The 144,179-nt window shown below is 38.0% G+C and overlaps 1 protein-coding gene across 2 annotated transcripts; it reads right to left on the reverse strand.

Moving 5' to 3' along the window:
* Positions 1-4,031: 4,031 nt before the first annotated feature.
* Positions 4,032-90,686, reverse strand: LOC140132903 (cadherin-19-like). 2 transcript variants are annotated; one of them, XM_072152296.1, is made up of 12 exons: positions 90,436-90,686; positions 81,720-82,039; positions 73,993-74,287; positions 50,341-50,460; positions 42,147-42,311; positions 38,027-38,214; positions 32,366-32,601; positions 29,599-29,732; positions 28,481-28,602; positions 9,624-9,741; positions 6,386-6,634; positions 4,032-4,684 (listed from the first exon to the last, which is right to left on the reverse strand). In XM_072152296.1, exons 2-12 carry the CDS (start codon positions 81,927-81,929, stop codon positions 4,263-4,265), a joined length of 2,259 nt encoding a protein of 752 aa, XP_072008397.1. In that variant the 5' UTR covers positions 81,930-82,039; positions 90,436-90,686; the 3' UTR covers positions 4,032-4,262. The 2 variants fall into 2 exon arrangements, with proteins under 2 accessions (XP_072008397.1, XP_072008398.1); XM_072152297.1 differs by lacking the exons at positions 81,720-82,039; positions 90,436-90,686 and adding an exon at positions 75,204-75,366.
* Positions 90,687-144,179: the final 53,493 nt, after the last annotated feature.

The following is a 144,179-nucleotide window of genomic DNA, read 5'->3' on the forward strand; positions in this document are numbered from 1 at the left end:
ATTATATTTGGATATAATACAAGGACTTCTGCCCTCTGCACAGAGTGCAGTCTATGGGGCAGAGTGAGCACATATCCTTCCCATGGAGTACACGCAAACTTGTACAGGAGGCCTTAGAGTGAGGCCCCTTCAATGGGCAAGCTCTGCCTGAAACAATACACAAAGTGGGGGACATGTATCATAGTTTTTTTCTTTCTGTGGTGAATTTTTGAGACATTTGGCAGCTCTTTTTTGCACCTTATGTATGATCCTGTCTTTTTACTTGTGATACATGCTCTGTTTTTCCTATCCTGGCAGGTACAAATTTTGGCTTCTTTTTGAGGCTTTTTGTTGCAAATGTCTCAAATCCACATGGACACAAGTCACGTGAGGGGGTTATATGCTGGAGTGGACACTACTGTTAATTTTGGATTTGAGACTGTGTCCTGCATTTTTAAGCACTCTAGTCACACCCCAGGGTGATGATGACATATGAAGCTGTGGCTTGTTAATTACATGTATACTTATAAAAAAATCTGTCCAACCTTCTTTTCCATGTGCATATACAAGTATGGTCAGGAAGAATAGTAGATATACTATACTATAAATTACTTTTTATTGGTTGTTATTGTTGGCATCCCATCTATCTTATTTATTTTAATGCTAAGAATTGTTGCAGAACATCCCAGGAGTGTCAGGTAACGGGGGAACAATGTAATGGGAGACTTATTTGCCCCAGTCTCACGAAGCAAAATAAAGGTACATTTCTACCCCAAAGCTAAAACTACTTAATACTTTATCAGTGGGTAAAAATGTTCTTGTTAAGTCTTAGAGATGTCCATTACCTGATAATACAGCATGTCCCCATCTATGAGATCATGCACAAGTACATTGATCTTATATATTATACTTTTATCATAACATGTTCCCATTAAATTGTGGTGGATTTAAGTGAGCGCTTGTTTCAATGATTACAAAAGAAACCAAAGTACTAAATGTATCAAACAGTTTTATTTTTAATAACAAACTATAGATTTCTGTATAAATAAAATGGAGTAAATGCATAAATATCCAAGTTCCTTCATTGTTAAAAATGTTTTATACATAGCGAAGTGTACGCAATAGGAATCTGTATGGATCTGTATGGAAATACAAAAACCAGCTAGATGCATTGAAATCCATATGCTCGCCACCTTGTTCTCTACTAATTAGATATAATACATATAAATGGTTCTGCTTGTGTAATGTTCAAAGACTTAGAGTCTGTGTCTGTGCTATGGATGACTTTTCCATGGAATGGAGAACACCTGCTTCAAATTAACAATGCTGTCCCATGATATTCTAGCCATTCTTATGAGAATATATTTAGTTCTTTTCAAAAACATTTCATTACAAAAAGAATATTACTGTTTAGCCTTACATAAACTTAGTTGTTTACCACGGTCATGGAATTGGAAAATGCTGAAACATGATTTAATGTTATGTAGTCTGACTTTTTACTATATTGATCTGAAAAACCCTTGCTGACAGAGGTGCAAATGAATGTGCACTGTGTATCTCACTCTATGAATATTTATAAGGTCTATTTACTCAGACCTCAACAGCAATTAAGCAGAGAGAAAAATATTCCCCTGCCACAGATAAAATGCACTACAACTTCACAGTTACATGTCTTCATTCTGTAGAATTGTTAGAAATTGCTTAGTAGTTCAACTATCAGCTGTGGAGCAAAGAAGGTGCTCAACCCTTACCACTGTTAAGGAAAGGGCATCTTGAATCTGCATGTCATTACCTGGAGCATTCTGGTTAGGGATAATCAGACCATAACTTAAGCCAAAAGTCAGGGTTCACGTTTTGGCTCTCCCCTGCTGGTAACACCTGCAATTGGAAACACCATTTTCACTAAGATTGTCACTTCCCGATGACGTTACGGGGAGCAATGATAGTTGGAAAAATGTCATTGGCATTTAAAAGGTTAACACCCACAGTAGGTGCCGCCATAGATCTTGGATGTTAAATATTGATGAGCAAACTTGTACCTTTAAATTGGCAGCAACATTTTAAGGTGCCTGCATCTATCATGGGTGTTATCGGTGTGCTTATAACTGGTTCTTAAGGCACTCATGTCAGGAATGTAGCACTTAATACATGTTTTTTTTTAAAAAACATCAACTAAGAATATTACAGTAGAAGGTGTGCTTTTGTCCCTATGACTCTTGACTTTAATGGACCATGGTTTCAGAGTGTTGGTTTGCAGGCTGGCAGCAGCCAACTACACTTTGAGCTTTATATAGAGCATTAAATATAATGTATATCATTTTGACAAAGTACACAGAAAAATGAAATTTCTGTAATTTATGTGATTCCAAAAGCAGACAGCAAAACCATGAAGTTTGTATTTATATAGAATGACACTGCATGTGCTTTAACAAAAGAATATCTCCTCAGAGTGACTGAGCTCCAAGACAGCTTTGTCTTCGTATTAGTATTTACATTAGTCTTCTATGAAGTTACAATGGCCAGTTACCATACAAAGAGAAATCTCAGTAGACTGATTATTGTGAGACTATAATGGTCAGGGAGGTATTCAATAAAAAAAAAAAAGAAGACACCAGTCGGCAGCAGCTCTGGACCACAGACACAAACTCAACTTTTCATATTTTCAAACATACAAGACTTGTATACAAGAGACATGTGTAAGGCCCCTTCTCCACTGGCGTTTTTCACGCGCGAGTTCTGCGCGTGCATTTGACGCTCAGAACTCGCATTGCACTCTGTCCCATTGTATTCAATGGGTCTTTCTCCATTTGCGTGGTTTTCAACGCGCGTGCTTGCGTTCGTTTGCACGCGCGTCAAAATCGCAGCATGCTCTATTTTTGCGAGTCACGCGCAATTTTCACGCCCCATTCAAGTCTATGGAGATGCATCAAGAACGCATTGCACTCGCAATCATTGCAAGTGCAATGCGAGTGCAATGCGTTTTGTACGTAAGGGTTGCTAGGTGACCAGAATAACATTATTTCCCCTGCTCGCGAACGATCATTTAATTAAAAAAACACAATGAAGAACAGTGAAGAATAGAATAAAACCAGTGAACACAGTGAAAACAGTGACCACAGGATCATTTAAGATAAAAACACAGTGCAGAACACAGTGCAGAATAGATTACAGATGTTCGGCACATCTGCTTACTTGTCGGGAGATACGCGCGGAACGGCGCGAACAAAATAGCATGTGAAGAACAATATATATGTGTGTGAAGAACAAATTGCAGATGTTTAAATACATCTGCAATGTGTTCTACACACATATATATTGTTCTTCACATGCTATTTTGTTCGCGCCGTTCCGCGCGTATCTCCCGACAAGTAAGCAAATGTGCCGAACATCTGTAATCTATTCTGCACTGTGTTCTGCACTGTGTTTTTATCTTAAATGATCCTGTGGTCACTGTTTTCACTGTGTTCACTGGTTTTATTCTATTCTTCACTGTTCTTCACATCTGCTAACTTGTCGGGAGATAATATACGCGCGGAACAGTGAAGAATAGATCGCAGATGTTTGCAACTTATCAGAAGACATTATTTTTTAATTAAATAACCCATTTTAATCCCAATCCATGGTCCCTTTGAAAAATGCTCGATTCTCCCATTGACTCGCGCGTGAAAAATGCGCCGAAAACGCAAAAAAAATGCTAACAACACGCGCGTGAAAAACGCAAAAACGCTAATTACTCCAAGGAAAAATGGAACAAAAACGCAGCCAAAAACGTCAGTTTTTCACGCATTGCACCCTGACGTGAAACGCAACGCTAGTGTGCAAGAGGCCTAAGATTGCATAATGCTTGGGTCATACTTTACAATGGCTCCCAGCAATAGTAGACAAATTTAATTTTTTGAGTCTGAGACCTTAGATCAATGTTGATCTCTCATCATTCTTAATCTTACCAGATTATTGTTTTGACTTATTCAGACTGCAAATGTTTATACAAGTGAAAAATAACGACAGTTTTTGATTTTTATACAGGGCCATATTAAGTTTCAAACCCATCCTTGAACTTCAACCATTTTTTATTTTCTTGAATGTACAACTCATGTTTCCTAAAATGACCATACAAGTGCTATATGGGAAATAAACATACCTAGCATTGTTTTCAGACCACATGAATGACATATTCTGAGGAACAACTGGAATATTGACACTCTTATGTTATATAGACATATGCAACAAAAGACTATGTGCCCTATGAGGAACACAGCCAACCAGCAACAATATACATATTTTTAATAGTATGGATCAATCTCTGATACATTAGTCTCAGTAAGGCTAAGTGAGCTCAGCGATCCACAGGGAGAACAGGAACCTTCAAAGGCATAGCAATGAAGGTAGTCCAAAGGAAGTACACTTGTGTCTGTATTTGCTTCTTCCAATTTTTCTGCTAGGAATTCCTTAAATATGGCCACATCAGGACCAAGGCCCAAGGACAATCGATACATACTCTGAATATCAGTTCTTATTTTCCTCCTTGGCTTTCTTTCTCGCATCACTGTGTGTTGCTTAAGTCCTGTGATATCAAAGGCTTCTGTATCCTCCTCTCCTCCTCCTTCATCATCATACTTGACAATATTTTCCTTCAGGTCTTCTCCTTTCTCACTCATGATGTTGTTTTTTTTCTGGCATCTCACATGCACAAGTAAGGACAACACTACAAACAGAACAGGTAGATTATTTCAACATCACAAATGATATTCTGTTATATTTGTTAAATGTCATGTCATTGAATGTTACATTTTGTGTCTTTTTATAGTGCTAATAAATATTATGTATGATTTTCCTTATATTAGTTAAGCCATCTGTCTGTGCTCAGGAGCAATATAAACCTTACAGAGCAGTCTGGGGTTTATATTTTATCAAAACAGAATAAAGCTGTGTCTATTTGTTAACATACATTATCTTATCATAGAAGTTTTAATATTTTAACTTATGGTGAAATACTTTGAATGTGCCATATTTCTGGCAGCGACGAAAATTGCCATCAACATCAGAGTAGGTTCACCCATACTATCCTTACCCTGGTGAACTTTGGCATTGTACCAGGATGATCAAGCGTAAAGATCATAGTCTTCCTTATAACCAACTTTTGGTAATTGTAGCAATACATAAGGAGGTTTAACCCTTATATTTACTTTCTGAAAAAATGACTTCTTTTTTTGGCAGGGGAGCAGTGTGAGGGTTAAATTTCCTGACCTGTGGTGACACTGGGGCTAAACTGTGTCTGAAACTGTGGTGAAGAGAAAGTGAAAGTTTATGACTTTCCCAAACCTCAACTGTGAGTCAAAGTCATAGTTGCTCTGTTGTGTGGAGGAAGATCAGGATAACCTTTCTGTAGGGGAATGTCTGAGGAGGATGCACTGCATAGTAATGCTGTACATTTCTCCATTTCTAAGTTGTTTTTGGGAACCCCTAATGCAGATGGGAACACATGAGAAAAGGTTCCTACTTATTTCTTTTTCCTGCCCTTTAATGCTCCACCCCCTGCTCTCTCTTTTCATTGACCCAACTACTGCTGAAGACTGAAAATCTGGTCCTTGAAATGACCCTGGAAAAAGGTAAAATAGAAAAAAATGTACCACCCACTGTGGAAAAATAAAGCACTAAGTAGCAGGAGAGTATCTTCAAACAACCTTCCTTTTATGCCTTTTCCTTTGTTCCTCTTTAATGACAAACCAGGGGTGCACATTTACCCTTTACTCACCTGCCAGCCATGTACTTCCCTTTTATATCCTGCCTTACCTTCCTGTACCAATGATAACACAACCTATATAGTCGCCTGTGTTCTCATAAGTAAAGGCTTAAAAAACCTGCAGTCATTGGCTCAGACAGTCCCAGAACTCTGTATTTAATGGTATGGACCATAAATGTATAGTGGATGTGCACTGCTGCAGGATTCTTGTCTAGGGCTCATGATACCCAATATCTCCGTTAGTGACAACCCCCAACCTCCGTGGTAGAATTGAATGGAAATCATAACCTTTCTTATCTTATCACAAGCGGTCCCTGACAATAGGACACCGACTTGCAGACGACACCTAGTTATATAAGGACCTCTCTGCCCACTGAGACCTCTGGTGAAGCTCTCTGGATGCTTTTCTGTGATCTCAGACTGAAATGATGCTTGTAAAATCTCTGTGATGAAGTTTTATTGATAATCCTTGTCCCCCATGACAGCACAAAATCCAATTGCTACAGGGCCAATTTTTTACCATTGTAAAATATACCTGTTCCTACTTACATACTATTCAACTATTCAAGTACAAATCTAAAGAACCTATTCTGTATGTAACCTGGGAACTGCCTGCATTATCTATATCATCTAAATAAAAAAGATAATAATTTAATAAATTACCTAAAATTAAAAGAATGAAAATGGATATGGCAATTACTGCTGCAGAGTTCATAAAATTAAAGAAAAATCCTCCTTTTCCACAGGATTCTGTGTTGTTATCAATGCCACAATCACACACTTTAATGGTTAATGTGCTGGTGCTGCTGAGTGAAGGGATTCCATTGTCACTTATTATTACTGTCAAGTAAAATAATGGATTATCTTGATAGCTGTATCCATCTTGTGCTGTCAAAATGGTGGCTGAATTATCTGCAAGAAAATTCAAAAAGCATATGTTTAAAAATAAAAAATAAAAATAAAAAATAATGTCTTTAAAAATGCCAAATATTTGTAAATCGAGTCTGATTCCACTAAATATTCCTATACGGCACTTCATTTTTCATTGAAAATTTTATAAAACAATTTAAAATTCTTAAATTTACATTTTATTCTCTGATTGACTTGTAAAGACATGGGGGGTTATTTCTTATATAGTTCTATGGTATTATGCTTGCACAATGTTTGCCAGCTTATAACTTGCATGTCGGACATATTAGGACTCCTGGCCTCCTGATGCGTCTGGTGGACGGCTATTTCTGTTCAGGCTATAGCTAGTGACCAATGAAGGGGAAGGAACACCCACTATACTTGAAGGTTGTGTGAAGGAGGAAATAATGGCAATTCCTAGCCAAGACATCTTAAACAAGACCTTCCTTTCCTTTCCTATGTTACATTTATAACCTTTGAAATAAATGGATAAGAACAAAGTTTCATTTCCATTTCCTGGCTACAAAAACATTCTGTACAACATTCTGATTTTCAAGTTCATTAAATAGTTGACCAAGTGTGCAAGTTGGGAGTAATAGTTGCTCAACAGTGAATGTTGAGCCCCTTTCTTAGTGAATGTACGGCAGAAAAATGAAACACTTCCTAAAAGTTTTCTAACATGACAGCAGTTTATTGGAAGCCAGAGTAGTAGGACTCCCATCAATCAGCTTCTGGCTGTGAGATATGGTTAGCGGGGGAGTTGAGATTCTAAGGATTCTAAACCAAAGACAACCATTATCTAACTTTGCCTCGGTCAAGCACGTATATAACCATTACAATTGTTGGCTTTTCTTTATAGCTTAATTTTTACATTTAATAGTCTTTTGGGGTCTTTTATGGTTTACCAAGTACCCACTATATTTGACTGCACAATCACTTGTCAATAATCGAGCTTATATGACAAAAGCTGCCTACTATACTTTGCATGTCTGTATTCTTCCTTGCTGTCATAAGCTTTCTCATCTTTATATTTAACTGAAGTACTAGGTTATATAGTAGAAAGAATCTTCTATTATTCACAACTGCTTCAGCTTTAAGTGTCATAAGCATCTAAAAGGCTGATATTTCTTTAAGTTTCAAATCTAATATATAGAGATATACAGATATATTAGAAATGGTGTCTTTTTCAATGAGTTCATCTAACATAAAACAGAATGGTGAGCAAGGAAGTCTTTTTTTATTGCTCCCATTAATTTTTATGGAAGGAAATCTAATATTTTCCTCAGGATTTTCACTTTTATGTAGTGTGAACATTTTTATTTCCTATATGGAAACTATAATTGTCTCTTAAAATTAAAAGTACATAAGTCAATTGGTTCACATGGGACACATCAAACAGCATTACTAAAGATTAGACATGGGATTCTAGTCTATCCACATACAGTATTTCAGTAGTCTGACACTAAATCTATGTATCTATCTATCATATGAGTCTAAAACAGCACTGATACTGACTAATACATATGATGGAAGGGTGCTCGCTTTTACAGTATGGCAAAACCTTGGTGTCATATAAAAATTGCATACTGTATCTCACAAATACCATCTTTTCTTCTTTTTTAATAAAATAGTTGAAATGTTGTGGATGAGCAGGATAAACAGGACTCTCTTTATTTGTCCATTTTGGATGGACTGGAAGGACAGACAAGGACAGTGAGCCATAGGCTAAATAACATTCATAGATGTAACTACTTAATTGCACAGCCTACCATAAGTGGTTGGGTTACAACTTGTCGACATTCCCTCCCTGCACCAAGGTTCAAACACAAAGACAAAGCAAGGACAATACAAATACCGAAGAATAGTTAACAAAATATGGGTAAAAACCAAGAGAACAATGCAGTATAGAGTTGATTGATAGAAAAGCAGCAGTAGATCAAATAATCCAATAATCCAATAATCCAGAATAATACATGCCAGCAAGCCCCAAATAAATCTATAACAAACACATAGGTAATATCAGGCAAATCTTATATGAGATGCCAAAATTCCAACCCAGAAGATGATTGGACCAGTTCTGACACCCAGACAGGGTAGATCAGCAGGGGAGAAATGTGAAAGATTCTATACATCCCAAACTTAATAGTTTGAAACCTAGAGCAAAATCCACAGAAGACAGAAAGGTCTGTTGGAAACCAATTAAGACAGCCAAGAAAGGAGTACATCAGTGTTCAGACTAGTAAGGACTGAATGTAACAAAATCAATCTTATAAGTGCATCAACAGCTGTACTTTACCGGGCACAGATGAATCTAGTTTGAAAGTGGTACTATCCCATGTTTATGTCCAATCTACCAGAACTGTTCACTGATTACAGTTTATTACCATCATGTGCCTTTATGTGCAGCCACAGCAAGTATCGGTGCAGCATAAAATTTGAAATGTAAACCTAAATGAGAATTTTACTGGTCAACCAACTGAGACAAAATGCAAAATATCACAATTAACTTACTGAATTCTAAACTCACATTAGCACAAAATTGAAGTGCAATAATGAAAATGACATAAAGATGCATCATATATCTCTACATCATTTATCATCATGTATCTATACATTAAGGATGGTAGAAGTCTTGGGGAAGTCCTGTCCTCCTACTGCTTCAGCTGAATGCCAATAATTGCTCTTTTACCATTTATCACAGCTAATTACAATGCGCCAATCTAAATGCTCACATACTAATTACTGGAAAGAAAAAGAATGGCCTAATCCCTCTTAAAATTTCTCACACTGCTCCACTAATATTGTGGGTTGTGCTTTCTGAGGTCTAGATGCTTAAGTCAGTAACCATTTAGTCAATATTTGCAGGCTTCCCATCATACTAAATTACTTCATTTGCAAGGACCCCCTTTAACTGGTTCTATCATCTCCATAGGACATTTGCACATTGGAAAAAACAACAGTTCCATGTAAAGAAGTAGGTGAAGAAAATTACCTCCATTGTCTGTAATTGTAAAATTTGCATTGGTTGAATCCTCAAAAGGTTGCATAAAAGAGAAAGAATCGCTGAGTTGAGGTTCATCCTTATCTATTGCAGTTACGGTGTATACAGGCTAAGAAAAAATAATATGTTAGTAGCATTTACAGCGAATGGAATAAACTGAACACAATGCATGTAATTAGAGAATGGTCAAAACTCAAAACGCATTCAAAGGGATAATTAAAATGAGCTAATCGAAAATATGGATTCACCAGCTAAAGTAGCATGAATGCTGCAATTATACATTACTTTTGGACAATGTGAAATGTACAAAAAATGATTTAGAATATATGAAAAAAAATGTTTTGAATCATTTGATTGACAGATATAGTACTGCGTTTGCAAACTAATGCTTGGAAATCATTTGAGTGCTTTTTCAAATTGATCAGGAACCTGTACAATTTTCTTTTCAATTAAAAGACAGACATAATGGAAAATCAAATGGATACTCGTTATACCTGCAGAACATAAGTACAGTTTATATTTCCTTATTTATGTATCTCTGCAATGCCTATGTATTTGAGTGTTGGCTGTAACTAAATATTATATATATGATATCATTTGGAATGGTAACGATTTCTCATGGGCGACATAGCAAATATTGGGAGATAAAGACATTGAGCAAATTTATTGTTATTGTTTATCATTTAGTGTAACCTTAGACAAAACGGGCAAGATGAGCACGAGATCCATCTCACTATCACTATGTGATTATTTTGGCGCATTACTTTCTAAGCCCTCCTTCTTCGTTTGTTTATGACAGAAATTAATAAATATTGCACATTTTAAAGTTCCTTTTATCCTATTTCTTTGTGTAGATGCTTTTCAAAACTTCCTAATTCTGTGGATAAAAAATGACAAAGATGCATTGTTTTATACTGACTGAGGGCTCTTTAACACTGGTGTTTTGCAAATCCGTGGTTCAATGCTTTTGATTTTTATGTGTGTTTTCATGTAGGCTTTTTTTTCAGTGATTCGTGGCCTGTAGAAAAATTGTGAAACCTGTCCGTTGTTTTTCACTGACGCAGGTCACAGAAGGCAAAAGAAGTCTATGGGTCCGCAAGAAAAAACTGATGTCAGGTCAGTTTTTTTAACGGATGAGGCTGAGAAATTGTGAATAATCATTGTTAAACCTTCGGACATGGAGTTAAAATAGAAGCTACGTGGAAACACAACGCAACAGATGAACAATACACCATTATGCCATTATGAAACCACCACATTCTATTGGCATTTTGTGTGAATATCCTGCAATTTAAAATGATTAACACTGCTGGTTTATAATATGCAGCTTGTCAATTATTGCTGTGGGTTCTAAGCGCAATGCACTCTGCAATGTCCCTGTCAACTTTACTCCTTTTATACTGTGTTTTCTAGATTACTAATTATTTGCCTCAAGTACTAAAATGTTTATTTTGGGTTGTATTTCTGTGGATTTAATGATGAAAAAGTCTTATAAGGAACCTGGCATAAAATTCAACTGAAAGGAGCCATTCACTATATATTGTGCACTGTGTGCAGCATTATGCCCCCAGTATTAATAAATTCCCCTATTATGTCCTAATACTTCCTCCATTGTCATTTTGGCAAACACTGATCTACTAGAATTTGGAATACCCTTTTTTCACTGTATAGTATAGCAACTTTTATTTCCAGTATTATGGTTATTATATGTTGCTTTAAACCAAACCTGTCACCAGGAGTGTAATTTTTTTTTAGCTGGTGACAGTTGCTGTGCAAATTGTACACAAATGCCTTTATTAGCATTCTGAAGCATTTCAGTAGTTTATAGAAGGTTAATTCACACAGGCACACAGGCTGCTACAGCTTCCTCTGGGACTCACCACATGTTACTGGCAGGGAGCCAAGTAATGTGAATTAAACTTATGTAAACTACTGAAATGATTCAGAATGTTGGGAAGGGAATTTTTTAATTCAGCATATCATAGGCCAGTGATGGCGAACCTTTTAGAGACCAAGTCCCCAAACTGGAAACCAAAGTCTACGACATCATCGCAAAGTGCTAACCCGGCTATTGAGCCTAAAATTATCGACAATACCACTTTATAAGGGACATATAATAATGTAGTATGATGACCATTACAACAAGATAAATACCACCATACTGATGATAAACAGACCAGTAAAGAGAGACCAACATCAGCAATTATATCACAAAGCAGGAGAAAATACAGCGGAGAACACTACCCCCATCCAGTGAGGATCACTACCCGCATCCAGTGAGGAACACTACCCGCATCCAGTGAGGAACACTACTGCTATACAGTGAGGAACACTACCGCCATACAGTGACGGACTCTACCGCCATACGGTGAGGAACACTACCCCCATCCAGTGAGGAACACTACCCCCATCCAGTGAGGAACACTACCCCCATCCAGTGAGGAACACTACCCCATCCAGTGGGGAACACTACCCCCATACAGTGAGGAACACTACCACCATACAGCGAGGGACACTACCGTCATACAGCGAGGGACACTACCGCCATACAGCGAGGGACACTACCGCCATAAAGTGAAGGACACTATCGCCATACAGTGAAGGACACTACCCCCATACAGTGAGGGACACTACCGCCATACAGTGAGGGACACTGCCCCTCATACAGTGAGGGACACTACCCCCCATACAGTGAGGGACACTACCCCCCATACAGTGAGGGACACTACCCCCCATACAGTGAGGGACACTACCGCCATCCAGCAAGGGACACTACCGCCATCCAGCAAGGGACACTACCCCCATCCAGAGAGGGACACTACCCCTATCCAGAGAGGGACAATACCCCCATCCAGCGAGGGACACTACCGCCATCCAGCGAGGGACACTACCGCCATCCAGCGAGGGACACTACCGCCATCCAGTGAGGGACACTACCCCCATCCAGCGAGGGACACTACCGCCATCCAGAGAGGGACACTACCGCCATCCAGCGAGGGACACTACCACCATCCAGAGAGGGACACTACCGCCATCCAGTGAGGGACAGTACCGCCATACAGCAAGGAACACTACCACCATACAGCGAGGGACACTACCGTGATACAGCGAGGGACACTACCGCCATACAGCGAGTGTGGGTGAACTGAATTACAAAGTTACATGGAATCAGGCAGGTGAATTTTCCATCAAATGACCCCATACGACTATGGCTATATTTTATATATGCACCTGTGCCCTGCTGTCATTGAGTCAGTCCGTGTAGTGCACCCCAGGGTCACTGGCAGCATAGCACAGAGACAAGAGATCTGGGCCAAGGGCAGTATACATATGACCATGAATAGATGTCATACAGGGCAGTTTGGGACACTAAACAATAAGCACCTGTAGTTGTTTAGTGTCCCAAAGCTGCCTGACTGCTGCCTGTGACATTCACACAGAGCAGCTTTTGCTTCCTCCCTCCTGCTGAACTCATCTGTGCTGCGTGCTCCGTCCGTTCTGCCTCATTGTCCAATGTCTTCCAGTGCTGCAAGGGAGGAGGGGGAGGGAGTGAGAGAGTGTAAGGCAGCACTAGTGAGTACAGAGCAGCCAACAGTGAGAGAGATCACTGCAGCTCTCCGTGATCGGCAGCTTTTCCTGCCTTCCTGAACTTCAACGATTAATATAGAGAAGGCAGCGGAGATGGCGTGCGTGCCCACGGAGAGGGCTCTGCGTGCCCTCGTGGCACGCGTGCCATAGATTCGTCACCACTGTCATAGGCTATTGGAACCTGTCACAAGCTAAAAATGACAGATTCACTTTAAGTCTGTAATTTTTTAAATTCTTTACAAATTTAAAAACTATGTTTATTAACAGGTTAAACATGTACAAAATATCACACATTTTCAATGTGGACTAAAAAATTTAGACAGTGCCTTATAAATCATTTCTATGTATTCATGATATAAAGTATAATAGTATTTAAATATTTGAAAGTAAAAAAACAATTCCTATACTGACCTTGCATAAAAGCTAATTATTTTTTAAGAAATGACATTTTCATTTAATTGCTGATTGAATTGCTTCCTTGCTTTCAACATTCACAGTCAGTTTGATTGGCACAATACATTGTCTTAGTAAATTTAGCTTTAGCAACAGAAAAAGTATTTACCCTCGAGCAAAGTGAAATTATTTGGTTCATGTATAAAAATTAACAAACTACATGAGCACTTTTATTTTCATATTGAAGTCATATTGAAATCTTTTTATGAATTCTAAAGAGATTTCAAAAAAGATTTTTTTCGTTCAATATTACTAATTATTGATATTAAAGTTTGTTATACCCAATAAAATGATGGTATCTAGTAAAACTGGATAGAAAGCTCTACAAAGCAGCCAGTACATTACTTAATCTCACTGTTTTAACAGTCGCTGTATATGCTGACTTTCAAAATAAAATATTTCTTTATTCTGTTAATACATTGCGAAAACGTACACATTGTCTGATCCTTACCTACTGTGAGGAACTAACTGTGCTAACTGTGAGGAGTGGGAACCAGACCTAGGAGGGTGTCTGTGTAAAGAGGAGCACCCAACCTGGGGGGGGGGGGGGGATTTGCTCTGTGAGACCTGTGGAGATTTGCTGTTGGGTGTTTGCTATGTGAGGAGGATGTAGCAGCCATGGGAGGTACCTTGAGTGAGGAGGGAGGCAAGGGACTAGCTTCATGTGAAGGGAGATCAGTATTATAGTAGTTATATTTTTGTACTATAGGGGCAATATTATGGTAGTTATATTCTCCTTCAAAGGAGTGGTATTATAGTAGTTATATTCTTGTACATAGGAGTAGTATTGTAGTAGTAGATGCATCAGGATACAAGGATTTCATACACTGGAAACCCAAGGATAAAAGGAAGTTGCAGGAGTGTTGGAGGTAAGTAATGGTTTTATTGTATTTTGTCTTCTAATGGACACATCCATGTCCATGAAGTAGGACCCAGTGCTTCAGATAAATGAATTATGGGGACTGATATACATCATATTAATTTAAAAAATCATGCTGCTAAACAGTATATAAATTAATATGGGCTTCTAGACTCTATAGGAATTAATAATAAAGGAGCTGCGGAGCTTCATATTAATTTTAAAGGTGGGCCCCTAAGCATTGTATTAATTAATAAGTGGGGCTACAGAGCTTTATAGTACTAATAAATAAGGGAAGGGCTACTGAGCACTGCATCAATTAATAAGGGTCTGCTGAAATGTAATATAAATATCAGCAATTCCTGTTATTAATTAATTAATATAAATATCGAAAGGTAACATATTAATTAATATAGTGTAAAAGCCCCCTCTATAAATTAATTAGGGAATTTCCCATCTCTATATGAGTTAATAAAAATGGGAACTTTATATTAAAAAGGGTGGGTGCTGCTATAACCTTTACTAATAAGGGGGCCGCTGAACTTTTTTAGTAAATCATGGGTGCTGCTGTAACCTACATTAACGCTGCACTTCCACTTTAATTAATGATTGGATGGTAATCTATATATTAATTAATGAGATGTGGTTACTGCTGTGCAATAAATTAATGAAGGGACACCATACATTTATTAGGGGGTGCCTATGCTATACATAATTTAATTAGGCGATATAATTGTTGTATAAAAAATAGGACATAGTTGTTTTCAAACTATAAGTTATTGTGGCATTTTTAGGTGAGCAGGATACAGATGTCCTGAATGGAGCTGAAGACACCAGGACAACTTTTGGGTAGTACCAATGACTTGTCATAATGAAAGAAACCCAATCCTTCTAAGTTGCCTAACAACACATGATTGACAAGTAAACTTACCAATCATCGGTCTGAAAGTATCAATCCCGACCAATCAAAGTCATCCAGAAGTGATGCATAATATGTGAGTCCAGCTGAAAGCCGAGACAAAGCAGGAGGTGACACGTTCTGACACTTCCTGCTCCGTCAGTCTTTCAGCAGCAGCGCTTGGGCCAGTCATAATTTCATCATTACGCTGTTGGCGCTGAAAGAAGACAGTTGCTTGTCACCGATGCCAAGGCAAGATTAGGTGAGAATATATTTTTTTTTCCATCCCATTGCTGGTAGGAAATATGGGGTGAGGGAGGGAGTAGCTACAAGTATGTAGTAAGGAGTGGGAGAGTTAATAATTGCTTTTAGCATGTAGTAAGGGGGTGGGAGTGTTAATAATGGCTATTTGTATGTAGTAAGGGGGTGGAAGGGTTAATAATGGCTCTTAGTATGTAGTAAGAGGGTGGGAGTGTTAATAATGGCTCTTAGCATGTAGTAAGGGGGTGGAAGGGTTAATAATTGTTCTTAGTATGTAGTAAGGGGGTGGGAGGATTACTAATGGCTCTTAATATGTAATAACAGTAAGGGGGGTTAATAATGGTTCTAATATGTAGTAAGGGGGTGGGAGGGTTAATAATGGCTCTTAATATGTAATAAGTGGGTGTGAGGGTTAATAATAATGTCTCTTAGTACGTAGTAAGGGGGTGGGAGGGTTAATAATGGCTCTTAGTATGTAGTAAGGGGGTGGAAGGATTAATAATGGCTCTTAATATGTAATAACAGGATGGGGGGTTAATAATGGCTCTTAATATGTAATAAGTGGGTGGGAGGGTTAATAATGTCTCTTAGTATGTAGTAAGGGGGTGGAAGGGTTAATAATGGCTCTTAGTATGTAGTAAGGGGGTAAGAGGGTTAATAATAGCTCTTAATATGTGATAAGGGATGGGGGAATAATAATGGCTTCTGGGGTTTAATAAGGGGGCTGGGGGGATAATAATAGCTCCAGGTATGTAGTGAGAGGGTGGGAGGGTTAATAATGGCTCCTCATATGTAATAAGGTGGTGGGGGATAATAATGGCAACTGGTGCTCATTATGGGGACTGGTGGGGATAAAAATGGCTCCTAGTATGAAATAAGGGTGTGGGGCGGTAGTAATGGCTCCTAGTATGTAATAAAGGGCTGGGGGTAATAATGGCTCCTAGTATGTAATAAGGGGGGTGGGGAATATAATAATGGTTCCTGGTAGGTAATAACATGGCGGAGTAGAAAATAGTGGCTACTGTTATATAATAAGGGGAGTGGGAGGGGTAATAATAACTACTGGTATTTAATAGGGGAGGGAAATAATGGCTCCTGGTATATTATAAAAGGGGACAGAGAACAATGGCTCCTGTAAAATATAATAGAGGGATGATGGGCACTCCTCGCTGGAATATTAAGGGGGTCCCGGTCAGAATATTATAACAGTGGGGGGCAGGGGGGACTGTATATTATAGGGATGGGCCTCCTGGATGGAATACCATAAGGGGGACTCCTGGACCGTATAATAATGGAAGACTGCTGGACAATTGGAGGCTAACGGAATACTTATAACTGGTGGCTGCTGAATAATGTATTAGCTAAATTACTTAGTAAGGGGGGCTGCTATGCTACCTATTAGTTACTTGGGGCATTTATGACTAAATTTTGATTGGTGGGGGCTGCTCTGCTACTTTTAGTAACGGCGGGTGCAGGGTTACATGTAGATTAATGAGGGGTATTGCTTTGCTAAATAATAATGAATAGGAATAAACATAAATTAATGAGAGGATGTTGTTGCTCTATAACAGTTAGTAGGCACCGTATATAAATTATAAGATTTATATACGGATTTATATAAGATTTATATAGCGTTGAGTTGCAATTGGAGAAGTTATCAAAATTCTGTAACTGATGGAAAACCGTCATCTGTGAGGAGCCACCAAGATGAAGACCAAGACAAAGGTAGAAGATTGGAGCTAAACTGAGTTATATAGTCAATGATCTCTATATATCCTTTATGGCAGCCCTGGTGTGCAGTGATTTTTTTGGCGCTATATAATAATGTGCAGTATATTCCCTGCTTGTATATATTTATGTATGTAGTGTATTTATTACTGCAGTATTATTAGTATTGTACATGTATGTGGGTATTGGTCTGGGCATATATATTTATGTGCACCTATATTTTACTTTTTCTTAAATGGTGTGTGTGTATTTGTAAGTGTAGCATATATTTATTGTGTGTATATATGTGTATATATGGTAATGTGTTATGCAGAAGAGAAGCCGCGCTGACATCGGGGAGCTTTGCTGCGCATCGGGGCCGCCGGAGGGCGAGTATAGAAGTTTTTTTTTTTTAAGTGCTGGGCTCGTGTATTGACCCGTGTATAAAATGAGTTGAGGATTTTCAGCACATTTTTTGTGCTGAAAAACTCAGCTTATACACGAGAATATATACGGTACTTGTCAATCATGTGTTGTTAGGCAACCTGGAAAGATGATATACAAGGATTGGTTTTCTCCCAGTACAACAAATCATTGGTACCACCCTGCTTTAGTTCCTCCCACGTGGTAGTAACCCCCATCCCCTGATGACGCTGGTGTTCCAGAGAAACATGTTGCGGGGTCTCACAAGGATAATATTTGAAAGTGTTATTTTGAGAGTCTGACAGTGTCATCGGTGCAGACATGGGGTTTAAATAACTTTCTCTTGAGTGTGATTAATGAGTTGGTCACTTTGATTACAATCCCAAATAAAAGTTATGTTTTAGGCCTGACCATAAGGCTTTTTGTTGTCTTTGGACAGATTGGAATTGAGCTATAAGTCAGCCTTGGCAGTCCTTAAACGGCTATCCAATATGCAAATAAATTTCCAAATAATATTGCACGCCACAATAAATTTTGTTCCACTATACAATTGTGTCCCACTTGTTGTTGATTCTTCACCAATGACAATTTCAAATCTTTATTTTTGGGGCCTGAAATGTGGCAAATGGTAGAAAAGGGGGCCGAGTACTTTCTCAAGGAACTGTATATATGTGGCTGAATGGGCTTTAAAAATAAAAAGTACTTATGATTACATATGTAGAGAAAAGAAATGCAAGTCTCACCTATCCTTGTGTCTCGAGGCAGTCTTGAGGTAGTGGATAATTTATACTTATTTTTACCTCATAACTTAATACCTCATATTTTAACTTATAATTACCTCTCTCGTTCTCCCACAGCTACACCCTTAACTTCCAGCTTCTGTTTGTACATAACTTCTACAGTGGCGCTCCTGTTACTGCATGAGTTTTCAGTAAACATAAAGTTTAAGTATGGAACAGTGAAAGACAGGAGAACGGGAGCAGGGAGAGAGGTACGTATAAGTTTGTTTTAATTTTAAAGCCACCAATAGCCTTTTATAAAAGAAAATTATATTCTTGGAAAAAACATAAAAGAGGGATCTCAGGAATCTCTGAATTGCTCCTGCAGTGTTCTGAAAGGGATCATGTATCAGGCTTTTGTGCTTGTAGCCACACCCAGGGCAGCTTGGCTGGGAGAGTTGATTGTCAACTGCTTTTCAGAGTCAGTTCCCTTGGTTGACCTGCATATATTTTCCTCTGGAAAGCTGAGTGCTGTCATCTGAACCTGTGTGTTAGTATCAGCTGTAACTTAAGTGATGGATGGGTTAAACCAGTTAGCTGCTGGGTTGGCACCCAGGAACTCCTAAAATCTGCCCATTATTAATTGCAGGTTGTTGGTTATTGCAGAGCTTTTTCTATTTGTCTGTATTTATTGCTATTGTTTTGCTATTCGTGTGTCTGACCTCTGCTATGTTTTTCTGACTCTTCTCTCGCTATTCAAATGTGTACCTCACCTCAATCTTGGATTGGACCTGATTCTGTCTGACTTCAATTGTCTGTCTATTATCTGTTGTTTATCTTGTCATCTCTTCTGGTGGTGTGACCCCAGTTTTCTTTACTCAGACTTCTATTTGGTTATTGCCTTGTATTTGTATTTCTTTATCCTTGTGCTAACACTAGTCTGTCTCTAACTTCCTATTACCTTCCTAATCCACCATCCAGCAACTGCCAGACAATGTAAGTTTTCTCTCTCACCTTGCAGAATCTTTCAGAGTCCACACTTATCAGGGTTGCTTATCTGCTGTAGGCAGGGACATAGTTTGCAAGTACGTTGAAGGGTTAGTTTGCTGCCTCTTAACCAGTCTGACAGCTTCCGTCAAGTCTATTTGTGATTGCACTGTTTTCTGGAAAGGTTTTTGACATTGAAATAAGGAAGTTAAACCTACATCAAACTTAATAAGCCTTGGTCCAGTGTGCTTGGTCTAGAAATGTGCCTGTGCATCCAAATTGGCAGTGATTGAAACAGTGCCATACCTGCCCATGTATTATATTCTGCAGAACTCTTAAAGAGGACCTGTCAGGGTGATATGGATCCTTATAGCGATAGTGATCCTCATGGATTGGGGGTATACTGTCCCAAATCAGCTGTTATAGTTCTGCCCATGGCCCCTTTCAAAAAATAAAGTTTTCTATTTGCCTTGAGATGGGTCCAATGTGGCACATTGAACCCATCTCTGCTTTACCTTGCGGCTGAGCTGTAATTCAAAGAAACTGGAGCAATACACCCCGGGATCATAGTTTAAGCACCTTACCGCTGTAATTCAAAGAAACTGGAGCAATACACCCCGGGATCATAGTTTAAGCACCTTACCTTCATTGTGTGACTGCTACACAATTCAGGACACCAATTCAGGACACCAAAGCACTTGTCAATGAGGACTTGTGGGTGGTATAGTGTCCCAAATCACCCTGACTAGCACTCACAAATAATTTTGTGTTTTCATATAAATATGGATTAATTTAAAATTAATATATTGACAAACTATTGGAGGAACTTGAAAATGAGTACGTGTATTATACCAATACATGCCAGAAGAAAAGTTTTAAATAAATAATAGCAACCAAGGTTCCCGTAAGTTGTTTGTAAATTTCAATCGCAAAAGTTGACGTCTGACGTTAAGACAAAGATAACAAGGTTAGGTTCAGCTTTTAGAAAACTTCAGCAGCTGCGTTATTGATTGGATCACAATCTAATTGCCATGAATTGTGTTATTTCAGGACTCATTAAATTGGAAGCTTTGGAAAGAGAATTTTAAAACCAAGATCTTTCCGAGAAATAAACAAGTGAATGTAAATGCATCTCGAAAAGTAAAGCCCAATACATTCTAATGTTATTAGTTATTCATTTATAGCTCCATTTATTTATGGTGCCGCTGAATTAAATACTGGGATTGTTTTTTACATTTTCTCTTAGTTTCTTAGTTTATGATACTTGTTTTAAACTAAAAATTAATATAAAATTTAAAACATTTTTTACTGAGCATAACATTTTTTTATTAAGGTTCTAGAAGCTGACACAAGGTAATTTGACATAGTAAAATGTCATATGGGACAAGGAAAGATTTCTGAAAACAAATAGACATGGTTTAACCAAATGTGACATTTTTTAAAACAATCATGTAAAAAAGATTATGTGAATTTAATATTTAAAAAATAATCGTTGAATTGTTGAATCATTGTTATATTGTGTTGCTATTATTATGTTTTAATCTTCAAAAAAATTCTAAAAAAATATTGGTATTCTAGCGCCCATAAATTTAATTAAACTACCGTAAATACTTGAGTATAAGACGACCCGAGTATAAGCCGAGACCCCTAATTTTACCACCCAAAACTGGGAAAAACTACTGACTCGAGTATAAGCCGAGGGTGGGAAATGCATTGGTCAAACCCCCCCAGTAGTATACAGCCTGCCAGCCCCCAGTAGTATACAGCCTGCCAGCCCCCAGAAGAATACAGCAGCCCCTAGTAGTATACAGCAGCCCCCAGTAGTATACAGCAGCCGCCCTGTAGTATACAGCAAGCCCCTAGTAGTATACAGCAGCTCCTAGTAGTATACAGCAGCCCCCCTGTAGTATACAGCAAGCCCCTAGTAGTATACAGCAGCCCCTAGTAGTATACAGAAGCCCCTAGAAGTATACAGCAGCCCCCAGTAGTATACAGCAGCCCCCTGTAGTATACAGCAGCCCCCAGTAGTATACAGCAGCCCCCCTGTAGTATACAGCAGCCCCCATGTAGTATACAGCAGCCACTATGTAGTATACAGCAGCCCCTAGTAGTATACAGCCTGCCCCTAGTAGTATACAGCCTGTCCCTAGTAGTATACAGGCTGTCCCTAGTATTATACAGCCTGCCCCCACGGCCCTTAAAAAAATAAACTTAAATACTCACCCTCCGATGTCAGCGCGGCTCCCCGATGTCGGCGCGACTTACCGATGTCCCCGATGTCAGCGCATCCCGTCTTCTTTCTTCTCCGCGGCTCCTCTTCACTCTTCCCTCGGCTTATACACGAGTATATACGGTATTTGAATTTCTTTTTCTTTTACTGTGTTCACTCATTTTATAATTATCTTTTTATAGCTTGGGAAAATTGGGATATGGGGAAACCCAACATGTTATGCTTATGTTTTTTTTAATATTTGTGTTTTAGGAAGGGATATGCACTTTTAGATTTCTTTTATTTTTCTCTATTTTTTTTAACTCTTAACACTATACCCTGTTATAGTATGGTGCAGAGCTGTTAACGATGTATGAAGAGGACTCACGGGGCAAGTCCTAGTCATAGAGACTTAAACCAATTGCGAGTGGTAACCCTTTGGTTAACACCTGCCTTCTTTGATCGTCGCTTCCTGAGACAACATTCTGGAGCTGTGATTGGTTGCCCCGACAACCTTGGGTCTTTGTAAGAACCAAGCCTGTATGGTTTCTGCAGATTGATTATAATGTGCAAGTGGCACATTGTAATGAATCATGTGTAAAAATGCCATATACTGCAATACAGTATTTTTGCAGTATATGCTAGGAACAATTAGACTGTCTGGGGTTAAAGTACGAAACTCCACTTTTATGCCATTTTACATCACATAAAAAACTTAATAAAGAGTGATCAAAAGGTTACACTGTGCTCAAAATGGTAACAATGAAAACATCAGCATATCTCACAAAAATTACAAATTACATAGCTCCATACACTGAAATATGAAAGTTACTAGCATCAGAAGATGTGAAATGATTTTTTTCCACATTGTTTTCCTTTTTTTTAAATGTATTAAAACACCATAAAACCTATATAAATGTATTATCATTGTAATCATACTGAGCCAAAGAATAAAGTAGAGGTATCATTTGGAGCACACAGTGAAAGTAAAAACTGGACCCATCCTAACCAAGAGCACATATACTTTTCATGGGAATTTGCGGCACCATGGGGGCAAAGCTTATCCAAATCCCAGAACTAACAGCAAAAATTGAAATTCTGAGTATGCTAAATCCCATTCTCTATGCTGGCACTGGAAATCCAAATTAGAGAATCACACAATTTCCAATATGTTATGGTCATTGTGTAGTCATATGTGAATATATACATGAGTAAATAAGCAGTATTTTAAGCTTATTTTATGAATTTTATATTTTCTAAAGCACAGACGTTTGAGCCTATCAGCCATAGCAAGTGAAGTTGTTTGTTCCAAGTCTGTGATTTTTAGAAAATTGAATCTTTACAACATTGAAACTGATTCAAGTCCTCCAAGAAGTCACACTGAAACCCCCTTTGGATGACTTGAATGAGTTTTTGATTTGTCTTTCTTTCTTTAGTTGTTTTTTAAGGGAAACCACACTTTTTGGGGGAACTTATACAAATGATTTTGTGATGCAATATTCTATAAATCAAAGACTTGAAAGGAAAGGATAATGCAGATACTCTCCAGGGAGCTAAAATTGCTCTCCAGTTCAGTACTAAACAGTGTAAGTACTTGTCATCATACAGTGTCACAAAGTTTAAGAGCATTTGGCCAAATCTCTTATTAATAGAAAAAAATCTAGAAGTGCCTTTGATGAGGAGCATGTTGTGCAGGTAGATTACAGGTTGTCCACAGTTAATTTTAGTGATGAAAGCAACTTTAGTTTATTTGGATCTGATGGAAAACATTGGGGGTCATTTACTAAAGGCCCGATTCGCGTTTTCCCGACGTGTTACCCGAATATTTCCGATTTGCGCCGATTGTACCTGAATTGCCCCGGGATTGTGGCGCACGCGATCGGATTGTGGCGCATCGGCGCCGGCATGCGCGCGACAGAAATCGGGGGGCGTGGCCGAACGAAAACCCGACGTATTCGGAAAAACCGCCGCATTTAAAAACCGAAAAAGTGTCGCTTGGGGAGCGCTTACCTTCACCTGGTCCGAGGTGGTGCATTCCGGCGCGATGAGATGACTTTCAGCGCAGCAGCGCCACCTGGTGGACGGCGGAAGAACTACATTCATAAATCCCGGCCGGACCCGAATGCAGAGCAGAGAACGCGCCGCTGGATCGCGACTGGACCGGGTAAGTAAATGTGCCCCTATATGTTTGTTAACAAACATGAAATGTTTTTCATGGTTTGGGGAATGTTTTCTGCAGCAGGAGTTGGACCTCTCATATAGTTACAAGGAGAGAATGCAAGTGTGTAGCAGAACCTTCTCAATAACACTTGGTTCATTCCTTGTGTTCATCAATAAATCAACCAGCAATTTTCATGCAGAAGAATGCCCCCTGTCTCACAGCAATAAGAGTAAAGCAGTTCCTTGAAACATAAAACATTGAAACAATGAAATGGCCAGTCCAGAGTGCTGATCTAAACCCTAAAGAAAACCTTTGGAAACTCCTTGGAAACAGAGTTACGGTCAAGAAACCCACAACAGTCACAGAACTGTGCAAGAAACTGGAAGAAGAGTGGACCAAAATCCCACCAGAGCAGTATTACTAGACTAGTGATGTCCCATGGCTGCAGATTTGATGAAGTCGTTCAAAGGATAGGCCTGTACACTTCCTACTGACTGGTAACTGTTGTAACCTTGCAAAAATTTAGCTATAATCTTTCTTTGTGCTATAGTCAATGATGTGCTGTAATTTTGATTATCATGTATTTTGCAAAATAAAGGTTTTAGTTTCATATACTTTGGTAATTTTGTAAAAGCCTGTTCTAGTGGCATGGTGTACCCCTCTCGAAAGATCCAACTCTCAGAACTTGGTCGGCAGTGCATTCTTTTACGTGCACAAAAGAATTGGACCAGAATGTAGCATTATGGAATATGATCTTACAGATCGCAGACACACCTGTGCCCCTATCCGTGACGCTCTGTTCCCTCACATCGCCATATTACTGCTACTGTCCCAGTTAGGCCGCATGTGCGCGCCCTAGGCCGCGCACGCTGGCTATCGAAGATTTAGAGGGCCAGTGCCTCACTGATTGGCGCTGGAACTTCCAGGTTTCCTATTTTAACCGGCGGCTCCCATCACTCCCCGTCGGATCTTTGAGCTTATGGTGAGAAGAGAAAGCTTCTTTGTGTTTTCTTTGCCTGTTTCCGTGTTTCCATTCCTTCCTTATCTTGATCCTCTGTTGCTGACCCCGGATCCGAACTCTGACCTCTGCTTCTCTGCCGCCTGCCCTGACTGCCTGCCTGTTTCTGACCACAAGCCTGGACTGTGTTTCTGTCCTGCAACCTTGGCTGCCACCGCGGGCTAGTCACACCTGTGGAATGACCTGGTGGCACCCCGCCGCAGCAAGACCATCCTGCTTTGCGGTGGGATCTGGTGAAGACCAGGTGTCACTTAGGCTCTGGTCCCAGGTGTCAGCTAGCACCATCTCCCGTGGTGGTCCACTGACCCCGAACCCTGACACTATCATCATCATCTTCATTGTCATCTTCTGCCATCACTTTCACCTGATCTTACCATCACTCATTTATCACAGGTACCAGAAATCTCAGCCATCGCAAGTAATAGTTTTGCTTATGTATTGGTATGTGTGCACGCATAACTAATTCACTGCTGTTTTCTAGAAACTTTCTGAATTTTCTGTCTTCTCCTGACCCCCTTGTTAACATTTGGTAGTTATAACTAATTTGTCTGGGGTGTATTAATGCAGACCTAATGTCTCTAATGCCTTGTGCAGCAGAAGCTCTATAAGTGCACGAAAGAATTAGATCAGAATTGAACCAGAACTGAACAAAAGTACTCTTTCTTGCAAGTACTTGTCAAACTCAAATTACTTTATCATCATCTTACACGCAGCCTGTCACCCCCTTTCAGTACCCAGCCAATCAGCAACAACAAAATTTGGTGCAATAGAGTGCCGGAACTAGAACCTTGCAGCCAAGAGCAGCAGAAATGTGTCACTGAAGCACCTGAAATGTTAATGATCGCAACCAGTGCTTTACCACAAGTCAGGAGGAATACTGTACCATGGCTCCAGTGATAGCCAGCACGAGGCAGCCTAAGAGATGGTACTTGGAAAAAGGGGAGCTAGGGGCAGTGTCTCTTCTGCCAAACCAATAGCAGCACCCTGCTGTTTCACCCCAATCAACCTTACTTCCGCACTGGCACCCCTTCTGTAGTACCCCCTACACATGTCTGTGTAGCTCGTGTCTATTTGTTATTGTCAATGTTGTATTTTGAACTGTATTTGTTTTGTGATGTTGTTCTGTTAACTGGTACTGTCCTGTAACTGTTTGTTTGCAACTAAGGAACTAGCAAAGTGTAAGTACGCGGCTTTCATAGTGTATGTATCTAACTGTGACGTTAAGCCTGACTCTGTGTGTAACAACTGCCAGAGCACTATGTACAAAACAACTCCCCCCCAGGAGATCAATGTAGTACTATTGTATCATATTGTATCATGCATTATTTCTGAGAAAATCATGTGATAATACATTGTTCTCTAATTTTGATCTTCATTGTATATAAAATGAACAAAGTTCCCCAACGTGTACTTATTTCTTGCTTATCGTTTGCTAAGTTTGTACAATGTGTTTTAGTATATATATATATATATATATATATATATATATATATATATATATATATATATATATACACTCACCGGCCACTTTATTAGGTACACCATGCTAGTAACAGGTTGGACCCCCATTTTGCCTTCAGAACTGGCTCAATTCTTCGTGGCATAGGTTCAACAAGGTGCTGGAAGCATTCCTCAGAGATTTTGGTCCATTTTGACATGATGGCATCACACAGTTGCCACAGATTTGTCGGCTGCACATCCATGATGCGAATCTCCCGTTCCACCATATCCCAAAGATGCTCTATTGGATTGAGATCTGGTGACTGTGGAGGCCATTTGAGTACAGTGAACTCATTGTCATGTTCAAGAAACCAGTCTGAGATGCTTCCAGTTTTATGAAATGGCGCATTATCCTGCTGAAAGTAGCCATCAGATGTTGGGTAGATTGTGGTCATAAAGGGATGGACATGGTCAGCAACAATACTCAGGTAGGCTGTGGTGTTGCAACGATGCTCAATTGGTACCAAGGGGTCCAAAGAGCGCCAAGAAAATATTCCCCACACCATGACACCACCACCACCAGTCTGAACCCTTGATACAAGGCAGGATGGATCCATGCTTTCATGTTGTTGACTCCAAATTCTGACCCTACCATCCGAATCAAGCAGAAATTGAGACTCATCAGACCAGGCAACGTTTTTCCAATCTTCTACTGTCCAATTTTGATGAGCTTGTGCAAATTGTAGCCTCAGTTTCCTGTTCTTAGCTGAAAGGAGTGGCACCCGGTGTGGTCTTCTGCTGCTGTAGCCCATCTGCCTCAAAGTTCGACGTACTGTGTGTTCAGAGATGCTCTTCTGCCTACCTTGGTTGTAACGGGTGGCAATTTGAGTCACTGTTGCCTTTCTATCAGCTCGAACCAGTCTGCCCATTCTCCTCTGACCTCTGGCATCAACAAGGCATTTCCGCCCACAGAACTGCCGCTCACTGGATGTTTTTTCTTTTTTGGACCATTCTCTGTAAACCCTAGAGATGGTTGTGCATGAAAATCCTAGTTGATCAGCAGTTTCTGAAATACTCAGACCAGCCCTCTGGCACCAACAACCATGCCACGTTCTAAGGCACTCAAATCACCTTTCTTCCCCATACTGATGCTCGGTTTGAACTGCAGGAGATTGTCTTGACCATGTCTACATGCCTAAATGCACTGAGTTGCCGCCATGTGATTGGCTGATTAGAAATTAAGTGTTAACGAGCAGTTGGACAGGTGTACCTAATAAAGTGGCCAGTCAGTGTATATATATATATATATATATATATATATATATATATATATATATATATATAGTTTAAGATAATGCAACATAAATGACCATAAAACATGCCATATTAAATCTATTTATATAGTATTTTTCAGAATATAAGGCACACCATCAATAAATGGCTGCTAAAATGTCTAGGTTCATATATAAGGCACACCGGATTATAAGGTGCACCTGATTATAAGGATGAATGACCAGCAGGTGGCAGAACTGTGCACATTTCAAGGCAGCTGTTGTCTGTAAGTATGGTTCATATATAAGGCGCACTGGACTAGAAGGTGCACCTTTTTCTGAGAAAATCAAAGGATTTTTTTGCGCCTTATGGTCTGCAAAATACAGTACTATTTTTTGTTCTAGTGGCATGGTGAACCCCTTACAAAAAATATTTCAAATATTGATCAATTGAAATTACATTATTTCTGAAAATAATCAAGTGATCATACATTGTTCTCTAATTTGGTCTCCAATATAAATCACTGTGAATTATCTACAGATGGTTTATTGTAGCTACTCCACAGCACGTATGGACTTTATGCACCCACCCTAAGGCTGTCAGCAGCCTTGTGCAGTAATGCAGCAGTAATATGTGGTATCTTCACTACTTTTCAAAACCATAAAAACTAATCATTGGATGACACATATCTTTACAATAAGACATCTTACAATACCCTCAAACATTTTAAACAGCTTTTATAATAAATATATTTTATAGCTATTACTTGACTAAATCCAGCAGCATAAACATGTTGTTACATAATTTAGCATAACATGAGTCAAAATTTAGAAAAATGTGTCCAGGACATTACCTCTTCAATTCTTGATTTTCCACAAACATATATTTCGGGTACATTTTGAAGCTGAGGAGCATTATCGTTTACATCCATAACTCGGACATACACATGTACATATGATATATAGGCTGGAGTTTCTGGTTGGTGATAAAGGAATAAAAGCAATATTGAATCAATAAATTAAATGTTCTGCAAATGTAGTGTAGTGCAAGTGTTTCTGATTATACATTTATTAAAATTTGATGAATAGATAGATAGATAGATGTCAAAAGGTTTCTAGCAGAACAAGTATCCACAGTGGGTGCTTCATGGACTTGATCAATTCATCAGTAAACAGAATAAAAAAGCGGCAGCACACCAACAATTCAGTGCAAAAATGTGAAGTTATTTCATTCACCCAGAGTGAAAAAAGCTAAATTTTAGAACGGCTTCACACAGTAGGAATGGTAGAGTAGGAACCGATGAATAAAGTTATTGTTGCACTGAATTGTTTGGTGTGCTGTGTTTTTTTTTTTATATTCTAGCTGGTGCAGGGAGTTACTGTCCCAATGCCTGCCCACTCACTGCAGCTGACAACTTTTCACATGTGAAAATTCACCGGCTGTTTTTATTTCTACACCAGTGCCTTGCGTAGAAATGAACGCTGCGCAAGACCCTGTTGGATACATCAAGAGGCTTTGCGTTGTGCGCCGGCGTATGATAAATATTTCACACAGTATCTAAAGAAGCAAAACAGCACTCCAAACATCAGTAAAAGGTATTAAGGTAGATTTATTCCATGTTAGCCGCAACATTTCGGCTCTAGCGGTAAGCATGTTTCAGCTTCAAAAACGCTCACCACTAGAGCTGAAAAGTTGCTGCTAACATGGAATGAATACATCTAAATACCTTTTAACTAATGTTTACAGTGCTGTTTTTACTCTTTGGTTACTATTTTTGTAGCACCTTATGGATAAGCGTGCACCACCATTGTTAACTGTGCTCTCGTTTTGTATGGATAGATAGATAGATAGATAGATAGATAGATAGATAGATAGATAGATAGATAGATAGATAGATAGATAGATAGATAGATAGATAGATAGATAGATAGATAGATAGATAGATAGATGGGTTTTAAAGCTATCACTTACTTGCCTCTGTTGCAGATACTGTGATGTTATGCCAAAGATCTTCTTCTCGATCCAAAGTTTTAATTGTGAAGATAGAACCATTATTTGGGTAAATGTCAAATGATTTAGAGTGTGTGTTGTGAAGAATGCCATACCTATTGAAGTTAAAATGAAATTCCTCTTGTTATTGAAATAAGACAGTTGAAATGTACAGTCAGTAAAGATTATATTCATATTAATTTATCTTGGTGTCACCATTTCCAAGTAAGATGAATGGAAAAGTTGCATAAATCTGGATTTACCTAAACTGCCATATGAGCTTTAAAAAAACGCTGCTTTTAGTGATAGGAACCCGGCAGAAGTAAAAGTAAAAATGTTTATACTGTGTTTGTCTGTGTAAACCAGCAAAATACTGATTCTGAGTAGGGATGGACTCCTGTGATACGGTAATCCTGTTTTACATGGTGCAGTTTAATGTAGAACTTAATCTGGGAGAAATCTGAATGTTGAGAAGAAAGGCTCCAATTTAGAAATGTATGTTAGGTCAAGTTCACTCTACCATTCAGACTTCCGTTTCTAACTTCTGGTTAAAAAAGTAAAACCGGAGGAAGAACATATCCCTTAAAAATCCCATAGAAATGAATGTAATTTTCAATGTCACCCATTAGACAGTCATTCATTATTTATTATTTAGTAATTTTACCATCTGAAAAAAATAGATGCATTTGGATGTTTTTACATTGAAATCACTGAGAGACACAAAGTTAGAAACAGTGAAAGTTTTTTTGTTTCTCTTATTACATCAGCTTTACAACGTTTTGTGTTTTTCATGAAAACTCTTACTTTTATTTTTCAGATGAGTTGCAAAATAAATAGAAAATATAGTGCAGACATTAACAAGGTTTTAAATATATATTTTTTATTTGAAACAATTTTCCCCTTCAAACTTTACTTTCATCAAAGAATGCTCCATTTGCTGCAATAACAGCATCACAGACCTTTGGTATTCTAGCTGTTATTTTTCTGAGGAAATCTGGAGAAATTTCACCCCATGCTTCCAGAAGCCCCCCCCCCCCACCACAACCACATTGGCTTGATGGGCATTTTTTGTTTGCCATACGGTCCCACAACAGCTCCATAGGATTGAGATCTGGTGACTGGGCTGACCACTCCATTACAGATAGAATGCCAGCATTCTGCTTCTTCCCTAAAGAGTTCATACATAATTTGGAGGTGTGCTAGGATAAATTAACTCAAATCAAGCACTGTCCACAGGCTATGGTCTGGAATTGCAAAATGGAGTAATTGCCTTTATTACTCAAAATCCCTATGATTTTGTACAAATCTCCCACTTTGCCAGGACCAAAGCAACCCCAGACCATCACATGACCTTCACCATGCTTGACAGATGGCGTCAGGCACTCTTCCAGCATCTTTTCAATTGTTCTGCATCTCACAAATGTTCTTCTGTGTGATCCAAGCACCCAAACTTATTTTTGTCTGTCCATAGCACTTTTTTACAATCTTCCTGTAACTAATGTCTGTGTTCTTTAGCCCATATTAATCTTTTCCTTTTAACCAGTCTCAGATATTGCTATTTTTGCCACTCTGCCCTGAAGGCCAACATTCTGGATTCCCTTCTTCATTGTAAAGGTTGACACTGACGTTTGCCGGGTACTATTTAATGAAGCTGCCAGTTGAGGACCTGTGAGGCGTCAATTCTTCAAACTAGAAACTCAAATATACTTGTCTTGTTACTTAGTTGTGCAGTGGGGCCTCTCACTTCTCTTTCTACTCTGGTAAGAGCCTATTTGTGCACTCTTCATAAGGGAATAGTACACACCGTTGTAGGAAATCTTCAGTTTCTTGTCACATGGAATGGCCTTCATTTCTAAAAACAAGAATCAACTGTCTAGTTTCAAATGAAAGTTTCTGGCCATTGTCATAGTTTCATAGAATAAACAAATGTGATACTCCTAGATTCTCAACCAGCACAAAAGAAGTGTTATATCTTTTCTAATCAGAGAAACTGTTTTCAGCTGTGCTAGCATACTTCAACAAGGGTTTTCAAGGGTTTTCTAAATATCCATTAGCCTTCTTACACAGTTAGCAAACACAATGTTCCATTAAACCACTAGAGTGGTTGTTGGAAGTGGGCCTGTATACACCTATATAGATATTGCATAAAAACCACTTGTTTGAAACTAGAATAGAGATATATCACATTAACAATACATAGAGAGTATTTATGATTCATTTAATGTTAGCTTTAGTGAAAGAAAATGTGCTTTTCTTTGAAAAATAAGGAAATTTATAAAATTTCCAAAACTTTTGAGAGGAAGGGGCATATTTATCATACGCTGGCGCTTGTTCACAGTGGGATACATCAGTGGGATACATCAAGTGGGATACATCAAGAGGCTTCCCAGGAAGGGCCTGGCATAGAAAAAAACGCAGCCTGCAGTAACAGTAATGCCCCGCGCTGGCCCACTCCGGGCTAGCCGCGCCCTCCGCTGGCATGAAGGTGGCGGATCGGGGCAAATAATCGCAAGTGCTAGCAATAAGCTAGCATTTGTGATTATTTCAGGGCCTCTGCACCACTGGCATGGCGCATAGGTCCTGATGAATATGTCCCGAAGTGTATATATAGATAAATAGATGTTATAAAAAATATTTTTATGATATTTAATGAAATCAAAGTTACTGTTTTTGTATGAAATAGATCATTTGAGTAATGAAAAAATATAGATATCACTTGAGAGATAACAAAAAATATATTTTCTTTTACCTTATAATGGTATCAGCACTGTCAGGGTCTTTTGCAGTCACAGAACCAACAAATGAGCTAATGGGTGCACTTTCCAAGACTTTCATGAAATATTCTCTCTCAAGAAACACTGGAGGTTCATCAACATCAAGAACGTAGACTCTGATGGTTGCTATATCAAACAGTTCAGGATTATACTTGTTTTCTGCTTTTACTTGAATAGTGTATCTTCTACTTCTGCTTTCAAAATCCACAAGCTAATATGTTACGGGGATGAAAAAAACATTTCAGATTTATTTTTTTCTTATGTACAGAAGGCGCATATCTTAACTTGACCCATAACGTATCACTGTGGAATACAGAGAAGGGAAGGGTATCTAAAATGTAACTTTTAATAAATACAAATAAAACAGATGGACAGACAGTACTAAAATAACCAGCTACTTGGTTTGGCCGCAGACCAACAGAGTCATCAAAGAGGTGCACAGAAATGGTTGAATCTTACCATCCTTCTCAAGGTAGGAGATCTTAGGGGAGGAGGGGCCCAAGAATAGCAAACAACTCTTCAGGGATATCTAATAGACCTTAGAAGTACCTAAGGAAGAGCCATTGATATAGTAGATAAAGTGGCGCTCTCTCTTATGCACCACTATGTGAATATTTGGACCACTGTCCTTACACCCTCGGGGACCATCATGCAAAGTCATGCTGTAGCTTGTTGTACATCTATCCCCTGTAGATAGTTCCACCAAGGAACCAGAAACTTTATCGATAGCTCTTCCTTAGGGTCTTCTAGGGTCTCTTAGACATGATAGGGACTTTCTGCAACTGTCCTTGTTAGGGCAGGAGCTAAATACTACAGGTTTGAGGGCAAGCACAGATACAGGGATGTCTAGGTGCAGTGTCGACATCTCTTTCCTGGCCAGATATCTCTGAAGAGTTACTTGCTATCCTTGGGGCACCTCCTCCTCTAAGGTCTCCTACCCTGAGAAGGCTGGTAAGATTAAACCATTTCTTATCTGCATGGTGGTCTTTTTGTGCAACTCTATGATGGTTCTGTTGATCTGCTGCTAAACCAAGAAGCTGGTTATTTTGTTACTGACTGTCCATTTGTTTTATTTGTATTTATTAAAAGTTACATTTTAGAAACCCTTCACCCTCTCCTTTCCTAGCATATTTCGGTTGGTGAATTTTCTGTCGCTATTGACAGAGTGCACATCATTTTGTGATAGCGCTCCATTTTTTCCTAAATCTACTGTTTAAAAGGTGTTAAGGCTAAATTCACACTACAATATGGGGGACGTATGTATGGCAATGGGCGCATGGAGCTATACACTGCTACACAAGTGGCACCATACTGCTCTGTCCTTGGGAAAAAGATAGGACAAGCGCTGTGCATCTCTATGGAGAGGGGTCAGAGAGGTTTTATACTGTAAGTTACATGTTGCAAATTGATAGCAATTGGCAACATTATATGGCCTATTTTGGGCACTAGTACAACACCATTTATGTCACTGCATCCTACCCAGTAATTTTCCAAAGCACCTATTCGGGCTTACTTTATATAATTCTAATAGGTTATCATACAGGGCATCTCCACAGAGTTATGTCCAGTTCAACACTGTATTTTGGTTATGTCATCCCAACAGATAATAACATTGGCACCATGAACACCGCCACCTAATTGTTTCTTACCCGTTTTCTGTTGCAATCATGTTTTATCTAAGGTTTAAGCTATTTAAAGGGTCCACCCATTAAAGAAGGTTCTCAAAATGTCATTCCCTAGTGATGTTTACACAATAAAGATAATTTTGACCCCTTTACTTTACAATTTTACTCAGTTGTATTGCTTTTTTAACTCATATTGTAGGATTCAACAGTATGGGCAGCTAATAGCAGAGCAGACACTTCATGAATCCTCTGTGCTGTGAGAGTTTGTGTGCTAACAACGTGCTTAGATCATCAAAGTACAGGTTTATCTACACTTTTATTTAGCTTCTGAACTTTCACTAGTATAGAAAAAAAGAGATGAGACAAATCAGAGATGAGTGGTCTATTGTTGGGGTCCAAAAGGATGGCGCACACAGAGGTCTTTAAAACACTCGTGTTTTAAAGACACTTGTGTTTTAAAGACCTTGAATAAAAATTTTTAGTATACTCACCTCTGTGTGCGCCATCCTTTTGGACCCCAACAATAGACCACTTTCACCACATCCTATAGAGTTTGGCAACTCCATTTAGGAGATTATCCTATGGAGGCAGCACCAGACAAAAATTATCACCACAAGCCTACAATAGTGTTGTGCCTATCTGCAGCACAACCTAAAACGGTGAGCACAATCTACAGCTTTATGTCCATCCGTTACCCCCTAAGATGTCACACTATTAGCGCTTTCTCCCTGTCCTTTCTTGACACTTTCTATACCCCAGATCAGAGATGAGAGATGATGAGATGCATATAAAACACAATTACACACTCTAGCTCTGCTACATCTTAGCTTTAACAAACAGGATCAGCTCTGCTAAACCACCTTCCCCTGCTATAAAGATCTTATCTGTAACATGTAGACTAAGTCTTTGCTAGCCTCTGCTTGCAGGTAGGAAGTGTCTATGAGTGTGTGAGTTTGTTTTGTAATGGAGCAAGGAGGGGAAGAGATCACACTGCATCATGCAGATAGAAGAAGTTATTCATGAGAAGAATCTGCCCTGCCCCACCATAGTCAGAAGATTTACGGTCGGATCCCAGGGCAACCAAAATTGTGGATACCAGAACTGATAGAGACAGGTTTTAATTATATCTGTGAAATAAAATATGTTGTTAATAACAGTGAATTAGAAAATGTGTTATTTTGTTATGCTGAGTATATTTAAGAGTCTTGTCTTTGTGGGAATACCCCTTTAACTGCTGCAATTGAAGTCTTTGCTAACCCAGGCAGTTGAGGAGAGTGTTGGATTTATATTGCTCAAATCCAAAAAAATCATGTGAGCAAATTTAACTACATATTTCACAACCTTTCTAATGATTAGTCATAAAGATTTAGATAGATAAAATATTATGGGGCACTGGAGAATTACTGTACTTTAGTTATTCCTATATAAGCCTTCTATATGAGATAGAAAGTATGTTGTTTTGTTATTTCTCATTTAAATTCCTAACATTGTGCAACAGTCTTAATCAATGGTGCAATCAGCACATGACACAGTGGATTTACACGGAAGAAATTCCAACCTTTTAGTAATGCCAGCAAAGTACTTTTGACAGTGCTGGATTATAGGAAGGGTACACGGGGCGGGATCCCCAGGGCCCCCACCACTTTGCCCTTAAAGGGAGCCCCCACCAAATGTGGTCATTCGATCGTCCAAATCGCCAACAGTGTATTTGGCTCCGGGCTCCCCGAGTCGAATCCCGCCGGTGTCCCGCCTGTAGCAGGGCGCCGTCATCTTTGTTTATATCTGATATCCACCCTGACACTGCAATTAAAGATGAGGATGGCATGCATCGGGGGAATGATGGAAGGTGAGTACAATTTTATTGTTTTACCTAAGACTGTATGTAGTTATTATAGGGGGATTGTATATATTTATTATGGGGGGTATATAGTTGTTATAGGGGGACTGTATGTAGTTAGTTTGTTTTTATAGGGAGGCTTTATATACTTATTATAGGGGGTGTATAGTTATTATAGGGGGACTGTATATAGTTATAGGGGTGTACATAGTTATTATAGGGGGTGTATAGTTATAGTTGCTGGGGAGCTGTATATATTTATTACTGGGGGCTGTATATAGTGATTGCTGTGGGAGCTGTATACAGTGATAACTCAGGGCTAGATATAGAGTGATTGTTGGGGGAGCTGTATATAGCCATCGCTGGGGGAGCAGTTTATAGCAATTGCTGGGGGAGCTGTATATAGCGATTGCTTGGGGAGCTGTATATAGCAGTTGCTGGGGGGTCTGTATATAGTGGTTGCTGGGGGAGCTGTATATAGTGGTTGCTGGGAACTGTATATAATGATATCTGGGGCCTGTATATAGTGAATACTGAGCGCTGTATATAGTAATTACTGGGGATGCTGTATATAGTTATTGCTGTGGAGCGCTATATAGCAATTGCTGTTCCCTGTCTGGACTACATTCAATGGGGGCCCCCAACATATTTTGTACCCAGGGGCCCCCACCAACCTTAATTTCAGTTATATTTTGCATTAGTTTTCTGGGACAAGTTGAAGTAAATTGGGCTGGCTAGGGAGTCCTTGTTCCCCTCATGCCCATATGTTTTGGAAAGCAGCACAGCTGATGCCAAAGCCTCAAAAAGTCGCTAGATTCATGCAGCCAAATTTGATACTTTTTCATGTCATGTACACCACAAGAATGGCATACAAGGCATGATAAATCAGGACCCTTATATGTACATGTAGGAAGAGGGCTATACATTACAAAATGTGGCACCAAATTTATCATACCACACAATGTCCTATCAGTGCTTCTTTTCTAAAATTAGAATCAGCAATTAGCCAATAAAACATATCAACATTTCACCCAAAAGAATGGATATATTTGCGTAGATATGTGTCAACCCATTACTTAGCAATAATTTGGTTAAATATTCCATTTTCTCATTAAAGGGGTATTCCACCAAAACAAGATTCTTAGATATACTCAGGATAAAAAATTAACACATTTTCTAATTCAATGTTATTAATAAAAATACAAAATCCAGCATTTCACAGATATAATTCTAATCAGTCCTGATGTATACAATTTTGGTTGCCCCAGGATCTGACCATAAATCTTTAGATTTGTATGGGCAGGCAGGGCAGATTCTTCTCATGAATAGCCCCTACTGTCTGCTTCTCCTCTCTGCCAGCAGCCCCTCCTCCTTTCATTACCAGCTGAGTTCACACATAGACACTTCCTGCCATCAAGCAGCAGCATGCTAAAACTTACTCTACAAGCATATATATAAGCATTTATCCGGGGAAGAGGGGAATCAGGGTAGCAGAGCTGTCAGTGTTTGCTATAGCTCTGATGTAGGAGAACTGAAGTGTTTCATTGTGTGTTGTATGCATCTCATGGATCTCATCATCTCTCATCTGTCTCATCTCTCTTTTTCTATGTGTCAAATACTAGTAGATTGTTCAGAAGCTAAGTAAAAGTGTAGATCAACCCTGGACCCTGATAATCTAAGCACATTGTCAGCACACAGCATCTCATAGCAAAGAGGTATCATGTAGTGTCGCCCACACTCTAGAATTTTACACTGACCATTACTGAGTGATAGGAGCCAAATCAGCAATAATTCTGAGTAAAATTGTATAGTAAGAGGTTGAAAATGATCTTTAATGTGTAAACATCACTAGGGGATTAAAATTTGAAAACTTTCTTTCATGGGCAAACCCCATTAAGGTAACAATATATAGCCAAACATAGATGATTTCATGTTTTAAACTATAAAATAAATGGAATATTAATGTCTCAAAAAGATGATCATTTTATACTACACACATCTGGGTATGTGTGATCATGTTAAGTGTCACAGCAGCTCTTCCCCTGCCCTTTTCAGGGAATATATGATGAACTAATTGGACCAATCAAAATTGTTTGTGGGGCAGATCTATTCATATAAATGCATAAATAAAAGAAAAACTAATAATACCAGCAATGTACAACAAAAAGATTTACCTTTTTAAGCCTGATAATCCCTTCTTGTGTTATACTGTCAGTACTTATATCAAACATGTTGTAATCCCCCCTCTCCTCTATTGAATAAGTCATTTCTGCATTTCTTCCAATATCAATGTCATCAGCTAAAACTGTTCCAACAATTTCTCCGACAATTGCTGATTCAATGATTGACATCTCGTATATCTCTGAAAAATAGGGTTAATGTACATATAAATATATGTGAAATTTATAGAATATTAATATTAATAGAATATTAAAGTTCATTTTCTTCTTTAAAACCACCTGTTGCTAACAAACATCCATATTCTGCAGTCAGGAGCGGAGGGCTGATGGCACCGCTGCTTGTGAACTGTCAATAACAGCCTTACTCCAAGAAACAACTGGCAGGGAATTTATCACCACATTTACTAAGGGTCACGCAGATTACTTTTGTTGGACTGTGCACTTTTTGGGATTTGCGCATCTTTGACAGGTATTTAACAGGTGTCTACAATGGGATTGTGTTGCATGCAATAGTTTTTTTGGCGCAGCTGCGATGCAAATTGGGGGGTGACTTATTTGTACTGAGTGCAGGATTTAGCTTTCAAATAGTGTCGCAATACAATGCACTTTCATACACCATTTAAAAGAAGGTGAACTCCGTCAGACCCCCCATTAGTTGCGGTTACTTATTTTATGGGGGCACAGCAAGATTTAGAAGGGAAGGAGCGCCCTGCAGCTGCCAGGATTTTAGTTTTCTCATCGGCCCCTTTTGCAGGATATAAAATTTTAGCTTTTTTGTTTTGGGGCCACGTGATGGCATTTTATTTGCTGGATGAGATGCTTTTTCCAGTGTTGCCATTTTGGGGTTGGTATCCCCTATTGTTAAAAATTTTAGAACTTTTTTTTTAGGTCAGGAGTAGGAGTAGAAAAGCATCAATTCTGTACTGGATTTTTAACTTTTTTTTTTTTTGGTGTTCACCGTATAGCCTAATAATCATGTCATCTTTATTCTATGAGTCGATACGATTACAGGGATACCATACTTAAATATTTTATCTTATGTTTTACTAAATTTGCCAAATAAAACCCTTATGTGGGGAAAAATCTATCATTTTTGCATTGCCTTCTTCCAAGTGGCATAACATTTTTAATTTTTTGGCTACAGAGCTGGTTGATGGCTTGATTTTTTGCGGGACATATTGTACTTTGCAACAATATCATTATGGAGTACATATGATTTTTTGTTCACTTTTCATTGCATTTTTTGTGGGTTTGAATAGGTAAAATCATAACTTTTGGTGGGTTTTTTTTACATTATTTTTACGGCGTTTATCGTACGGGTTTAATCATTATTTAGTTTTATTCTACGGGTTGTTACAGAAGTGATACTATGGTGATACTATAGTGATACTATATATGCAGGGTTTGTGTTATGATTTAGACTTTTTTGTGTATTATATGTCTCTTTATATGTTTTGGGGCTTATGGGCATTTTTATTGATTTATTAGTGTATTTTTTTTAATAACTTTTTTTTTTTTATTTATTGTTTCCACAATGGAACATGAACAAGCAATCATCTGATTGCTTGTTCATAATACTCTGCAATACTAATGTTAATACTAACTAATACTAATTGCCAGTGTCAGCCTATGCACATGCATAGGCTGACACTGGGCCTTTAAGATGACGTCACTGACGCCATCTTAATGGCACCACCTTCCGATCGGGACCCCAGGGCGGCCATAGCAACGATTTGCGCCCTCCGAGAACGGCGCGGGGGGGAGAGGGGCTCTCGTGCGGGAAAGACCCCTCAAAGCTAATTTAAATGGCTGCGGCATTTAATGGATTAAACACTTACACACCCGCGATCAGTGCCCACTCCGACCGCGGGTGTTACCCGGGGGTGTCAGCGGTAGTACAATAATGGGAGCCTGCGCCGTACTTGTATGCCACAGACCGCTAAGGGGTTAAAAAACGATACATATTCAAATCCCATTATGAATCTGGATCGAAACATAGGATGAATAGAACTTTTGTTATATCATCTTAAGTTAATATTTAACTTATTTGGCTCAAGTTAGGACCCACAATTTTTGCCTAGCCAACAGGATATGGATATATATATATACGGTATCTGTTACAGAATGCAATTTCTCTTCAAACCAATTAACAACGTTATGACAACTTAAAAGGCTAAAATTCAGACTCTACATCCCCACACTGGTTGGCCACACATTTTGTCTCAACATGAGATTATGATACTTTGAGAAAGTACCTAGCTTGTGATGCAAATATCCTTTTGACTAGTCAAAAGGATAAGTAATGATAACAGCATATATTATTTAAATTTCTTAGGGAATCTTCCAGCACACCTGTTGGTTACCGGTGCACGGATATAGTCCCAATCCCATGTAGGACATAGAAACAAAGATCCAACACACAGAAGTGAATGCTTGAATGGTTTGTCTAAAAATATCACCTGCACAATTCATATATGACATGTCGGTCTAATCACATCCTGCTCCAGATTAATGATATAGAGAACATGAGACATCAATGAGGGGGTTTAATAAGCCCTATAGCATAATGACTCGTAGGTAATGATCTCCGGGTTGCTGGATCCAATTGGAATTAGTACAATCAAGAAATGAACTGTCAGGATTTGATCCAGTGTCCTTTGGCCTTACTAGTCAGTTCTCTACCAATGTGCTATGTGGCCTGATTGTTACCTGCTGCTGCTTTTAGCTCTCAGCTGTGTTAATTTTCCTAATTATCCTATCAGATTTGTCTGGGCTCCATTTAGTATTGGCTAGGTATTGTGTATTTGCAGCTTATCCCTGGCTCTGTTCTGCTTTCTACATCTATACTTTATAGTAGCTTGGTTTTTTTGACTGTGGTGGGAGATTCTGTGGGGTTTGTCTGTTCTCCTCTGTTCTCTTACCACATTCCTGTCTATTCCCTTTTGTCTGTGTTTATTTAATAGTGAATGTTTTGTAGACCTGCTCTATACTGTTACCCAGTATTCCTATCCTCCTTATTGCCCTCTTTCCTGTACTCAGCCTCAGTTTTATATTTGTGTGCATGCTGGGATTGCTAGTTTGCCAAGTTTTTCTTGCCTAAATTTTGTACATCAGACCCTGGAATCCTTTAGATCTCTTCCTTACTATCTGGAAAGGTCTTTGCGTTCAGAGAGAGAAGTCGTCAGGTCCGGAACTAACCTGGGTAAGCTGACCATAACCCACAGGCAGGGAATAGCTAAGAGTGCATTTACACGGCCGTCTGGGGGGGATGTATATGCCGCCGCATATACGTCCCCAAAGATGGAAATGGCAGTGGCGGCCTGGCGGCAGTACGGTGCCACACATGTGTTCCGCGCTGTACACCGGGAAAAGGTAGAGCATGCTCTATTTTTTCCCAAGTGTGCAGCCATGCAACACTGTTTCCTATGGAGGGGGAAGGGGTCACCTCTTCCTCCTCTCCAGCGCAGAGCAGGCATACCGCCATGTGAATGCACCCTTAGAGTAAGGCTACATTCAGATGACCATATGGGGGATGAATAAATCTCCCCCAGAGACGGCAATGGGCGCAGGGCGCCGTAAGGGGGCTGTACGTTGCCTCATATGTGCAGCACCGTACCACCCTGTAGCCGGGAGAAAGATAGGGCATTTACTATTTTTTCCCAGCGCAGTGTGCTATGGAGCTGGGTGGGGGTGAGCAGCTCTCACCCCCTCCTCCTCTCCCGGGCGCTGCCGTGTGCCAGCCATGCTTCAGTACAGCAGGCACACATTCATGTGAATGTAGCCTAAGGGACAGTTTTCCCTTCCCAGTTTCTCTAGTTCTTGCTTCTCTATGCTTCCTTATTAACCGTGACATGAACCTTCTGAGCTCTCAACTCCATGCGCTGGATCCTTGATTCTATTTTCAGCATATATTATTTAGGCATAAAGCTAGTGTATGTTGCTTTAAACTGCAGCATTTATTTTAACTTTAATTGAAACCTAGAAAAAAAATAATGTGAGCTTAAAATAAGTAACAATGGCATATTTTAATCTCTACTGAATATTTTTTTCAGATGAAAATTTAAAGTTTTAAATTTCATAGCAATAAATAAAATATATTAAAAATTGTCCTTACTTTGTTGAAACTTTGGTGCATTGTCATTTACATCCAGTACATGAATTACTACAGTGGTCGTTGCTGACAAAGCACCCACATCTCCGATCATGTCTTTGGCTTGAACTATGACTTGATATTGATCTTTAGTTTCTCTGTCAATTTGTGAAGCAACTCGAATTATCCCTAATAAAAAAGACACATTTATTAAGAAAAAATATGTAATTTACAATTATATTGGATACATATTAATTATACTGATAATAATAACCTCAAATTCAAGTACTGCTAACCTAACTAGACAGTCTGTGCTGCGCTGGTGGATGGAACGAGACATGTTGTCCCAGAAGTACTCGATTGGATTCAGGTCTGAGGAACAAGCAGGCCAGTCTATTGCATGATTTTCTACACCATTTACTGTCTTTGGCTGCATTCACACAGCCCTTGTGGGGATGTATATCACGTCTCCATAGACGGCTATGGTGACTCGGCGTCAAAACGGTGCCACACCGGACCCTACACTGGGGAAAAGTTAGAGCATGCTCTAGCCTCACCCATACGTACAGCCAAGCAGCGCTATTTCCTATGGAGAGGGGAGGGGTAAATAGTGCTCACTCCTCCTCCTTTCCAGCGTGCTGTCATATACTCGCCTGGCTAAAGCCAGCCAAGCATACATGCACGTAAATGAGACCTAAATATAATATCTACACCAATTTATTTTGGACTAGCCCATGTGTCTCCAATATCTATTTATGCTCGAATACTTAGCTAGGAAAACGTGCTACCCAGCCAAACATCAGTGAAGATGCCTCCTCCCCGTTAGTGTTTTTACTATGTAGTACATCTTATTATCACTTTTGTTTCACCGTACAATCTCATTCAAGTCAGAACCAATGTAATCCACTATTACAATATACAGAATTATGGTCAGACAGGGCATTTTAACCTGAAAACTCGTCTAGGGTTAGGTTTGCAATTGATGCAAACTTTATAGATTAGCATTTAGAACAGTCTGTTTTTGAGACTGTTTTAAGCTTAATGTGGAACATGTTCTTTAGCCTTTCACTCCAAATTAATTTATCCTTAAAAAGCAACAAAAGGACACAGCTTTTATTGATTTCACAATCATTTATTACTTAGTCATTTTCTTTGGAGAGCTGTCTTTGAAATCTGAATACTCTAAATAGGGTCTAATGAATCACTATAATTATGGTACTTCAAGCACATCAGAAGATCAATTGTAAGCAAATGAACATTTACCAGGAGACTTTCTGGCCAAATGTTGCCAAATTGTTGTGAAAGTGATATTAGCAGCACTTAGACACACCTTTCCTTCATAATGTTCCACAGATTATTATTTTGATCTTTTTGTATGCTATACTATGAGATGGAAATGTCAGATTCTTTTTGTTGTATATATGAACAATACCTGTATCCCAGCCATACGTCTATATCAGATACAATGCATATAGCCAGAGTCTCTTTCACATTCACAGATGCACAGATTTTCACTGAATTTCTCACCTCCTCCGATCATGGTAAGATGTGACTTTCAGTGAAAGGAACTGAACAGTCCTTCTGTGGGAGGGTCACAAAAGGTATTCCATTACTGGGACAGTTAGGAGTCTTCCACGGGTTCCCAAGATTGCCATTTACTCAATGATTTTTATTCCAGTGGCATTGCTTGAACATTTCAGCGTAATGAGACCCACTGCTATGAGTAGGTACATTCTAGACTTGGGGATTGTAGTTGGATTTGGAATACTTTTGCACAGGTGTTTGGGATCTCTTCTTTCTTCTGCTGCACAGTAAAAATCTATTTATTGGAAGGACTCATCTTAAGAACATTTCCTTCCTATCTAACATTTTTACACCTTTTTGCCTTGTTTTCTTCCTTGAACCACAAGAACAGGAAGACTTGCATTTTTGGTGGAAGTCAAAAGGTTAATTGAAATTGACCTAAAAAAAGACTAGAGCTAAAACTCTCTAAAGTTTTTTTTAATTTTGGTCTAGGAGAGGTTTCTAAGGATCTACTATTACAATAAGTATGTCCTGCTCGGCCAGTCCCTCCCATCTAATTCTTCCCACATCCCATGCCTCTTCAAAGTATTCAGCAATTCATGGGACCATGACATCTAAGGTTCTGTTACATCTGCAACATATACCATATGTATGTATCTAATACAATGAGAGCTCGGTTTAATTTTATAGACAGCTGTGGGAAAATAAAAGCTGTGCTCTCATTGCCATGGACAACTAGAACAGTCCTGCTCTAAGAGACTAATGATAAATCTCCCCCATGGAGTAGATGTTGCAGATGTAACAAGACCTTAGATTACATCACCCTGTCCACATGACTTTACGTGGCTAATGATATAACAGAGCTCCCTATCAATGTTCCATAAAACAGAAGACCCCAGCACGGAGACATTTCAATCAGGAACAAGGAGGCAGGGCAGTGCAGTAACCACTGAATATGCAGGGCCTCATTGGACTCCCTTAGTTTCATTAGACTCAGTTCAGGTGAGTTACATATACATTTTCAAACTGATTTTTGTGACTTTGCAGACAAGGAAAGGAGTCATTTAGGGATAAGGGCGATGCTTTTTATTCATAGTTTTTAAATAAGTATTTATTTTGGGTTGGTTAATTTCAATGGCAGGTTCTCTTTATAGTAATTGCAATTTAACATTTGTCATATTATATTGTATCTTTCCTAAGAAAATACATTAATTATTAATACGTTCTTATTCTACCAATCATTGAGCTGCTTACAACTTTGCCAATTAAAACTTCTCTCACATTAAAATAAATCAAATATGTTACAGTGCTGGTAGAAGATAGATATCAAACTGCACTATCATGAATTTTTCATGATGCTATAATCTATTGTAGCATTATACCCAAGAAATAACAAATGCTGTACAATTCACTGCTGTATTATATAATCAGAATACTCTTGAGCATTTCCCTTTGCAATGCATGTCATTGAAAATGAAGAAAATCACTGACAGGGGAAGAGCTGATTATTCTTTATGGTTTTTCTCTATCATGTATTACTAGAACAGTATGTTAAACCTATCAGAGTAATTGGCCATACATAATAGTTATTTGCATAACTTAGATATGCTAAATATATTTGTTTTGTTATTCTATGATATACTTAGTGTATCTTCACTAATAAATATTGTAATGAATAGTAAGTTTCTTTATGTCACATGTAAAGTGGTGCAGAGTATGTTAATGAAGCAAAACAAGAATTTTGCTACAATTCATTCTGAAAATATTCTCTGATATCTTTTGTTTTATTATGATCTGTATTTAAAGTCCTTGAGCAAACATGGCCATATTTTAATTTAAAGTCAGCAATTTGGCCAGAGAGCCAAAAAAACATGTACTTCTTGCAGACAAGGATATGTCCAGATAATCTGTTACCAGCTTTTATCCCATTAAAATACCAACACCCGCAGGTAGGGAATGAAATGTTCTTTCCCTCTTTTATGTGAAACTCCCCTTTTTACCAATGAAAAATAACCCTTTAAGTCCAATAAAAATCAGGTGAGAAGAGTTATGATGTAACTCGCAGGAGAGATGATCACCATGACCTCGAGCCTTCAGAATGTTACTGGCTGCTAATATATTGGAATAATTTATTTTGTTTCTGAAAGGGAAGGGGGGTGGTTCTCTAATAATATTATTGCATTTTAGGTATAAGAGACCCCCTGGTAAGTTAGGACACCTAATCCCGTTCCTAGGGTTGTCACCATAAAGCTTCTGTACATGTATGATATTGTTAAAGGAAGTCTGTGACCAGCTTTTACACCACTAAACTAGAAGCTTCCTCAGGTAGGATATATGTTTAAACTAACCTATTTACTTACCGTAAATAAAAAAATGCTACTAAAGTCATATCCAAATGCCTTAACACGATATGAACTGTTGAAAATCACTTCTGGGACCTGGAGGGAGCATCACTTCAGACACCATAATTTTGAGTTTTATAGCAGTTGGGAAGTTTAAGACATAGGCGACAATTATCATAGTGTATGATGGATGGGCTCCACCATTTTGGAACTGATAGTGACAAGAACACATTGTGGAGTGATCAGTTTCCTCTCAAAGACTCTGAGGTCTATCATATAGCAAAAATATGGACACCAAGTAAATTACTCTCTACATTAAATGGGTTTCTGTTATCTGTTCTTTTTGCCAGAGCAAACTACATTAATATACACCAAAAATTGTCATATAGATTATACCCTTCTGAATGTTAAGTCATGTTTCAGATTTCCAGGACAATTCAATGACAATTTTGATATACTCATGGAAGCACAAATGACAACGCTAGCTTCCACATCACAGACCTTCCTCTCATTCTTAGAGCTTCCCTCAAATAAAAACAACCTAGCCATTTATGTTTTAGAATGTGTTTCCATAAAAAATTTCTTTTGACTCACTGTGTGATTCATCATGAACACACCGTGTCTTTACTGGATTTGAGGACTCTCATAATCAAAATAGAATATTTTGGAGTAAGGAGTGATGTTTTGTGCTATACCTAGGCAACTGTGAGTGTTCAAGCTACCACTAATAAAAATTGCAGTTTATTGTACTACACCATATAGGGATTTAAAGTTTAAAATATAATAAGATAGAAAAAATATAAACATTTCACATCCTTCCCATTAAGTAGAACACATAAAAAATTAACACATTGTGTAATATGGCAGATCTAAAAATAACTGAAAATAAGTTATTCCATGTAGTGAACACTATAACAGAATGTCATCAGTTAAGTGCCATTTTATAGAGATATAAAAAGAAAAATGGACAAAACATAATATATTTCCTAATATTTTATGAATAAAAACAACAGCATGGATGTTTAAAATTTATAGGTATCCAAATTTGGTGATACAAAGATTTCATAAATGATTTTTTTTCCATTTTAGTCCCCTTTCATGTGGGTTTTTTTGGCCCCCATGTGGGTGGGTATTGCCCAGAACTGGCTCTCAGTTTGATTTTGTGGCAACTTGCTAAAGTGCGACCTACAATATTGTCTCCAGCCCTCTCACATTCTTTGGCCCTCTAGGATAGGATATGTAGGTCTCATTCATTGATTGCTCCCAGTATCCCAATTCATGTTGCAGCCCCAAACTTATCTAAGAAGTCAACCTGGGAATCAGATATTGGTAAAGTATTCAAATAAAAAGTATGGTCTTGGTTTTACTCACATCGCCAAGGTTTCTATTAATGTTTCCTTGGTTAAAGCAAGATTTAAGAATCTGGTACCCCAGCACCTATACAAAATGTATCCACATACTTCCCCTAACTGTTTTAGAGTTTGTTCTGTGAAAGGCTTGTTTATATATTTTTGGTGGGATTATACTAAAGATTTTCGATTAGGGTGCATCAGTTTATTTTTTCCATGACACATGACGGTACCAGAACAAGCTTTATTACATAATTTTTCTTTCTATGCACATTAATTAATATATTAAAATACTGGTTGTGTATATCTTTTTGGTTGCTAAAATTAAGATAGCTCGATACTGGAAATCACGGCATGTCAGCTTTGATTCCTTCAAAGCTAAATTGTCTTGGATAATGGTTAGATTTTATCTACCATTACTAATGACGATATGACCCTATTTAATGCCACTTGGGACCCCTGGATTCATTATGCCAATAGCCCCTGATTTGACTGGCTTTGTTTGCTTCACCCTCCATGGTGTTTCTCTGTTCACAGCCAGTTATCCCTTACCACCTTCTTTCCTCCCCATGACTGGCTGTTTTTGATGACTAGCTTATGAATACTGTTTGCTTATGGCAGATCCATGGTGCATTTGTAAGATATAATTATTTGGCTATGATATGCCGTATGTTTAGGTCTCACAGATTTGCTTTCTCTTTTGCAAATGTGATTTGCAATTGTATTTGCTATATACTTTCTCTAGTATGTTTTTTTTTACTTGCCGATAAAAACCCTTTTGAACTAAAATTATTTTTCAACTTCACCCATCAATGCAGCTCTCCATTTTAGACTGGTGGGGGATTCTAATGTAGGTGGCTCCTTATTAAAGATATGCATCTTGCATATGTATGTAATGCAAGAAAAAGGGCTAGTAAGGAACCTCCCTCTTAGATACAATGGAGCAATTTAGCTGTAACAGTTAAAAAAGTTTTAAAGGTTTAGAACACTCAAACAGGGCAGCTCTAAGAAGTCTATGGAATTAGTGGAAATATTTGGATTTTGTTTTCTGCAAGTGAAGAAAGAAGGGATGGGACAGGGTAAACCATAAATAAAGTTTATTATGATACACACTTTTTATACTGTGCCAATGTAAATAGATTTTTAATATCTTTTTTCATGTCTAAAATGTAATCAAACCTTATTTTACATATAAATATAAAAATGTGATATATAAATAATGTACGTTATTTTGAATGGTGGCAAATGGATTCTTATATCAGTTCTTCTATACAGCTCTGTAAGTGAAAAAATAAAAAAGTTATGAAAAGGCAAAAATGAAAAAAAACTTGGGTAGGAAAGGGATATGTCTATTTGCTTCCAAATAACTTTTACAGTGCTTCGAATTTAAAATCTTTTGTTGTAAGAGTTAAGGTGCAATGTAATGTAGCAAAATATGAATGAGAAGTAGTTTATCTTACATAACTTATATTAGTAACCGTGAATTGACATTGGGTGATACATTTTATATCCAAAAATGGATAAAGTTGAGTAAAGTTATATGAAAACAGTGATTACATATCCATTTACAATATGTAGGTCAAGGCTGCTTTAAGTATTGCCCTCGTTTGAGCCATTCTCTCAGATGGTAAATGGTTCATTCCATCGCTTAACATTATACCAGGGAAATGCGGAAACAGATTTTAAGATTCAAACAGAATAAATGATATCTAAAGGTATAATATGCAACTCAGAATGTATATGAGCGAGTCATTAGTGCAGCAATACATAAGCTAAACTTTTATATCCAGTACCAGCTGTGTTTAACTTCAGATATCATTGAAAGAAACAGAGATACTGTCTGTCGTTACATGTTAGAAATATTCTGGTTTTATCCTGCTGTTTTCAATCTCTGATGCTGTCACAAAATTCTTATGCAGAATTAGATGTTCAAAAGTCTTGTTTTGTTGCTAGTCTGATAGACCTTTCTTACTATGCTAATATTAATGGTTTAAGCATAACACTATCGCTCTATATTTGTTCAGTATGAGGTTATATATCAGTTGTGATATCTGTTTTTTGACAGCTGTCTGCTTTTGGAAGATGTATCAGGGAATTTTTTTATGTATAAAAAGTGTGGCTATTATCAGAATTGGTCTAAATAAATGCCAGGTAAGAAGATACCACACGTAATGATCCTTATTTGGGCAAGTGCACAGCAGTCTTTAACCTCTTGGCAGCCATACATAGTACAAAACATCATGTAAAAAGGGTTGTCCACTTTGAGCAAATAGTTAATATTTTTTGTTGACTAAAAACTTAAATCACTTGCCAATATAATTTTTGTATCAATTCCTCAAGGTTTTCTAGAAACCCCATGGGTTTATTATACTGCAGAATCTTACATTAAATGACTTATATTATATTGTTAGGAGTGTGACACTCAGCTACCTTCCCCCCTAATCATCATAACTGTTGCACCACAATAAATATTGTATACAAAAGGCATATTATAATATGTGTGGTTTTGGCTGATTCCTAAGGACTGGAGCCAGATAGAAGATGTCTGAAGAGCACAACAGTCCACACTGCTACTACCCGGCACTGCACATTTGAAAGCTCTGAACCCGGAAAGTTTGTTTCCGTGAAGAACATTGTGGGTTTTGGTCCCTAAACACGGACTTAGGCTACATTCACACTGCCATTGCCATCCGTTCCATAGCACGGAAGGCACACGGCAGTGCCGGGAAGAGGAGGAGGGGGAGAGTGACGATTATACCCGACCCTCTCCATAGGAATATATGGCGCACGGCATGGGTTTTGGCGCATCAACATGCAACAGGCAACAAGCAGCATATGAATTATGATATTAGTCTAACCATTGTTATATATACTTTTCAAACTTCTTTGTCAAATACTGTTTGGAAATAGTTTTGCAACATCATCCCTTGCTTTCTAAAGAAATCCCCTTGTCTTGCTTTCCATTTTTTGGAAGTTATTTTTATAAATGATTTTAGAATTTACCTGATTTTATCTCTATAGAAAACTGTGGTTGTCCTTGTAGAATGCTGTAAACCAGCCTGGCATTATTTCCATTTGTTGGATCATCTTTGTCCGTAGCGGTTACTTGAGTGACATATGTGCCTATATTGAATAGATAGATGCTATTAGATCCACAATAATTGATATAATAATTAAATAGATAGCTAGAGAGAAAGAGAAAGAGAAAGATATACATAATTGAAAACAATTAACAAAAAAATTGACTTTTTATGTTTGCAATTTTTTGGTGCCCAACGATAGGATCTTCTTGCCACATTTGTGTTTCCACTGTGCTGTTCAAGACTACTTTTAAATGGATAGTTTATGATAGATAGATAGATAGATAGATAGATAGATAGATAGATAGATAGATAGATAGATAGATAGATAGATAGATAGATAGATTGATTGATTGATTTAACAAAAATTATACTAAACCATGCTTGCCATCATTTCCAACAAAGCTGTCGGTTAAATGGCAGCACAAAGGGTAATAGATTGTTTCTGTCGTTCTCTCCCGGCCAGGTGTCAGACATTTAGTTTCTGATCCTGGATATGGATTGGTCCTCTTATGGGCGGTAGACAGATGTAGAAGTGTTTTTTCTCATTTTTTTACTTTTTCTTTTTTTCTTTTCTGTCCGCATAACATCTTTCATAAAGTCAATAAACTTTTATGTCCAGGTCATCCCACTGTGCTCTTCAGAGTAGGAATTATTACTAATTGGATCATGTTGGTGGTACATAAAAACATAAATAAACGAAAATTAGAAGGGACAGTCAACATATTCTTATATGCTGGAATGTTTGTGGTTTAAATCTACCAGTTAAAAGACATACTGTCTGGAAATAAGTTAAAAGAAATAACTGTGATTTAGTACTTTTACAGGAAACGCATTTGTTAGAAAAGGATAATTACAGATTTACCGACTCTCTAATATTTTATGCTGCAAATGAAAAAAAAGGGGGGAGTTCTTATTGCCATAAATAAAAACAAGTCAATTTTAGACTGATTAATTAAATAAGTGACACAGAGGGTAGATAAATTATTTTGGAGTGAAATTATTAATGAATTATTCACCATGGCAAATGTTGGCCAGAAAAGGTTTGTAATAAAAGTATTAAATAAAATAAAAGACTCCTTTAAAGGCAAACTTATATTAGCTGGGGACTTTAATATGGTGGCAGACTCTTTGATAGACCCCCTCCAATAGATACACTATCTATCATGCTGATCTTAAAAAAGTACTTGCTAACTAAGATCTGCATGATATGGTGATACATATCTATGGTGATACATGACAGCGAAAAAAATTATACTTAGACTTCAATCATACTCTAGGATAGATTTTTTTCACAGTAAAAAAAGAGCTATTGAACTGAATTTTAAGTACAAAAATTCTCCCAACTTTATGTTCTGACCATGCCCCAATTACAATGACCCTAACTAGACACAAGGCTCCATTCTCTAATGCTAACTGGAGACTAAATTATCGGACCCTAAAAAGATCCAAGGACAGAATAGACATGGCTATATAGGAACACTTTAAGCAGAATCAGGCAAATCAATTGTCAATGGCTATGTTATGGTCATCGCATAAAATTGTCACTGGGGGTCTCCTATCAATGTTAAACTACTGGATAAAAAGGCAAAAAAACCAGGAGAGAGATGTTTTGATAAGTAAAATTAAATTTTTGGAAGAACTACACAAACAATTACCTACAAACCTAACTAAAATTCACTTATTAGATCTAAGACAGAGACTCCAACATTTACTCGAGAAGGATTATGTGAATAATCTGTTTAAATTAGGTATGAAAAAATATAAAGAAGGATCTAGGGCAAAAGAATTACTAACTCATATATTAAAGAAAGAACAAGTAGAAAGGAAAATTGAAAAATTTACATTGAATGACCAAGAAATATACGAACCACAAAAATATATTAGATAGCATTAGCGACTACTACTCAAATTTATAATTTCTGCTAGGGAAGTAGTCAGACCCTCAAGTGAGATTATGAGGGTGTACCTGGAGACCTTAGGTCTCCCGGAATTAAATTGTAATGAAAATATGGTTCTGGACGCAGCTGTTACACTGGGTGAAGTTAAATCGACCATTGAAAAGTTAAAAAAAGGGAAATCCCCGGGCCCCGACGACTTTTCAAATGAGTACTACATTGAGATGAAAGATACCTTGTCACTTCATCTATCTTATCTATTACATTTAGTGCGTAAGAAAATACCTGAGAAAATGTTGGAGGCAAAATTAGTTACTATACATAAAGATAATAAAGATCCATTACAGCCCGATAACTTCAAACCAATATCCCTCTTGAATAGCAATCTCAAAATTGTTTCATTTATATTAGCCTCCAGATTCGCTTTAGTTATAAACACTTCGATAAATTCGGACCAAGTAGGCTTCATGCTGAGAAAACAAACCAGGGATTCCACACGTAGAATAATTAATTTAGTGCAACTGGCAGGACTCAAGAGATCCCCATGTGCAGTCCTGTCAATAGATGCTGATAAAGCATTTGATAAGGTGCATTGGGGATTCCTGGAAGCTGTCCTAATACAGTCTGGTTTTTCTCCCATTTTTGGGGATTAATAATGTCTCTATATTCAAATCCAAAAGCCCACATCTCAGGGATGGGGCATATTTCAAAAACGTTTTCTATAACGAACAGGGTTAGGCAGGGCTGCCCCCTGTAAGGATTAAAAGTAAGGAGTCAGAACATACAATAGGTTTATATGCCGATGATACAATAATTACCTGTCTAGACCCACTATTATCTTTAGAAGCAAAGACAAACTATTGGAAGATATTCTAGTTTATCTTATTACAAAATAAATGCACTTGGGGGCAAAGTGGTTTGAAATATTTGGGAATTATGTTAGGCCACACAATGGAATCAATTATTAATATGAATAGTCTTAATTTAATAGACACCTTAAAAAATTACCAAATTCATTTTCATGGTTGGAAAGAATAAGTGCTATCAAAAGCAATCTAATGCCCAAGATACCCTATTATTTTCGCTGTATTCCCTTATTATAAATTTCAAAACAATTTGTGTGGAACAATAATCCTGCAAGAGTCTCTAGACAAACATTATATGTTAATAGATGTTGGGGTGGGGCAGGCCTTCCCAACATAATTATATACCACCAGCGGGAATTTTGGAGGCATGCAAAAGATGCTGGTCAGATAGAGACGGAGCTTGCGGTATATGAGCAACTAAAAGATCTGCTTATACTTACTTACTAATTTAGATCTTAAAAAGAGACAAACTCAACTCCTTAATACCACAAAGCTTGATGTTTGGGTTAAATTTTGCATAATACATCAGGGAAATAGAAAACATCTAATACTGAAACCATCTGATATGAGATTGTCCCTTTTAAACACATGCAAAACTTACCTTAACTTAAGAATCTGGAAAAAACATGGGGTCTTCTCATTAGGTGACATCGTTTAAACTTATAAGGAAAAAGTTCCATATCCCAGCATCAGAATTTTTGGCGTATGCAAAATTTAAATCTTTTTTAAGGTTTGTGGCCAGGTTTATTTGTATAAACAATAAATAATAAAACCCTTCAATTGTTTTAGGTTTTTAACATCAAAAGTTAAATTTAAAGGTGGAATCTTGATAGCTCATTCAGAGTTCATGGACTCCCCTAGTAAGGGGAAACTCGGTTATATGATCAAATGGGAGCAGGGACTGGGGAGATCCTTTTCCCTAGTTGATTGGCCTAACGCCACCAGGGTGATTAATACATTTTGTTCTAACTACAATGAGATCTTATTTAAGATACACACTAGATGGTATAACCCTCCTGCACGTCTCTCAAACATGTTCCCTGTTCCCATGATTTATGTTGGAGACATTGCGGCCACAAAGCAAGCTTACTCCATATACTTTGGTCATAGCCTAAGTTAAGTAGTTACTGGTTGGGTGTTCCCAAGATCATAGAATTGGTAGTCAAAGATTCATTTGGACTATCATCAGAACTGGTGCTTTTAAAAATTATGTCAAGAGATTTAACAAAAAAAAATAATCAATTTCAATTCAATTTTGATAGCAAGCTAGAGTTGTACTCGTTGAAAAATGGAAGGATGAAGCTACCCCAACCATAGATTAAGTGATGTCCTTAGTTAACTCTACATGGAGAATGGAAAAATGTCTCTGGGAACAAGATATTATAAAGGTAAAAAATTTTGATGACTTGTGGAATACCTGGCCAAGTTATGAAAAGACCGTTAATTAAATTTTATTTTTTAATTTTTAGTATTTATATCTATTCTCAATTTTCTTTTCCTTATCTTTTTTCATCCTCTACCTCTCGCTTGGTGCATTGAACATAGAAGGTAGAATATATAATAAGCTACAATTGGAACGCAAATGTTGAAAAAAAAAAAATATATACTAAAGCCAGCTATATTATACGTCTACAAAAGGTCTAATGCACAACACAGAGGAAATACTCATACTGTGCGTTCTGCATTGGGTAACCTCTAGTGCCAAATGTCGGTCAAATGTCATTGCTCAATAAATGGAACCTGAGTGTTCCACCTAAGTGGAGTATTATACTCTAAAGATAATAGCTATAGAATCTAACACATAGGCGTACAGTGCAGTTGAAGTAGATAGCACTTGGCATGGGACTCTTGACATAAACAGTAGTTTATTCAATCTTTTTTTCAAAAGCATTATGTCTGACAGAGAGTCAGGAGATGCAATCTAATCTGCCTATGAATGCAAATGGTGATCAATCATAGACAACACATGTCATAAGAAAAGGGAAAAAAACATTCTCCTATTGAGAGGCAGGTAAACACACAACTACAGTATAACAGAACATGAATCATAGAGCAAAACATGTCTAAATGCATTCAACTAGCATGTCACAAAAGACATTTGCTGTTAATAATATTAATACATTGAAGTGTATCCAAAAATGGCTGGAGGTACAGTGGGGGAAATAAATATTTGATACACTGCTGAGTTTCCTACCTAATAAAAGGAACAGGTCTGTAATTTTTTTATTGAAGGTAAACTTCAAATGTGAGAGAAATATATCAGAAAAGATATCAGAAAATATACCCAGAATATTACATTGCAGATTTTTTTTTTAAGTTGCATTTTATTGTATGACATAAGTATTTGATACAATACTAAAAAATAATATTTGGTACATAAATCTTTTGTTTGCAATTACAGATGTCAGATATTTCCTGTATTTTTTGACCAAATTTGCACACACTGCAGCAGGGGATTTGTTCCACTCCTCCAAACTCTCCATTCTCCAGATTTTTCAGGTTCCGTGCCTGTTGCTAGATTTCTGATGAGGTTCAGGTCTCAAGACTGCCTAGAGCACCCAACCGTGGCACATCTTCAGTGCTCTGAATGAGGGAAGGAGGTTGTTGGCCAAAATCTTGAGACACATAGCAACATCCATCCAAGAAATTTTGGTTTATCCTTTCTAACCAGACCTTTACCACTTAACACCTTTTTCATTTTTGCATTTTTATTTTTCACACCCCACCTTCAAAAGTCTATAACTTTTTTATTTTTCCATGTAAAGAGCTACACTCACTGGCCACTTTATTAGATACACCATGCTAGTAACGGGTTGGACCCCCTTTTGCCTTCAGAACTCAATTCTTCGTGGCATAGAATCAACAAGGTGCTGGAAGCATTCCTCAGAGATTTTGGTCCATATTGACATGATGGCATCACACAGTTGCCGCAGATTTGTCGGCTACACATCCATGATGCGAATCTCCCATTCCACCACATCCCAAAGATGCTCTATTGGATTGAGATCTGGTGACTGTGGAGGCCATTTGAGTACACTGAACTCATTGTCATGTTCAAGAAACCAGTCTGAGATGATTCTAGCTTTATGACATGGCGCATTATCCAGCTGAAAGTAGCCATCAGGTGTACATTGTGGTCATAAAGGGATGGACATGGTCAGCAACAATACTCAGGTAGGCTGTGGCATTGCAACGATGCTCAATTGGTACCAAGGGGCCCAAAGAGTGCCAAGAAAATAATCCTCACACCATGACACCACCACCACCAGCCTGAACCGTTGATACAAGGCAGGATGGATCCATGCTTTCATGTTGTTGACGGCAAATTCTGACCCTACCATCCGAATGTCGCAGCAGAAATCGAGACTCATCAGACCAGGCAACGTTTTTCCAATCTTCTACTGTCCAATTTCGATGAGCTTGTGCAAATTGTAGCCTCAGTTTCCTGTTCTTAACTGAAAGGAGTGGCACCCGGTGTGGTCTTCTGCTGCTGTAGCCCATCTGCCTCAAAGTTCGACGTACTTTGCGTTCAGAGGTGCTCTTCTGCCTACCTTGGTTGTAATGGGTAGTGATTTGAGTCACTGTTGCCTTTCTATCAGCTCGAACCTGTCTGCCCATTTTCCTCTGACCTCTGGCATCAACAAGGCAGAACTGCCGCTAACTGGATGTTTTTTCTTTTTCGGACCATTCTCTGTAAACCCTAGAGATGGATGTGCGTGAAAATCCCAGTAGATCAGCAGTTTCTGAAATACTCAGACCAGCCCTTCTGGCACCAACAACCATGCCACGTTCAAAGGCACTCAAATCACCTTTCTTCCCCATACTGATGCTCGGTTTGAACTGCAGGAGATTGTCTTGACCATGTCTACATGCCTAAATGCACTGAGTTGCCGCCATGTGATTGGCTGATTAGAAATTAAGTGTTAACGAGCAGTTGGACAGGTGTACCTAATAAAGTGGCCAGTGAGTGTATGTGAGGGCTTGTTTTCTGGGTAAGAAATTGCACTTCATAGTGAGGGTATTAAATATTCCATCCCGTGTACTTGAAAGTTGTAAAAAAATTCCAAATGCAGTGAAATTGGTGAAAAAAGCTCAGCATGGAGGGGCTCTGCTATTACGACCAGGAGCCCTTCAGGCTAATAATCATTATTTTAAAAGTTGATTTTATAAAGAAGGAGACCATGGATAACAAATACAATATAAGATTACCACATTCACAGTACCAGAAAATTAAGATTTCATCTAAGGTACTTTGACCCCAATGTGAAATCAGTATCATACTTTCTACCATCTATGTGAAATGGTCCAGTATAAGTTGTCATTTGTGACTCATAAGTTATTGATATATTTTTACTCTTTCTAGTTTTAAAGCTACTGTATCATTTAGTCATGGCAGTGTCTCCATCAGTGTTTCACAGCCCCCCAATACAGCTATACAGATATAGCTGTCAGTCACTGATTATAGCACTTACTAGAGCTTCTATGTCTAGTAAGACCAAATATGAACATAAATAACAAGTTTTCCAAAACATGTAGTTTTGTACTTGCATTAATTCTTGCACATGAACCCCTACCTGAATATACAGTACCATGGAAATAATAATGGCAAAATGTTTCAGAAAATCATGCATTGACTTAAAGCTCAACTTCACTTGCTGGATAACATGCTGCCTGCAGTTTTTATGGCAGCATGTTTGCTTAAAGGACATCTACCGGCAGGATAAAGGATTGTAAACCAAGGAAACTGACATATGGTGTGTGCGCTCTGGCAGGATCTGCTATTCTTTTAGCTTCTTAGGACCTTGTTTTACTTATAAACTTATAACTTATAAAACCTTTTGTCTGTAATAACAAGGTCCTAAGAAGCTAAAAGAAGAGCAGATCCTGCCAGTGCAGGCACACACCAGCATGCCAGAGTAATTGGTTTACAATGATTATGCTGGTGGTAGATGCCCTTTAAGATTTAATATTGAAATTACTTTTTCTGAAACTGGAATGATTTTGTAACAGCTCAGTTGTATATATTATATAGCAGGTAAAGGAGGGGGCTGCCGGTTCCTATAGTGAAAAGCTTGTAAGTACAAAACTGTAAATAACTCTATAAATAGTGGCAATTAATTGGAAGAATGAAGCAGAAATTCATTAGAGTGTTGCAGCCTCCAATTGTGCAGAGCTGGACAACACTAGTGTATGCTGCACCATATTCCTCATTGTAATAATGAATCTGCCGCAATATAAGACTGTTGAGTTCCTCTTTTAAGACCTGCTTTTAGCAGATGTAAACATTGCACCTCTATTTGGTACACCTTCCTTAATTTTTAAGGACATGGCCTAACTGTCATAAAGCCATGCCCCTTTCTACAACCCACACCCCTTTCAGGAGGCCACGCCCCCCTTTGACAGACCCTGCAAAAAACGCTTCCTCTTCTATTTAATTCTTTTACTATCCTTCCTTCCTAATTCACTTGAAGCACTTATCTGCAAGGCTGGGGAAAAGTCCGGGAGGCTATCTTAGCTCTGCCATGCCAGTTTAGCAGAGATGTGTCCTCACAAAGACCCAGACTCTTTCCTTATAGACTCTATGGGGGATATTTATCATAGATCGGTGCTTGTGTGCTGGTGTATGAGAGTCCTGCAGCTGCTCTTGTGCAGCCCGATACATAAAGAGGCTTCAGCCTTTAGATGTATCCAACAGGGTCCTGTGCAGCGTTTATGTCCATGGCAAGCCCTGCCTGGCATAGAAATAAGCGTAGCCGGCAAATTTTAACTGTGAAAATTCGCTGGCTGCAGCAAGTGCGCAGGGGTGGGAACCGTAATACCCCACGCCGCCCCCCCCCCCTTTCACGCCTCTTCACGCCCCACTCACATGAAGGTGGCAGATTGGGGTAAATAATGGCAAGTGCTAGCAATAAGCTAACATTTGCAATTATTTCAGAGCTTCTTGGCCGCCGATGTGGCACAGAGGCCCTGATAAATATCCCTCTATGTGTCAGCCTCTGGAAAGTTTCAGGGTGATAGCCAATAGGACAGCCTGCATTAACATCAGGTGGTTTAGATAATGTAAATATAATTTAAATACATGAATGTGCATAATTAAATATATAGTACACAATGTACCCACTTGTATCACAAGGTGATACTATTGTTGCTAGGGGTAAAAGCATGGAAAGCTGGGTTATGCTTCCTAGAAAGTTACAGAGCACAGTAAAGTGATCAGTCCTGCTGGGTCCACTGTAGCAAGAATTCCAGACCAGTTCTTAATGACCCAACTACAGGACATTACACAAGCTGCAACTGAACCTGCAATTGTTTAAATATATTGCACAGTCTGGCTATTCATGATTGAGAGGACATCATGCTCCAATGAAACTCACACTGCGAACAATGGACAAAAATTTTTTAAAAGGCTAGGTAGTCAACTTGGATTTATTGTATGAAACCATAGAACCAGAAACACTTTTTTCACTCTACTAACTTTTAATTATTATTATTAGTATATTATATAAAATACAAATGTAGATAGCAATATGAGCTATAAGTAGAAATACTTATGTACATAATTGTCACTTAAACCAGTCTGTTCATTATGAGACATTGTTCACAATGTCTGAAGCTACTTAGTCTGAAGCTTCTCTAATTAAAAACCTGTGCCATCATAAAGCAACTATTTACTTGCTTTGACTGTCAGTTACTCTTAAACTGCCAATCACCTTCCAGACATTTAACACAGTTGTTAAATAGTTGACAGGAAAGTACAGAATACCAATTAAATCAGAGATTTTAAAGAAAAAAAAGAAAGTAATGCTGATTGGAAATGAGAAATTATACCTTAAAACATAATGAATTATAAAAAAAATAATTTTCATTGGGTTTTCCAGGAATTTATACAACACTGCACAAGGAGCTCACTGGGTAGTATTGAAAATGGGAATGTATGTATGTGCATGATGCCTTCACTCCTCCTTCAAGCAAATGGAGGCTAAATAATATACACTACAAAAAGAAAAAAATATAGACAATCACTTATGCGCTGGCCAGGAGTATGAAAACTATGTGTGCATAAACCAGATTACAGCCTGATAAATGATAAATTGGGTGCCTTTGCTTACTTCATTCACAATGAATGACAGCAAGAGTCTTGTATCCACAACAAGGAGTTAATTGCCTTATCATTTATACGCGCTCTGCTGTATTGCTTTATGACCTCCTTCAAAGTTTACATACATCTCTGCAAGTCTTCTGCAAGTGGCAGTCTTCTGTTATGCTGCTAGGGCTAAGTGTGGAGGAGCCGCTTCAAATGGCTTGACCCTACTACAGACACAAAAAATCCTGCTGTAGTGTAGCTTATGTATACAGGGATTCAAAGAGTTCATATCACATGTGTGAACAAATTAAATACCGTTCATTTAAAGTTTATAAATGACTTATAACATTATACCAGCAGAACGACCAGTCATGGTTATATAGAGGTCATCTCTTCACCTCATCAGTCCATATGTATAAAGATCTAACCACTGACGATACACTTGTGTATCCACTTTTCATCTTCATTTATTAAATCAATTTAGCAAAAACATTTACAGGATCACTAAGGATAAAACAGTCTCATAATTTATGTACTTATCTTCCATGTCTTTGTGCAAAACATCAGCGTTGACAATCTACTAAGGAATAGCGTTTTGTGAAACATTTTGGAGGCCACTTCTCCGTTGGGCATGCCTTATGACTAGACATGTAAGTATAAGTACGTTCATGTTCCAGTGATGCAAACACAAATTCGCAAAATAACAATATTTACATAAAATTTACCTAAACTAAACCCAATGGGTCCTAACCCATAAAATATTTAGAAAAACACATTTTAGTTATGCTGCTCATTTAACCGATGAGGTTGTAGTGACTGTAATCTATATATCCGAAAGACTTCTCTCTACAAAAGTTTATATTTGATAGATGTCATATCAGCATCTGAAATCTGGTCTAGTACCTGCCTTCTTAGGTCATACACTTTATACTTTGAATGAACTGTGTACTATACATCTGGTGTGCTTCAGGGGATAGAGAATAAAAACCAAAGTTATGTGTCAGTACCTGTCCTGCAACCGCGTAACCACAACCAGGCTTGGCGCTAGCTGTCAGACTAGGTAGGTGGTGGCAAACTGACCATGTGATGTCCCTGCGGGCTAAGGCCCTGCCTAAAGCAGATAAACCGCCCTGGTAAGGGCGAACCCACTATCAGGAACATATATGATGGTCCCTGAGTGACCCTTCAAGATGAGAGGAAAACTTACTTCGTCTGGCAGCTGCTGGATGGTGGAGCGGACAGGTAACCGGAATACAGATATAGGTCAGTGTTCACACTGGTAACAGAAACCGACACAAGACAGACAGGAAGGTGGGGTAACACAAGGAGATAAACGATACTGAGGAACAAACAACAGATACCGACAAACAAGCGAAGTCAAACAAACCGGGTCAAGCATTCCTCAGAGATTTTGGTCCATATTGACATAATGGCATCACACAGTTGCCGCAGATTTGTCGGCTGCACATCCATGATGCGAATCTCCCGTTCCACCACATCCCAAAGATGCTCTATTGGATTGAAATCTGGTGACTGTGGAGGCCATTTGAGTACAGTGAACTCATTGTCATGTTCAAGAAACCAGTCTGAGATGATTCCAGCTTTATGACATGGCGCATTATCCTGCTGAAAGTAGCCATCAGATGTTGGGTACATTGTGGTCATAAAGGGATGGACATGGTCAGCAACAATAATCAGGTAGGCTGTGGCGTTGCAACAATGCTCAATTGGTACCAAGGGGCCCAAAGAGTGCCAAGAAAATATTCCCCACACCATGACACCACCACCACCAGCCTGAACCGTTGATACAAGGCAGGATGGATCCATGCTTTCATGTTGTTGACGCCAAATTCTAACGCTACCATCCGAATGTCGCAGCAGAAATTGAGACTCATCAGACCAGGCAACGTTTTTCCAATCTTCTACTGTCCGATGAGCTTGTGCAAATTGTAGCCTCAGTTTCCTGTTCTTAGCTGAAAGGAGTGGCACCCGGTGTGGTCTTCTGCTGCTGTTGCCCATCTGCCTCAAAGTTTGACGTACTGTGCGTTCAGAGATGCTCTTCTGCCTACCTTGGTTGTAACGGGTGGCGATTTGAGTCACTGTTGCCTTTCTATCAGCTCGAACCAGTCTGCCCATTCTCCTCTGACCTCTGGCATTAACAAGGCATTGCGCCCACAGAGCTGCCGCTCACTGGATGTTTTTTCTTTTTCGGACCATTCTCTGTAAACCCTAGAGATGGTTGTGCGTGAAAATCCCAGTAGATCAGCAGTTTCTGAAATACTCAGACCAGCCCTTCTGGCACCAACAACCATGCCACGTTCAAAGGCCCTCAAATCACCTTTCTTCCCCATACTGATGCTCGGTTTGAACTGCAGGAGATTGTCTTGACCATGTCTACATGCCTAAATGCACTGAGTTGCCGCCATGTGATTGGCTGATTAGAAATTAAGTGTTAACGAGCAGTTGGAAAGGTGTACCTAATGAAGTGTACATTTGCAGGATTAAGTTTTAAGCCTTTGTTTGCCTAAAAATAGTATTTTGGTTGATTACAACAAAATGAGACACTTAAGTACATTTAATCCATGATGACTGAGGTGCGTCTTGTGCCCTATGCAACTGAAAAACAATATGGTATATCGACAGAAGTGGTTTGCCTTTTACAACAGACATGCATTGGATTTTATGGTATTAAATGTACAGCATTTACAGATCGCCATTGATAACACTGAAGTAAAGAAAATGGATAATGAATTTTACACAAATAAGATTCTAGAGGAATAAAATCAAGTACTAGGTTGATAACTATCCTTTTTCAAAATATTATTATTATGATGCCCATACCGTTGGACCGTCGGGATCCCAAGAGTACCATCAGCTAGATCTGTATGTTCTATTGGCACGTTATTTCTCAATTGGATGTTATCCTAAATAGCTGTTCTACTAAGGAGAAGGAGACTTTAGTTCTGAGGTGCTGACTTGCTCTGGGAATCAATCCTTGAAGAACACTGTAGGAAAGTCTTCTCCTTTTTATTGTTGATTTTGAACTTCATTTTGTTTTTGTTTGGGGGGTAAGGGTTGACCGCACTCATCAAGATTGACCCCAGCTACATTTGCTATCTAATAGAATTGATTTAGTTAGCATAAGACTAGGAATTAACCTGCTGTTTCAATGTAATAGTTTTATTCTGTTTGTTTTTTGTTTTTTCTTTTCGATTTAAATCACTATATTAAGTTGCTTTCGTATGTTATTTAATGGGTGCACCCACATTCATTTGTATATAGGGTGCATCATTGGACTAATTATCAATACTTGGTTATCAAGACAGCTTCACTGCAAATATTTTTTTAGAGTTGTATCAAATGACACATTTGGCTTGATCACTGTTGAATTTATAATGTTTACAGTAAATAAATGACATTAAATTTATTAGATTGAATTTATATATTCTGCATAAATATTGGAGCAGCTATGAATTTAACATGGAAAAATACAGTTCATTTCACTGACTTATTTTCACTTGACTTTTTAAATTATTTTTTTTTAAATTAAAAATTACAAATATGTAGTATATTATGTCCTTATTTAGACAATTTATCATAAATAAAACATGAAATTTATAATTCTTCAACATTTTAAGCTAAAGTCTGGGAACAGGACTTGCTGTTTATAAATGAATAGATAAAGCAATTAGGATCCATTAAATAAATTCTTCACTTAAAGAGGACCTGTCACCCCCCCCCCCAAAGACCCCCACCAAATATGTCCCCCATACTGTCTACCCAGTCCTTTTCTAGCAATGACGTTTTTTTTTTTTAATTTACGTAGGAAAGGTTAGTTTTAATCGACCTCTTACCAAATAAGGGGCTGGACCCTCAGCCGTATTCGTGAAAGGGCCGGCCGACACCCCCCCTCCATGACCGTGTCAGCAGGGACCTGTAAGAATAGCCATCAGCAGTGCATGTATTGCACAATCGCTGCTGGCTCTCTGTGATGCGGCCGCACTGACAGCGGCTGCGCTATGCTTATTTACAGCGCTGGCCGAATGTTATATATATTCAGCCAGCGCTGTCAAAAAGGCTGCATAGCAGGAAGCCGGCAGAGATTGCGCAATACATGCACCGCTGACGGCTATTATTTCAGGTCCTTGCTGACAGGGGCGTGGAGGGGGTGTGTCGGCCGGCCCCCTCATGAACAAGACCGCCTGTCAGGGGACAGGATCCGAGGATCCGAGGTCGGAGGTAAGAGATTGGATCGATTAAAACTAACTTTGCCAACCTAATTTTTTTTTTAAATGTCTCTGCTAGAAAGGGAGAGGATTTTGGGGGACATATTTGGTGGGGGTCTTTTGGGTTGTGACAGGTCCTCTTTAAAGGAAACGTACCACCTGGTTTTACACAACTAAACTAGTAGTCCCTAAAGGTAGGTTATGCAATATCTCTTTTGAATTCCCTGTTTTATGTGATATCGCATTTTTACATGAGATGAGTCACGTTTTGTGTAAGAAGAGGCTGTGTCACTTCAGAAGCCCAATCCTTTGTCCTAAAGTACATTGAAACATGCGTTTTGAGTCAGATTAAAGATAAGAATCTCATCTTTCAGACCACATCAGGCTGATGGCTTGTGACCCACATACCGGGACATACCAGAAGTTAAATAAAAGGTGAGAACTGGATCTTTATCTGCAGCTTGCATTTCCAACTACGTCTTTAGTTGCCTGTACCTCTGGTTCTGTAGCCAACAAATTCATAAATTTGATGTGATCATTATCTTTAAAATGACTCAAAAAGCATGTTTCTAGGTGATATAGAACAAAAGATAGGGGATTCTGGACTGACATTACCCCTTCAACCACTAAGCTTGACTCATCATATGTGATATTGTGTTGCAAAGAGTCATATTTGAGTGACATTGGAGTGATTTTGTATAATTAAATGGGTAACATTTCACATAAAGGGAATTCTAGAAAGGACATGTCATACCAGTAGATTAGTGGAGTAAGACATGTTGACAGGCATAAAGCCCATGAGAGGGACGATCCTTGGTACAAATCTGTGAAAGAAATACTGTTAATAGGACAACAATCGGGCAATATAGGAGACCAATATTGAGCACATTTTTAGTTGTTGGGCTAACAGGGGGAAATTTTATATAGTCAGAGACAAAGGCATTATGAAAAACATCTTAACCATCAAAACCATTGTAACACACCTCTTATCATTGTATTTAAGTGTTTCATTTAGTCCCATTGCCACAGATGTTCTGCAAGAGATCGAGTCGGGGCGTAACTACAGTGATAGCAGCCATAGCTATCGCTATGGGGCCCACAGTGTCAGGGAGCCTCGTCATTCAACATGACACTAAAGAATGGAGGATGTGCACCATTATTTACATTTTATGTGGCACATTGCACAGCATAATGTGTATATAACAGATATGTGATGTATATATGCTGTATTTGTGTGCGTGTGTATCTGTGATGTGTATATGCTGTATGTATATATGGTGTATAGTAGGTATATGCCTTATGTGTGTATATGTGCTGTAAGTATGTATATGGCACTGTATGTGTCTGTATATGTGCTGTATATATACTGTATTTGTGTGAAAGATTGTATAAATAAATGTGTGTATGAGTGAAGAACTAGGGGGCATATTTATTAGAGACCCTGTGCCACGTCAGTGGTGTAGAGGCCCTGAAATTAGCGCAAATGCTAGCTTATTGTAGCACTTGCGATTATTTGCCCTAATCTGCCACCTTCACAGCAGTGGGGGTGAAGGGGCGTGAAGGGAGTGCACCGGTGCACGGCGTTACTCTCCCTGCACCAGCACATTTACTGCTGCCAATGCAGAGGCTACCACCACTTGATGTGTCGCATTGCGAAATTGCACTAGCTGCGGCATATGATAAATATCCCCTATATGTTTATGTATATAGGCATATAAATGTGTGTGTAATATGCATATTTTGAAGTCTGCTATTGGGCCCAGCCTCTCCTTGTCATGCCCCTGTATCAAGCCATTTGCTACATAGACTGCAAACATCTGTGAAACAGTAAAACTCACTGAATTTGATTGTAATATTGAGTCAGTTTGTGACATTTCATTTCCTCTTCATATTTCACAATTAAGCTATGATTTTATTAAATTCTTAGAAACCTGTTAAGGCAGGGAAGAAGTGCACTTCCCACAACTTCTGTCCCTGCCTACTTACCTGTTTTACACTAAACTGAGGGCTATAACTGGGAGGCTACCTTTCTATTTTCACATGCACTGTACGTTATAATTAATTTGCTTATTTCTAATGACACTGAGTACATTTTTATAAGTTTTAACTAATTAGCAGAAGCTAGAGTTTTGACTTATTTTAATCCGTGCTATCTATGATCCAAATCCTGCATCAGAATTTATCTCTGTGCCTCCACCATCATCCATCCACAAAAGAAAGAGGTGAGCTGTGGTTCTGCTTTATGTGGTTTGAACTTACAAAGCAGGTATATAGAATCCAATTGGTCCAGTGCCTCAGCCCCTCCCCTGCAGAGAGACGCAGTGAAGAACACATTGAAAGAACACAGTGAAGAACACATTGCAGATGTTCCGTACATCTGCTAACTTATCCGAAGACACGCGTGCCGAACAGTGTTCTTCACAATAGTATGTGAAGAACAATATGTGTGAAGAACACATTGCAGATGTTTCCATACAATTGCCCACAATTACCCACTTTGAGAGTATTACACGTGGTGACACTGACCTGCAGAACCTTGCTCCAGCAAAAACCAAGAAGCAGAAAGATTTAATTCAGAGAGTTCTGACAGAACCACTGCAGCCTAGCTTCATGGCAAAGTAGACATATGTAAGAGCACAACGAAAAACTTCTGATTGGTATAAAGAACCTGGCCCTTGACTCTAGAGCAGTGAAAATGTGCTCTGTGGAGTGATGAATCACGTTTCTCTGTGAATCAGTAAATGCCAGGAGTATATAATCTACATGACGACTTTGTGCGAGAGTTAAAAGTAGATTTAAAAAAGCTCACCAAATTGTAGCATCTACTTTTAGGTGGATAAGCAAAAGTCTAAAATATTTATCTCAGAGCAGCATACAATAAATCTGACTATACATAGAGAAACAGAGAGAGGGGGAAGATATTTATTGGTGTAGAAATAGATGATTAGACATTTCAGTGCATGATCATCATGCTTATTAGCAGACTTTACATTTGCAGCTCATAATCTTTGCTGTTAGTTGGATAATTCTTGTATAAAAGAAAGTTTGTACTGTCAAAAAGGAAGAGCTTTAGCATTAACCAGGGCTGAATAATGTTACAAAGACCTTTATACACAATATAGAATAAATCTAAATGCATTCATTGCCTCTGCACCAAGGGATAAACTATAACAATGTAGGCAAAATAGCCTGAAAACTTCTATCTTTGCCCTACTATACACTGAAATGAATGCCGTCATATAATCCTTCATGAGAAAGGGTATTAAGAAAATAAATCCATGAGGATGGAATAACATTGTAAATCCTCCCCTGGGGTAAAGGAGAGATGAATTATTTCCCATTTTCTGAATCAAGACCCTCAAACATCAGCACATTTTATTTTGGACACTTGTAGTATAAGGCATGCTCTGCAATATATTAACCCCCCTGTTCTGGGAAAATGGAAGGAGAACACTAAGAGAATCGATAATTATGAAAAGAAATATATAAAGTTTGATAACATTATGTGCAAGGTAATAAAAAAGTTAAATTGTATTTACCTTTTTATTTCATTTTTAGGGGGTTATACTGTAGAGGTTAATCTGTTAAGGCTCTATAACATAGTCCCTTACCATAACAAATCATAGAGATGGATTATAGTTTCTTAATTTTTGTGTCTTTAGGGTCTTCCCTTAACCCTCTTACGTCTCTTTTCACACAGGGAACACTACAACACAGCGTGGCAACTTCAATAATAAACGTGTATTTAAAGCATCAATCCATATTTACATATATAGCAGTAGACAGCAAGTCACACATAGTGATAAATCACAGCTTCACCATTATACAGGTCAGTAATCGGGTACATATAGTCCTTCTTTTTTGGTACACATGTCTATTTGAGTACACCCTAAGGTTGCAGTCAGGATTTCATCCTGTTGTTAAGGTAATAATTACAGTTATTAAAAAAAAGCAAATAGCAATGATATTCCCATAAACCATCAAGGATCATCTAATTCAGCCATGATAAACAGATGTGAACTGCACTGGTCAGTTCTGAGCCAAAAAACATGGGTTTTGGTCCTAAAAATAAGGACTTCAGCCAAAAAATTTGCTGGTGCTTGGCTCACCCAGAAAAACTGGTTGACATTCTCAACTTGATGGTGCAAATAAACTTGGCCAATTATCCAGATCTGCTGCATAAAGTTTTTGCAGTGTGTGCACATTTTCAGTGTTCACACCATGCCGCTGCTCACTTATTTGCAGTTCAGAGGAACTTTGGCCTTCATAGCCATCGCTTCATATATGATGTGCCAACAAGGTGGAATTCCACTTTACATATGCTAGAAAGGGTGTGTTGAGCAGCAGCAGGCAATAGTTGAGTTCCAGCTATAGACTGTCCAAGTGAGTTGAAGTACTGACCAACAGCAATTCACCACCAATGAGTGGGCATCGATGGTAGACATTTTTCCGAGCTGAAGTGATACTGATATGCAACTATTACAGACATCACTATAGACATGCAACTATTATAGTCAGCGAAACCATCCCCATCTTTGCCGGCTAGAGAAAACACTTCAGGCCATAACAGAGGAAATTCACTCTCGACTAGACTACTGTAACTCCCTACTAATCGGCCTTCCACTCGCTAAACTCTCTCCTCTTCAATCTATTCTTAATGCAGCAGCCATGCTCGTCTTTCAGGCCAAACGCTACACGGATGCCTCCAGTTTGTGCCAATCACTGCACTGGCTGCCTGTCTTCTTCCGTATTCACTTTAAAATAATAACCCTCATCCACAAAGCTCTGAATAATGCTGCACCTCCCTCATCTTCTCTCATCTCAGTCTATCACCCTTCCCGTGCTCTTTGATCGGCCAGTGACATTAAATTAATCTCTACCTTAATTTGAACCTCTCATGCACATCTCCAGGACTTCTCCCGAGTTGTTCCAATCCTCTGGAATGCCCTTCCCCAGACTCTCAGACTAATACCCACCCTCCAAAGGTTCAAGCAGCAACATCTGTATTTAGTAAATTATTTATTAAATTATTTTATATTGTTCCCTTATAAAGAATGGCTGGACCATTATACAAGCTCTTGTGTCACCCCCTCATCCTCATAGTCTGTAAGCTCTTGTGAGCAGGGCCCTCACTCCTATTGTTCCATATGACTGTTTGTACTCTGTAATGTAATATAGTTGTATATGTTCCCTATGATTTGTAAAGCGCTACAGAATTTGTTGGCGCTATATAAATAAAGATTATTATTATTATTATTATTATTATAGTTTATGGGCATCATTGGAATATGGCTGGTGAGATGCAGAGGAGGAGGAGACACATCCCACAGCTTATCTTTGCCTCTGGGCAGTCTGGCTACTACAATCTACAGTGCATGCACAATGATCACGGAGTTGTCGGAATACTTGGCAGCCACCCTGCTAGATCCTTGCTATAAAGATAGAATAACATCCTTGAATCCAACACTGGAGCATGATAGAAAAAGTGGCAGAGCTCCCAACTGATATTGAGGGCTCAGTGGCACCACAAGGCTAAGGAGATGGAATCACCAACGCAACAGAGGGGACCAGCACCACCTTGGAAAGGAAGGTTAGCTTGGGCACAATGTGGAATAAATTGTTCAATTCACTGAAACATCCACCAACATGGAATATGGCCTATTGTACCAGGAGGCAGACTGCGACTCACACCTTGTAAAAGGGTAAGTCGACACACCTCCTGGTACTGAATAATGGGTCCTTTGTATGGGTCCTTTCTATACAATTTCTATTGGCTTATCCGGAGCCAACATGGACATCCTTACATTCATTAGGGGGAACCAGGCATTGATCTGCTGGGAGAAAAATGACTGACATCCACATTTCAATGTGGAATCCCATTAAAAATATGCTATGAAGGGGGGGGGGAGCAGTTAATATGGACTTTGCTGTGGAATGTACAATATCCATATTAAAATTTGATAGTGGGAACATAGATGTGGATATAAAACTTTCTATATGGTCTAGTGTGACAAAACTTAGATTATTCCTTACAAGCTTCAGACTCTGGAAGTCTGTCACAAGATAGAGTAGTTACACAATGAACTAGCAATGGGGGCTTGGAAAATCAATCATAATTTGCAGATAATTCAGAGCGGAGTTTGTTATTGAAGTATTCTTTTGCACACTGGGATAATTTGGGTAATTCAGTAAGGTTTCCCTTCAGGTGAAAGAATAGGAGAAAAATGTATTGTCATGCGGATAAGTCGCATTAAATCACACACTCGGCTCTGCTACATCTGTTCATACTTTTGAGTTTTACATGTAATTCACAACATCAATGCCAACCTGATGTTCAAATTATCTTTGTCCCCGTTGATCATAATTATTAATGTGAAGAAGTCACATTGTATAAATGCCTAGACAACATAGAGAATCTATAAAACAGCTACTTGAACTCAATGCAATTCATTTCAATTAACCATGTCTAGAACATAGAAATAATCGCGTTAAACATATTAAGAAGTTTGGTGCATATAGAATACTAATCTGCCAGGGGGGAGAAAAATGGAATCTTCTCTTGTAGGAAATCTCAATCCAATTATATATGACTGATGACATCTCTGACACAAAGCAAAATAGAAATGTAAAGGCTCCGTATTATGCTGCTTTCTAGGATTGTGCCTAATAAATGCAGGGACACAGACACACACTGAAGAAATTGCTTACGTGACTGCCCTATGATGGTTGGATTTTTATGTGACTCTTTTCCGCAAACTCATCTTGAACCTAAAGTACAAAATCTAATATTTGAAGATTTTTTTTGGTTCAGAATCAAAATCCCATGGCTTAAAATACAATAAGCCCTTCCTGACCTTTCTTGAGAAAATAGTATTGCTAGATTTACTTTCAAAAGAAGCTCACAGGTAACTTCAAGCAGAGTGAAAGGAAGCGAGATGAGTGAAATAATCAACAACATTTACTGGATAAGAAAACACAGAAAATGAGAAGCATTCATTTTATAAGCAGACAACTAATCTTCATTTTCAGGAATCCTAGAAATACTATTCAGAGGGGTACTGCATTCAGTATTCCCCTAAAGGAGAGAAAGTCATTAAATATAATGTGTTACCAGAAAAGTTTACAATATTTAATGTGAGTATCTGACTATTAAAATGATTATATTATTATACGTGTATATGTTATCTCTTGTAGTGGCCCCATTTTTGGAGGAAGAATATGTGTGCAGCAAAAGGAGAAAAAAACGCATGTGATCCTGTGGTCTGAATAGGAGTCTATCCTTCATTGGAGTTTCTACATTTCCCTTGGAGACTGGAGGAAGATCGCTATCATTCAGCCTGGTGTGATAATTACACATTGAGGACATTGAGCTCCAGTTTTATAATTTAACTTTAGTGACTGATTCTAATGCTAAGGGTAATAATAATATATCTAATTGTCAGATTATGAAATGGTCCATAACTTTTCTACAAACTGCATAAATAAACGCAAGAAACTTTGTTATACGTCTTAAAAAACCTAAAGTGTTTCCCCCTGGTCTTACACTGCCACTTATATTTCCTTTACTTTTAATCAGTTTTTGTCTGAAATTTCAGTACAATTTGTCTTTGAAGCAGCAAGAGAGAAGATCACTTTGGTTTCAGATTGCATAGAAATTCAATGGTGGAGGGAGGATGCAGTGCAGTGCCACAATATTGCAGCTTTTTTTTTTTTTGGTCACAGAATTTAAACTTTAAAATCCTGAACTTTTCAGGCACTTCTAGTTTCCTGACACTTTTTGGAGTAATTTTGGCACATAGAGCTGCAAAAAACTGGTCAACAAAGTTCTATTTCACCTTCATGAATGTCTCTTTAGCTAAGACCATTTTCTGTTGTGCGCAAGTTCATTAAGTCCTTGCCTCACAACTAACATCCCAGTCTAATGTATCACATGATTTATGTGACATATGCATAGACCCTGCAGCAAAATTGATTATTGACACCCAGTTAGTCACAGGATCAAAGTTTTAGCCAGAAATCCGTGATTGTTAGTCAAATTACCCCAAGAAGCAGTGTTTTCTTCATGTCTTTACATTGCACAATTGCAGATTTCTGCAATGTTTGGTGAACGGGTGGATATGCTTTACTCCAGAAGACACAAGAGATGGACAACACAACTTAACACTTTTAAAAAACATGACCTAGCATGTTAAATGTGTAAATTCTTTATGTCTTTATTTAAAGGAAATCAAATAGAGAAAAAACATTACTATTTCATCAATAGTAAAACAAACTAAGTGCAGTTTGCCTTTCGAATGTGCAAGATGTGCCAGATTATTGAATACTGGTGCACGGTTTTCATTAATCTGGCGCACCCTGCACTGTTCTGGAAATGTGCACCACATAATTCTGTTGAGACACTGTATTTAATGTGTTGCACACTCTGACAAAGCACTAACACCCCCTTTAGGTGCACATTTTTTCTGTCTTGTCGGCACAGTGCTATAACTGGTGCAAACATTTCTTAAATGCTTGTGAAGCTACAAAGGATCTTTCTAGTGCAAAGTCAGACAGAAAACTTGTGTAGCCAGTTTAATAGATTTAGCCCAATGTCTTGTGTTTAAGTCTGTCTTCCTCATACAACCTGACCATCCAATTGGGCAAATTTACTTACCCGGTACCTGCGCGCTCCCCAATCCGGAATGTCCGACAAGGATGAACTCTGCCGCGATTCACAAAGATCATGCCCCCAATATCCTGCATGTGTCGCTTCCCTGCTCAGGTCCGCCGGAGTTCACCCTCCTCAAGCCGGTGCATGTAAGTGCATGGGCTTGCGACACAATTTTAAAGTTAAATCCTGCGGTTTGTCCGAATCCGTTGGATCGTACAATGGCCCGCTCCAGATTTAAGCCTGCGTGGTTGCGCCAAAATCTGATCGCGTGCGACACAATGCCCTTCTAAATGCTTGTCCCGGTGGCGCGATCCCCAAAAAGTTGGAAAACCCCACGGAAATGCGGCTGCGGGACCCTTAGTAAAAAAGCCCCATTAAGTCATCTCCAGTTTTCAGCTATGATTTCTCAGGTTAATGTGGTAGTCACTTTTCCAGTCCAATAACACACAATTAATGGTCCTGTCTCTTTGGGGATCATACATGCTATAGTATACTATATTTTAGACAAAATTAATATTCCAAAATTAGAAAATTATCCACTTTACAGACAATAGCTCTTCACTAGAAAGGTGTCCCTAGCCCCCTGTTTCAGTGCATCAGAATTACCTGGTGGGCATGCACATCATGTTGATTTAATAAAAAAAGTGCTGTGCTTGGCTATTTTTATCAATCCCACAGACTGACAGTCCAAATTATCCATAAGACTTTGAGCAGGTAGATATTCATCATCACTCACCAAAATGGTTGTTGTGAAAAATGCCTTTCAATACAATTGTTCCATGTTTACTGTTATGTTACTTTCTCTTACACCATATTTCAAAATAGATAAACACATTTTGTAAATACTGTACCTTTAGGGGACATCTCTAAAACTTCAGCAATATAAGGTTCATTGATAAATCTTGGCTCATTATCATTAACATCCAAAACTTTGATGACAAATTCAGATTCTGCTTCAATGGGAACACCTGTGACTCTATTTATGGCCTGGGCTCTGAGAGTATAAAATGGCTTTTCTTCTCTGTCAAGTTTTTTCAGTACAGAGATCTTTCCTGAATATTCATTCATCACGAATATTGTTCCAGCTCCATCTCCAAATAAAATATATTTAATTGAGCCATCATGTCCATCTGAGTCAGTTTTCAGCTGTAGACAGAGTAGACAAAATATCACAAATAGTTTTATAGCAGTTATTCACTGGACTAAATCTAATCATCAGAAATGTGTTCATAAAGTTCAAAGTTTGGTAGTTAGAGTAGAGGTGTTTAGTAATAGGGAATTGTAAAAGTGTAAAGTAAATAAGTTGACACTATACAAACAAGAAAAAATAAATAGATTTCCCACTCAGGTACTGTAGATGTGATAACTTTAAATTTGACCATTCAGAATTTAATACAAAACATTTTAGATGTATGAGAAACTTAGACTTTTGTTCCATCCCATTTGCTGTATCTGATGACTGTATAAGGAATGGTCTATCACTAGAACCCTAGTTGGCTGTTGTGCAGCTAAGGTGATGTAAAGGTATAGACAAGTTTTACTAAAAGAAACATCTTTGTTTCATAGAGGGTGCGGTCACACATCGCGTTTAACGTATGCGTTTAAAAACGCACTGGAATAGCTGAAGAGTGATCTGCCTAATTAACACTTTACAAAACGCATGTGTTAACCGCGATGTGTTTACAAAACGCATGTGTTAACCGCGATGTTAACACACATGTTAACTATTTGTGTTAACAAACGCATGAGTTAACCGCGATGTTAACGCATGCGTTAACGGTTGCGTTTTGTAAACACAGGTGTTAACAGCTGTTTAATTAGGCAAATCACTCTTTAGCTATTGCAATGCACTTTTAAACGCGACGTGTGACCACACCCAGAGACTCTTATGCACAACATACAGTATATACGGAACTATGATGCGTTGAGCTTTCATGTGACAACACATTAAAGGGGTATTCCCAGGAAGATAAGTTTCTTAAATGTACTCAAGATAATAAAATAACACTCTCTAATTCAATGTTATTAACAAAAATTCAGTGTTTCCAGATATAATTCCAACCTGTCTCTATCAGTCCTGGTGTACACATTTTCAGTTGCCCCTGGTTTCCAACCCTGGATCTTCTGACTTTAGGGTGTCAGCAGCCATCTTGTCTGAGCCTGTGGAGTAGAGCTCTTCTCTGCTCTCTATTCCCAGCAGCGGCCCCTCTCCCTGCATTCCAGGACAAGGTCCCACTGATACACACACACTGACTTCCTGCTGGTAATCAACATTAGCAGTGAGAGGAGAGCTACAAGCTTTAGGAAGATATGTTTTTTATTCGGGGGAGGGGGAGCAAGGTGGATCAAATCTTACAGTGTGTGTGTAGCTGACATGTAGCAGAGCTCTAAAGTGTCATTGTGTGTAATATGCATCTCAGGGATCTCATTATCTCATCTGTGATCTGTCTCATCTCTCTTTTTATGTGTCAGATACGAGTAAAATGTTCAGAAGGTAAATGAAAGTGTATATAAACCTGTACCCTGATAATCTAACCACATTGTCAGCTCACAGAACTAGATGGATCATAATGTATCTGCTTAGAGAGTCCCCGCCCACACTCAATGAAAGTGAGTAAAATTGTAAAGTAAGGGGTTAAAAATTATCTTAAATTGTGTAAACATTACTAGGGGATTGAAATTTGAAAACCACTTTAAAGGTATTTTAAAATTAAAACATGTTGCATTCACAAAATGACTCTGTTGTACAATATATGTGAGTGTGAATCTGTTGTATAGAAAACAAAAGTTTTAAATCTTTATATTCATATACAATTTTCCTAATTATGTGGTTAAAACTGTTACATTGTACGCTAGAAAACTGTAAAAAAAACCCTCTTAATGTGCTTGAGAACGCTTCAAAATTCAACAGAAGACAATGAATAATGAGGAAGATTATATATCCTGCATGGACTTTCGTAAGCACAGTCCTCCTTCTCAACCGGTGGTTATCAATGGGACAGACATTGAGGCAGTGAAGTCCTATAAGTACTTGGGTGTCCTCCTCAACAATAAACTGGAGTGGGCAGAGAACATAAATGCAATTCACAGGAGGGGTCAGAGCCGGCTACACCTGCTGAGGAGGCTGAGGGCATTCGGAGTGCGGGGGGCTCTTCTTAAGACCTTCTCCAACTCTGTAGTGGCACCAGCCATCTTCTTTGGCATAGTCTGTTGGGGAAGCAGCATCTCAGCTAGGGAGAGGAGCAGACTGAACAAACTGATTAGGAAAGCCAGTTCTGTCCTGGGGGGTCCTCTTGACACAGTGCAGGTGGTAGCTGAGAGGAGGACACTGTGTAAGTTGAAGTCTATTCTGGAGAATAGCTCCCATCCCTTGCATGAGACTGTGGTGGCATTGGGGAGCACATTCAGTGACCGACTGCTTCACCCCAAGTGTGAGAGGGAGCGTTATCGTAAGTCATTCCTCCCCGCTGCCATCAGGCTGTTCAACAAACAAGGCCCAAACAGAAGTAACCTGCGCCCCCCACCTAACCAGTCCATGCAGGTCCCATCCACAGACTAAACATCAAACTGTCTCTTTTTTGTCTTTTTATCCCCCTTTTCTTTTTGTTCATTTATCCCTAATATTATTGTTGTCATATTTTGTACTTTGTACTTCACTCTCTGTAGCCTCTCTGCTGCTGTAACGCTGTGAATTTCCCCACTGTGGGACTAATAAAGGATTATCTTATCTTATCTTATCTTATGGAGGATATATAATCTTCCTCATTATTCATTGCCTTCTGTTGAATTTTGAAGGGTTGTCTGGCACACTAAGAGGGGGGTTTTACAGTTTTCTAGTGTACAAGCTTTGAAATAGTCACAATTCCTGGCACAGAGGGATGGGGGCTGTTCTCGGCTGCAGTGTTCCCTCCACACTCCTGCACAATAGCTATAGCTGGTACCAGTAACTGCTACAGGGAATAGTGCAATTCTACACCAGACAGCATCTAGCTTAGAATTACCCAGCCACACAGGGGCCAAAGGATATATCATGAGGTTGGAGGCTCTAGATAAGTTCAAAGTGGTATGTGGGGCATGGCTAATATATCCCCAATAAATATTATAATGCAACGACCTGATAAATTAAATTTAGAATTAACCAGGAAAATGCAAAATTGGAATTTTGTATAATGATGTACCCACATAATAAAAAGTACTGTCCCAGCTAAGCCAAGGGGTAGTTTAGGGATTCTGTTGTTCTCTCCAAAGCCCCAATACCACTTCACATGATCATTGTACCAGATGTATTACATTAGATGAATATGCATTACACACATTTTTGAATGAATGTTAGAAACTGCAGATGCAAATGTTTAACACTTACAATAAGCATTTAGGTTTGTTCTAGAATGTCTTACCTATATCAAATGGTTCTTAAGTGAGCATACAATGCTGCCTAATCTTTATATTTATTAAATATGTACTTTACATACAGCTGTTTGCTTCTTGCAAACAGAATTGCAACAATAATAACATATTACATATAAACTTAAACAATGTTATAATAATTTGTAAAAATTGTTGGTCTTCAAAATTACCATTGACTTTAATTACTGCTATTTAGAATAAATAACAAAAGGACAAGAAACCAGTCCTGGAAACCAGGAATTCAAGGAATGATAGAGGAGCTGCAGGTTAATAGCAAAACAGTGAATTGTGGTTTAAATTAAAAGAACCAGAACTTAACACCATAGCAAGGTGAATAAGATTTTCTCTACATTGGGAAGACATAATCTCTCATGTGGTTAATAAATGCTTATGTAATATTTGTTGACATTTAAAATGATGCACTATTTGTAAAGAATAATATGCTAATTAAAAGCTAAGTAACTTTCTCATACATATAGTACATAAGTTCCAACTAAATGCAGGGCGTTAAAGTAAGTCTGTATGTAAGTGCAAGGCAAAGATCTATGGCATCTATTTAATTGTATAGAACAAAGACACTAGGTCTTTAGTGCAGACCTTAACAAAACAGTTAATTAATTGTTGCCAGTACCCTGTGGGTCCAATTAAATGTTCCACTTAGTTAGAACTTACACTTGGTTATTTTCAGGCTTATAAGCAGGGCAAAGCAAGTAGAGGGCATGCTAGTATATGGCAGCTTTAAACACATTCAAATATAAACAAGAAGGCAACAAAATGCCTCATTAAAATAATTAATGTACAAGATAAATCAATTTAATATTTAATTGTAAAAGTGAGTAAAATTGCTAATAGAATGTGTGTTCCTTATTCTAAATTGTTTGCTTTGTATCTAAATAAAATTGGTATGCGACTACAACTAAATAGATTGAAAAACGTACTTTTGGGAATAATGATTTCTTTTTCAAAAAAACTTCTTTATTTGGTGGGTGATTTCAATTATATTTATAATTTCAGTTAACACTAAACTAAATTTGTGTGAAAAGTGTATTCATCATAACTATATTATATATTTTTTTATTAAAGCATACCTAAACTTTCAGCAAACTTTTTGTTTTTGTTTGTGTGTTATAGCAAATTTGGATGGCCAGGGCATCCACACTCTGTTCTGGCCTGTGCCCTCCCAGTTTTCATAAAAGTGGTGTACATCTCATAAATGACCAAAAAGTCACAACATTTGGGAAGAATTTGCAACTTTCTCATGCCTTGTACGACAGAAAACAGGATGTCTAACATTTATGCACACCATGAAATGAAGAATCTCTGCTTTGTGTTAGCACATGAACTTGAATTGGCTATAATGCCTCTACCAGCACAAGTAAAACAGTATTTACCTGTGGATTTCTATATACCTAATGCACTTAACTGGGGGGCATGGCTGGGGGAATAGCTAATTACCTAATTTGAAAGAAGCAAGATCAAACCTACTCTTACAAGGCTCTTACCTCCCTCCCCATCATCCACCTTGCATGGAGCTTACCTGTGGCCCAGGTTCGTTGTTGAACAACTCTCAAATGAGTTACACCAGTCTCCAATTCCACCAGTTAGGTGGTCCTTCCAATGAGACAGCGTACCAACCCTACTCTTAGCATTGTTTGTCACTTGGCTGTAAGTCATGCATATACTAGGACAAGAGTCAGAACCTGCTAATACCACAAAGGTATGGGGACTCTAATACGGATACCTCATCTTATCTCTGCTCCTTCCTTGCAGGAACCCTGGCTCTTACCACAAGGCGGTAATCACAAGCCACACTATTTTTATGCCCTCCCAGGACTGCCTCAAAATAGTCTGATACAGCCAGGAGACTTCAGGGCTAGTGACTGTGTGCAAAAACTTAATGACTGGGGTCCCCAGAGCCTTAACTCTCTTCTCAAATGTCTGTTACCCCCTTGTGATACCATCTTCTGAATACCTGCAAACAGCGTCCCCTTTGAGGTATCACCTGATTTGTCAAGATACGTCCTTACTGCACATTGCCTTGAAGGAAGCATTCCCCAGTTATATGAAAAGTCAGACACCAATTGTAACCATCTCATGGTCCATTTTGACACACTTTAAGCCAATCTACTGCCCTCTTCAGTTCTTATCCTCTTCTATTAACCTATTGGGAATGCCATAACTTCCATGAGCTGGTAAATACACCATCAGGCACAGAATGACATTGAACTCAACTTTGTATAATGGTGAAGAATAACAAAGACAAAAAGCAGCACAAATCACTGAAACACCTAGGCATTCAAATTCCCAAATGCACAACTGAAATTTAAAGATCAAATTGTTCTCCCTTACTTAAAAGTAGTGAACATACTACCATTTATTTCTTGGATGGGTTGGAATAATCTAATAAAACTTACATTCTCCCTAAAATACTCTACACCATGCAGATAATAACCCTACCAACCTCACAGTTCCAGAGATCCACTAACTCCCCTTCTCACACTTTGTCCACTGGATTTTCAACAAGATATGCACTTTGGAGGGGGGCGAGGGAAGTGACATCATACCTCATGCAGCATACATACATCATGCCTCCCACGTAATGTCAAATCGCTCTCCCGTGCTCCCAACCATGGGAGAGGGAGGTACCTAGGCTTGCATAACTAGCAGCCTGCAGTGTCGGACATCTTGTCCCCATGCTCCATGCTGCTTATTATAAGTTTCTTTAGTAGGTGAACCCGGAGTGTCAAGACTAGTGAAGGACAGCATCAGGATCAATATGAAAAAGAGCACAGGTGAGTATTTATAGTTTTTTTGTTTTGTTTTTTGAGAGGTTGATTTCCTTTAAGTCTTTGTACACCTACAAAGATGGCCCTTAAAGGGGTATTCTTACAAAGACAAATTTCTTATATGTACTCAGGATAACAAAATAATACATTCTCTAATTCACTGTTATTAACAAAAATACAGCAACACTAGGGGATTGAGATGTGAGAATCTTTTTTGTGGGAAAACCCATTTGATGGCAAACTCTCCCCTGACTTACATATGCTTGCTAAATAGATGTATAAACATCAAAACAAAGTTGTGCACAATTAGAAGTTCCTTTATTTACATAATGCAATCATTTTTGAAGTGCTTTACATATCAATAGATATAATGGTTTAGATACTTTTCCGCATCATGTCACTAGGATTCTTGAAAAAGTCATGCTTGATATTAAGTGGGCTGCCTTCAAGGTAAATTTGAATTAGGGTGTATCCTTGAAAACATATCTGGATATTTATTTCCTGGAATCCCAAATTCTGCAAATGTAGTAGTGTTTACTCAATATTATTCAATATTTGGGTACATGGCAATTTTTATTCTTGTGTACCGCTAATAAAACACAAGTGCGCCCAAAACAATATCCAAATCCATAAAGTGGTGTGGAATTTTACAGATCTGGTTTTGACTGATCTGCAAGTAAATGAAGTAAACCTGTTGGAAAACATGGACCAAGCCCATAATGGTACAATCCTCAACAGAACAAATCATCTAGGGCAAGATGGTTAACGAAACAAACTTTTTTATGTTGCTGACACATAGTAAAATAGATGAAAGAGCATGAATACATTCCCCCCATTCCACAGCCTGACTTCTTATAATTTCAGTGCACCGCAATGTGAAAGACAGATTTATTTGTACTGATGGAAAAAATAATCTTATATTTTGCTTTGGTAAAAAAGAACTTAGAAACATAGAAATGACCAATTGCTATAATGCTGTAAAGTGTGGCACGCTGCACAATAACTTCCAAATTTCTTAAGATGTAAGACATTGTGACAATACTTGTATGTCTTCAATTTTATGCACACCCTTGCTATGCTTTGTTGCACTACATTTTTCTTGCCATGGTTTTTCTTCTCAATTCACCCTAAGATTACAGCATGTTTTTATCTACAACATTAAACTAAGTAGAACATATAAAAATTATTAACTTTATAGAAAAATTCATTAAAAAAATAGTTCTGACCAGGAACTTGAATTGCAAGATGGGTTTACAAACTAAAAAATACCCAAAATCGGATGTGTCTATTGAAATTTTACACATCCCAAATGTTCAAAACATTCAGAAATATAGAGAGATTGTTCTGTTCTTATATGTAACATTTCTGTAGGTAATATGACTTACCTGCCCAACATACATTGGCTTTTTCACTTCTTGTTCTTCGGTCACATACAGTGGCTCCCATGACCACCCTCGCTTTATCCTTACATGATTTGCTGGTTTAATGTCTTTAGAAGCAATGTTCAAGAAATTCAAACTTATGACACAAGGCCATAGTATGGAAAGCTCGAACAATAGAGAACACCATAAAGAAATATTTCTCATATTGTACATTCCAATGTAAGAATAAACAAATTATCCTTGAAATGTCTTTTTTCAGATGTTTACTTCACATTGTACTTGCTTCCATCTTTCCTCACAGAATCCCTCTGTCTTCTAAACCCCTAAAAATAACAAAGAGATATTGAATGCACTATTTGACTTTTACAGGTTTTGTTATAAATAAGCGTTGTGTCCATGTACTTTATGACTTTATGGATGTATTATTTTCAAGTTTCTTTCTTTGGCTACAGTGTTGCAGCTGCCCTTTTGAATACACAGTTAGAAACATTGTTTTCTGTAACCAATAGTGGTTATTTGTACAATGGGCACTTTAAGCACTGAGTTCTTCAACTCATATAGTACACCCCATTTTAATACTTTTCTAAATTCTGCTGACTATAGAGAATAATAGAGAAGGTCTATACCAACATTTGCAAAGAGAACATTCTGGACCGCACATCCACACATTATATAATGATCTCTTTATTGATCAAATTGCATAAGTCCAGTAGTGCAACGTGATACCCACCTGCTATCATAGGGACCTACAAAAACAAGGTCACCATGAAGTGGATAGTGGGTTTATGCAATTTGATGAAAATGTAACTTGTGTTCTGCAGCAGTAGATCATTGTGTAATGTGTGGATGTTGATTCCAGATCTTTCTCTCTCCAAATGTTGCTATAGTTTGTATTTCATCACCGGCTCCATACCTCACCCACTAGTGTTGGGTCCCACTAATACTAGGTCACTGTAAAGTGGTTAGTGGATTTCTGCAATTTGATCAAAAACTTCATGTTGATTTTATTGATGTAGCCTAGTAACAATAGATCATTGTATGATGTGTACATGTGCAATCTTTCTCTCGCCAATTGTTGACATTATAGAAAAAGACAGCATGGGCCATAAACTGAGGCTTTTCTCCAACTTTTACGGCTCAAGCTACTGGCCTATACACAGGCCATGGAATCCATGGCAGTGGACATGAGCCCATATAAATAAATGGGGATGTGCTCTCACTGCTGAAAAAAAATCAGCTGTCACATGACCACAAGTACTTAATCTGATGAACATAATAGTGACATTGTGAAGCCCCACAATAGCCCCACTCTTGGCATTATCATGCTCAAGTCAATATTAGGGTGCTGTTGTGTATTAGCAGTTCCCACTCTGAGGTTGGACAAAAATATCATGTGCACAAAGGATTAAAAATCGTCCTTATAAAAACAAATAGAAATAGAGTTAGAAAATGTTGAATTACCATACATCCATTTAGGAGGAACACCATACCAACAAAAATACCAACAGAAATACACGGAAATGATGCTGATGAATATCTACTGTTTATAGCCAACCTTATAGGTCTAAAGTGCATTAAAAAAATTATAGGTTAAAAACTTTGTATATTTATCCCTTCATCCATGATTGATTCATAAAGCCTAACTATATTATGAGTTTACCAGAGGTATACCAGGCACATACTTCAATGTCATGCCCAGAACGATAGCTAGTAACTAGGACCGATAAACATAATAATTCAGATAAACTGACTTTAAGTTATTAATCCCCAATATATTTGATGCAGCAGTAAACATTTACAGAAGACATTATCTGTTTAAACAGCTGCATATCTTTATAGGGTTTGAATAAGGATTTAAAATTTCTATTTCCCCGTTGCACTACTCTTATCATTTCATTGCTCTATTCTCTTTGCAAATATAGATCCCGTTCTGAGATATATCTACATCTGTCAGTTTAAATCCTTATAAATAATATGGTTAGCGAAAACATTTAACATTATACCACCTTTATAGCCTGAAAAGTGCCTCTAAAGCATCAAATACAATGCACAGAATGTTCCCTGTGTCTGACCTTAGAGCATCTCTAAAGTATTTTCTTCTTCAAACTGATAACACTTTTCATTTAAAGAACCTTGTTATACATGATAATGCCTTGAATATACAGATAAAAATAAGATTCTGCATGGATGAAATCTTATCCTCTTATGTAATTATAAAGTGGATATAGAAAGTCACCACCACATTTTCCTGTTACATGTAAACCTGGGGAAAATGCTTTTCAACTAATGGCCTCTCCTTGATAGAGTCAAGCTATTATACAGTATTAGATTATAACATAGGCTGTTTGGGCAGTAGCCCAAGGCCAACTTAAACCACCAACCAAATTTTATACTCAGAAAGACCTTCATTCATAAAATCTTCTTACATCTATTCATGCTCTCAATACACATATTCACAAGCCATTTCAGGACATTGAAAGGTCCACCAAAGGTCCTGAAACCGCAAATTGAAAGCAGGCAAAGGGAAGTATCCTTCATTTCCCAAGAAGCTTGATTCTAGTACAATATGTAGGAAGTGATACACTGGTTTGGTTAATCCCACATCATGTTATTATACTTCTTGTAGGTCATGCTTTGTTTTAAGGGAGCTGCCTTTCAAGGTAGTGAAAGGAGGTATTGTTTTCAATTTAACACCTTAAAGTATATGCATACTTAATGTATTTGCTTAGTTCCCTGTCTCTAAGAATGCATACTCTAAATCTTTCTCAAAAGTTTTAACCATTTGCTAAACTAATGTTTTTAGGCCTGACATTTCTAATTCATTGTGTGACAATGCTACATTTCTGAGACATAACCCCCTATCCTAAATTTATGTTTGAGGCACATCACTTGCACATTGCACATTTTAGCTATCACCACTTCTAATTCAGCTAATTATCCCTCTTTCTTATTCATAGAACAAAAAAAAAAGATTGCCCTCCCCCTCCAAACCTTCACTTTTCTATGCTATCCTAAACATAGAAGCCAGGCTCATTCCTTCAATCTACTGCTACCCTGTTCCAGTCACTCCTGGTTGTTTATCCCATGGGATATGACTTATGGAAAATTATAAATAACTGTTCTTAAGTTTTACAAAATAGAATGGATTAACAAAAATGTTTTAATGTCTCTGTGTCTCTCTGATTGTCTGTGTGACTGTTTCTGTCTCTGAGTGTCTATGGCTGTCTCTGTCTGTGTCTATCTGTCCCTGACCATCTCTGTCAGTGATGATATCTGACCATCTCTGTCAGTGATAATCTCTGACTGTCTCTGTCTCTGACCGTCTCCGTCAGTGGCGATCTCTGACTGTCTCTGTCTCTGAATGTCTCTGTCTATGACTGTCTATGACTGATTCTGTCTCCAACTGTCTCTGCCTGTCTCTGACCATTTCTGTCTTTGAGTGTCTCTGTCTGTATCTGTATGTCTCTGACTGTCTCTGACTATCTCTGTATGTCTCCGACTGTTTCTGTCTCTTTCTGACTGTCTCTGACTATATCTTACAGTTTCTGATTGTCCCTGATCCTGGTTTTCTCTGACTGTTTTTTTCTCTGTCTGTCTATGATTGTCTCTGACTGTCTCTGTCTTCAACTGTCTAAATCTTTTACTGTCTCTGTCTGTCTCTGACTGTTCCTGTCTATGACTGCCTCTGACCGTTTTGTTTCTGACTGTCTGTCTCTGACTGTCTCTTACTATCTCTATCTTTCTCTGACTGTCTCTGACTGTCTCTGTCTTTGTCTCTGACTTTCAGAGCTCAAGTTTCATTTTCCCGCAGGTGCGTATAAAATTACAGCTGATCTCTGATTGGATTCCATGGGCAACTGGATCCATTTTAACTCATTTCTAATAAATCTCGCCCTATCTCTGTATCCATATTACCTCACACATAAGCTGTCTTATACTCATTGCCTATAGTACCCAATAAAAACTGAGAGCTCATATTAATGACCTGTTGTAAAATAGCAAACAATCACGACTCCAACTACCACAGCATCAGCAAACAATTAATTATGTATATGATGGTTAATAAGTTAAAATTTCGGCTCAAAACCTAGTCTATCTGTCACAGACTCTCTTAGTCACAGAGAGTGGCTTTGCACAATTTGGTGATTGTAAACATGACGGTGCAGATTCCTTTAGCAGACATACATACATACAAACACATACACACACTCAGCTTTATACATTAGATAATAAAGATTGTATATTTTCGTTATTTTAGCCTTTATATAATTACATTCAGAAACCCATAAATTTTACCTGTAGCTTTGACTAAAAATCTGAAGCGATCAATTTTTTATTTCAATATGTCTTAATGTAGACTAAAATACACAGTTAGTCTAATGATGCTGTTGCAGAATCACACACAGAGAAGAATTGGAAGAATGATTGGTAGAAATTTATAGTTTCTGGGCTGATCGTGGCACCAAAAATAAGAACACATTCTTCCTTTTAAGTGTATAATAGTAATATAATTAATGACTTTTACTTGCATTCAGCAATATCTGCTCAGTGAAAATTGGTAACTATTCTAACATAATGATAGGAAAAGAATTACCTCCCATATTTGAATAATTGTGCTATTCTATAGCTGACCATAGAATACAGATTTACATTGTACTACACTCCAGACGTCTGTACTTTACCATACAGATCTGTGACTATAATCAGGTCATTGTTATACTATAGAACATGGACATACTGCTTCATTCATTTATGCTTCACACCACCGAAATACCAGTCACTTATTGTAATTAATAACATTGTGCTTTTAGCTTAGGGAAAAAGGATCCATAGTATAGAATCTGATTTTATTACTTACTGCTGTATTATTATATATCAACATAAATTTTAGGCTTGACAGACTAATAAATGCATTAGATATCTAAACAAAATGGGGGAGATGTAGTGTATTTATGTGTCCCACACTAAAGTGATCTTTATCAAGGGGACGTTTCTGGACAGAAATTTCAATATTTTTGTGCAACAAACTAGACCAAATAATAGGAGGTGCAAAGTACAAGTCAGCAGTCATATATTATACCAGATCAATCATCCAGCACCAGACAACGAATAATCTGGAGCAGCAGAAAAGTGTCTAGTCCTACTCTGCACTACTATTCATTTTTTGGTGCACTGACCTAATTTTTGGCCACACTGACACCCTTTTTGTGATGTCATAATCCTTTTTCTTATGGGTCTCTTTAATCCAGTTTTTTACTACAAAATTGTCGCACAAAAAGCTTGATACATTTCCCACAATGAATATTATGAGCAACGTATGCACATAATGTAACTTACCAATTGTTCATGTAGATTTTGTTGTTTGTGTCAGTATAGAAATAATCTCCAGTTTTCATGCATTGAAGTGTCCTGCTGTGAGTAAATAGGGTTTGGAAGAATCCCAATCTGCAATTTGGGGGAAAGTGTATGGTGTGGCAATGTATTACCTGTTACATTCACATGAGCCATCTCAAATTATTCAATTTATTCTATAGAAAAACACTGCCAATGTGCATAATTTTTATATCCTCTTACAGTTTGAAAACGAGGTGATCAGTGGTGCTTTACTATAGGAGACTTTTTCCCTGTACACATATCATAGCGATTGTTTGGGCACTGGAATCCGTTTGAGTAAGTTGAAGAATTGGCATCTCAAACCAGATAGAGAGAAATCTGATTTTCATATGACTTTGTATAATTGGATTAACCCTAATGTAGCTAAAGGCTACACCCAACATAATTGCCTGAAAGCGATATCTTGAGTTCACTGACAGCAGGTTTGTTATGCACTAATTCACATTTAAAACCTCTGGACAAATATATAGTATTGAAAAATAGTGTAAATAATAGATGGAAAAGGACAGAAGGAAAATGAATATACAGAAATTAAAAGACTAAGATTGGCAAACAGGACCATGAAAAATGGAACAATGAACTGTAATCATGAATACAGTGTATATAGTGGTGCTGTTTTTGTTTTGATGGGGATAAAGGACTCTTTAAACTATATGACACACACAGGCACATCCACTGCACTGTGGTTGCTCCATGAAATCCAGCCAGCCCATGGTCCATTTTTCATGGACAAACTACTCTTGTGTGTCGGTTGCCTAAAAAAGCAGACAATAGAGGGTATAGAGACAATAGTATCAAGTTTTTCAGTGGAGCTTAGTTATAAAGTCAAAACCAACAGATCTCTTGCTGTGTAACAACATGTATTGCAGTGGACACACTGAAGTAGAATTAGTTTGGAATGACTGCAATATTCAGAATGGATCAATTTGTAGGGAAACTACATTAAATGTTTAGTTTTGACTTAAGGAACATGGTGAGAAGGGAGATCAGCTGTAATTTTATAAACAGCCGTGGGAAAATTAAAGTTGAGCTCTGATTGGTTGCTGTGGGCAACTAGAACATTTCAGAAACTTCTGATAAATCCACCCATTCACAAAGTTACAGTCATAGTCGGGGATAGTCAGAGACAGTCGAAGACAGTCAGGGACGATCTAAGGCAGATGGATATTTACTATCCTGGCAATGCCGGAAGCTACAGCTAGTGTTTTAATCAAACTGAAATGCAATTATCTTATAAGTTCATGAAAATTTAGCTGTGTAAATTTTGTAATAATTCTAGTAAATATATTTTTGCTAGCTGCACTTCACTAGCCATCATATGTTAGTTTAATCTGACACAGTGTTAAAGGGGTTGGCCACAGTGCTTTAACAACACTTTCTAATGTGCATGTAAGTATGGGGGGGGGGGCAGGATATTTAATTAATTTACCAATTTACATTTATTAAAAGTTTGGCTCTGCTTTTTTGAAATGTACTGTAAAGTGAAGCCTCCTGTCTTTTACCTCATGGAGGGTCATGTGATCTGTATCTGTCAATGAACAATGTCCCTGCCAGGAACTTGTGACATTATTCATGTATATAAGATCAAGGTCCTAACAGGGTGATTTTGTTTTGTCCTGGCATAGTCTTGTTCAGTTCATGCCCTGCAACCGTTAGGGTTATTAAGGAAGTTTTTTTTTTTTTACTTGTGACCATTCGGCACCATGTTCCACAGTCCCCATAGAAACCATATGGTCTGCCACTGAAGGCACACCCTCAACAGGAGTTTGTCTAACCATCTGCAGTAGTTAAGATATGATTTTTTGTTGTCTTTGAGTATTGGCTAGGTATTATGCCTCTTTAACATGGACGTATGCTCGTCTGGCTGTAGCCCAGACAAGCATACAGTCCCTCACTGGAGAGTCAGAGGGATGAGCGCTGCTCACCCCTCCCCTCTTCACATTTAGGCATCATCACCTGTCCGTAATTATGAGAGAAGATAGAGAGCATGCTCTATGTTTTTCTTGTGCTTGATAAGGTATGGAGGCAAACGCGAATGATCACCGTACCACAGCTGGGCACCATAGGCGTAGGATGCAACTCTGCGTCCATATATACATCCCCACAATGTCCATGTGAAATGGGCCTTATACAGTTGCATCATTGATGAAGCCTGTCTGAGATGGTGAACAGAAGATGACGTTTTTCCAGCGCTCAACCGAATCCATAAGATATTTCAGTTAAAAAGAACTTTTATTCCATAATTTTAAAAACATTTTAACAATGAATAAAAGTTGCTTTATCTGAAATATCTTATGGATTTGGTTGAGTGCTGGAAAAACTTTATCTTCTTCTGTGTTCCAAACTGACACCGACTCAGATACTCCGTGCACCGACAAAGCGGGAAATCAAAGAGGTGAGCTGAAAAGAAGTTTTTTCTTCTCTGAGATGGTGAACCCCTTAAATTAGCATGAAGGCATAAAATTCTCAAAACCATGACATCACATATATCAACTTAAGAGAAACAGATAAAAAGCAATAACTGAACTATACATAAAGGTGGATTAAGAACATAGTGAAAGAAAAAATACTGGAAAGCTTCTTTAACAATTAGCTAGTGAGTGTAATATTAACGGCTAAATATTTAACACAACAATTCATTTCCTGTTTTCTATTTGTGTTGTATTTATTTCCTCATAAACGGGTGTTCAAAGTTTTATGATTAAAGCTTGTGAATAAAACATCTTGAAAATACCAGCACAATACTTGTGAATAAAACATCTTGAATGTACTAACATCATGAATTGCTAATTTACACAGAGGCTACAAAATATTGAACCTTACATCAATGGTTGTTGTCAATTATAAATTCAATTGTTTTTGTTAACAATCACATAACATTGGAGAAATAATGCCTTAGGAAAGGCGTACATATTAAGCAATAATAAACTTACATATAACACAACTGCAAATAAACTTCCATAAGGACTTTTATGCTAGTTATAATCATAGGAAGTTTCTCATTTAAATATGAAACACATCTTTTTTTATATCACTATCATTTTTAGCGAAATTGTTATATCCTAAAAATCCATATTGAATATTTGTTAAGAAATGTTAACTTAAGATGTCTAGATTAGTTTGAAGCAAAGTAGCACATTATAAAGGCTATTTGTATTATAACAGAAGCACACACAACACTATATGGCATTGTATAGTATTTTGTATACATAGATGTATTGCAGATGTTTTAATTCCACGAGTCCAAATGTCATGGCAAATTTTAATATTTAGTTCCAAATTGTAAGAATATGTTTTCAGGAAAGTTAAAATCTTGAATACTTACACACTATCATCTTGTATCAGTTTGGTAAAGGTCCACATCATCCATCCTGTTTCCAGTAAAAAGCTCTTGTGTTCAGTTTTACTAAACTGCAAGTATTTTACTGCTTGCTATTTTGGGTGTACTGGGTGGTAAACACAGAACACAAGGACTTTTGTATATAGCATAATGAGACTTCTCTGATGTTCATTCAGCTCATTAGATTAAAATGCAGAAAGCTTCAGCAAGCAAAGTTCAAGCTCAAGAAGAAGACTACCCTTGTAAGTTATACATCTTGTACAAGTGTAATTTGTAACCTAAATGACACTGTCCTCTGTATGACTCACAGAGCTATTTGTCTAGTTCCGTAGCCTCCCAGTGGAAATTCTTCTACTTAACAGATTATCAGAATGAAGTTTTATGGAATGGGAGGTGGGGACTATGTTACAATATGTTTATTTTCACTTGTATACTAGATGATAGTTAGTAGAGTGTAGTTGAGTTGATGTAAACCAAAATCAGCAATGTTAAGTGTTTTATATGCAAAAAATTATAGTTTTTTTTTTTAGAAATGTATCTACTTTATATGGCAGGTCTTTTCTCGTGGTCTCTAGGGTTCAACCGAGATCCATCCAAAAGCAAAAAAATACATAAAAGTGGAATTCAACACATACGTTAATAATAATAATATTAATAATAATAATAATAATTATTATTATTATTTATTTATATAGCAAACACAGAATACGCAGTGCTGCACAAAGCATGTCAAATTGGTCCCTGTCCCCATGGGGCTCACAATTTAAACAACCTACCAGTATGTTTTTGTAGTGTGGGAGGAAGTCCCTCAGACCTGAATGGAGCAGCAGAAGGCATGTTTAACCTGTCATTCCATGCACATAAGGCACCCAAACTCCATTCTTGTAATTAGGTGGCATTGGTTCAACAACCAATGTTCAGGTATTCATAAACCACACCAAGGTCAGGAAGTAAGAGTTCTCCTTGTGGAGAGTTTGCCTATTAAGGCCGCCTTATAGGCGTGTGCAGACTTAAAGCCAATGATGCTCCACTAAAGGATTCTGAGAAAATATTCTGTATTCTGTAAATATGTTTTCCGAGTTGGGAAATGGAAAACAATGCCTCCTTTTGCTATCTTGAAAGGCAGCGCCCTTAACCCCAAACATGACCTACAAAAAGTCTAATAACAACCTTGTAAAGCATATTTGCATATTTTCTAGAATCTCCTAATGGAGCATCAATGGTTTCAAGTCCCCAAACACCTATAAGGTTGCCTTACTTGGCATACTCTCAATAATGAGAACTCTTACTTTATGACGCTAGCCAACACCCTCTCACTCAGCCAAAACAGATCACAACTGAAGAGACCCAATAAGGTTGAAACAGCGCTGTCTACAGTTCCTTCTGTAAAACACACCAAAGGAGACATCTCATAATTGCTGGATTTATAAGTAATTGATAATAATTTAAGAAATAGGAATGATAGTGTGTGTGTTCTCATTAGTGATTTGTTTCTATTGTGATATTTTTACTGTATGGGGAGCTTTGTAAGAACAGCTCTCATTTAAGCAGATTTAAATAAAAATGTTGAATGCAAGAGGGTTGACTACACTACAATGTACATTTTTATAATTGTTTAAGAGAATATAATTAAAGTAGTAGAAAAAAGGAGGTTTTCTTTTGATACTTTAACCCCTTATCACCGACACTAGTTATCAGCTTAATGGCCAGACTTTTTTGAATCTGACATATGTCACGATAATTGGCTATAACTTCGGAACACTTTAACATATCTAGGTGATTTTCAGAATGTTTTCATGTGACACATTGTACTTCATGTTATTTGTAAAATTTAAGTGATAAGTTTTGAGTTTAATTATGAAAAAAAAAATTAATTTGGCAAAAGTTTTTAAAAATTCAAAGACATAAAGTAAAACAACCCAAAAAGCTTGATAATTAAGATTTAAGGAATGTCTTATTTATGTTGGGATGATATTTTATGCGTCTTCTCATATTTCTAGGATGTTATGAGGTGCAGAACTTTAGGTGCAATTTTTCTCATTTTGAGGGACAACTCAGCTTTCAAGTGACTTTGAAAGGCCTAAATAATAGTAAAACCCCATAAATTACCCCACTATAGAAACTTCACCCATCAACATCTGTAAAACAACTTCTATTAAGTCTTCTAACTAGAGATGAGCGAGCACTAAAATGCTCGAGTGCTCATTATTCTAGACGACCTTTTCCTGATGCTCGAGTGCTCGTCTCGAATAACGAGCCCCATTGAAGTCAATGGGAGACTTGAGCATTTTTCAAAGGGACCATGGTTCGGGAATAAAATGTGTTATTTAATTGAAAAAGAATGTCTTCTCATAAGTTAGCAGATGGATGCGCACATCTGCAAATCTATTCTTCACTGTTCTGCGCGTATATTATCTCCCGACAAGTTAGCAGATGTGAAGAACAGTTAAGAATAGAATAAAAACAGTGAACACAGAATCATTTAAGTGAAAAATGCAGTGAAAAACACAGTGAAGAATAGATTGCAGATGTTCGGCACATCTGCTTACTTGTCGGGAGATACGCTGTCCCGTGATCCGTGCTGCTGCTCCCCGGTGTCTCAGTGCTGCTGCTCCCCGGTGTCTCCGTGCTGCCCCGGTGTCTCCGTTCTGCCCCGATGTGTCCGTGCTGCCTGATGTGTCCATGCTGCCCGATGTGTCCGTACTGCCCCAATGTCTCCGTGCTGCCCCAGTGTCTCCGTGCTGCCCCAGTGTCTCCGTTCTGCCCCTGCCCCGATGTCTCTGTGCTGCACGATGTCTCCGTGCTGCCCCAGTGTCTCTGTGCTGCCCCAGTGTCTCCGTTCTGCCCCTGCCCCGATGTCTCCGTGCTGCCCCAGTGTCTCCGTGCTGGCCCTACCCTGATGTCTCCGTGCTGCCCGACGTCTCCGTGCTGCCCCAGTGTCTCCGTGCTGCCCCACTGTCATCGTTCTGCCCCTGCCCCGATGTCTCCGTGCTGCCCGATGTGTCCGTGCTGTCCGATGTGTCCGTGCTACCTCAATGTCTCCGTGCTGCCCCAGTGTCTCCGTTCTTCCCCCGCCCCAATGTCTCCGTGCTGCCCGATGTCTCCGTTCTGCCCGATGTCTTCGTGCTGCCCCAGTGTCTCCGTGCTGCCCCAGTGTCTCCGTGCTGCCCCAGTGTCTCCGTTCTGCCCCTGCCCCGATGTCTCCGTGCTGCTGTTCCCCTGATGTCTCCATGCTGCTGCTCCCCGGTGTCTCCGTGCTGCTGCTCCCCGGTGTCTCCGTGCTGCTGCTCCCCCGATGTCTCCATGCTGCTGCTCCCCGGTGTCTCCGTGCTGCTGCTCCCTGGTGTCTCTGTGCTGCTCCCCGGTGTCTCCGTCCTGCTCACCGTGTTCTTCAATGTGTTCTTCACACATATATATTGTTCTTCACATAGTATTTTGTTCGCACCGTTCCGCACGTATCTCCCGACAAGTAAGCAGATGTGCCGAACATCTGTAATCTATTCTTCACTGTGTTCTTCACTGTGTTTTTCACTTAAATAATCCTGTGTTCACTGTGTTCACTCTTTTTATTCTATTCTTCACTGTGTTTTTTTAATTAAATGCTTGATCTTGAGCAGGGGAAATACTCGTCCAAGCAACGAGCCGTTTCGAGTACCTTAATACTCGAACGAGCATCAAGCTCGGACAAGTATACTCGCTCATCTCTACTTCTAACCCATTAAGAGTTTCACATGGGTTAAAACAATATGGAATTTGGATTTCTTTGGAAAATACATTAATTTAGGCCAAAACTGACAGTTTCATAATGAATAAAAAAATGAAACACTCTGCAATTTTTGATGCCCAATTTCTCCTGATTGTATCAACACCCCATATGTTGTGGTAAACTTCTGTACAGGTGCACGGCTTGACATAGAATGAAAGCAGCACCATTCACAGCAGATTTGTATTGTCACATTGTACAGGCTATAAATTTTTATTTTTTTGGTAATGTGAACATATGAGGGCTTACTATTTGTGGGGAGAGATACAATGTATAGATAGTTCATTTTGGGGGTCCATAGCTTATTCATGAGACTTTATTAACTATTTCAAGGGGGACACAAACAAAATCAGCAATTTTTTTATTTATTTTTAGCACTTTTTTCCCCCGCTGACCATAGCGTAAAAAGAATATTTTACCTTTTCTCTTTTTCACTGCGATTTCAGTGATACCTCATTTATATAGTTTTTGTTATTATTGCTCAATTCTATTAAGCAAAACCAATATTGGAGAAAATTGCATTGTTTTTACTATAGACAAATTTTAAGGGCCATAACTTCTGTATTTTTCTGTTGACAGATCTGGTTGATGGCTTAGTTTTTATGAAAAGAGTTTTTCTTTGCAGTCGTATCATATTAAAGCACATAACTTTTTGATCCCTTTTTAGTGATGGTGTTGGATGAAAAATTGTATATTACGTGAAGTTCTTTGTGGTTTTTTTTACTGCGCATGCTCAGTTACTTACAGCTGGGTCCTGCCAAGAGGCGGAACCCAGCAAGAAGAGGATTTGGCAGCCTCGGGGCAATTGCCAGACCCCAGGGCTGTGGCAGGAGGGATCGGATCCCCCAGTAAACTAATGGGGGGGAGAGGGGGGGTCCGATCCACGGTGGACATACTTACACGCCGTGGTCTGCTCAGGGAGCAGAGTTTTTTCCGATCCCGGGTGTTAGTGCCGGTTTGGGCTGTGACGTCACAGTCCAACTCTGGCACCAGCGAGACCCAGTGTTTCCAAATCTTCTTCTGATGCAGCGCCGTGTCAGAAGTACTCTTAATGACTGCCATAAAAAGCTGATAATGGTCATAAATGGACATTTTAATGCTATTAAAGTATTAACATTAGTATTAACAAAGTATTAACATTTAATTGCTATTAAAGTATTAACTCCTGTATGTCATGGAATTTTTAAGGATGTATGAAGAGGGCTCACGGGGTGACCCCTCGTCATACAGATATGGAGTTTGCAGCATATTGCAGGAAACACCCACCACTAACATCCGTGATTGATGGTAGCACCGATCATGGGTGTTGACCCTTTAGACCTTCTGTCTTTGGCATTTCAAAGACAGCGGCACATCTTTATTGTGTTGACCCTTTGGATCCGCTGTCTTTGCCATTTGCTCCCCGTGATGTCTTCGGGCAGTGGTGATCTGTTGCCATGACATTCAAGGGTTATACAAAGTTTCGAAGCAGTCTCATTTTAGCCTATCTATCACAATGTGCGATTTGCGCAATGTAATAGATGATGTGGAAAATTCCCATATACTACCAAACTCTAAATGTCTACTCTAGAAAAATGTAATAACAGTTATTCCCGGCATTGAACCATTGTAACTAAAAATAGCGCACAAATCACTGCTAAATTTTACAAAAAGTGATCAAAAGGTCGTAAAGTCCTCAAAATGGTAGCAAAGGATACATCAGTTCATCTGGAATAAAGTGATAACTAACACAGCTCAGTACACCAAAGTATGAAAATGTAATTAGAGCCCAAAGATGGCAAAATAAAAATAGTTTATTTGTTCACAAGGTCACAAGAAAATGGTGCAAATGCGTTTTCAGCGATTTCCCCACATTTGCAATTTTTTTTCCACTTTCCAGTACATAGCATGGAATAATAAATACCATCACATGGCTGTGTCCTTAAGGGGTTAACACATTGATAGCAGGATTATGTTTATTTCAAATAATCCCAAATATTTTAAGTTAAATTCATATTGAATTAAAATGGCAAGACTTTTAATCAACTTAACTCAATGGTTTGACCACCCTAAATTATCACCTAGCTGCTAAATATGTGATACATTTTACCATTCCTTAAGCTACTGATTGGAGAAATTTAAATAAAGCAACTGTTAACAAAAAAATAAATAAATATAAAACAAGATTCAAACTCTGAATCCCATAGAATCTTTTCACAGAAGCAGAGGTGAATATAAATGGTGTCTACAGGTATATACTTCTAAGTTGTATACTTCCCTTTAATGATTTGCGCTAAAGATTTGTGTGGTACATGCTTGAGCATTGCCATACTATTTACACTGTGTAATTACATTGTAATGTTTATTTTACAGGTTCAGTAAGTACAACCATGATGAATGGGATCTGAGTGCATTATGCTATAAATAATAGTGGCTGCAGATCCTGTTCATGGGTATATTAAAATCCTGTTGCACAAAAACTCCCCAAGGGGAAGAAAAGAGACATGCACAGATGTGTTCATTAAACTCAAGGTATTTACTATTGCAGGACATTGTTTTTGTAATGGATGACTGTGTATTCTGGGGGATTGAAGGCCCAGGGAAATACTGCTTTAAAATATAGTTTCACAGATAAGAAAACTTACTGAACCGCTGAAATTATATAACAGCTGTTGGGTACTGTAATGTTTTTCTAGCCCCTGAGAGAGATAGAAAATTACATTTAACATTAAATGGTGCATAGTGAATACAAGGAGGGGGCAAAGTGGTGACAAGTTTTCAGAATCACTGTTTGATGTAAATTGAACAAATTAATTTCCAGATTTCAAGTTAATTTTTTGGGGGCGGGGAAGGGAGTTTGTCAAAACTGTGAAATGTTTGTCAGAAATTTCAAAAAATGACGACAAATAAAAAAATATATTAATATTAATATTGTTCACTCATTTATTTGCATATTTGGATTTAAGGAAATTTACCACTACAGTACACTAAAACTAAGCTAACCATACTCATTTAGGCTGCATTCACATGACCTTATGCCTGCTGGGCCCTAGCCTTGTGGGCATACGTCCGCTGCAATGGAGAAGAGGAGGGGTGACCCCTACCCTCTCCATAGCCATGCATGGCACATGGCACCGCAACACGGGGAAAGACAAGACATGTCCTATCTTTTCCCTTTGTAGGGAGTGGTACAGTGCTGCAGGTGTGCAGCACCATATTTCTCTGTGCGTCCATTGTCGTCTATGGGGGATGTATGAGCCGCATCAAGCTTGCGGCCGTATATTCGTCCCCCGACGGTCGTGTAAATGCAGCCTTACAACCTCTTCATCTTGCTCCCGACTCTGCTCTTGACACACCAGGATTGCCTGAAAAAAAGAGCACAGGGACACAATACCAGATGTTTTGAGCTGCTAATTATTCACGCTTGTTGCACCTCCCTCTCCAATTCTTACGTGTGAATATCCACCTCTCCCATGTTGGAGAGGGAGGCGACGTCCTGCAGGGGGACATTAGTAATTAGAACTTCCCTGTGCTTCAGGCTTTATAAGTCTTTTTTTCATGTGATTATGACATGTCAAGCTTGAAGAAGACCATTGCCGGGATCAAGATGAAGAGGAGGTTAGATGAGTATGTTTAGCTTAGTTCATTATAGTGGTAGATTATCTTTAATACAAATAATTTAGTGGTAAGTAACTGCAAAGCAAGACTTACTGTGCCCTAAGTATTCCATGTGCTGCTGAATGATGCCTCTGTGCAGCACTTCTTAAAGGTTATTTGCATTTCGAAGGAAAATGTACACTCATAATACATGAAATTAAAAAAGACAGTACAGTTCCTTAGACTGGTGTGGATGCCTTCATGACTTAAAGGTTGTTATAAGCCATCATAATTATTACACAGCAAAGCAAGAAAAAGCAATTAAAGATCAAAGCAATGGTAGAAGAGAGACATTTCCTATTTAACTAAAGATAAAAAAATAATGGCAGTCCTATAAAAAGTATTCAGTCCTTGACCCAATGTCCTAAAGACATACACAAGAGTAGGACATACAAAGCTGGGGCTCCTAATGTTTTTTTATAATTATAAATATTCATGGTAATAGATGAGCGAGTCAATATCAACTACAGACTGGAACGTTTTTTTGACATCCTCAAAATTGGCTTCTAAGATAAGTTCCTAATTGGCTTTGAAATACCATTAGGTTACGCTCATTGGATCTTAAGGCAATTCTTACATCTAATTTTAATAATTACAGTGGCACAGTTGCAAAAGACAGACCGAATCGAGCTCAATTTATAGCTTTCTTTTCAAATGCAGCATGTGTTAACAATATTACAATGTCATTAGGCTTGTACTTATGCTTAACAAATCTATATAGCAGTGTTATTTTAGAAATACTTGAACAAGTACTATGTTGATTGGTGACCTGTGTAGAATGTAGATATAGCAATTTATTGTATTATGCATTGTACTGTATTAAATAGCTATTTCTAGTGCTGTGCTAATCCTATTATTAAACACATTTGCCTGAACACAGTCTTCTGCTGCTGCATGAAAAAGGACAGTATTAAAAATATGTAGGCACTTCTATGTATCATGTAGACCAGTTCATTGTAGTCCTGTCTTTACAATAATCTGTACTAAAATCATCATTTTGATGGCATAATAATAATAATAGCATTTCCCACTGTAGTCAATACCAAGGTTCTGCCTTTCAAGTGAAAAAGAGTAGCACAATGGCCCAGATCCTATAAACTGTTTGTGCCTGTTTTCTGTCTGACTTTGCACTAGAAAGAACAGTTTTTAAACTTGTACATGCATTTAAGAATCGTTTTGTGTCTTGCACCTAAATGGGCATTTTAGTGCTTAGTCAGAGTTTGCGACATATTTAATACTGCAACTGGACAGAATTGTGTTGAACGCTGTATGTTAATTGTGTTGAACACCGAAAAAAAGTTGTTGTACACTATCCAAGCAGTGCAGGGTGCGCCAGATAATTGAAGACTGTGCACCAGTATTCCATAATGTAGCACACCCATAACACTCGAAAGACAAACTGTGCATAGTAGAGTTTGCCCTACTTTTGATAAATCTGGGCCAATGTCTTTGCCTCTAGTATAATCAAATGTCACAATGATCATGTAAATATAGCCTAAAAGATGAGTGATAATTATTTATTTGTACAATACAATATGATAGTACTTTATTGATCTTCAATTCTTTTGAACATAGTGTTCAGGCAAATATTATACACAGTTATTGGTAGACTTAACATTACAGTTCCGTACATACATTACAATAGGCATGTTCTTACATGTTACTTGTTCCTTAGCTATTAACATAGTTGCAGGTTTGATTATTCTGTCATTTGGAAAATATAAATAGTTTTACTAATCCTGATTGATCAAAAACAGGAAGGGTTCATTCTGATTTTATGTGAAATAGTGAGAAAAATAAGCATATGTCTGTGTCTTTTTATATAATATATGTAAACTTCTAGTTTAAACTTTATCTGTATCTATGGGGCAAAACACAGCAGTGGTTTGGTGAATTACCCATGAAAAGGCATGGACTTTAGGAGATTAATACTTACTGATGCCAACAATAATCATGTGTACCTGTGGTTGCTTATTAAGCTAAACTAACTGTCGCTTAGATCAACAGATTTGTTAAGATGAACAAGTCCCAATTCATTACTTCTTTGCATATAAAAGCATACAATGGAAATTATTATCATATTTACAGATGGTAGACTGCCCTCAATGACATACTTGTTACCTTGGGTGGGGCCTTGCACCTTTTTTTCTTTATTCCTAGAATCTTTGTTTTACTCGGATATAAACTTTATCAATATATGTAAGTGAGCCTAAGGCTCTCCGGCCCAAGGCACAGGAGCTCCTCTTGGCTCCACTGCATTCTAAAATATGTCACCTGATTGCATGCAAATCTCAAGCAGGCGAGAGAATACTTTCCTTGTGTAGCCACACTAGTAACCAGCTGGCTGCGCAAGGAAAGGGTTCTCGCACCTGTTAGACACTTGCAGGCAGCCATGTAATGTCACCAGCGGTCTGTACTGAGCAGGTGAGAGGGTGCATATTTTAGAAGACAGAGAGCCAAGAGGTGCTCCAGTGACGTTGGACAGACATATAATTTTATAAAGTTTACATATGAGTATGATGGAGGTTCCAGCAATAAAAAAAGGTTTAAGGCCCCACCCAAGGTAACAAGCATGTCAGTAAAGACAGTCTACCATCAGTAAATATGATGGTAGAGGCCCTTTAAATAGGCACCAGTGTATAAAAAGGATATAGTAGAACTGAAACGGGTGCAGAGGAGTGCAACCAAGATTATTAGGGGAATGGGGGACTAGAATACAATGACAGATTGCAGAATTTGGGGTTATTCGATTTAAAAGAAATGGACAGTTGAGGGGAGCCCTCATTACAATGTACAAATACCTGAACGGGCAGTAAAAGGATCTCTCCAAAGATCTTTTTATACCTAGGCCTGTGAACAGGACAAGAGGGCATCCTCTAGAGCAGTGGTGGCGAACCTAAGGCACGGGTGCCAGAGGTGGCACTCAGAGCCCTCTATATGGGCACCCTTGCCATCACCCCAGGGCAGGGTTTGCCAGACTGGACTAAAGGCCTCTTGCAGTCCCAGGCAGCCCAGGACCTAGAAGGAAGCTACAATGATAATCCAAACTTGTTCTCCTTCTTTCTACTGTATTGGTGTCCTCAGGTGCCTATACAATTTAAACCTGTGAAAGAGCAGGGAGTAATAAGTTACTGCTCAAACTGTTGCATTGGCACTTTGCGAAAAAATATGCAGATTTTGGTTGTAGTTTGGGCACTCAGTGTTTAAAAGGTTTGCCATCACTGCTCTAGAGGATAAGCAGTTCTACCATTGCTATGCATAAGGATTCTTCACTGTAAGAGCAGTGAAATAACATTTGTTCAATTCTTAAAGGTTGGACTTGATGGGCATGCACCTTTTTCCAGACTTCATGGACTTGATGGGCATGCACCATTTTCCAGCCTTTATATACTACGAAAGCAAAAGGTTTTCCATTCATTACAGTGTTCCATGTTTGGAAGGGTAGCCCGTGACATTCTTCTTTTTTTATAGTTAACAAATGGAAATGTGAACATCACCTAATAAACTATAGTATCGTATTTTTCGGCCTATAAGGCGTGCAAAAAATCCTTTGATTTTCTCAGAAATCAACAGTGCACCTTATATATGAACCGTACTTACATCCCAACGGCTGCCTTGAACTGTGCACAGGTCTGCCACTTGCTGGTCATTCATCCTTATAATCAGGTGCGCCTTATAATCCGGTGCGCCTTATATATGAACCTAGACGTTTTAGCAGGCATTTATTGATGGTGCGCCTTATAATCCGGTGCGCCTTATAGTCCGAAAAATACGGTAACTGTATTAAAATAATACATTCTGGTTTAAGTTCTTTTTTTATTGGTGAGTTGTATTAACAATTTGTAATCATTTTATATACATTTAGATTTTAAAACAATGTGCAGTACATTATTTCACATCTCTGATTAAAAATTAAAAGAACTTCTGTTCACTCACTGTTCAAGTTTTTTGCAGTAGTACAGTTTTGATAGTAACAGGCACATATGCCATTTGAGCAAATCATTTTAAGCCCTTACATACAGACATGACTGCCATAGCCTGGAAAGAAGCAGAAGAGAAAAATAATCAAGCTCTACAGCCAGGAGCAAGACAGCTGTCATAAAAGTCAAATGGGACAGCACAAAGTCAGTTCGCCAGAAACAAGGTCAATTAGTAAGAAATCTGATAATCACCAGTCACACAAAGGGGCAACTGGTGCAGAAGACACTAGTTAACACCACTCAAAGTCAATCACTATGCTATGGAAACATCAAACTCAATACAGATCAAACATCCAAGGAGCCTGCAGCAAGACAGGAAAAAGAGGACAAAAGTGATCATGATTGTTAAGCAGGACTTATCCTATGTGCCTAAGAGGCAACTGCAAGTTTATCTAAAAGTTTATTTTGTGGTTTTAACATTTTAAACCTAATTATAAATGAACAGTAGCATTTCAAAAAGGAAAAAAAAAGACTAATTTAATTTCTTATTTAAAAAAAAAACTGTTTTAAAATGAAATTGTTAGTGTTTAAATGCCAATTTTTTTGCCATTTGAAAGGGAATATTTTCAAGACATCTCTCTATAATTCTACCACTGTTATAGAACTAACTCTTATTCTTCTACAGTTTCTCATATTTCTGCTAACAATACTCCATCTACAGAACGACCTTTCTTTGTCAGTGCTACACCCATCATAGTGTTCACAAAAAAAAAAAGATTATAATTTGTAATTATAATGACATTTTTTTAGCACAATATAATAAAGATAAATATATTTACAGGAATAAAACAGCTAAAAAGTCTCAACTTGACATATGCAACTAAAAAAGTCTTAACTCAAAGTGTAGTATGGCGAGGTGATAAATCCCTCCCCCTATTGAGACCATGTCAAATCTGATGTTCTAAATCAAATTCAGTTCTTATGAATCTTTATCAAAGGTTCTCCTGTTGTACATACTTATTAATATGCAAATGTAAAAGTGATTAGTGATGAATAGTGATTAGCAAATCTGATATCCCACTAGATATTTAACCCTAGAATGCGTCACAAATCTACACTTTTACGTAATTGGGCCCTTTTAGGTACATTTCATTTTTAACTTTTTCTTTTCAATTTTATTGGTCTTCCAAATTATTTTCACATGTTATCTTTTTTGAAGAGTGTTCTTTACAGACATTTTCCCCACAAGTGGTACAATATTGTTCAGTTTTTCTCGCTAAGTTTCTTGGACAAATGAAACAACGCATTTGTTTTCTGATAAAAAATAGCCGGACTCCTACAAAAAAATGAAAAACTTTCTATCAAAAAACTATATGAACAACAACATACCAGAGGAATGAAAAAGATTCAAACGATCCAGCACTTTTTTTATGAAAAAATTCTTGCTTCTTTATTGAATCATCATATAAAATCGATCAGCACATAGTGGTATCCACAAACAGTTATGTGCTGATCGATTTTATATGATGATTCAATAAAGAAGCAAGAATTTTTTCATAAAAAAGTGCTGGATCATTTGAATCTTTTTCATTGTCTGCAAAAACCTGCAACCAGAGGGTGTATCCTTTTGCACTTTCAAGAGGACGGGGAGGATCACCAAATGCTCACAGGTGTAAGGATTTCCTTCAAAACACACTTGCCGCATGGACTTTTTTTTTATACTTGAGGAATGCAGAGTCTCAAAATTCTAACTTAAAGTGTAACCGTCATTCTGAACCAAAAAAAACGAAAATACATAATTCTGCTCCCAGTGTCCCTGGGAATCATTCCTCAAAATATTTCGCCTCTCGGTCCTCATTTAGTACCTTTTTTGGGCCATAGCAACCATGGTTTCCAGCTCTCAAAAAAACTACAATCAACAAGATGGAGGGGTGGGGCCTGCCTCCTGTCACCTCATCACAAGCGCCTGCTGCTGACCAATGAGACCAGAGCTATCTATCTATCTATTTATCTATCTATGCAACACTCCAGTAATCCAGTAACACTGAGGTAATCAGCTGATTGCAGGGGGAGAGGGGCGTGTCTCCTGTTCAGTGGTCCCCTTTATGAAGACGGAATGTCCATAGTAACAGCTATCTGAGCAGTCACTGCCATCTAGGGGAAGTCTGCAGAAAACAAGGGGAAGGAGCAAGATTCAGGTAACTAATCCATTTGCAAAAGGGCTTTAAATTACCTGCCCTACAACATATGAAAAGTTTTTTTGAAGTGACGGTTATACTTTAAGTATTTTTGCAGATAATAGAAAAAAAGTAAGCATGGGCCCCAATACACATTCTAGGGTTAACCCATATTGGTAAGATCCATAAGTTAAGATGAACATGTGAAGTTCCTGTATTGCAACATAACTATATACTATTTCTTACTTTCCTGCCTCCATTTTATGTGTTTCAATCCTTTTTATTGGGTTTTATCAAATTAAACACATACCCTTAAATAGTATTGTTGTACATGCATTAAAGGGATTTTCCCACTAACTAAAGATATGGGATAGGGTCTAACTTGCTGATCGTGCGGATCTCAGTGCCAAGACCCCCACAGATCGCGAAACCGAGAGGTCTGTTGAACCCCTCGTCACTCCGTCAGAGTAATGGAGGAGATGGCTGCGCATGACCGTTCTGCTCCATTAATCTCTATGGAGCTGATGGAAATTGTTCAGCGCCGTGCTTTCCGATCTCTGTCAGTTCCATAGCGATTAATGGAGCAGAACGGTCATGCGTGGCCGTCTGCTCCATCAGTCTGATGGAGCAACTGAGAAACCCATTGATCAGCAAGTTAGGCCCTATCCCTTGCATAGGGCCTAATTTTAGTTTTTTGGAAACCCCTTTAACTTAGACAGCTGTCATCTGAGAGCATTATATCATTCTGGTTGCTATCTTCATTTACAATTCCATGCTTATCCTATCTCTACAGAGTCCACTGTCATAGGTCTTTGCTATTCCCTATGGTTACCAAAGGTGTTTTAGTTTTCCAGGGCTGCACATATGGACTCTCCTAGTAACTAATCATGTCTATTTTTACATCTTAACATCTAAACTTAAGGGAGATATACATATATGTAATATTGCTAAGAATTGCATATGAGCATGAGATGGGCATGTCGTGTTGACTATATTAACATGGGTTTGACTTCTAGAATATTAATTCAAATACCCTAATCACTATTGTGATATTGTTTGTTCACAAGACATGTATGAGGACCATGAAGCCCAAATGCGGGAAATAATGACCCATCGCCCCTGGTGGATCTACAACAAAACGGAGAGTAGCCCGGGTATAGTTTTTGTATGCGATCTGGGGTGAGGTACCGATGCAATAGTGCCTTGAGGAACGCACCCTGTTGATATGGCTACTGAAAAGAGCTCCATCATAAGTTTAGATAGGTTATGTGAAAAGGTAAGACCATCCAGCCCTGGTGCCTTATTTGCAGAGAAGGACTTAATAGCTTCTAAAACTTCTACCTCCGTAAGGAGTGAATTAAGGGTGCTCAGTTTGGTAAGGGATAATTTTTTTACAGATTCATGCTCTTTTATGAATCTCTTGGATGTGGAGTTGATATGTGAGCAAGTCATTCTGCAGATTATAAAGACCTGTGTCTCCTTCCCATCTGATTGCAGTTGTTTGAAATATGGTACTTTAGACTTAACGTGTCTTGCTTTCGATTGTGCCGCCAGTAGCTTCACAGCTTTAATGCCTTACGAATAATACCAAGCCTTTGTTTTTTGTAACTGTTTCTCATATATGTGAAGAAGTAGAGAGGTCAGCTGGTCTTTCTTTGTCCTAAGCTTATCAGCTAGTACTACAGATGGAGACTTTTTCTCCTGGTCCTCTAGTTATTGAATATCAACAAGAGCAATGGCAATCTGCTATTCTCTATTCTTTTTAGCAATATGACCTAGCTTGATGCCTATGCCTCTAATAAACATTTTGTGGGCATTCCAAAGCATGGCCGCAGATTGGTTTTCAAGAGGGTTACGTTCAAAACATTTTTGTAGTTCCCTCTAAAGGATCTTTTTATGCTCAGGGTTGTTTAGCAATCTAGGACTACTGTGCTAAAGGTAAGTTACATAGCATATCGGATTTCCTTCTAAGGACATAGTAATGAGAGCATGGCCTGACCATTGTTTCTATTGTAGTTTTATTAGCAGCGCTTCTCTTTCTACAAAGAACATGAGAATGTGTGAGTAAGAGTTGTGGGCTGCGGAGTGGAATGTATAATCACTTTCTAAGCTGTGGTGTACCCTCCACACATCATAAAGATTCTCAGGGCATTTAAATTGGGTAGGTTTTGGTGATGAGCAGTACAGTAATCGGTCACTAGCTGCATTTAAATCCACTTCTATAATCAAGGTTCTCTTTTTATGTTTATTTGCAATTCTTAGTATTTTCCTTATAAATTTGACCTGACTATTGTTTGAAGAATATACTGATACAACAGCGTGTGGGGCATCATTGAGTAAAAGACAGTTAAAGATAATGTATCTCCCCATTTCATCCATTATTACATTTAGTTCTTGTGACATGTATATATGGGGAAAAGCTTGGTCCCTAATCCTATGTACATCTTTCTTCACAATGGGGCATATTTACTCACCCAGTTCAATCGCGATCCTGTGACGCGTTGTGCGACGAGGATTCGGGTCTGCCCGGGATTCACTAAGGTCATGCGCCCAATATCCAGCAGGTGTTGCTGCTGCACCGAGGTCCGCCGGTGTTCATCTTCTTCTTCTTGGTGCATGCGAGTGCTTGATCTTGCGACACAAATCGCTTTTTAAATTCCGGGTTTTTTCCGAATACATTGGCTTGTCTGATGGCCACGCCCCCAATTTCTGTCGCGTGAAAGCCGGCGCGGAAGCACCAAAATCCCGGGGCAATTTGGCGCAAAACGGAAATATTCTGTAAACCCGACGAAAGTGTGGCGTTCGGACCCTTAATAAATGAGCCTTAACATGAGCCAAAAAAGATGTCAGAGATTAGGGAACGTGCTTGAGCCCACATTCTGTTTCTTTTATATGGGCTGTTTAGCCCTGTTGCATTCCATCTCATAATCCGATCTTACTGCTGCAGCCTTTAATGTGCAATTACGCAAGTTATTCCAATGAGAGGTTTCTCCAGGTTGCCCTTCATGCCCTCACATGCTCTCCTCCATTTTGGCAAATACCCCTGTGAGACAAAAAAAGTATAACAGATAGAACAATCAACATGTACAAACACATCCATAGAGAGCAGTATCAGTCCAGACTGCTCTAGGGTTCAGGGAAACAAAGTTCAGTCTGGAGTACCAAAACTGAAAGAAAGCTCACTGATCAGAGAACAGCGAGTTTTACTTCTCTGAAGAATGGTGAGAATGAAAAGTTTTGCGACCCTGTGGTTGAGGCATCTGGTTCTGTGACTTGTATGTCCCATGCCTGAAGGAAATTAGGGAATAGGCAGCTTCTGCAGTTTGAGTGCCACTGTTATCAACTGCTCTTTTATATTATAAAAATGTTTTCTAGCCAGTACTTCTCAAGGAGTTGATTCCACTAGGTGTTTGGGTCTCGAGAGCCTATGTGCCCAGTAAATCTCTAAATCTAGGTTCTGGAGTAGGGCTAGCATTAAATCCTGCAAATACTTTGCAAGGTCCGCTGGGCCCACAAGGTAATGCCCCTGAACTTCACGTTATTGCGGCGTGGCCTGTCTTCTAGGTCCTCCAGCCAACTCTCGATGTTTTGGTCTTCCCTCTCCTGTTCATAGTGGGCATAAATTAGATTGTTATGCAATGTTACTGTTTCACCCATTTTAATTTCTAAGTGGTTAACCCTGGTGCCTGTTTGTTATAGATCAGCCAATATGGGCTTTAGCAGTGAGACAATATCAGTTTGGAAGGAATGCTACAGCGCATGTGCTTCATTGTCATTCCCGCCATTTCTTTATCTGTGGCAGAAATCTGCATTAGCTCATTGTGGCCTTCTTCCAATGTTCTATACAGCAGCTCTTGGCTGCAGGCCCCTTCAATCCCATGACTCATACTTTGCTTGTTTTTCAGGGCTCTGAGATGGCATTAAGAGATGGAGGAGGGTCCCTGAGCCCACTGGCCCTTCATGGAATACTTCCCCCTATTCCCCGCTAATAGAGGCAGCACCTCTCAACTCACCTCCCTACTCTGAGTCTGCCAAACTGCCGTGCCAGAAGGCCAAAGCTGTTATTGATCATTGTGGAGGTGAGTAGGAACTTTTTGCTTTCAAGGCTGTTTGTGTTGTATGTGTTGCAGGGAGATGAAGGCCTGGTCTCATGGGGAGCAGCACCATCTTGGCTCAGGTTTGATGCCGAACCAAACAAAAAGTCCATTAAGTTCTTGGGCCTGGGGCCATTCCTCCTCCTTTTAGTCATCTTCAGGAAGTCACTTGTGATCACCGGATTCGATTGTCGGTAGGAGGGTGTATAATTTGCTGTGAAAAGCCGTTAAAAGCAGGGTTTAGCACAAGAGCTCTGTCCTCACACATCCATACAGCTCAGCTTCCAAACTAAGCCCCCTTCCCTGCCTCCATTTGATAGCACATGGGAGTAAATTTATCAAGCTGTCGGAAAGTCAGAATATTTCTAGTTCCTCATGGAAACCAATCACAGCTCCCTTTAAAATATTCATGAGCACTGGTTAAATAAAAGTTGAGCTGTGATTGGTTGCCAAGGGCTACTAGAAATATTCTGACTTTCAGACAGCTTGATAAATGTGCCCCATGATGTAACAAGTAGTAATGAGATTCAGGTTCAGCCGAGTTTGACCGAACCAAATTAAAAAAATTGGTGTTATGTTCCAGATTTCGGTACTGGATCTGAAGCCCTGCAAATTAACACCTACAATTGGTGCTGGCAATTTTGGGTTTTATCTCTGTAACTTTGGGAGCATTTAAATTTATGTGTCATGAACCTGCCGGTAGCACAAGTCACAAAATTTTCAGCAATTACATCAGCAATTGGTGCTAGTACTTTTTGCTGGTGTAATTGATGGGGGTAGAGATGAACCTTAACCCCTTACCGACATGTGACGCAATACACCCCCCTTTCCCTAGAACTGATACAAATATAAATAAACAGTTAAAATCATAAACTCATTAGGTATCGACGCATCCAAAAATGCCCGATCTATCAAAGTATAATAACGTTTTTTCAATATGTTTAACCCCGTAATGGAAAATAACGCCCAAAGTCGAAAATGCCACTTTTTTGCCATTTAAAAATTCTATAAAAAGTGATCAAAAGGTTGTACAGTCCTAAAATTGATAACATTGTTAACATCATCAAAAGCCGCAAATAATGACACCTCTTTAAAGCTCTGTATACCAAAGTATAAAAAAGTTATTAGCACAAGAAGATGTCAAAATCCCTAAAATTTTTGTACAGGAGGTTTTAAATTTTGTAAATGTATGAAAACATTATAAAACCTATACAAATTTGGTATCCCTGTAATCGTACCAACCCAAACAATAAAGTAGACATGTAATTTGGGGCATACAGTGAAATCCGCAAAATCCAAGCCCACCATTTGTAATTTCGCTAAAAAATGAAAACGCAAAAACGAAAAAGGGCTATGGCAGGAAGAGGTTAAGGAGAATTAGTAGAAATTCATGATTAGCATTGGGGCCTGAAACCTGCCACATAAGAATGAAGTAAAAATTAAAAAGAAAATTAAAGACACAGGGAGCACAATGCAGTCTTAAAGCAGAGATAATTTAAATCACACTTCTATTGTTTCTATGTGCGAAATGCACATATTTCCTAGCAATATTACATCCTGTACTAAAGTCATTACCATTTTTAAAATTTCAGATTATGTCTAAATACAATAGCTAAATAGGGGACTTGAATATAAATAGACTAGAATATGGTTTCATACCTGAAAAAAAACTGCATAGCTAAATTTGAAAAAAATTGGATGAGATGGATGGATACACAAGGACTGTCATCGTGATTGTTTCCTCTGGAATACTGTATATCAGGATTGCTCAGACCTAGACCTTTTATAGGTTGTATATGACTGTGCCTATTTGCAATGTACATTCCAATAGTCGACATGTAATGAATGTTTACTTGTTTGTTCTTTTAAAAAATAAAATACAGGCAGTCCCCTACTTAAGGACACACGACTAACAGACAACCCCTAGTTAAAGATGGACCCTTCAGCCCACTGTGACCTCTGGTGAAGCTCTCAGGATGCTTTACATAGTCAGAGACTGCAATGATCAGCTGTAAGGTGTCTGCAATGAAGCTTTATTGATAATCCTTGGTCAGAATACAGAAAAAAATTTGAAACTCCAATTGTCACTGGGACAAAAAAATTTTTTGTCTGGATCTACAGTTATAAAAAATACAGTTTCGACTTACATAGAAATTCAACTTATGAACAAACTAATGGAACCTATCTTGTACGTAACCTGGGGTCTGCCTTTAAATATAAAATTAATATAATAAATATAAAAATAATAAAAATATATCTTATTTTAAAAAATACTATAAATGATAAGCATAGCTGTATAGCTTGCTGGCTGTCTGTTTGTGACCTTTTAGGTATAAGCCAGTGACCTGCACCTTTTCAGACAGATATAGTTCTGACAGTACAAGTACAAGCTGTAATTGCACCCCATGCTGTTACCTCATATTGGGTCATTGCATTTCCCTGCAGGGGGTGACTGTTCATGTCAGACATGCTCCCTGAGCTCAATGTACAAATGGATCTTTCCAGGCATATTGAAGGACAGTAATATGAGCTGGTCTCTTTTACTAGTCTTTCATACTGTCCTAAAAGTTTAGAAATAGTAGCAATTAAGGGAAAGGTTGGAAAATTTGATTAGTAATAAAAGTTATACTTTCCAACAACATAACTTAAAAGGGATCTACAATCTCCCAAAAGTAAATAAAGTGTTTTTGTAAAGCATTTTATAATCTTTCCAGACATATCCTTGCTGTTTTCCAGTGATACTTCATTTTAGTGAAAATATATATATATATATATATATATATATATATATATATATATATATTTTACCCAGCTGTAGATCTACCTCTCTTCTGTGATCAAACAAAGTCTTGATCATTTGTTTTTTCTTTCCCAATAATGGTTGCTAGCAATCCCATTATGCCCGAGTATAGCCACACATAAATACCTGGAGCCAATATCATTTGTGCATGCTGAAACTCAGTCTAATTATCTTTCTCACTATATTCTCCTTAATAATCTAAGTCAGTATAAATATACATACTGTAAGTATGCACTCTCCTGTAAAGAGCCTTTGTGGTATAGATCTCATACTTGGAACCTGCTGCATTAAATCGATGATCCCGTGAGAGGGCAGAAAGACAAGTGCTTCTCTGGAGGTCATCATAAAATCACATGACCCAAATTAAAAGAAGACCCCCCCAGGTATTTTAAGTTAAAATAAGCAATTAGATAAGGTAATATAGCCTGAATTATAAACCTTGAACTTAAAGGGAAATAATAAAAAATGTGCTTCTTTAATGCCTAAAAATAGATTACAATCAATGGCAAATATTAGATGAGATTTATTAATACTGGCACATTAATCGTCTTTTCAATTTGCATTGAAAAATGTAGGCAGTAGGATTTTTAATGTAACGGCCATATTTGTATTTATTCTGAACAACAAATAAAAAGGTGCAACTCAATGTTAGGCTCAATTTTTACAAAACATATTTATGAGAAATATTACAAAATGACCTTTTGGTGCACGGTTTTCATTGTTTTTCACTCTCAGGATTGCATGTGCAACTCTTATTTTTATATGCTGTTCACTTTTCCTAAAGTTAATGCTGTATACTTAGTGAATGTGACACCCTACCTTACATTCTTTAAAGTAAATATATTCTTAAGTATAAGCTAACAATGGCGTACAATGTGTAATGTTCTGTCATCTGGAAAGGTCTGCTATAGACAGTGTTCTGGTGTCAGACTGCTTTAGTTCAATAATAGTGTTGTACTCTTTCCTGTGATGATAAATGATCTGAACGCTCACCATGCATAGATGATTTATGTTGATGATATAGCCCTGCACAACATTCATTAAACATAATAGGAAACAACTTTAGAACATGTTACACAAGCTCAGCAATTGGTCAAAATGCAATGAAAAATCACCCTAAACAAATTAGTAAATGGATGGTGTAGAATGCTAATAGAGAAAAAAAACTTGCAGCACTAAAATTAAGACAGTTGCAATGTGCTGGCATTCATGTGAATCAGTGTAAGTGACATTGAAATTGCTATAATTTTTTGCTCTATTTTGCTTATTGTGTTATTACTGGAAATGTAATATTCAACAGGACAGCATTGTTTTATGACATAATGAATCACATTAGAAGAACAGAAAGTGAAAGTCAAGGTCGAAGAAGACATTTCGGTGGACTTTCATTTACATGCCTGCTAGTTTACAATCACCAATTAGGAATTCAGACAATTCGGTTCATAAATTCCTCACATTTGGGCTTTATGCCTTGTGCATTTATTTTGTTTCATTCTCTCTTGTACTGTTATTTATTCCAGTTTTTAAGCAATGAGAGGAATGGTGTGACCATATGAGTGAAATGAGGATACAACTGACCCAACAGACCAATTGCTTTTTTCTACTCTGAATTAGATATTTTTCTGTAATGTAAAAAAGGGATATATTGGGCAATTTTCTATCTCCAACTGATATTAAAACATAATAATAGGGATTTTTTATCTACTCGCTATGTGTGTAGCCACACAGACACTGGGTTGTTAAGAATAACCTTTAAAGCTTTTTTAGTAGCTAATCATGATAATGGTATTAAATTGGTTTCCTGAGAAATCTGAATCCTTAACCATTAGAAGGAGGGTGTCAGAACTCTCTGAATAGGTTATCTCTGCATTGGTCTGAGCTTGTGAACCACACCCAGGGCTTCTCTGCTTGGGGCTGTGATTAACAGCTGGCTTAGTTGCTGGTTATAATAGTCGGTTGATTCTTGAGATTATACTGTATTTTGATGCTTTGTCTCACGATTCTGTACTTCACTGCCATCTTAGTTTGTGACTGATCCTGGCTTGTGACTAACTCTACAACGCGTCATAAAAGAACAACAGTTAGGAAATATCTACCACTGTAAACATTCATAATTTCAATTTACAACATCAAGCATAGACATAGATATAAATGCGGTTCCTCAGTATGTTGTACAAGTGTAATTCATTGCATTGTATAACATTGACTGAAAACATTGGGGAAGATTTATTTATTAGGTAAGACATATGCAGCAGTTTTTACATTGTCTTTTGCATGTCACATTTATCATAAGGGGTTTAAACTGCTTGATAAATCTGGGATTGAAGGTCTGCAATTTATTTGCAACTTTTGGTGAAAATTCGCATAAAAGTCACAAATTTTTGTGCAGTTAGTTCATCAGTATTTCCTATACCAGGAGGAGGACTGGATTGGACTTGAGCCTAAATTTGTCTTTTTTAAAAGACATGAACCTGAATTAGGAGCAGTGTAAAGTGGGTAGGCAAAACTAAAATAAAATGCAACATTTGAGAGACAAAAACAGATGAGAAAACTCATGTACTTACAATGATAAATTCACCCCAATGTCTAAATGTTGTTCTGAGGCATCAATGACTGATATAACCATAATTTTAGGTATATAAGATGCCCTTTTAAGCAATTCCATAAGCTTGGCTTTTGAGACCATGCAAACACCATTGCATACCTGTTGATCATGGTGGATTAATGCAAAGCTATCTATGATGTAAGTTTATCTCATGGAGCCGTAAGAGGCTTATATGTTGTTAGGATGAAAACAAATGAGATATTTCTACCCCAGCTAGAATTAAATTCAGGACTTGAAATTCTCAGAAAATGATTCAAAAATAATGCCCTGACATGCTAGAAAAATCCTTGTCAAGCTACGATACAGATTTGAACCTAGAATTCCAATAGATGATTAATTTCCCTGAGCTGTTTGCAAGCTACTAAGATTCTCTCTTCTATTCATCCTTAGTCTGTAAAATCTGTTTCTCTTAGTGTGTTGTATCCTATTAAGCAGTCACAGTTATAGGAGCACCTTCCAGGTCTATATGTGGCCTAAGATCTACACCAGTAATACAGAGCTGACTGTGACATACTGTGATATCATGTGACAATGCATTCTCTGTGTACAGTTTGAGTAAAAAGAAGAATTTAATAACCATTTATTACAGTATTTTACAAATAAAGTAAATAGTTTAGCTGTACAAAGATCCTTTCTCATCACTGCTCTCCTAGCCCTCCTCCATCCTGCTCCCTTCCCCCTTCCCCAACCACATGCAGCTGTGAGCTGACCCCATCTCCTATCTCCTTTCTTTTCTCCTGCAAACATTAGCTGACCTTGTGCTGCAAGGAAATCTCTGTCAGCTAAAGGTAATGGGGGCAGTGCCGATTCTTGCTTTTTTGTTGCTTGAGGCAAAAAATGGCGCCCCCCCCAATGCTGTATAAACTTTAATAAACAATAAGAAGTAATGAAAGCAGTCATGTTAACCCCTTCACGCTCCGTGAAGGATATATCCACCATGGAGCTGTGAAGGTTGTATGAAGAAGGCTCACGGGCTGAGCCTTCTTCATACAGAGATGGGCTTTGCTGCATATCGCAGCAAAGACCCATCGCTATCACCCGCGGTCGGTGCTTTCACCGATCGCGGGTGTTAACCTTTTCTTTGCCGCCGGCAAAGGCGCCGGCAGCACTTTAAATCTGGCGGCGCATGGGCGCCGCCATCTTACCTCCAATCGCCGCTCCCCCGAACGTCATCGGGGGGCGGCGATCGGTTGCCATGGTAGCCTCGGGTCTTCGTTTGACCCGAGGATACATGGCTTCTGCACATGCATTACAATGAGCCTGTGGCTCATTGTAATGTATAGTGAGCAGAAATGCCATATACTGCGATACAATAGTATTGCAGTATATGGCAGGAGCGATCAGACCATCTAGGGTTAATGTACCCTAGAGGGTTTAAGAAATAGTGGGAAAAAAAAGAAAAAAAAAAGTTTAAAAAATGTAAAAAAATAATAAAATATTAAAAGTTAAAATCACCCCTCTTTCCCTAGAACTGATATAAAATATAATAAATAGTAAAAATCGCCACGTCCCAAAATGTTAGGTATCGCCACGTCCCAAAATGCCCTATCTATCAAAATATAAAAACGGTTATTGACGGCGGTGACCTCCGGATTGGCAAATGGCGCCTAAATGTCCAAAACGCGACTTTTACACCTTTTTAGATGACATAAAAAATGTAATAAAAAATGTAATAAAAAATGATCAAAATGTCTCATAGTCCTCAAAATGGTAGCAATGAGAACATCGGCTCATTTCGCAAAAAATGACACCTCACACAGCTCCATGCGCCAAAGTATGAAAAAGTTATTTGCGTCAGATGATGGCAAAAAAATTTTTTTCTTTTTTGTACACATTCGTTTAATTTTTGAAAATGTATTAAAACGCAATAAAACCTGTATAAATTTGGTATCACCGCGATCGTACTAAACCAAAGAATAAAGTAGAGGTGTTATTTGGAGCGCAGAGTGAAAGTCGTAAAAACTGAGCCCACAAGAACATGACGCACATGCCATTTTTTTCAATTTTTCCACATTTGGAATTTTTTTGTGGCTTCTCACTACATGGCATGGAATAATAAATAACATCATGGGAAAGTAAAATTTGTTACGCACAAAATAAGCCCTCACACAGCTCTATATACGGAAAAATGAAAAAGCTATGGATTTTTGAAGATGGAGAGCGAGAAATTAGCGAAAATACCCTGTGTCCTTAAGAGGTTAATTAGAAAAGCAGATTGGGAAATAATATTAAAAAGGCATTGGGAACCTGTCATTAGGTGAAAATGTTGAATCCCGATGATAGGTTTGCTTTAATGTATGTGCCACATCTCTAACAAAAAGTAAGTCTGCCAGATATACCATAGATATTTTGTACTCATTATCAAGTTTATTTATCCTGTCCATAACAATAGTTTTTGAAGAGTTTCAAAGACACATAATGGCACACATTTTTGATGAAATGCTCAGTGAAAAAAAATGAGCACATTATCCCATAGACTTCAGCTGGTGAGTATCCTTCTTAGCAGGATTGTAGTGATGGAGGTAGGTAGAGCTTTTATAGAGGTAGCCACACTTGATGAAGATCAATTATATAATTTTACCTTGAATATTTTATATACCGTATATACTCGTGTATAAGCTGAGTTTTTCAGCACAAAAAATGTACTGAAAAACCTCCCCTCAGCTTATACACGAGTCAATTAAAAAAAAAATACTCACCCTCTGGCACCCGGATCCTCGGCAACAGCTCCCGATCTTCGGCGGCGGCTCCACTTCTCTCCTCTTTCTTCACTAGCCGGCAGTCGCGTCCATGCGATCTGCCGGCGGGCGCACAATATGATGCAGCAGTGTCGCCGCTGCTGCTTCATTATGGACGCGACTGCCAGCTAGTGAAGAAAGAACAGAGCCGCCGCAGAGGACCTGGAGCCGCCGCCGCTGAGGACCTAGAGCCACCGCAGAGCATCAAAGGTGAGTATCGGTGGAGGGTGAGTATTAAGTTTTTTTTTTTTTAAATCGCTTGGCATACTGGGGGCAGGCTGCATACTACTTGGGGGCAGGCTGTATACTACATTGGGGCTGGCTGTATACTACTTGGGGGCAGGCTGGCTGTATACTACACCCTCGGCTTATACACAAGTCAATATGTTTTCCCAGTTTTTGGTGGTAAAATTAGGGGTCTCGGCTTATACTCGGGTTGGCTTATACTCGAATATATACGGTAATTATCTAATTCGTCATGTGCTGTTTTCCAATTGAGGCTTAATTTATCTAAATTTAACTATAATTTTGAGACCTTCTAATGACTTTTTAAAAAATAAATTAATACATAATACCATGAAATCAAAGAGCTCTTACTCTCATGATGGAATGTTTATTGAATATTTTCATAACTGTATTAAACTTTCAGTCTAAAGCAATAAAGTTCAATACATACTGTAAATATATATCAATTCTTTTTCTACCAGGAAGGGTATGGAAAAGAAAATATTTGATGCGAGCATGTGTTAGAATCTGTATGAAGGTCGAACACATTACAGAGGCTGTTCTCTCTATAAAGCCTTGAGAAAAGAAGACAATAAATTTCTTCCCCAAGGGCAATGAATACTTACCAAAAGCAAAGTAGAGATAAGAAATCATGGTGGAGAAAAAAAGTTTAAAAAAAAAACCTAAAGAGAATAGTGGACCACTAAATCAACATCTGGACTTGGAAGATGGGGAAATTTTGTGGTAGTGTCAGTTGTCACTCCATTTTGAACATGATGTCATTACTATGCATGGGGACAGCAGTAAATGCCAGATTATTCATAACATTCTTTTGTTGTTTTGACATAAAGTTCTATAGAAGTTAAGGCAGTGTAATTCTTCTTTGTGCTTACTACTATTCAGCAATACATTTTTTGTGAAATAGGATGGAAATATTTTCTTTAAATCATTTAACAGACTTCACAGGAAAATGTGAAATGCAGTTTCTCTTGTACTTTATCAGGAAGCATTACTATCTAGCTATTTCAAAGCCTTTAAGTGTCGCAAAAGATTATTTTTTATGTCAGTCTCGAAGATGTATTGCTTCTCTACAACATGTTTTCATTAAGTTTTAATATTGATACTTTATTGAATAAGTCATTTTAATCCTTCTTTCGATATGACATTGATTTCCTTGGGTTATTATTTAAGCTCCTCTGTATTTCCAATTATTTCAGTGTTAGTTTAATTTCTAAATAGCAGCTAAGTACAGAAAAAATCAAAACGCATTCAATGAGGAAAACGAATGATATTTTAGCAAAAATAAAGTGTTAAAAGGAAAATAAATACATTGGAGACCTCAAAATATGTTTTCTCTTTAAATAAAGTATGTTTTGACTGATTGATTCCCAAATTATATTTATATTTTACAATTTATTTCAGTAAAAATAACACAAACTAAAGTACATAAGACAATATTCCCAAGATGTTTTTTCCCCAAACAGCCATATTTATCACCTGCTCATAAATAATTCCCAAGACCCATTGTAAGTCCCAGGTTCTTCTGTATATAAGTTCCTATCAGGTCATTATAAGGAATTTGAATGTAGCACTTATTCACTGCTTAAAGGAAATCTAACATTAAAGTCAAGTATGATAAAGCAGAGACAAATACTCATAGATCCAGGCACCGTGAATGTAGTAATCTTCTTATATTTGTTAGCAATGGGCTTCTGCTTTTCAAAATGTTGCTAATGAACCATTCAGGCTTTGGGAGGCATTACCAAAGCCCCTTCCTTTCTATAGCTTCACAGATTATTCACTTCCTGCTCCAACTGTGTGCTGAAACTTCCTCTGCTGTCATGAGATTACAGCAGGTAGAGGGAGGAGGGAAGTGCTGAGTTAGCAGAGAGGGAGGATCAGATGTGTTCCAGCACAGTAAAGCAGCAGCATGAAGATGCTCTGGTAATGCCCTCAGAGCCCTTCTTGGTTGTTAACATCATTTTAAAAGTTGATATTAGAAGAAAGGAGACCATGGATTACAAATGTTATTAATAAAAAAAAAATGTATCCACAGTCAAAATCCAGATTTCCTGGATTTTGATAGTAGATCTCTTTATGTAGCATAACATGCAGCAGGAGCCAGGCAGTATTGATATGTAGATCCTTGAGAAAAATATTCTAAATAATTTGTAATGAATTAATGTATATCTTTTTACTGTCCTTCAAGTGATAACAGCTATTTCTGTGTGTGCATCGGACATGTAGGGCTATTATCAACCGACTACATCTTTGACTGCCTGACAGCTTTGAAAAATAGAAAGAGCAGATAAATAAATGAATAACTAGCTCAGCTCATCCTGCTCTATAACATGCTGTGTATAGAATGATTCCCTGTTTATCAATGATGCATACTAGTGATGAGTGGACTGGTACCGTAAAGCTGCCGGCATCAATCATTCGTGTTACTGGTACTGAACCCAGACATGAACAGGCTTTAAAAATCTGGGTGTGGTCACACTCAGACAAACAGACCATCTACAGGGAAGTTATTATACAGACATTCTCACCATGGCCTATCACCTAAACATTAAAGACACGTTGGGGATTATCTACCAAGGATCCCTGGTGGTCGCACTTTTGTCAGACTTTCCAACATTTTCGGGTTTTGCGCAGCTGTGACAAGTATCATGCTGGCTTTCATGCAACAAAAATGTCGGGGTGGGCCATCGGGCAATCCGATGGATTTGGACTGAGCACGGGATTTAACTTTAAAATTGTGTTGCAAGATCAAGCACTTACATGCACCAGGAAGAAGAAGGTGACCTCTGGTGGACCTGAGCGGGGAAGCAACACATGCACAATATTGGGCACACAATCTTAGTGAATCAAGTCCGTTATCGTCGGGCAATGCACTTTCTGTGAACTCCTCCAGATGGAGAGGAAATACATTAGATGGTATAAGGTTTTCTGGGAAACATTGACCATTTTTTCTATTATATATTCTAATATATAAAGCTGAGTGTATGTGTGTCTGTGTGTATGTATGTATGTGATTGGTTGCTATTCTGCCACATGTCATTATTATGAGCTCTGAGCTTTGACTGGTTGTTGTTTTTCCACAGGTCATTAATATGTGCTCTGAACTGTGATTGGTTACTATAAGTAATGAGTATAAGATGCTTATGTGTGAGGTAAAATGGATAGAGGTACAGAGATAGGAGGAGATTTATCGAAAATGTCTAAGGTAAAACTGTTCCAGTTGCCCATGGAAACCATTCAGAGATCAGCTGCAAATTTATAAACAGCTGTGCAAAAATGAAACTTGAACTTTGATTGGTTGCCATGGGTAACTAGAGCAGTTCTGCTCTGATAAATCTATAAAAAAAGGTTTATATAAAAGGGACGGTCAGTGACAGAGATGGACAAAGACAGTCTGAGACAGTGTAAAGATAGATATAAAATATTTCTTTAACCCATTCTATTTTGTCATAGCTGAACCTCTGAAAATTAATTTTCAGATTAATTATTATATGCAAAATTACATTACATTTGTAATTATTAATTGAATTTAAAACAAAAAGCATTTTCCATGAAAAGCACAAATTGCCCTGCACATGGCTCGTAAAATGGATAACTTGGCCACATTTATTCTATAAGAGGTATTATAAGTCATGTAACTAAGAATGCTACACTTAGTTACAATATAATGTACAGAGTGCTGGCATATTCTTCCACTTTTTGCTTTTAGATGATATTGCAAATTTTATGTTAAGTCTAATCACTGAAACATTTTTTTTAAACATATTTTATAGTCAAATTTTAAACTTAACCTCATAAATTCATCTTTTTTATTTGGTTCTTAAAGAGTGCTAATATTAATTAGCACTTTATGTTTGGGTAAAGCTACATATCCTGTTGAAAGCTAAAATAAGCAGATTCGTAATATTTAAGATCTCATGTCTATTAAATTAATAATATTCTTTTTATTAGGTGTGATCTTAAGATTCTCCATGAAGTTATTTTTAAGAGATCAAACACGTCCTGCACACAGTGTTTATAGAAAATGAGGTACATAACAATAATAAAAACTTACCCTATTTAGAGAGTACACTATATGAGAGATGAGTACTTCTAGTAGTATAGAAACAAATAGTCTATGGGGGTAATTTATTATGGCCTTTCAACTGGAAAACTGGCTGTGTTTTTTTCCCCTTTCTGCGCCTCTTGCGCCTCAACTTGTAAGGTATCAAAACCACTAAATTGGTGTTTTCCGACACTATCGACTTGTTCTATTTTTGAGAGCAAAATCTTGGCTCTGCTGGTAAATCCAACAGTTTTCTGACATGTCTATTTTATCAACTAATTTTGGGGTGCAATTTGTGGAGCAAAAAGAAAGCAGCTAATAGCAAGTCTACGAGTTATAAACCTTTTAGTTTGTGCGCCAATACATTAATCTCTTGCACCACACATTGATATCCCACTGAAAAATATAACAGTTCCAGCGCCACCCTGTGTCAAAATTAATAAATGCCCCTCCATATGTCTGACATGGAGTGAAGAACCTATATCCTTTATATGACATTATGCATTATTATTTTGAAAACATGACATAATTGAGGGCCCCATTAGTATAATGCCCAGCAGAGTGCCCTCATAAGTATAATGCCCAGCAGAGTGCCCCCATTAGTATAATGTCCAGCAGGGTCCCCTCCATTAGTATAATGCCCAGCAGAGTGCCCCATTAGTATAATGCCCAGCAGAGATCCCTCATAAGTATAATGCCCAGCAGAGTGCCCTCATAAGTATAATGCCCAGCAGAGTGCCCCCATTAGTATAATGTCCAGCAGGGTCCCCTCCATTAGTATAATGCCCAGCAGAGTGCCCCATTAGTATAATGCCCAGCAGAGATCCCTCATAAGTATAATGCCCAGCAGAGAGCCCTCATAAGTATAATGCCCAGCAGAATGCCCCCATAAGTGCCCCCATAAGTTTAAAGCCCAGCAGAGCTAGTACTGATGCCCGTAGCTGATGCCCGGTTTCCTCTTCTCCCACAGCACATATTCAGGTTTCCAGCCACCAGATGCATGTCTGCTGCGTCATGGTTTCTGTACATGCAGATTGCATAGACCTGCATCTGCCGACCTGGCTGAGAACCCGAAGACGTGCTGAGGGGAGAAGAGGACACTGGGGGTCAGCTCCAGAGGGCGAGTACGTACTTTATTTTTTTATATGCAAAAATACAAGCTGATTGGGGCTTTTTCAGCACAAAAATTTTGCTTAAAATCTTGGTTATACTCAAGTTTATATGGTAGTATTAATTGTGGGGAAACTAACTGGACGTTATATGTAAAGCATTTCTGGCAAGAAAGAGATACACGTGAGTAGTTGAAAAACTTTATTCATCAATGCAAAGGAGAATCCAAGACGCAGTTAGGCAATGGGCCATTATAGAACACATAGGGGCACATTTACTTACCCATCCGGAGGAGTTCACTGAAAGTGCATTGTCCGACGATAATGCACTCTGCCGCGATTCACTAAGATGCTCCCTTCATGTGACGCTTCCCCGCCCAGGTCCGACAGAGTTCACCCTCTTCTTCCTGGTGCATGTAAGTGCATGATCCTGCAACACAATTTGAAAGTTAAATCCCGCGCTCAGTCCAAATCAGTCAGATCGACCGACAGCAGGCCCCCGATTTCTGTCGCATGAAAGCCAGCGCAACTGCGCCAAAATACGATCGTGTGCAACGCAATCCCTTGCTAAACACCTGTCACAGCCATGCAAAACCCAAAAACATCGGAAAATCCGACGAAAGTGCGGCCACGGGCCCGCGTAAATAAGCCCCCTAGTTCCCATCTGTATTAATCCAGGGTCTGTATACCTAAGACCGTGTGATACTTTCAGCTTTTCTAAATTTTTTCTGTCATGATGGGATGCAGAGTGTAATGAGCACAAAATAACTTTTGTGACCATACTAATTGGCTGCAAAGAAGCAAAGAGTGAAAAATTTAAAGTGGTCTGAATACTTTCCGTATCCACTGTATTTTTAGTATTATTGATAATATTTTGAGAATTCTATATTGTAAACATTTTTATCAGGTTAGGCACCAGATTGAGTAGGCATGCTACCTGTGAGTTTCTAGACACCATTTCTCCCTGTCAGAACTGTAGTCATTAACTTGTAATGATGGTGAGGGAGCCAAGACTACCTTCTGACTGTGAGTAGGAAATGCTAAATGGAGTTGATGTATATATGCTTATGACCCTAGTAACACAAAGGTTCTAGAAGTCAGTGCTGGAATCTTCTTTACACCACTCATTTATTGAATGTATTAAATGGAACTATGCAGTAGGTACAATATTTTAAGGACTTGGGCCCAACTTTTTGGTTTTTTCCCTGGGCCACACTTTGTCTCAAACTAGGTCTTTGTTTGGAATCTAAACTTTGGCCCAATGTTTGGGGGTTGCATTTTTAATTAGGGGAGGGGTGTTCCTTACTAAAAAATACAGTCACTTACAATATTGTTTATTTTCACCTATCTTTCTTAGCAATACATGGTGATCCATAATGTTAGATTTTCTGCCTGAAAATTCAAATTCCTGTTCAGGAAATTGAGCCTCCATTCCTAGCCCAGTCCTGGGTTTCTCAGCAGAAGACTCATTAGTAAATGGCTGCCTTAACCCTAGATGCACCATGTGATGGTTTCTCTGCACAGGATCTTCTAAAAAATTAAAGGTACAGGTTGCTGTTTTGCAGTTTAAAAGCCAGAGAGGAAGCCATATTGTAAGCTAATACTTGTACAAGCAGTTTTGTTTATCTTTTTTTTTCAATCTGAATCTTGATATCTGCTACATGTTATGCTGTTAATAAAAGCAGAGAAAAGCTTCAGCTTTGGCTATTTTAAGCTTGTCTGTAGCTCTGTAAAAACTGACTTTGTATGAGTCCATCATCTAAATCCCCACAATATATAATATAAATTTATTTGTTTAAATGAAGCCATCCGTTCTAATATCTATTTATAGGACAACTCTTTGTACTGGGATCAATGTTTTGTCTGTGTTGTGGTCACTCTAGGGTTTTGTCACAGTACACAGAGATATATTTTGACATATGTCTTTGTAGCAGTATCATTATTGTGAGAACATTGTTCACAGAGCATTGTTTTTCATTTACAGATGGTAGAGTAAGTCTCACCCTGGCAGTATAAGACTTGCAATGTTTAATTTAGGATCTTTTGGTCTGATCATGTGACATGTTTATGGATATTCATTATAAGGTTTGATATAGAACTTTGTTACCTCTTAATTTGGCGCATTTACTGTACTGTTTTGGTGTCAATAACAATATATTTTGAACATACACTACAAAAAGTATGTTTATATGGTATGTTTATAAAGTATGTATATATTTTATTTCTCAGACCTTTTTGAGCTTTTGAATACATATGTCCAAATTTGCAGTTGGACAACTTGCTGTTCTCTAACTAGGAGCTTAAAAGAAACTAATCATCTTTGATATACCTAATAAGGTCGATCCAATGGTTGGTTCCTACATACTCGATTATCCCCATCCTTTTTTTTTGCAAAAGATAAGTTTTAGCAGAAATGTAGAAAATTCTTATTATTCAAATTACCAGTGGAGGCTACTGTGGCATGGAGTAGCCATACCATGGAGCAGAAGCTAAGGTTACTCCATGCCCCAGTAGCCTCCTACTCATCTTCTCTTCAGTGCAAAGACATGTGCGCAACAACAGTGGCACAGCCTCTTCTCCAAAGCCAAAGCTACTGCACATGAGCATAACCCTGGCTTCGGAGACAGTGCACATAGTATAGTAAGCTGTGTGCTCAAGACAGGAAGGTAAAGCGGATTGAAAAAAGCTACCTTGGCATGGAGTAGCCATAGCTCCCACTCCACATGCCAGCTACTCCATGCCCCTGTAGCCTCCACCGGTAATTTGAATATATTTAAGTTAAGAATTTTCTACATTTTTGCTACTTCTTAGATTTTGCAAAAGAAAGGATGGAGATAATCCAGTATATAGAAACCAACCTTATTAGGTAGATCCAAGATTGTTAGTTTCCTTCAATGACAAAATTCACAATAGGTGTTTGTTCCATGAATTAATCACCAAAGAGATTTTTCTTAGTTCAATTATAATTGAAATTTAAACTTTGGTGAATGGTGAATGATAAACAACTCCAGGCACATTTAAGGGAGGTGAAAGGTACCCAGGTGTCATGTTAAACCATTCACACAGAGTAGAATTTTTGACCATTAGATGAGCTTTTGTTGATAATGGGGTTTCAGTGTGGGCATGTGTGTCTAGGCAATGCAGAACTGCCCTATACTTTGGAATAATTCATTGAGAAGCTAATTATACCTGAATAACATAATTAATCCAGTGATCCTCTACATAAATAACACAGGCCTGATTTCATCTTCATGTACAACAATGCAGAAATCATCAAGGTCCCATTGAAAACTACTGGAATCACCATGTAGAGGCTTGTAATTCAATCAATGCCTAAGAGCCTTTATGATCAGAGGGCCACCCTTCAAGATGAGTGGATGCCATGCCCCAGAAGACAATAGGTAAACTTATGAACAGCATGGTTCAGACATGGTTGTCAAGCTGTAATTAATCCTCAAATCACATGACAAGTTATTGAGACATTGGGAGACATGCATCATAGTTTTTTTTTCTTCAGTTTATAAATGGGACATTTGGAAGGTCTTTTTTGCGCCTTATGTATGATTGTGTCTTTTTCCTTATGATACACGTTTAGTTTTTCCTATCCTAGCAAGCGTAAATTTTGGCTTCTTTTTGAAACTTTTTGTTTGCAAATGTCTCACACTTGGTGTTAACACATGCATTTTCTAATGCAACACAATAGCTGAGAAGAGGAGATTTGCCTAATTACATTGTATTGCATTGCATAGATTATGACAGAACCTGTTCTGTTAAATGCGGATACATGTAGGAAACCCCCAAAAGAGTGGACAGGTGTCGGCAATAATTTTGCATTGACGTCACTGATCATTTTGCCTTTTATTTCATCCGCCAGTAAATGGGATATTTTCATATCCTCTGTGTTCTGTATCCACTCCTGCTTTTACTATAATTAAAACCAAAAAAAAAAGAGAGGCAAAACAAGCGGACGGCACCTCGTGTATTATCGTAGGATAAATGGGAAAAAGTAAATTAAATTGAAATTAAAATATCCGAGGGATATGTATAGAGAGGGAGGGTATGGACAGTACCCCCCCCCCCCCCTGAGAATCGCGCTCACCTTAAATGGCTTAAATCGAGCATAGAGATACTCCAAAAGCTGCCCAACAGCTTGCCGGTATTCGCTTTATGCAAAGGCTAAACCGGTGTCACAAGCATAAAATGCTTAAAAAAATGCCATGCCATGGAGGTACTCTGAACTAGGCATAGAGTGCTCAATCACAAGCACAGTTGGTGGTAGCAGGCCATGTTGTGGCTATGGCGGATGTGCCTTAGCACCTTTCTTCATCTTTTGCTGGCTAAGAAGGGTTTTGTGACTACTGCCTCTTCTTCCACCAAGCCCTCAACACTGCCCCCTTGTAATTCTCCACATAGCAGAAAAGGGGCATTTTGGTTTCATTATCATCATGGTAGATGTCATTCATCTGCAACTGCGCGGTGGATGACCCATGGAATCTCAGCTAGGAAGGTTATCTTTAAGCATTAGTGACTGAGAATTCCTTGCTATTTTGAATGGGTGTGGGGCTTTACACAAAAGAGGTAGAGTGGGTTGAAGACAATCGGATGGAACCTAAGGCACTCTTTGCAATGTAATTGACCAATGCCTTAACATTGTCTCGCATCTCTATTCTTATTATTTAAAATTTCTAGATGTCCCTCACTGTCATTCTAGGTGCCTCCTCTCCTATGAAAATTGCTGGTTGGGTCCACTCATCACTACCCATACTGTCTTATAGAGCAGTGAAATTAATGGCATTTTATTATTATTTTATGTCTTTTTATTTATTTTTTTATGATATATTTTTATTTTAAAAACTTTCCCTAGTCCATTGTGGACAGGGCACCTGCCCTGTTAATCCCACTATCAGCCCTCTAGCCATTGCCGGCCCTATTTTACAGTCAGTTTTGGGTGTGAAAATTTGTTCCCCCATTGACTTTAATAGGGTTCATGTTTGGGTCAAAGTCAGCCCCAAAGTCCTGAGTCCTGAACCAAATTTTGAAGCCAAATTTGAATGAACTTGTTTAACCCAAATTTCCACTAACTCACTCATTTCTATTATTGCATTATAGTTCTTTGTCTACAAATTTGTCCATCATATCACATGATTAATGTCTTCAGCATATATTTTATTTGTATGTCTCCTAAAATGAGAATTACCTAATGATGATTAAATATGGGAAATATAAGGATTATAAAACCATTTACTCTAGTTAAACACTTGCTATAAATATCATATACGATTTTTGCAAGATTGGGCCTATGCTAAGCAGATGGGGAGATAAAAGTGATATTGGAAATAGTGCCAGCTCCTTCCTCCCTAACAGCTTGAGTCTAGTGGCGACTCTTAGCAGAGAATGTAATGTTCTTGTAATTGAAATATACACTTGTTGAAAACATTTACAGTGCTGATCATGTAGGTTTAGTACTTACATTTAAAACTTGAATAACTTAATTTTCTGATCATAATGAAGTCATAGAAATATTTTTTTTTTGGAGTTATAACAACAAAGTAAGTCAAGCTAATGAGAAATATATACTGTATAATTAAAACATGAACATAATTTTATTCCTTGTGAAATGTGAACCAGGATCTTAATCATAATACTGTACCTAAGCTGAAGGCTTTAAGAAGTAATGGTGTCAGAATCGACTAGGGGGATCAGTCTCTGACGTTTTGTGGGAGAACCCGAATTTAAACCTCCACTCATCTAGAACTTGCTGTATTATCTATTTAGTGTAAACATTTAACTGTTTCAGGCTGGGGAAGGGGGTTGTTCTCAAATGAGCATACACAATTTGTCCCTTTTCCCATGTTTTTCAATTGCTCACATTTTTGAATGTGTTTGGACTAGGAACATGATTTTTGCTGCCTTGTTTTTAACATTTAGGTTATTTTTGTATGATTGAGACAGATTTAAACAGACATTTTAATAGTGTTTGACACAATGAGGCTTATTTACTAAGGGTCGCGGATCGCACTTTTGTCGGACTGTTCGTGGGTTTCGGGATTTGCACATATTTGACAGGTATTTAATAGGGGTTTGCTCTGGGGTTGTGTGGCTTTCATGCAACAGAAATCAGGGGCATGGCGTCGGACAATCCAACTTATTCGGACTGAGTGTGGGATTTAAGATTCAAATTGTGTTGCAAGACAATACATATTGCAGGATATTAGGCTTACGATCTTAGTAAATCACAGCACAGTGCATTATCTGCGAACAATGCACTTTCGCTGAACTCCCAGAAACGGGTAAGTAAATGTGCCCCAAAAAAAGTCTGTTCTAGGGTAACTGGGTGTTGAACACCGATACAAGTAATAGGTGCATGGACACAATGTACCCCTACCAGATCAAACAGATTGTTCCCAAAAATCAAATCACATTACAAAAAGAGGGGGAAAAAAACAAAATGTAGAAAGTATAAAATTATACTTTATTAGAACAATTAAAACATACAATTTAAAAAGACAACAGATACAGAAAACGTCCTCCAATGGTCAAATAACTAAATATACATACACATTATAAAAATAAATCATATTAAGCCTGGCCTGCACATGCTATACAACTAATTCTTTAAAATCATTTCAAGAACTGTTTTATGTCAGGCAGGATTGGAGATATTGGTAGGATCCAAACTGATTGTAGCTTTATCTATTTTTCTGTAAAGAGATAAAAAGGCTTTTTAATTGTTATATTTTTCAGAGTTTGACCCTCTCAGATTTTTAATTGTACAAAACAAAGTGTTTTAAGAAATATAACCCATTTAAGAGAAAAACAAAACATTGGGATAAAACAAATAAGATATGCAAAAAAACAAAAGTGAATACTTTGTATTTGCTTGCATTAGTAATTACTTCTTTACACATGATTCTTTCAAATTATTATTCTCATAGCAGCAAAGATCACAGGCCAATTGTCTGCAAATACTTGTAAGAATCGCTGTGTTTCAAAAGAATAGCTCCTAAAATATTTACAAGGCGTATACCCACAAAGACGAGATTTTTAATTATATATATATATATATATATATATATATATATATATATATATATAATACATTCTCTAATTCACTGTTAATAACAAAAATACAGCATTTCAACGATATAATTCCAACCTGTCTCTATCAGTCCTGGTGTAAACAATTACGGTTGCTCCGAATCTGACTGTAAATCTTCAGATTTTTATGTTTAGGCAGGGGAAATTATTCTCATTAATTACTTCTGCTTCCTGCTTGATGCAGTGTGATCTATGCCCCTCCACCTCCATTCCAAGATCAGTTCACAGACACTTCCCGCAGGCAAGCAGCGTGCACAGACTTACTCTACAAGCTACAGATAAGATCTTTATAGCAGGCGAAGGAGGCATGTAGCAGGGCTGATTGTGTGTATGTTATAGCTTAGTTAACTGAGTGAGTGTCATTGTGTGTTACATCCATCTCATGTATCTCATCAGCTCTCATCTCTCTTTTTCCATATGTCAAATCCTAGTACAATGTTCAGAAAGTGAACATGAAAGTGTAGATAAACCCTGTACCCTGATAACCTAACCACATTGTAAGCACACAGGGATCATAACATCTGAATGGAGAGACAAGGAATGGCACTTACCGTCTTTGATCAATAAATCTTTATTCTAGCTTGTCAAACAAACTTGGCTTAGGGATGGGGAGTAATGCAAAGGTGCTATACAGGCAAGGTCACACAGGGATCATAATGTTTCTGCTCAGAGAGCCCCCGCCCACACTCTGGAATTTTCCACTGACTGTCACTGAGTGATAGGAGCTAAAACAGCAATAAACCTGAGTAAAATTGTAAAGTAAGGGGTTAAAAATTATATTTATTGTGTAAACATTCCTAAGGGGTTATAATTTAAGAACTTTCTATCTATGGCAAACTCCTTTTAGGGGCTTTAAAATCCCCAATAAGGAAAAGTAATATTTAGGCTCCTTTAACATGAATATTGTGGGCACGTATATTCAGCTGCAAATATGGCGCCCACCCGTGGTATGGTGAGCACACACATGTGCCACAGTACTCTACTGTGTACAGGAAAAAAATAGAGCACGCTCTATCTTTTCACGGCCGGTCGCTATGTATCTCTATGGAGAAAGAGAGGGATATGATGAGCAGGGCTAGGGCCGGGTGAGCATATATCCCTGTTAAAGCGGCCTTTAAAGAGAACTTTATAAACTTCCCAAATCTACTTTTCCTTTTTTCCAGGGATCTGTTATTTTATGGAAAATAAAGTTGTTATGTTTATTAGTACATCAACCAGGTCTGGCTGAGCATTTACTACTACAGCCTTAATACACAGCGATAAAAATGTCATAATTATTAAAAAGAATAATAACATACACAATAGTGTATTGTGCATCACCGAGGATAGTACAAGAAATGATTTAAATCCTAACATTTCTTCTAACATTTTACACTGCTATGCTAGTTATTTTTTTTACAACCAAAATGTAAGAACCCTTTTTCATATTGCAAAATGAATACATTGTTCTCTGGACTTCTGACCTTTACTTTTACAAGCTCATCAGATGTTCAAATGTTGCTGAAATGAGAACTACTTCAATGTAGATAACCTACCTGTCAAATATTTTAGGAATGTTCCTTCTGAAATAAAAGCAGTTACTTTAGCAAACCAGTAATATCTAATATTACAAATTATGGCCAGTGCAGAAAACAGGTAAGATGTTATATTTATCCAAGGAATAGCAATAGCCTGTCTATAGCTTGAATGGAGTATTGCCTTTCACAGTAGCTGAGCTGCATTACCAGACAGAGCCCATGGGCAGAGTTGGCACTCAGAAAAATACAACTATGTTAATCTATAATCTATGATATCCACCATCTTTTACAGGTCAGACATTTGGGGCTTCTGCGGCAGAACACTGGCGTAGAAACCCTGAAATAATTGCAAATGCTAGTATATCACCAGAACTTGCAATTATTTCTCCCTTTACAACACCTCCTTGCCAGAGGGTGTGGAGGAGCGAGAAGGAGGACGCATCCGACATGAAAAGTTCATGCCTGTGCTTATTTCTACACCACGTCCTACTGTGTGCAGCTAACCGCCGGATACGTCAAGAGGTCGGAGGGGCGGCAGGGCTATCATACGACAGCGCACAAGCACGCATGGTCTACTTTTCAGTAGACCATGGTCTACTTTTCACTGAACTAATTTACCCATTGCAGTAAATGGGTCAATGAGAAAAAAGTATTGTACATATTGCACGATTCTTGGGCATAAAATATCAGTCACACTACTACAGCCCAAAATAAATCAAACTACTGTGAAGCAGAGGTGTAATAATTGCATTCACAGAGGGCACAACCAATACCAGGCCCGGGGGAAGAGGTGGGTATGAGGTAGGTGCAGGATTCCCCCACCACTTAACACTGAGAGATATACCTCTGCTCCAGGTCTCTTTATAACCCAAGCGTGCAGGTGATGGCATCACATATGCCTGTGTCAGTCAGTGGAAGTCCGGGCAGAAGAGTAAGCCGAGAGACCACTGAAATTTGTGAGGTAAGAAATTATATTAATATATTTTTTTTACTGCTCGTTTATGCTTTAGAAAGTTTAATTGTTTCATTTCTATGGATAAAAACTGATCCATGGTCATGTGATGTCACAGAGCGCTGTTTACTGTATGTGATACTAAGGAGTCGTGCACCTTTTGTATGCACAAGAAGCAAACTATGAAGCATCAATGAATGACATGAAGCAGAGATCTAAAAAACCATTAGGAATTTATACAGATAGCATATTGGAAGATTGAATAGTTTTTCATCACGCAAACAATATCAGTGATCTTAAACATTTATAATTAATATTCTAGGGAAACATTTAAGTCTTGTAGGACAACAAAAATTACATTTCAAAAAGTTTTTTAACATTTGCAAAAAAATTGAACCCCTTAAGGACACAGCCTTCAGGACAGAATCCCTTTTTTACCTGCTCAACAGACATAACTCTTTTATTTTTTTATCTGTTATGTATGTATAAAGACTTGTTTCTTACAGCAAGAGTAGCATTATTGTCCAGTAGGTTAAGTTTTAGGGCAAAAAAGAATACTGATAACATTTATTAACTCTTTTCTGTGGGTGGTGGTGGTGGTGGGGGGGGGGGTTCTGCCACTTGTTTTTTCAATTCAATTGTTTAAGAAGTTCACCATACAATAAAAAGCATGATAGAATAATTATGTAGCTTATACTATTAAGGAGACACTAAACATGTTTTTTCTTATATTTTTAAACTAAAGCAAAAAATAAAACCTATTGAGGAAAACTTATGGAACTCATGGAAAATCTACCACTAGCCACTGGTCTGCTTTTTTTTTCAGGTGATCCCACCATGTCATGATTAAAGAAGATCAGCACCAGGATCGGGATGGAGAGGACAATAGGTGAGTATGTTTAACATAATTTGACTGTAGTGTAGTGGTAAATTTCCTTTAAGTATGTGTTGCCATAATGATTAGGTTAGTAGTATTTTGGGGTACATCAAACTTTTTGATGGTTTTTTTATTACACTGTTTTTGTAGGTAGGAAGCATTAAAGGGAACCTGTCACCAGGGACCTCATTTTCACTGGAGACAGGTTACAGAAGCCCATTACAGCTCCATTACAAATATGCCTTTCTGCTTTCTCTTAGCATATGCAGTACAATATAATTGTGTGTTATAACTTACCTTGCACCCTGACAGAATCCTTTGTGTAGTCCCAGGGGTTGGGTTTTTGTTTGGATGCATTTCAAAATCCTGCTAATATCTGCTAAGTGGAGGTCAAAATGAATGCTACTATACACTTCAGTACTGCAATATATTTGTCTGTCAGCATTACACTGAGAGTTTGCTTATAAGACCAAGTCTTGGACTGGGCCTACCTTTCATCTTTATGTGTCAGTCACATAGGTCTTGTTCAGTCCTCCTGCTGCAATGGCAACCCCCTGGCACTCTTAGTTGCCACCTTAGCAAAGTAAAGCATGATCATACTCTGCACAGTTAAACATGATCCCCTGACCAATGACTTGATCACCTGACCAATGCACAAAATAAAGTATCTGTTGTTCATATTCCATCTCTAGGAGAATTATTTGTGAGCTCAGGCACCAGCTGGTAGTGAGTTGCTACCAAGCCAAGACCTATATGCATGTGAAAATGGTGAAACAAAAAATGCTATTTTCTAGCATGCTAAAAACAAAAGTACTACTGAGATTGCAAAGTAAAATACTATTAGATTGGAGGTTGATTATGCTATTGGATGAAAATTATGATAGCATAATCAACAGGAACCGGGCAGTCTAAAACAGCAAGTCTCCTGCAGGTGATCGGGTTGCCACTCTTGGCCCACTTATTCAGATGAGCATTCTCTTCTCTATGTCATCAATGTGTTAAGCAATCTCACAGCTTGCCTTACTATGTGTAAAAAATGAACCAAAACATTTGCACACACAATTGTCTCAACTTAATAAACAACACAATTTTCCCCACATGGCTCTCAGAAAAATGTTTTAACCATGACCCACAGGAAGAAGTAACATCATAAAATACCTATAAAAACATAAATTATTTTTGTTTTTAAATTCTTTTATTGGATTTTTATATGCATTTTTGCTTAAGAAAAAATTACAAATTTACACATTACAGTATGACAAAAATACACAATGCCATGTTATAGCAGTAGGGAAGGGAGGAAACATGCCTTAAAACATAAATGAAAGTAAAAAAAAAAAACATGCCATGTAAAAATATACCTCATTCCACAAAAATCAAAGTCTCATCAATGGAGAAACAATGTAGAAACACAATTACGTCTTTTTAAATGTGTGTATAAATGAATAAAAATGAGTAAATCAATGACTTTTAGCAACCAGAATAGCCCATAACAGGTAACAAATATGGTCACCCTTGTTAGATAGCGGAATATTAACTTACATAATTTACATTTTTAAGTATGCTCAATGCAACATCAAGAGAATAGTTATTATCTTCTCAGTGAGTTGTCAAAAATCCTCTAATATTCTCATAGTTGTCGCATGACTAGAAAACTAATAAGAACTGGATATCACAATGACTTTATGTCTCTTTAAAATCTCTAAACATGAGAAGTGAAGTGTTTCAAGGATATAATAGTGGCAGTCTAATTTCAATGGAAGATATATTTTACATTTTAAGAGGTTTATTACAAAGGTCACCACTGAATAAATAGCATGTTGAAATAAGATACTTAATGGAAGTGCAGAAAAATGCAACCGTGCATAAAAATATTACAAATGAGGGTTATACAGTGAAGAAGTAACATTCATTGAAAAAGGAGTCATGATTGTAATAATTTACCATCAAAACATTGCCCAGCATTATGCTGCAGGAAGTCTTTTCATAGGTTTGGTACTTTTATGCACAATTTTATCATCCCAATAAAAACACAGTTCATTTAGGGAAGACCGCTCAAGTGGAAAATAAGAAAGCTTAAAAGGATTGTCAGTCTCTCAATAGCCATGAATTAAATAAAGAGAACTCTTGATAAAAATAAGGTAGATTGCAATATGTGGTAATGCATCAGAGTATTCTCAATTTATTAGTGAAGCAAGGGATTTCTGTGATATTTTGCGCTTATGAAAAATAATAACACAGATGAAAATTGTTCTAAAAGAAAGTAAAATGCAAGTTATCAATAAAAGTCAAATGAATGATTGGTGAAGCGGTTGCTTGGTTTAGATATCCCATGTTAAATTACTTAAAGGATATCTACCACCAGGACAAAGGATTGTAAACCAAGCACAATAACATACAGGTGTGCCCCCTTTGGCAGGATCTGCTCTTCTTTTAGCTTCTTAGCACCTTGTTTTTATGAAAAATAGGTTTTAAAAATTATGCAAATGAACCTGAGGTGATGTCAATGGACCCTGAAGCCCCTCAGGCTCATTTTTAAAACCTCTATTTCTTAAAAACAAGGGCAAAAGAAGCTACAAAAAGAGTGGATCCTGACAGAAGGTGCACACACCAGTATGTCAGTGTGCTTAGTTTACAACCCTTATCCTGGGGGTAGATGTCCTTTGTCAATTAAAGCTGCCTTGTTAAAGTATTCCTGACCCAAGTCAAAACACTTCCCTACACTGTACTGAAGAGATGCAACCACATCAAAACAGTGCTGGCTACAGGTGTGAATGAGTTCCTTCTGCAATAGATATTCTTGTTTGGTTTAATCCCATTTTACATCATTAGGCTTCTTGAAAGTCATGTTGCTGCCTTACATGGTAGCAAAAAGAGACATGTTTTTCCTTATCCCATCCTAGAAAATGTATTAACATTCCTAAACTGGACAGAAACTTGGAATATTTGATGCTTTTGTATGCAGATTTTGATTGTGTTTTAAGTCAAGTATGGATACAAAGAAATTGGAAACCCATCTGAATTATTTTACAGTTCTCCATCCTGCCAAATCGCTGTCAATACAAAAAAAATGTAATAGTAATAGGAATCACTCAGGATAGAACCAGTAGGAGCATCAGTAGGGTATGCTGTGTTTTATTGTAGGAACAGCTTGCCATGTTATTATTCTTACTAAAAAAATCTTATTGTTCAAATATAGCCCCTTGATACCAGGAGTATTCAGTAGCACCACCCACTTTCTTTATTGCCTTTTTCCAGCTTACAAGATGAAGCCCTTCATTTTTCTGAATTTCTATTCTAAATGTCATGTCCTTTCGAGATGTGTGTAAACCAAAGGATAAATGAAAATATAAAACAGAGTCTATATGGAAGAACAGGGCAGGTATTAGGTTAATGAATATGTTTTCTTTATGTAACACACAAAAGACATTTGTTTTTTTGTCTTTACATATTTTTTTAGAGTTAGGGCTCATTCAGACGCATATACGTCCCCATGGACGGTTCCTTACCGTTCATCGGGAAAAAATAAAGCATGCTCTATCTTTTCCCGAGTGTGAGGCCGCTATTTTCTATGGAGGGGGAGGGATCACCTCCCATACCGCCGTCTGAATGTACCCTTAAGAGAATCTTACAGTTTATTATTTTACAATATTGTATTTTTTATTTGAATACTATAATAAGCCACAATCATCTGTTCCTTTATGAGGACAATTACAGGCTCATGTTTGAGTATTATATGTTTTCTTATGAATCTGCATTGACTGAATAGGAATTCACGTTATAAGCATTTCACTTTTGTTTCATTGACGGTGATTCATAAATATTTACTGAATGGTTGGATTCAGACTAGGGAATGACAGTTTTCAATAACATTAGTTGTGATGTTCGAGTCCTTGGAGGTGTACACAGTAGTTTCCAAACTACACATTACATGCATTTTTTCATTACACGTAGCTAAAGTGTCCTTGACATTCAAGAGTTTGCCATACATATTTTAGCATGAATCACTCCAGGGTGTATTTTAAAGTATCCTCCATTTGCCTTTAATAATAATCAGTTGTCATATGGAATCCAGATCTTGGTTAATCTAACATAATGTATACTTGATGGCTTTTATTAACTGTCAAATGAGGTCCAACAGCCTTCACAACTATTTCTCCCTTCTGTCATCCATTCTTCCCAGTGCATTTCACTTGTGACCATTAAATGAAAGGTCAACGGTCTTTAGTTCCTTGTAGCCTTTTTGTGTATAAAGCAGATAGAAAAACAGGAGATAAAATACTGTTGACTATGTCTTATTATTAATCTTTTGGCTTTTGGAATATGATGAAATTAAAAACTTGGAATTGTTGCTATATTAAAGCAGTACATTTTAAACTAGTTACTCGTCATATATTTTAACCTTTTTCTATCAAGTGGTCATCTCTGTTGGTGTTCTTTTGTTAACCCCTTCATGACCAGGGGTTTATAGAGAGGTCTCATGGGATAAGCTCTCTCTATACACAGAGAGATTTTAGGCTGAATTCACAAAGCCTTTCAGGGGATGTATATATGGCGACGTATATATGTAGCATATACGTCCCCCATAGGCAGGCAATGTGCAGCACCATACCATTCCGTAGCTGTGTAAAGATAGGACATGTTCTATGTTTTCCCGGCATATGGCGCTGTGCGCCATATATCCCTATTGAGAGGGCGGGGTGAGCAGTGCTCACCTCCTCCTCCTCTCCCCGGGGCCGTCGTGTGCCCGCCGTGCTACTGTACGGCGGGCAACGGTAGTATGAATGCGCCCTTAGTGTGTATTGTACAGCTGACATCAGTCGCTAACTACAGTTAATCTTCTAAGTTCTGTAAATCATTACCTGAATCTTTAAGAGTCTCCCATAGCTGTCACTCAGCATACTCTGTTTTGACAACACCCCAAATTAGACATTTTTTCCAGCTTCCCAGTAAAGCACACATCATTTTAAATGGTGCTGCAGGAAAGTAAAATTGGCAAAAGTAAAAGCACACCATCTTTCTAATCTTTACCTTTGCCACAGGGTATACTTTACATCGGTAAAGTTGTTTAAGATGACATGTAGGAGAGATGATAGATGTCCCAGGTGTGATGTCCCAATGCAGACCTAATACACTTAATGTGGAACTGCCCTAGACTCCATAGATATTGGGAGGAAATCCTCAACCCAATTTATAGGGTTTATACGACTTATGTTCCGAGACTGCCTCTAACATTCATTTTGGGGTATGTTGCTTATCTTAATATACTAGAGGGTCACAAGCTTGCCATTTTACGTTTACTATATTTAGCTAAAAAAATTAATTGCCTTACACTGGAAAGATGTAAATCCCCCATGTCATTCAGAATTTATTACTAGATTTAACGTGTCCATACAATTGGAAAAATGAGTTTATCAGAAAAGAAACTCCCCAAATAAATTTTGGGGCCCATGGCTTGACACAGCGGACTTGCCACCTTTTTCGTTGATCAGAGAAAGAATGATTGGTAGAATCTCTAGTTGAGAGCTTAAGTATAATAGTGAAACGTAATACAGCAACACTGTGACCCTCAAAATTATACACTATATACTTTAACTGTACTGTACTAATATACATTATACAGTGTATATTTAGAATATACATTTAGCAATTTACCAAACTCTGCATTGAGAACCTCTGTTAAAAAAAAGTCTTAGATATGTGATTAGAAGATATGTATGGTTAATTATATCCAATTTAAACTTGGTACTCACTTTAGGGGGGTGGGAATATTTTGCAATATTCTGTTTTGTATTTTATGAAATAAACTTTAAATGAAAATACATTTGAATAAAACTCCTATATCTAAAAGATACAATTTTATATCACCTTTTCATTGGGATGCAGTAAGTCACACAGCTTTGTGACATAAAAAGACCTGAGGCTCTCAACTTTTCAAAACGTTGTTTGTACATTGTAGTTTGCCAAAAAGTGGGCAATATGTGGGCAGGGATATCTATCATATTTATAACTATTTATGAATAATTACTGGCAAAATGATGAATGATATCTAACCCATTACTGCGTTTGGATGCTTTCCGGAAATTAATATAAATAAATGTGTAATTGGACGCTGATATTTTCCTGTCCACTCCATTGCACCTACAGAGAAAATTTCCAGCGCACCCTTAACTGGAAACTCACAATTGTCATTATAGTTCTAAACTTTAGATTTGAAAAAAAAAATCCTTAGAAAAACTATATTATGTGGAAAATACTAAAGTTCTAAAAAAAAACGACATGCAAGACACAAGGCGTATCAAGTGCAGTAGGTATATGCCAATCCCACCCTTTTTATAGTGCCAAAATGAAAACTTTTACTTAAGCAGAGACACATAGTAGCTTGTACATGAGTTCCTTGGCTGCTATCTCAGATATTTTAATTGCAGAAGAATCTGGTAACACTCGGTGCTCACAGTGGGGTTGCCTGAGTGTATTAAACAATAATCATAACACAAGTAACTACTGAAAGATACAGTATTATATGGCGTTTTGGTTAAAAAAACTCTTTTTTGTTTTTCCATGCTTAAACGCTACAATACATAACTTTTTTAATTAGATTTTTATCAGCAGTGATAAATTGATTCAGTGGGTTGCTTGGATTAAGGGGACACAAAAATGTGCAGGTTTTCTTATGTTTTACTATTTTAGCCAATAAACCTTGCTGTTTATAGGGTATAGGTATGCTCACCTTGTCCCTTAAGCATGCCAGTGGTTTACTGGTGCACCACATGACCACAAAAAAATTACATTTTCACAGATTTCTCTAATGACAACATCATAGAATCTGCAACAGAATTTTCTGCAAAAGTGCAAAAGTATGAGCACTTTACAAATTTGGACAATTCACCAGAGTTCACCATCTTTTTTTGGTGCACCTTTAACATAGGGTGTGCGACACAATTTGAAAGTTAAATATGGTGCTCAATCTGAATCAGTCTGGCCGTCTGATTGCACACCCCATAATTTGTGTCAAATGGAAGCCCGCGCAGCTGCGCCACAAAAGGGTAATGTGCGCCACAATCACAGCGCAGACAACAAAGCCCTTAGTAAATGAGCCCCAATTTCTTTCTTAAATACAAAAACACATTGAAAATGAATAAAAACAATCTCAATGAGAAATCTTAAAATGCAATTTAGTAAGCTGATTAAACTACTAAGGTTACTAAAATAGATATTGGAAATAAATGCAAACCCAGGACAAGAAAACTGATCGCATTAATCCCTAAAAGATGATTTTAATCATCTAGGCAATTGTCTAATTTTTGCGACTTTGGTTGTATTTGCGACTTTTCAATCGTTGTTATTCAAGTACACCTTTGCTGCACCTTGTGCAGTGCCTTATGTGCAATTGTTTCCCAGATGTTCCATGTGATTTTTCACTTATGTATTACTTTTTTGGCTTATTTTTGCCACTTTTTAAGCGCAAATCTGCACCTGGTCCAGGGCAAGTGCAAAGGAAGAATTTTTTTTCATTGACCCTATTTTAACATGTAAATTGGAATTATTCTACATGCTTTAAATGTTTAAAATTTTCCACAGTAACCTGTTTTTTGAAAATTCTGAAATTTTTGCATTTATTTTTTAAAAATGTGTTAGTTACTACTAAGGCTGCGGTCACACCTTGCGTTTTGATTGCATTTTAAAACCTATTACAACAGCTGAGGAGAGGTGATTTGCTTAATTACATTAATGTTAACATTTGCATTTACAAAACGCAATATAAACGCGATGTTAACGCATGTGTTAACATCACATTTTCTATGCGTTTTGCAAATGCAAATGTTAACAGTATTGTTATTAAGCAAATCACCTTTCCTCAGCTGTTGTAATAGGTTTCAAAATGCAATCAAAATGCAATGTGTGACCGCAGCCTCATATGTCGTCATCTCCCGGGTTGTGAACTTAACAGATCCACTCCTGCATATAATCCTCTCACATGGCTTGTGTCTATGTGGATTTGAGACATTTGCAACAAAAAGTCTCAAAAAGAAACCAAAATTTCCGCCTTCCAGGATAGGAAAAACTGAACATGTATCACAAGTAAAAAGACAGGATGACATAACGAGCAAAAAAGAGCCGCCAAATCTCTCAAAAATTCAACACAGAGAGACAAAACTATGATACATGTCCCCCATTGTATCATATAGGACAGTGGTGGTGAACCGAGGGCACGCAGAACCCTCTTTGCAGGCACGAGTACCATCTCCCCTGCCTTATCAAAGTTCATCATTGGAGCTCTGGCCAGGCAGAAAATAGTGGGGCAGATTTACTTACCCGGCCCATTCGCGATCCAGCGGCGCGTTCTCTGCACAGGATTCGGGTCCGGCCGGGATCTATGAAGGCAGTTCCTCAGCCGTCCACCAGGTGGCGCTGCTGTGCTGAAAATCATCTCAACGCGCCGGAATGCACCACCTCGGACCAGGTGAAGGTAAGCGCTTCCCAAGCGACACTTTTTCGGTTTTTAAATGCGGCGGTTTTTCCGAATACGTCGGGTTTTCGTTCGGCCACGCCCCCCGATTTCCATCGCGCGCAAGCCGGCGCCGATGCGCCACAATCCGATCGCGTGCGCCAAAATCCCGGGGCAATTCAGGTACAATCGGAGCAAATCGGAAATATTCGGGTAACACGTCGGGAAAACGCGAATCGGGCCCTTAGTAAATGACCCCCAGTGTTGCAGCCTGAAGCTGATCAGCTCTGCTCTCACTAGTTTTGCCTTAGTGAGACAGTAGCAGCCGATCAGTCCTCCTCTGCATCCTGGGGAAACAGTGGAAACAGAATGAGGAGTGAGGCAGCTCACACAATGGAGCCTACAGCATTAGAGGAGCTGCTGGGGCTGCTCACACAGAGAGCTGTGCACACTAACAGAGGTCCTATAAAACTTGTGGTTTAGTGTCCCAAATCACCCAGTATGACAGCTGTGGGCACATATATACTTGCCTGTATCTGAAGTGCTCATCACCTGCACAAGGCGCCAGTGAAGCCAGGACAACCCCACAGTAAGCACCCTATGCACAATGTAACCGGGTGCTATGCTGCTTCCCTGGCCGCGTCGCGCAGGTGATGAGCACTGAGGCAAGTATATGTGGCCACGGACAGCTCTCATATGGGTGATTCCAAATCCACCGGTGCCTCCACCCCACAACAAACACTTTGCCCTACAAACCACCTGCCAAATTGGATTCCCCAATCCTTCACCAGGCCCTTCTTTGTATTTACCACATATGAGTTAAACCCCATAATGGAAAATAGCATCCAAAGTTGAAAATGCCACTGAAATGCCACTAAAATGTTGCGAAAAGTCCTCAAAATCTCATATCACAAAAAATTACACCACACACAGCTCTGTACACCAAAGTATGAAAAAGTTAGTGGCAAAAAAATTAGCACTAGAAGATGGCAAAATGAAGATGGCAAAATTTTTTTTTGTACAGTAGGTTTTAATTTTTGTGAATGTATGCAAACATTATTAAACTTATATAAATATATTATCCCTGTGATCGTACTGATCCACAGAATAACGTAGACATGTCGTTTGGGGTGCACAGTGGAAGCTGTAAAAACCAGGTCTACAAGAAAATGTCATAAAGGCATTTTTGCACCAATTTTACTGCATTTGGAATTTTTTACAACTTCCCAGCACAGGGCATTGGATTATAAATGCCATCACTATGAAGTGCAATTTGTTATGCAGAAATCAAGCCGTCACAGAGCTCTTTCACGGTGGGGAGTAAAAATGGAAATGCAAAAATGGGGCAAAGATGACAATATTTGGTCCATGAGAAAGCTAACTTATCACAGTCCCCTAGTCCCTGCATCTACTCAGGACAACTGTCACTGTATGGGGATAGTTTTAATCAGTATTTGGCGGTAATATTCATCACTGAATGGCAGTAATATGATCTTCATCGCTATATTTGTATAGCATAGTATAGCAATATTATTGGTAACATTGGCCTTTCTATAGTCTTTATTACCAGAATGATGCTATTTATGTGGTTGTAAAGGTGGCATCATGATATGGCAGTATTATTTGTCTTATTGTAAGGTTGTATTGTGGCACTATTGGGCTAAATTTCCGTGTTGGCACCTTGTGATAGAAATGTCGGCTTTGGTTTGCAGTTTGGGCACTCAGTCTCTCAAAGGTTCGCCATCACTATATAGAACATTTAATTCTACTGGTAACACAGAATACAACATTCATAATGTACAGAAAAAGTATAAACATGCTATAAAAGTAATATATGCAAAGTTTGTTGAAAATGAAATATTGCTTAAACCTCTTGCCCCTGATATCCTTTTCTGTTTTTTCATTAACGTTATTTTGCTTCCCTTCTTTAAAAAACCAAAACTTTTTTCCTTTTTTAGTTTATATAAATGTATGAGGGTTTGTTTTCTGTGTAACAATTTGTACTTCCATTGTGGCAGCTTTTAATATTCTAATGTACTGGGAAGATGGGAAAAATGCTGTGAAATTGATTAACCCCTTAACGACCTGGCAATTTTTTTGTTTTTTTATTTCCATTTTTCACTGCCCACCGTCAAAAATCTACCGTACATACTCGAGTATAAGCCGACCCAAGTATAAGCTGTGGCCCCTAATTTTACTACAAAAAACTGGTGAAACCTATATTTTTTTACTCAAGTATAACCTGAGTTTGGATTTTCAGCACATTTTTTTGTGCTGAAAAACTAGGCTTATACTCGAGTATATATGGTATATATCTTTTTTTGTTTTACACAGAAAGAGCTCTGTTATGGTTTGTTTTCTGCGTAACAAATTACACCTCATAGTTATTGTACTGAATATTCCATGCCGTGTACTGTGAAGGGGGAAAAAAATTCCAAATGCAGTGTAAATGGTGAAAAAAAACGCATTTGCATCATTATCTTGTGGGCTTAGATTTTATGGCTTTCTTTGTGTGCCCCAAATGACATGTCTACTTTATTCTTTGGGTTGGTACGATCACGGCAATACCAAACTTGTATTGGTTTTATAATGTTTTCATATATTTACAAAAACTAAAACCTCTAGTACAAAAAAAATCTTCTGGCGCTAATAACTTTTTCATACTTTGGTGTACAGAGCTGTAGGTGGAGTTATTTTGTGCGACTTTTGATGCAGTTTTAAATGGTAACATTTTAAGACTATACAACTTTTTGATCACTTTTTAATGAATTTTTGGCGCTATTTTCTGTGACTGGGTTAAATGCAGTGAAAAAACTTTATTATATTTTGATATCGGGCATTTTCGGGTGCGGCAATACCTAATGTGTTTATTTATATTTAAAGTTCTAGGGAAAGGGGGTGATTTGATTTTTTTTAATTATAATTTTTTAAAACTTTTTTTTATTTTTACTATTTTACAGACTCCTTAGGATACTTTAACCCTAGGTTGTCTGATCGATCCTACCATATACTATCATACTACAGTATGACAGCACTTTCCACCTCTTTCATTAAAATTGCACATTGTAATGAATAAGTTAAACTGAGACAGCCTTGGTCTTCAGAAGACCCGAGGCTGTCATGGCGACCGATGACATCACAGGGAGTGACGATCATCACCAAGATGGTGGGGTCCATGCGCCGAGTGATTAAATAAAAACTAAATAAAAACAGAAGTACTAACTAAACAAATAAGAATAAAAGATATAGAAGCGATCAACAAAACTTTACCTAAAAAGAAACAAATTTTGTGGGAACAAAATAACTTTGACACAATACACAAGTTTTTCTACATTAAAAGTACAACCATTTGAAAACATAATGAAAGAGTCAGTCTCTTATATACAGGCCATGAAAAGACCAGCTCTATGTGGAAGGAGGAAATCTTTAATAACATGGACAGCAAGGAAATATGGTGATAAGAATGATAAAAGGCTTGAACATGGTAAGAACAGCAATAAGATCAGAGATTGGGAGAGAAACCAAATTAAAAATAGTCCACCAAGCTTATTGAGCAATTAACACAGACATACATCTTGAAAAAGCAATGTAAAATCATGCCAAAAAAGAGATCAAACAAATGTAAACATTTCACATTATTAATGGAATTGTCCATACTTGGTAAACTAAGCAATAGGTCATTTTAGTTTGCATAACACAACCA

The sequence above is a fragment of the Engystomops pustulosus genome, chromosome 5 (genome assembly GCF_040894005.1).
Source record: "Engystomops pustulosus chromosome 5, aEngPut4.maternal, whole genome shotgun sequence".
NCBI lineage: Eukaryota > Metazoa > Chordata > Amphibia > Anura > Leptodactylidae > Engystomops > Engystomops pustulosus.

Bases quoted from the DNA above. Each gene is read 5' to 3' on its own strand.
- LOC140132903 (XM_072152296.1), bottom strand. From the start codon at position 81,929: ATGTACAATATGAGAAATATTTCTTTATGGTGTTCTCTATTGTTCGAG. The intron at 50,461-73,992 runs GTACAGTATTTA...TATTCAATATAG, and splicing joins TTTAGAGATGTCCCCTAAAG to GCACATATGTCACTCAAGTA. The intron at 29,733-32,365 runs GTAAAAGAAAAT...TAACTTCAATAG, and splicing joins AGTGCTGATACCATTATAAG to GTATGGCATTCTTCACAACA.